Source organism: Aythya ferina (assembly GCF_964211825.1).
Source record: "Aythya ferina genome assembly, chromosome: 2".
Taxonomy (NCBI): domain Eukaryota; kingdom Metazoa; phylum Chordata; class Aves; order Anseriformes; family Anatidae; genus Aythya; species Aythya ferina.
In genome coordinates, this window is record NC_140297.1 from 118,651,048 (window position 1) to 118,795,226 (window position 144,179).

General features: G+C 41.1%; 2 protein-coding genes across 4 annotated transcripts; one reads left to right on the plus strand and one right to left on the minus strand.

Moving 5' to 3' along the window:
• Positions 1-4,099: 4,099 nt before the first annotated feature.
• TAF4B (TATA-box binding protein associated factor 4b) lies at positions 4,100-75,244 on the minus strand. The gene is made up of 15 exons (XM_084509398.1): positions 74,846-75,244; positions 59,516-59,664; positions 58,657-58,764; positions 54,390-54,557; positions 54,165-54,287; positions 51,977-52,066; positions 48,764-49,336; positions 43,888-44,023; positions 43,241-43,346; positions 38,108-38,277; positions 35,320-35,450; positions 29,599-29,724; positions 28,510-28,566; positions 16,733-16,852; positions 4,100-6,021 (listed from the first exon to the last, which is right to left on the minus strand). Exons 1-15 carry the CDS (start codon positions 75,090-75,092, stop codon positions 5,854-5,856), a joined length of 2,472 nt encoding a protein of 823 aa, XP_084365524.1. The 5' UTR covers positions 75,093-75,244; the 3' UTR covers positions 4,100-5,853.
• A 27,696-nt stretch (positions 75,245-102,940) lies between these two features.
• On the plus strand, positions 102,941-141,624 carry SS18 (SS18 subunit of BAF chromatin remodeling complex). 3 transcript variants are annotated; one of them, XM_084511911.1, is made up of 11 exons: positions 102,948-103,050; positions 103,621-103,697; positions 104,859-104,943; positions 116,922-117,075; positions 122,384-122,605; positions 131,153-131,320; positions 132,020-132,124; positions 134,269-134,361; positions 135,084-135,206; positions 137,702-137,835; positions 139,947-141,624. In XM_084511911.1, exons 1-11 carry the CDS (start codon positions 102,982-102,984, stop codon positions 139,971-139,973), a joined length of 1,257 nt encoding a protein of 418 aa, XP_084368037.1. In that variant the 5' UTR covers positions 102,948-102,981; the 3' UTR covers positions 139,974-141,624. The 3 variants fall into 3 exon arrangements, with proteins under 3 accessions (XP_084368038.1, XP_084368037.1, XP_084368039.1); XM_084511912.1 differs by lacking the exon at positions 134,269-134,361 and having other exon boundaries at positions 102,941-103,050; XM_084511913.1 differs by lacking the exons at positions 132,020-132,124; positions 134,269-134,361.
• The last annotated feature ends 2,555 nt before the right edge of the window (positions 141,625-144,179 follow it).

Genomic DNA, 144,179 nt, shown 5'->3' on the forward strand with positions numbered 1-144,179 from the left:
CATCAGTCAGGCCACCGTGTCCTGTGAAGAGAGCACATTCCCCACATCTGGCAGTGTTTCAGCTGTGTGGCTGGAGTGCGGCACCGGGCTGAAGCTGGTGATCATCTCTCTTGCTGCTCCTAACAGCAGCAGTAAGAGGATTACACGGGATCTCGCCAATTTTTAAGAAACACCAAGTTAAGAGTGAAAGCCGCATTGGACAGGAAGTAACAATTTAAGGATTTCTTCCCAAGTAGTAATTATGCAATATGTTTGCTTCACTAAATACACAGCCTGCGTACACATACCCACCTACTTTGATGCATCCTTTTTCTTCTTTTTTTTTTTTTTTTGCCATTCTTCTTTCCCTACCTTCCTCCTTGAGGACTCCAGCTGATTAGCTCTTCAAGGGAATCTTTATTCTCTGCCCAATATTGCACCCAGGTATCAGAGGATTTTTAAGGATTACCTCTTGCAACCTCTTCAAGAATTCATCTCCTTCCTCACCTGCTCCTTGCTGCTGGAGCTTCAGACCTGGGAGCTGTTACAACGCAGTCCCTACAAGTAGTAGGGTATTTCTTTTGAAAAGTTACTTACCCATCCTTGTACACACAATACATGTGTATTTTCACATAATTACTTGAAAAAAAAAATACTCCTCCTTCCAGCCTCTAAAGACATAAATAAAGAAACACCTTCAAATAACTGTAAATAATAAACCCGGTCACGCTGAACACTTCAAAGTATAAGCGCAAGTATTTCAGCCAGCTTGGGGAACTACACATAATTACGAATTAGCTCTCAAAACCAGATGCAGAAGATCTGTCAGATAATTTTTCACTCCAGATAAACTTTGGAGTGCTATTCTCTGTGACCTGCTAGGGAGAATTGTTTACTGATAACCGCAGTTCTTCAAAGGAAAGCCTGCAGAGCACGAGTGCCCATGCCAAGCTGTTGAGGCGAGGATGACTTTTTAGCGTTGGCACTACCCATGGAGAACACCCCCATAGTGCGGGGAAGAGAACGGGTGAGCAGCTCTGGTGGGTTCATAGGCATGAACTTTAGGTGGCTCTGAAGAAAGATATCCACCAGGAAGAACAGCCTTTGAAAGAGGAGCAGTACCTACTGCAGCAAGGACCTGTAGAAAACCCTTGACCAACGCAGGGACTAATGGTAGAAGTCTTGGCCACCATGAAACATAAAAGAATGAAAAGAAGGCTCCAGGAAGACCTTATAGCACCTTTCCAGTACTTGAATGGGGCCTAAAGAAAAGATGGGGAGGGACTTTTTACAAGGGCATGGGATAAGGGATAATAGTTTGAAAGTGAACGAGGTTAGATTTAGATTTAACATAAGGAAGAAATTACTTCGAGTGTGGTGAGGCATTAGAATATGTTCCACACAGAAGCTGTGGATGCCCCATCCCTGGAGGTGCTCAAGGCCAGGCTGGATGGGGCTTTGGGCAACCTGGTCTGGTGGGAGGTGTCCCTGCCCAGGGCAGGGGGTTGGAACAAGGTGAGCTTTAAGGTCCCTTCCAACCCAGACCATCCTACAATTCTATGGACACTGCAGAGAGGAGCAGACTCAGGGCTGATGTGAGCTGATCCGCACCACCACCTCCTTCCACTTCAGAGCAGTCATCGACTTTAAAGTCTAGAATAGAAACCAGCCTTTTCCTTCCTTCCTCCCTGCAAAAACCCCTTCAAAAGCAGGTTTCCTGGGAGTGACCTGGGAACTGGGAAGCAGAGGACCTTGAGAGTGGACAGGGTGGCAAAGTTAGTAGCTAACATGCCAGAATAGCTATAGATAGCACACAGGGAGCGATCAGCTCCTGCCTACCATATAAAAGAAAAAGTGGTAGGAACAATGACTGATATAACTTGGAAGGAAAAGTCTGGGTTTCTTGCTTACACCTTCAAAATAAGGAAAAAAATCAAAATGGGCACTTGCCCAGCTTGCAAAGGGCCTGCACCAAGTGAAACACTGGCATTGGGACTTGCAGCCTGGCTGCCTTCCTACCAGGTGTAGGTGGGACAAACCACTGACCTGCAGCAAGACACCCGGTAAGTGGCAAAATGGAGAGAGGCCAGCTGTGATACGTTCTTCAGCCTTTATACTAAATTCTGTGCCCACCAGAGAAAAGCCTACACTGCAGGCTCCAGCCACAGGTCTGTGGGTAACAGCCTCAGAAGATGTGTGGGCATCACGTGTGGTGCGCGCAGAGATTGAGCGCGTGCAGCACTTGGCCTCAGAAAGCCAGCAGCCCTCATTTGGAAAGTTGAAAAGTTGCCGAGAGCGAGTCCAATCGCTTGGGCTGCCTACCCCCTTAGGACAGCCTCATTTGCTTTTGTCTTTCCTTCTTAATCCCAGCGATCACAAATGAAGAGGAAAGCAAAGAACGCAGCAAACAGCCGGACCTGGAGAAGAGCTGGCAGCATTTTTTCCCAAGCAAAGTGCACTCACGTGGCAGGGCGCAGGTGCCTACGAGAGAGCAGGCCTAGAACAACTCGATGCAAACAGTAGCCTTAAGCTACTCGTGTCAAAGTGTCCAAGAGAGCACCATGGCTTTGAGGAATCATCTAGCCAAGCCTCACGGGCCCCCGCTACCTTCCTCATTAAACCTAGAACAAGGCTGCAGGGTGTGTTCGTGTACTTCAGCTAGTCCTTCCCAGGGGGAGACGGGAAGAGCTGGAGTCAAAGACAGTGCAAAGGGCTGGCAAGTGGATTCGGTGTTAAGACTCAAAAATGGCAGGAAAGGGAAAAAGCAACAGCAAGAGGAGAAAGTACAAGGTCCCTTTTGTTCCCACGTAACACACAAAATCCAGTGCAATGCTGTGTTGCTGAAACGGTATCAGTCAAGAGCCAGCAACAACAGCTTTCCCCTCCACACAACCAGACACGCTGTTTTCTCTGAAGGCAAAATACTTGAATGCCACAGATAGTTCCCTGGACAGCTCGGTGCATCAGAAATAGGCACTAGACTAACAGACCATCTGGACAGCAAGAAGTGCCTGCAGTAAGCTTTAGACCCCTTGCAGCATCCGTGGCATAGATGGCTCTGCTGCTAAGTGCCGGAGCTTGAACACAAGCTTCCCAACAAGTAAGAAGCATGGGAGCATGATGGCACTGAGCTTTTTAGTATTTGCAAAAAGAGGGGGGACAAACCCATAAATGCATGGTCACTCCTCCTTTCACTTCTGGTGTGGCTGGCCAAAGCTCAAGCGTCTCCTAAGTGCCACTTCGGAAGACACTTGGCTCTTCTCAGATGCAAAGCTGACCTTGAATAAAGCACAGGCTGAATGCTTGGGAAGGAGACAAGTAATTTTGAACCTGCAAAAGGCTTTGTCTGCTCCTGTCTGAAATTAGGCCTACGGACCAGCTGAAAAACTTTTTGAAAATGCCTGCTTTTCCTCACAGCCTGAAATTTTGAGGTTTCTTTGGAGGTGGGAAGGGAGAAAGGAACTACCAAACAGAGCAAACTTGCTGTGACAGCAGTAATGAAAACATGTGACCTGCACTGCAGGCAGGCAAGCCCTAAAAGCAGTTGAATTACCTGTCATGCTTTATTACACATATCTATTAATCAATTCTTTTCTCTGGTATCTCTCATTTCAAGTGTCTCGTTGGTTTGAAGAAGAGGCAGAGCCCATATGCAGATGCTCATCTTTGTTTTCCAACCTGCGCTTAATTAGCTGCGAGTTGCTTCAAGAACAATTTAGGACAATGCTTCCACTGCACATTGTTGAGGTCTGAGAAGCTTCCCGTGTTGCTGCTTCCCAGACACGTGCAAAGTGTTTACCTCTGCTCAGCTGTGGAAAAAAAAAAAAACAGCCTCTGCACCAACTGACAGGGGGAAATCAGACAAATGAGGGGTTGCTTTTACTCCCTGTCCCCCTCTCCGCCCCCCACCTTCGAGCAATTCTTTCTCCGTCACCTAGTTCTGCTAAAAACCTTGGAAGACAGATGTTTATCGTTAACACTCCAAGTTGGGCAACCGTGCCAATCACTGTGATGGGCAGATAGCTGGGGCTTGCTCTCCGAACCACGCCATTAGTCACAGCGATGACAGCCTCAGACGCTGAGTATCTCAGGCTAGGAAACAGACAAAGGGAACTATTGCTTATTTTTAATAAAATAATTGCTTTAATGCAGTATTTAAAATAATTTTAAACATCTGATCAATAAGATACAGTACACAAATATGGAAAATGCTGCACTTTACATAAAAAGTAAAGCTAAGCATTTAATTATACAAAACAATTTTGCCTGACGCTATCAATATCTTGCAAACTATAGCTTAGTCAAAGTACTGCTTTTCTTTTATATATATATATATGCCATATATACATATATAAATAATTTACAGCATTCATTTGCTAGATTTATTATTCACTACTGTTTCAACACAAAAAACGTAACTGACTCAAAACTTACTGAATTTGGTAACTACCTGCAGTGGTTCTGATGGCAGAGGGCGTTTGAGTTATCTATCACTTTAAAGTTTTAAAGTTGCATGCCAAATAACCATAGGAAGCTTGTTCCTTAAAAGAAAAAAAGTTTCAGCAGGAAGCCATTCAATACAGTCAGTGCCTTTCCCACTGCTCCTGGGAAACAGCCATGCTATGCAGCACTGTGCCACGGGAGGCAAAATATTTGGAGGCTGGGGAGAAAGGTGACCAGGAGGCTTTCCCTTCTACCACAAGGCAGTCTTTACCAGCAGAGGAGATTTTTGAATCTATTCTAGCAGTCTTAATAATTTGGAGTCCTCCTCTTCATTGAACAGAAACCAGGCAACTGGCTGAACTAACTACTTTCTACTTGAAAAGTTTCCCTGTTATACCATATTAAGGTACTATAAACATTAAGATGACAACTAAATCAATACTCTCAATAAAGCAGTGAATCCTGTGCTTTCCAAATATTACTCTTCTCCTTAAGACTCTCCAGCTGTAAAGTTTCAGAACATTTACTAGATCTCAAGCTTTCATTTTTATATTTTTTTTCAGTCAGCACAGGTTGTTTTGGTTCATTTCTTTCTAAATCTATACTTAGGCTCATTGCTATTTTTTGATATCTACATAAAGAAAAACATAAGGGATCAGTTAATGTGTTTTCTCTTCCTTTTTAGGCTCTTTCACTCCCTGTATTCAAGTTTAGTAACTGCACATTTTCCCAAACATCCAAGTATGCCCTGCCTACACCATTTGATGTACTTTAACCACAAGAACGACCAATTTGTTCACCTTCCCTCAGTCACTTCGTCAGCGAAAAGGGGAGGGCAGTTGAGGTGATGTAGGGAAGAGAAAGTGTCCCTTGTTCCTTTCACTTGCTACTCTGTTCTCCACAAAGTAGCACTCAGTAGTAATTCTAAACCCAGAAAACTGAGGGAGATGCTGAGTCAGACAGGCAATACATTAGCATGTCGACTGACTGCTGGTTCATGAATAAATACAGTTGTCATGCTATGCAGTGCCTTTAAAATGTTACTTGTTTCCCTAGATAAGGTTGGATTAGAAGAAGGCACTACAGACAGAACAGATGTTGCAGACTCTGGAATACTGAAGCAAGTGACACACATAAACGAGGTACACATATCAAGCCCTCAGAGCCTGCGAGACAGTTAAATGCAAGCAGGTAGTCAGGTGCTTGTGTGTGCAGCTCAGTGTTTTCACTGGTTTACAGACTGGGTTAAACCAAGTATTATTAAAAACCCTACAGGTGCTAAGTTAGGTATTTAATAAAAATGTTTATCTGTAAACAAGAGTTATCCTTACAACGGATCATTTTCCAGAAATTGGAATTTCAAGACAGTGCAACAATGCTTCAGAGTGTTTTCTTTGGCAGTAGACAGCAAGTTGAAATGTAAAATTCAAATCACTTCAGAAGAGCACGGTACAAGGTAAGAGAGTGCTTCATCTCCCTCTCTTGCTCCATGCAGAATATCAAGTCCCTGAGACAGACACGGGTTATTCTTGGACGAAGCAGCTGCTTTGTAAGGCTAAAATTTGACGATCCAGGAGCGACTCCATTGCCATTCAAACCCTAAAAGTGGGAAGAGAGAAAAAAAATCATGTCAACACAAGTTTTTAAATCAAACTGGTTGGGTTGTACTGCCTGCTTGCATAAAAGTAACCTGTTGATGTTCAGCTTTACATGTCAGAAACCAGCCATCCAGATGTCCTTGTACATTAGATACTTCAAAAGACAAAGCAAATACCTGCCAGTTAATGGTTTACTTTAGTCAAAGCAATGAAATGACTTGTTAGAAAAAAATCCTTCACTCTTTTTTTTTTAAACTATACTACTGTAAGATAAATAACTGCTGTTTCACCGAAGCCATACCATGAAGACCTGCACTGAGAAAGGACAAGCTCACTGTGAAAGTCGTACCACCACAGCTCCTGCGCAGAGCCCCAGGTTGTGCAAGGCTTTTGCTCCCAACTGCAAGCACCCAGTCTCCAGATGTTTGCACCTCTTCTTGAAGAAAACCACAGCTGAGAACAGGCACTAGCCTTGAAACATGGCCAGGAGACACTCTTATCCCAGCCATCACCTGTGAAACGTCCTTTAAGGAAGCAACAGATGCGCGCAGTCAAAGCGTCCGGGTGTTCAGAGTGCTGTATCTAAGCCTATCCATCTCAGTCAGCTGCCTCACTTGGTTATGAAAGCACAGTCGGTGTGGAGATGATGTTTAGTAGTTGTACATTCAGGCTATTGGAATGAGCAACCCCCATGCATTCCAAAATGCCCCGAGATTTATTATTAGGGGTGGGGACGAGGAAGATTACCATGAGCTGCACAATAGACTGGCTACTTATCTTGGAGCCAATCTATGCTACACAGCCAGTCTCTTATCACTACTGGAGGGTTCTTGGTAATGAATGCAATTTGTACAAATACAAGTGCTCAGTCTCTGTAACTTCAGCAAGGCGATGCCTGCCAGCATCAACACCACTTGGAGATGGTGCTGCTTGGATGCTGTGTTAACTATATCAATTCTTACCCTAACACTCTCTGCAAGACTTCAGCAAAATGACTTTGCCCACTTTGCTTAGAGAAATCTGGTTAAAAAAATATATATTAAAAACAAATACCAGTGGTGGTCTATCTATAGTAGTGAACACTACTGTTGTTAGGGGGAAAGCATTGAAATTTATTAAAAAAATAAAGATTCACCAGAGAGCACATACTAACCACAGCAAACCCAGGGCATATCACAGAAATGGAAGCTGTATTTCTTACTAGCAGCATGCAGGGTATTCAGCACCATTTCATTTGCTTTACAGTCGATACTATTAAACACTATGAAATGCCATCATTTGAAGCTTTCAGTTTGTTAAATGGCTTGGAACAAATGCGCGTGTGGGGAAGACTGCTGGCCACGCAGCACAGAGAGGGCACTGCTGTCCTGGTAAGACACAAAAGGGTCACAGTTCAAGTTTGTCATATGACAACCCCGAAGGATCCAGGGAAAAGATAGCTCTGCAATGCAGCTGCCAGCACGGGTTGAAAAGGAGGTCAATCCAACAGGATGCAGCAGAAGGCCTCAGGCAATGTTATAAATGAAACAAACCCCAAGGGTTTTCAGTAACCCAACAGCAATGTCCTTTATAATTCAAAGAACTTTCTGGAGGTGAAAGTATTTTCTCTCTAAATAGTCATTAGACCAGAAGCCTTACCTTTAAAAATATGCAAAACAAAGCCACCTCGATCCACTTATCTCCCTTACAAAAAGGAGGCAGACATCACAGATCCCCGAGCCTGCCCGGGAAGCTATCAGAGCTGCAAGATGTTACAGCAGAGCAGAAGCTCCGAGCCACCCATGTTTGAGACAGAGTTATGGATTTATTTATTCTTAAATTCTTACCCATCATACCAGGGCAGAGCCACGGAGCCACGTTGTGCTGTAAAATCACCTCCAAAGCCAAAGCTTATGTTGGACTTCTGTTTGCTGGATGCAGCTTGTATTTGCAGCTCGTATTTTTATATTTCATGCAGCAAATGGGCTGATCAGAGCCGAGTACAGCATTTCAAGGGCTCTTCAACTAGTTACTGAGCACATCCAAAGCAATGACCACCACATCCAAGCCGAAAGAAAAGGCCCTTCTCTCGAGGTGCGGGATGGTTTAAAAATCAAAGAAGTCCGTCAGCATAGCCGACTCCAGTCCAGACTGGGACTGCAACTGGGCTTTGCCTGGTCAGGAAATTCACCCAACACATTATGGTACGTTGCACAAAGCCTCCTGCACATGTCTCTGAACACAGCTTACAAAGGGATGAGCACTAACCAACTGCATCAAAGTTCTGGCCTTTCATGGTTTTGTTCTGAACACCGGAAAAAATGGCAGAGGGTGATATACCTGTCTCTATAACAAATCATTTAAAGAACCTAATGGAAAAACATTTGAAGCTATGGTGCCATCTGCACACCAAAATGAACCATCACACATGCTTCAGTGTCCAGGACTTTAAGAAGTGCCCAGATCTGAGCTCTTCAGCTGACACAAGGGAGGCTTCAGGGGAGGGCCCTCTGCAGCTGCATGCTCAGAAGCCTCCTCTTCAGCAAGTTCTGGCTGGGCAGCAGGTCAACAGCCCTGGGGTGCTATCAGTCCTTAAAAGAGAGGACTTATCTGGAGCATTAGCAGCCCTCCCCTTTCCATTTCACGTAGTCCTTGCCCAGAAGCTGCCCCATGCTGCTTTTCAGACCTTAGGACCTGCGCTAGAACACCAGCCCATGCCTTGCTCCCAGATCTCTCTATTACATTCCTCCAGTCGGGCAGCAAACTTCTTCCTAAGGAAAAAAAAAATATCTGCAGTCCTGTGTTTTGCTTATCCTCAGAGTCCAGTCAGATCAGCAACTCTGCCAGAGAAATACACTTCCGTGATCCTCACAGCCTTCTGTATATTCCTAGCAGAGATGAGTGACTGTCACCAATTCTGGCAAAAGAAAGCACCAAGGAGCTCCTGCAGTCATCCCATATGTGTTTTGCAGCTAGCGTCAGGAGGTTGCTCCCAAAACGTGCCTTTAAGATCTTTAGAGCTCTCTCCAGTGGCTGGATGAAGAATTAAATACTGAATCTCTCTGGAAAGACAAGCATGAACTTGATTCAGAGCCACAGCTGTCATGAAAGGCAGTGAGACTTGCAGGACAAGAGTTGTCTTCTACCTGAGCTACCATCGTAGCCTGAATTCCTAGACTCCAAGGTATCTGGAGCACACGATCCAGAAGCCTGCATCTTGAGTACTGGCAGGAATATCAAAGTTGCTCGGAGCTACTGGATAGGACCTGAAACAACGTTCACGGAGGTCAGTAGAAACCTGCCTTCCCACCCACCTGGGCCAGGCCCAGTGGCCTGTTCCTGGCAGAGCACACGTTTCCTTCTCAAGTTTCGTGGCTGCACACAAACTGCATGCAGAATTTCAGACCTTTAGAGCAGAATTAGAGAGGGGCACTTTAAGGAAGCAAACTTCAGTCAGACGTTAAAAGTAAAGTCAAGAGCTCTCCTTTTAATTTCTGGTGAGGCATAAATACTTTTAAGTCTCCAAGCTAAGATCCCAAACAAGTGCATAACTGAGGCCAGAGAAAACAAAGTGAAAGAATACTCCAGTGACAAGCCAAGTGCACCGATGCCACCTATTCTACCAAGCCTCAGCTCAGTCTGCGAGAAATACTCCCACATTCGTAATGCTAAAATACTGCATTAAACAGTGTTTATAAAAACATGAGTTGTTTTTTAAAAAGCTGTTGCATCTTTTTTTAAAATCTTATAGGCCATTAGGATAGATCAAGCTCATGTCAAAAAGGCTTAGATCTCTATTTCCAGGCTGCTTCTCACGCAGCTGAAAACAAACATGTATATTTATGATGTTATCTGTAGCCTACAAAGAAGCCTCCCTGAGCTGTCAGATCCATACAACAGAGGATGCCGTTCGACTGCACGTTTTTCCTCAGATTTCAGTGCAACATTCCTGCAAGTCCCTTCGAACATAGGCAGCAGCACACTTTACATACTGAAACAAATTCCTGCGAGTGCGTCGTCAGTTTGTTCACCGTTGTGCCCAAGATTCATGTACGCACGTCACCGCGCATGGCTACGTCAGATGCTTAATCTGTACCTGGAGGTAATGACTACTATACAAATATGTCATGTTAGTTAATAGACAATTATTAAGCTGAAATTTTCTGGCTCTTTGCCACATCATTTTAAGCAACGTATTGTCAACTAAATTATAAATCTCTTGACCCTTCACATGTCATCAACGTTTGCGCGTTACCAATATGTTCAGCCTAGAGCTACAACGCAATTAGTCATTTAAATTGCAGATATCTTTCACACATAAGAAGAATTAAGTTCATATCTAGCACAGAGAGAGCACGACACGGGCCGATGAACTGTACTTCTGAAGCTTATGACTGGCAGTCGAGAATATCTGTGCCTGTTTAAGAGGGGAAAGAATTCACGTCAAGTGTATGGCCTAGACTGACAGCAGCCAGGAAATTCGGAGCTGAAATTGAAACTCTCTAGCTAACAGGGGTGTGTGTGCTTAGGTCTTGCAGCATGTAAGATGCTGAAGCCATATGTTATAATTAGAGCATGCTTTCAGCTCCCCTCTTCCCCAAAGGTATGACGATCCTTGTAGACTCTTCAGTTGTCCAACAGCTTGAATAAGAACTAGGAAGTGAAATCAAGAGTCTGCATACATGAAGTAGAAAAAAAAAAGAAAAAACTCTCCTGTATCACTTCAGACTGAAGTCTCAAAATGAGCTGGGAAAGGGATAGTAGGGAGAGGGAGGCAGACACGTAAGAGAGATAGAGAGAAGAAAATCCCTCAAGTGTAGAAACAGATTTTGTAGTCTGGCTCTGAAGACCTACTTACATTCAAGTAGCCCAGGTCCAATTTAAAGTAATTGATTTCAAATTCATTTTCTGTACCTTTTAAGAAAATACCTTAGTAGACTATCAAGTACCAGTGCCAAGCACCAGTCAGAAGCCTCTCTGTACCCCATGGATATACACAGGGCAGCAAGACCATCCTCATCCACTTTTTAAGTGGAGCCAAGTTTAAGTTCAATTAATTCATTCTGAGTCACTTCCTTTACACCAATAACAAAGCAGATGAATTATGCTAATGTATCCTCATTAGAGGAGCTTAAGGTCAGAAGGGTGACAGTAACTCCTAAAGCTACCACTTCCAGAAGTGCAAAGCCACTTATGTCCCTTCCCTTGACTATCATGCATCCCTCCCTCAAACACCAAAAAAACCCCAGTGATTTGATTGTCACGCAGTGGGAGAACAAAATGCTTCTCTTCCTCAATCATCTGTAAGGTGCAGGGTTTGCTTTCAGTTTGCAAAAAAGGACTTGTTGCTCGACAGCTTAGTTCTTCCTGGGTCAGCCTTAAGATCATTTCCAGAAGCTTAAACCTGAACCATACACAGAATGTGCTTGATCCACACACTGGCATCCCCATCCATAAAACAAGCAGGATAAATTTGAGTTCTATTAAGAATGATGAGATGTGGCACAGAGCTAGCCCTAAAAGAGAAGGTGACCAGCTTGCTTTCTCCACACACAATGGATATTAAAACTAGAGCAATGACTAGCACAGAAAACAAGGTATTTCTTCCATTTCTTCTTGCCAAACTTTCCACTAGGAAAACACAAGCTTATTTGTGGCCCGCTGTATTGGAAGATGTGCATCACCCTGCAAGCATCGCCTTATTTTATGCTTGTTGACTGGGATTTGAATGCTCAGAAAGCATTTGAGCAGCTAGGCGCTGACCCCAGGATACTAGCTGCACCATTTACCTGAGCAGCGTGGAGGACCACAGGGCCTGCAGATCAGCTGAGGGCAGCATTTTGAGAAATACCTGCAGACCTCCTCAGCACTGCCGCTACAGCCAGAGGGATGGTGTGCAGATAGAGCTGCCTGGTGCTGGTGCACCTCTGCTTCCCATCCCTTCCACTGGGCAACTCAGCACAGCCACATTTACCCCAGAGAGACCTCCGGGACTCCCCAGGGGAAGGCTAAAAGATTATTTGTAAAATCATACTGACGACAGCCTACCATATGGCAAGACCTACACTTATGGAGAGAGTAGCTAATCTAGGCTGCAGACTGAAGAGCCACCCACAGGATCTGGAGGAAGAACACTTCCTTTGCCATTGGATCATGCAAGAAATAAGAAGAGACAGAAGATTTACCTGTGATTCTGTCAACATGAGCAACCTGGGAGAATGTAAATGAAGGATACAACACCAAGGGCACTTTGGGGCATGGCAGACTGCATCTCTTCCAGTTGTTTAGGGTGCTATCATTGAGCCAGGAAACAGGTGAGAAAAAACACTTCCCCAAAAAGTCAGACTGAATGGGAGGCATCCAAGTAAGTTTTCCCTTAGAAAGTGAAAGAACGGTCCTACCACAGCCTTTAGGTGCTGACCACAAGAGTAACATTCGGCCTCCTAACTCAACTTTCAAAAATGTAGGTAGAGCTTTTTCCTCCCTGCTGAGTGGTAACACACAAAAACACTGCTCTCTGTTCAAGGCGGATGACAAAGCTGGGAAACAGAATACCTTCAGTTGAGGAAGAAAGTTTACACTCAGAGCTGCAGCCTGTTTCCTCACAGGAAAAAAAAAAAAAAAAAAAAAAAAAAAAAAAAAAGCTCATTTGCATGAGTTTTCAAACTTTTAAGACTCCAGTAATAGTGAGAACTAGACAAAGACATTCTGAAAATGGCTTTGTCATCAGAAAAGCAGAGAAACTTAAATCAAAAATAACCCTCAAATATTTCTCAATATTGGGAAGTGTTAAGGGGCATTGTACCAACCAATAAAGAATGATGAAACAGAACACAGAATCAGAAAAACAAATCTGTGGCTTCAAATTTACTTTTTCTGATTGTTTTTTACAAGAAGCATTCTCCCTTTTCTTCAAGATGAGTTATGTTTGAAGTCTCCCCACCCTTTCATTCATTAGTATTCCCCACATGCACCCAAAATAGGAGAGATAACAAAGTGGGTAACAAATACACATACCAAAAACACAAATTAATCAGATCTAAAAGACTGACTCATTTGTATCCAAAAGTGTCCAGAGGGACCAGAATGAGAGGGATGAAGATATTACCACCTCTGGAATACAAGTAGCACCAATTAGCACATTTTCACAATAGATGGATTTTCTTAGCAGGGTTTTTCTTAAATTATTCTCTCTGAACAATGCCATTCAAATGTTAAGTTGCAATAAAGTCAACAGGCAAAATAAAGACAATATGCAAAACTACCCCAACTAGTGTCTCAAGCAAGAAAGGCACAGGAATTCCCATTATAGTGTTTTTTGTTTTGTTTGTTTGCTTTCTAGGCTTAGAGCAAGCCTTATTTTTTCTATTCCATGATCTTCATGGAGTTCCCTCTACTGCTGTTTCAAGTGTAGCAATACATAGGCAATAACAAGGGCAGAATACATTTTACCCTTTTTTAGTCTTTTTTTTTTTTTTTAATGCTTTAGGTCCAAAATAGTTGACAAACAAAGTCTCCTGGGCAAGAGCCTCTTTCTTCATTTGTCATCTGCCACTCTACAAAACGATGTGGCAGCTGGTAAGCAGGGTCTCAGTTGTAAAGCACATGTTTGTGCTATACCACATTTTAGTTCCCAGATTAAAATAATTTTTAACAGGTCATCTTAAGGGGCTAAGTAAAGAAACCATAATTTTAGAGAAGAAAGTGGGGTGACTGTGTAGGAATTAGATATTCAAATACGTGAGGAAAAAGACTTTCCAGAAGAGGTGCGAATCCAAGTGGTTGAGCGTGGAGGGAGCAGATACCCGAGGGGGGGAGAACCATTCCAAATAGACAATTGTTTGTGAAGAAAAGAAAGAGTATGCTAACAAAATGCTGGTTTTCCACCCTTCACACTTACTGTTACTGCAAGAGAAGGCATCAGATCCATTCTGACCCAGTCTGTTGAGCTGCAGTCTTCCAGTACCCATTACCTTTTGGTACTGGGCAAAAGCATATATGAAATAAATTTGCTTTCAGCATCTCGCTTTTTCAATACATAGTGTAACTGGTTATTTCTTCCCCGTCTCCCCAAATACCTCAGGGATTCCAGTTTACATCAATAATGGCTTGAAACCATTCATTTCCTTTAATTATTATGGTAGGCAATTATAAAAAGCTGAACACACAACTTCGTTCTAACACAGACTTAAGAAATACAAACACTGTACAAAGAACATTAGGCTAAAGCAAGCTGAAGAAGTCTTATATTAAAAAAAAAAAAAAAAAAACTAATATGGTTAACATCAGTGATTTCATTCAATACTATCAAAGGATCCTTCACATTCAGGAATAATTCCTTCCATCACACCTGTCTGCCAAGATATTAGGCTTTAAAAAATGGTCACAGGAGTATTATGCACAGATTTACTCTTTGACATTGCACAGTCAGGAAGTTCTGACATTTAAGATTACTTGTGAGTAAAGCTGTCTGTATTTGCAATTTGAAATGAGAAAGTACATCCTGCCTGCTTAAATTATTCTCAGACAGGTTGCCCAAAAAGATGATTTTAAAGATGCCCAAATGTGCATCAGCCTAAGGCCATATCGTACTTGCTTTCAGTTTCAAAGACCTCCTTTCATCTCTGAAGAATGGAATGTTGTTTACTGCTCAGAATGTTTTGCCATGTTATCATGAACGTATTACAAATGTTCTGCTTCTTGAAATATAGTGTTTGTCTAAACCATTTTTTATCCTACATGAGAAGTCTTAAGCCTTTTATAAATCTTGTTCAGATATATTGGGACACTTAAATGCTTAAGTCTAAACAGCCTTCACAAGTTTGTTATCCTGCATAATTTCACAAAATAAAAAAAAAAAAAAAAAAAGAAAAAAAAGAAAGGTCCACAGAGAAGCAGAGAATTGCTTTCTGGTAGCACGAAGCCTAAGCACTAGGCACCGGAATGCAAAACTGCATGTGAGAAAAAGTAGTTTCACTAGCAGAATTACTTTCACCTACTGCCCTTACAACGCAGCCTAGTACGGCAACCTATGGGAGAAGCATCTTAAAACACAGCAGGTAAATTTGTGACAATGAAGTGCTATCCAGGTTTATGGTCAGTTTTACAGATGTGGTCTAAAAACATGCTCTTTTAAAATGGCAACGTAAATAATGGATCACCACCTTACCGTGTCAACACTGTTATGTTTCACTTTATTAAAGCTTTACAGACTTGTGCCAAAATAGACACATTGCAGATGATGAGAAATAACTGAAAAGCACCTAAACAGGCTGTCTTGTTAAATATTCAGAAACAAACCCGGCATAATTACAGAAAACCACTACGAAGAACAGGAATAGTTACTCGATAGATGCTTATGGGAAGAAAAGGACAAGGAAAACTGTTCTCATGATGAATTATTTTTTTTTTTAATTTTCCAAGGGTATTACAAAAAAAAAAAAAAAAAAACTGCACTTTCAGCTTCATGTGACAGTGCATTAAAAACATCAAAGTGAAGAGCAGCTACCAAAAAGCCTGGCATGTTGTTTTCTGTAGCTTGTTTAGATACTGATTTCTTCACTTCACTTGCTGTAAACAGTGAGCATTCAAGGAGTTGTTTGTGTCTGTGTCCATGTCAGAACAAAAATCAAAAAAACAAGTCGACCTTCTGTCCTCAGAGAGGAGTCTTGACACAGCCCAGGCTGAGGGGAAGCCTAAAGGCCAGGTGCCATTACTGTCCCTGTTACATTACAGGCATTAGCTGAGCTTTATTAAAGGTCTTTATGGACTCCACCATGCAAAAATGCTAGAGTACTTTCATTTATAAGCTTCCTAGGACACAGGGAGGGGGAAGGAAGCCTTAAGTTTTATTAGACAGGAAAACTTCACCACCATTTCCACCACACAAGTTACTTCCCAAGGCTTTTCTGCTCGTTGTGCCTGGGTCACACTCCAAGCACCCATTTGTTCACATGGCGTTGAGGCTTCCTGAGAAAGAATGGCAAAACTGGCAACAACACTTGTGGCGAGGCATTTCTCCCATCTCCAGCCAAGATGATGATCTCCAACAGAAGCAGGCTGTCAGACTCCTTGTAAGGAACTTCTGCAGCCTCGTAAGCTATCCAGGTCCTGGAAACAGCTAATCTCCAGCACAACACTAAGAGGTTCAGACCAAAATCTGTTAAAAGCACCTTCAAGGCATTTTTGAAGTGCTGGATGAGCCAGAAAAGGAGAACTGACACACTGCAGGAACTGAATGGTCTAGCAGTACATATTCATTTCTGGTGCTTTTTTGGTGACCCAGCCAAGGCAAACTCGCAGCACATTTGATAAGTCCCTACACACTGCATGTGGAAAAAGGCATACAGACAAATGTGAAAGAGCTGTTTCAAAAAGCCATCCAAAACTTGCATCATGAGTTCAACTGCTGGTCCATTACAACCAGCTGCTGTGGAAGACCACCACAGCAGTGTTACCCTTCCATTGCAGACAGAAGTTTTGAGCTACCATTTCATTTAATCCTTTACACACAGTGCTCTCACCCACAGTTCTTCATATAACACACAAACATACCCATTAACTTTACCAGAAATAAGCTTTCCAAGCATCTAGCCCCTGGACCACTTTGCTTACAGCAGGTAACCGGTCATTTTGTCAAAAGTATTTTCATTTTTTCCTACAGGGAGGGATGAAAATAATTTTATATGAAGATACACCACCACCACGCAAGTCATCACAAGAAATCTCAGTACCTCCAGCCCAGATCCAGCGTTTGATGAATCCAATGGCCTCTTCTTCCTCGGTCCAATGGCTGCCAAAGCTGTGAGGTTGGCTTCTCTTTGTTGCATTTGTGCTAACTCCAACTGTTGCATCTAGTTTAAAAAGAAAACACATTAATTGCAATGCAGAGTATCCTAAAGGGTTTGTTCTCTTTATCACAGCTTCAGACAATTCAGTAACGCTTACTGCAACAACTCATTTGACAGCATTTTTTCCTGTCTTTCTGGACACTCTTGACAAATTTCAGTAAGAAGTTGCTCTTAGAGCCTTGAAACGTTAACAGACCTACAGGAAACACTGCATAATAACACTTTTTATGGAGATTGCATTGTCGTATCAACACACTCAACTGGAGCCTCATTGCTGGTTCTTTAACTCCAAAGCCATTTCTGATTAATGGAAAATATTTCATCGGAACTGGTTTATGTAGCTGCATTAGTATTAAAAGTTGAAATCACCGAGCTCTGCGAACCAGTCATATTCTTAATTCACAATGTCAACTCACAACCGTACAAAAGCAAGACATGTTCAGCTTCTCCAAACTGTTTTATATGAACCCTGGAACTCAATATTACTGTTTTGAGACATATCCAACTGAACACGTTGCTGTAAGTTCACCAATGTTGTCCCCACACCTGCCCCAGAATGTATTTGAATATTCAAATGCATCTGAAGTAAGTTAAAAGATGCATTGCATACGCTTATTTTCACTCAGCTCTAAAAACCCTCAACACAAAGATATCCTCTTTGAGAGGCAGAGAACCTCTGCTTGGGTTAGGTAGACTTTGGGTAGGATTATTTTTTATTTAAAGCCTGATAAATTAGCCAGCAAATCTCAACGATATTTTAATGAACTTCAAGTAGCACAACAAGGCTTCCTGTTCTTTTAAACATTTGGGGATAGGAAAAAGCCTATAGATCAGAGGAGGAAAGAGAAATCCTTAGTCAAGAGCAAAAAATAAAGGTTTATATCTGCATTTTGAGGTACATACTACATCACTCTACTCAACTACAGATGCCAGCTGCTCTGGAGCTCAACCCCAGGCAAGCCTGCTAAGAGAGTTACTGGCCTGGGCTGCCCTCTTGCTAACACAGCTACACTGCAGTCAGATCCTTCATCTGGGAGCACAGGTGGAGGGGAGCGCTCCCTCTGTGCAAAAGGAAGCATTTCTGTTTTGTCAGGCTGGGTTTGTCCTTCAGCACAAACCTCTGGGTTTGACATTAGTCCTTGGATGATCTGACATGCAACTGCACCAGCTCCTTGGCCAATGCTCTCCCCACTCTCAGAGCTTACAAAATGTATTTGGAGCGGAGCTCTCTGCGTGCATGCACGTGTTTTTAGAAAAGAGCATACGGCCACATCATGGTAGTGAGTTATCCAATTCTCCTCCCTTCCTCACCCCCAGTCATTAAAAACATTAATTGGAATTCCTCGTGCAGTCAGTACAGATACTTCACTTACTAAGCCTGCAATGCACTATGTCTTTGCTTGATTTTCTGCTGTCAGAGATCCTGCTTGAAGAAAAATTCAGCTTGTAAGAAGACCTGAGCTTGTAGCACCTACATACACATTGCACATCTTCTCTCCTTGCTGTTACTACTAAAATAAGAATCCACAATAAAGAAGTACTGCTGTTTGTTGGGGAGGAAGTTATCGCTGTGGTTTGTTGGTGGTGGTTTGTTTTTTTTTTTTTTTTTGTAAGTTGGCTAATTTTATTTGAGCAACCATTTTACTTCCGATAGGTAGACTCATTCTTTCTTCAACCACACTATCAGTTTCACATTGAGAATAGCATTAGCTAGGCTACTTTAAAAAAAAAAAAAAAAAAAAGGTATTTCAGCGCAAGATCCCTAAATGGACATCATTCCATTTAGGACTCCATTAATATATATGCTTGGGATTTTTCAACAGAAACTGTGGAACGCAAGACTTTGATATACATATGTTATGAGGAGTTTTTCTTTTCTGAGGATCAGACAAATCATTCAGTTACAAAAACACTACTTACAAGTCAGCTTTGATCACACTATGTAGGCTTTTGCTTAGAGAAACGTAGCAGCGATCCTGCAACACTAGGCACCATCATTCACCTACCGTACACACTACTCTTGCTATATACAAATATATAAATTGTTAGTTTAAAATGTATTGCATATTTTTATGTGCAATAAACATACAGCGCATTTATTGTATTACAGCATACTTATTATTTACAGCATAATTATATTCAGGAACACATTGCAAATATGACTATGGGGGGATATGGGAGAAATACGATTAAAAATCGACTCTGGGGGCCGATTAAATTCCAAGCTTCAAGAAAAGGCTCCAGTGGAAAAGAAAACCAAGGGGAAAAGATGATTCACTTTACTTCCAGGAATCACTGCACCTGAAGGACTTTAAGATGACTGAACTTGAACAAAACAAAGTAAAAGCCTTTTATTAACCCAAGCCTGTGCTTCCATCCTTGGGAGAGGCATTAGAAAGCACAGCACAGAATCATAGGATCACCCAGGTCAAAAGGGACCCACAAGGACCATTGAGTCCAACTCCTGGCTCCACACAGGACCACCCCAAAATTAGACCGCGTGTCTGAGGGAATTGGTTGAAGACTGGGTAATACACAGGCACGAGCACTCCCCTGCCTTGCACGATTCCAGCTGAGAAAGCACGCAGTCGATTTGGGCTCCCTGAGGGGGCAAGTGATGCTGCTGGAGGGCAGTGCTGGAAGAAAAGCCAGCCCCACGAAGGGCAGGATGACACTTGCTGGGAGGTATGAAAAGGATGCATTTTCTAGAAGCAGAACTGATGCATCTTTGACCACACAATTCCCAAAACGATGCTGAAAACACATCAGAGCTATACCATCTCTTCCCAGTAAGTTTTCCACCTCGTAAATTGTCATTTTTTTTCAAGTCAGTCAGAATCTGACCAAGGCTTCAGAGGAAAAGAAAAAAAATAAAAATCACTCTTGTTCCATTCTAGACATCTCGGGGATTTTCTGAGAATATAATTAAGACAAATGAATTTAAACGCTCAATCTCTATAATGGACTCAACAGATCCCCATTAAGACACGTGGGCAGTCATCCAAATTACACTGCTGAAGCCAGCAAAATCATTTTTTCAACAAGTTTTGTTCCATTAAAAAGCATGGTATGAAGTGTCCAAACATCTTGTGAGCAGTTAAAGCAAAGAGGATAAGAAGATGATAACATCAAGGGACACCTGGGGGATACTGGCTGGCTTGCTACTGTTGGATTTTCCTAAACAAGATTAGGAAAGAGTAAGAGGCAACTACATTGAGTCAAATCGGTTTTTAACAGGTATTTCTGTAGCACACAAGTTAGGGCAGAAAGATCATTGCAACAAGTGAAAGACATTAAAAGTAGTATATAAGCTGCATTGAAATATGAAGCAGGGAAGTTGTATCTAGCATTGTTTCCCTTCCAGGGGCTGCTTTTTTTAATATCAGTATCTGACTATAAAAAAGGGTATAAATAGAAACTATCACACTCAGGTATGTACCTTGAAAACAGATTTTTTTTTTCCCCTTCAAGATAGAAGTGTTTAACAGCAATTCGAGAGGAGCAGGGCAAACCTGTCATACATTGACCCGCAAACTAGCGGGTTTCCCCCTTCATCTCCCGACAGATGCTGTTGTTTCACCATGACACCGAAGTCGATTGCGTGTTCTGCCCCAAATTCATTCCTTGGGAACAGCACGAAGAGCAGACAGGCTACAGGCAAGAGGCAAATGAATGCTCCTGCTCTCGCTCCCCCTTTCTGATTTTTACATACACAAAGAACCACAGTACAAAGAGTTCTAAAAACCTGTGTATAAAGACCAAATTGCTATGGAAAACGTCTCAGAACTTGTAAAATAGTCTTTGTTGCTGCTGGCCTTTTTAATAATAAAAATAGGGTTTAAAGTCTGGTCTTGCAGCAAGCAGGAATCTCTAGGGTGACACAATAACCATTTTAGTTAATCTGACCTGCAGCATAAATCAAGAAGTAAGGTATGTTTGAAAGTCCTCCCTTATAGTGAAATGGCATTTGCAGCATGGCTGTAATCACACAAAATGAAAGGTTTTAAAATTGACCTCTCTGTTCTTCACGCAGTCCTCTACTGAGAAAAACATTTCCTTTTCTGCTCGCAGAAACTGTATCTCGCTTACGATGCCTCGCGTTCCACATTTCAGAAGATATGCATAATCTATTTTTACTATTACATCAATGGCGTTTTTGGTGGCATTTTAATATTAAAAATTAAATTTCAAGTCGCATAAGGAAACAAGAAGAACTTCAGCTATGAGACGTGGAGACTTTTTAAAGCGATACTACGTGTTGCTTTTGAGCTTTCTCAGTTAGGAAGTACATGATAAGCAATTGTTCAAGTAATCAGAGCTTCCTATCGAAGTCATGAAAATTTAGCAAGCTTTTCCCTGAACTCTGCAAGGAAGACTGCCTTAAACACAACAAATGAAGTCAACTCATTCACACTAACCAGTCCATGAAGTGTATAGCAGCAGGTGACTGTAATATCAAGTGGGCCAAAGGGGTAACAAAAGCCCTTGTGCTTAGCCACAAAGTGGAACAGGACTGGTGTAAGACTTCACAGAAGGCAAAATACACGAAACCTTTACTCTCTAGGTCTTCAAGAACAGTTTTACCAGGAAAGGTTTTTGTAAAGCTAGAGACAAGATGTTAAGCATCACTATTAGTCAGCATTTGTGGATCAATAACATGTCTGAGGTTAAAGAAAAGCCAAATAGATGGCACTTGTCCAGCATAATGCTGGCAGATGAGACGCACCTGAAGAAATTCATCCCGCTGCCCACATCTGCAGGAATTCCAATACACAAAGGTACTAGGAAAAACCTGGGGAAATATTCCTTTCATCCACTTCTCACGTTTAAGTGCTAGGAAGCTTTGTTTAGGAAAACAAAATAGTCTTAGCGATGCAATAGCAAATCAGTAGAGCCATGCAGATGGAAATGAGCTCACGAGAAATGCTTGTAAGACAGATACAGTGCTAAACACCGCCGTTGTGGATTTGGGTATAAATTATACAAAGGAAGAGACTGAAAAGCATACGTACATGATTCTGGGTTTAATATCAAGAAAAGAGAGCGGGGACTGGGATGTCTCCACATGTGATATTGTAGGCTGACAGAGTATGGGACAGATTAAATAAAATATTTAAAGTAACAGAAGAACTGGCAGGAAAGGAAAGCAGGGAAGGCTGCAGACAAGTTAATGTATGCCTAAGGGTTATGTGTGCTATCCAGCAATAAGTACATCAGGAGTAATAAAAGCACTAAAGTAGATGAACAAGAATTTGTATAAGACTTGCAGGGGGAATAAAGCAAGAACTGTAGGCATACAAAAGAGGTAGAAGCCCCCAATTCTTCCAGCTTCCACAGTAAAGAAATAATAAATTTATGAATATTGAAATATTACAGATAAATCAAAGCACCTGTCACATGTCAACATTTCCTTTTTACCAGCTTGCATCCACAAAAAGGGAACCTCAATGTGGGTATTTACTACAGCACTTCAGTATATATTTTAAAAGGTAACTTAACATTTAGTTCCTTAAAAGTGGGGCCACTTAGCGCCCTGAGTTCTCTCTCTCCTTTTTATCCATTCATTTTCCAACCACCTTTTTCAATTAAGTTTCACCGTGTTTTAATGCATCCTCCATCTAATGTTCTGAAACTGTTCTCAGTTGCTTCTCCCCTTCGTTGTCTTCTGAAGAAAGCACTCAATTTTTTTTAATTTTTTTTTTTTTTGCATTCCCTTTAAGCATTTTATAGGAACTTGTGATGAAAATGAAAAATAAACCTTAACAATCTGTTTGCGGTTCCGAGCCTCTCACACTGGTTCTCATAAAGCTCAACGAGCACCACTGCCTCCAGCCTCTACCTTTTCCATAGGAAATTTTCTGCCCTACAGGTTGAGCGCCGCTGAATCGCAGTTCTCATATGGGGGGCATTCTCCGAGGAAAACTGACATTTGAAGGCTGCATATTTAAACACTTACCATCCTCTCCTCTTGCCTGTAATGCAATTTCTCTTCTCGCAATTGCTTCCTTTCAAACTGTTTTAATTAGCCATACGATTAGTTTCCAGTGACTTTTCCCTCTGTTGTAATTTAGATTTAAAACCAGAAAGGCAGAATAGCATGTGCCGAGCTGAAACGCAGCCTAACTCACAGAGTTGTACACCGTACTGTGGGTTTATTTCACATTGATATTCCCCACAGACGTTTCAGTGGGAAAAGTGCTTTTGTTTTATTTCTCCTTCAACCGATACTTGACATTTTCTAGCATATAAATAGTGAGGTAGCCACAAAACTTGAGAAAAAATCCAGGGTGCAGCAACTTCATGACTCCTAATTTTGCCCATTCTTGTAAGGATTTCCTAGGTTTAGAGTGCATGGTTTCCTTTTTCCAGCTTTTTAACAATTACAGGTGCATTTTTGTGCACTCTAGATCAACTAGAGTGTGGTTTAGCCTGTACAGTCCCATCAGCTTGCCTTACTTGGAGGCCCAGAGAAGTTCCTGGGTGTCTAATATCCAGCACAAAGATCTCTTTATGCATGTTTTTTTGACACAGCCTAGGCTACTTTTGTTGTGAAGCCAAGAAATAGGCTACAGCACCACATCAAAGCAATATATCCAGTAGTTTTTATCATTTCAGATGCTATCACTTTTGATAAAACTGCTCCATCGCTGTCAGCAGACTTGCATTATCACAACAGGACTGTGTCCAGCCCTTAAAAGACATCACTTTAAAACCATTACAGCTCCGGCAAACCCACAATACTTTGAATGATTTTCAGCTGATGTAGCACTGTGTGTTCTCCCATCCTCAAGGTCTCAAAACCAGAAAGTGCCTAAGACATCTTCCATGTGCAGGATCCTCCATCTCACCACACACTCTCCACCCAACATTTCTCGGTACAGAACTCTGGTTCTCAGCTCTCCATTATCGTATTTTTTGGTCATGTTTAGTGCTAACACGTTTAGTGCTAACACTTCTTCTGTTAGCGTTTCTAATCCAAGGCCATAGACTTTCAGATGGCTACACATTCATTACAGTCTCTCGGAGAAACTGCCAGAAGGCTATTTGAAAACCAAAGAACATGCTTAGTAGGGTGATGGGCGGCTTTTGTTTTTCAAAGATAAAGATAGTTGCTATCACTTCCCAGCCAGCTGGATTTAAAATATTATCTTCATGGTACCCCAACTGTTCTTATCTTATCCTTCTTCATAATACCAGGATGAAGGCCACATAAATGGGGATTTGGTTCACTTTTCAGTTCATTTAATAATCTAACTTTTTACATGATTTCCATTCTTAATATTCTGGAAGATTCATTACATGGATTCTTAGACCCTTTCTTACTTGTAGGACTACTGTGCAGAGTAACAAAATGTATACCTGTTCAATAATTATCTTTTTCTCAAATCATGCAGACACAGGTAAGAAACACTCCAGAAAAACAAAAGTGATATAAATCAGTTAAGTAGAAGCTCTCAGAATGTCACTGAAGGGTCATAACAAGTCCATTGATTGTGATGAGAACTTACTTACTTTTTTGGCAGGTTATGTTTCACGAGGGAGTTTCCTTTTTTCCCTGCCACAAGAGTGGTCTTACAGAACTTGAACCATTAGGTTCAGAAGACTAAATACAGAAGCAGAAGAATTGGGGGCAGGAAAGGAAGTAATTCAACAGCTTTAAAACTGAGGGCTGCGGATGGTAGGGAGAATCGGGTTACAGCTGCTTGTTACCCAAGAATGCATGTGGGAGAAAAGGGAAAGCTAGGATGGACACATGTAATAGACTTCAGTGTTTACTGAGAAGTTTTGTTGTAACAGAAAACTAGAGTTTTCATCCCAATCAGTTGATAAGTCTTCCTAAGATCTCATCTGCTGCCATCTTGTGACATCCATGTCAAAAATCGTAACAATAAAATGCACAAGTGTGTCCAGTCTGTACAAACAAGGGACTAAGAAGACCTGTGCAGTCATAAGATCTGTGCAAGTGTCCTGGTTTCAGTTAGCACAGAATTAATTTTCTTCCTAGTAGCTGGTGGAATGCTGTGTTTTGGCTTAGAATGAGAAGAGTGCTGATAACACCCCGATGCTTTAATTGTTGCAGAGCAGTGCTAACTGAAACCAGGACAGCAAGCCAGAGCAGGAAGGGAGCAGGCAGGTTTGCTGCCTATCATCAGGTACTGCACATGCTCCTTCTCCTTCTTCAAGATGTGGCTGCTCGACTTTTTCATTGATAAAGGCTGCAAGATGCATCAAGGTAAGAGCAGAGGTGAAGGCAGCTGTTAGGGAAATAAATAAAGATACTATTAGTACAATACCCGTTTGCCTGCTCAATCCCGCAGGTATAATCTGAAAGGTACAAAAGATCAGAGTTTCTTTAAATTTACAGCACACTTGCATACTGCCTTTTTTACAGGTCCTCTTTGATGCACTGCTCACATCGCATGCTTGCTCATTTGATAGCATCCCACACCTATTCAATTTAAGTAAGCTCCTTTCAGGGAAGGAAGAAGTCTGCTGATAAGCTACAAATATAGCTGCAAGAATTATTATATCAGCTTAACATTTTGTTTATAACTAGAGGTATAGGTGAAAGCAGAGCAGGACATAGCAGAAATCACCTAAGAAAATAAATTTTAAAAGGACAAGCATCAGGGACAACAGAGCAAGGACTGTATCCTCTCAGCCTGAAGTGGCAGATAAGGCTGAATGAAAAGCAGGGGCAATTTACCCAGGCTTTGGGAATGCTGCTACACAAAGAGCTGGCCTGTGAGGTGAGCAAGGACAAAATTCTTGAGAGGATAAAGGAGCAGCTTCGGGCAAGCCCAGCAGCTGTCTCAGAAGGAATGTGCACTTTCTGTAGGTATTAAAATTTGCTGAAACAGGTGAAAGGGGGAAGTAAGTACAGACTCAATTCGTGGCAAGCTACAGAGACTAAAAATATAGGGAAAACTGACTTATCACTGGGGAAGTATGAGGTAACAGGTTATGTGAAAAGGGACAAAAAAGGTCACAGCAATTATGTACAGCCTGTTGGATAAAAGAATCCACTTCCACGTCTCTGGATGCACTTCCAGCAATTTCAAGAAGTTGCCTACAGCTACTGGATGACAGCACATCCTGGATTTAAAAGTATTCATGGTCATCGTGTACACCTTGCATTCTGGGAAACATCCCTTTAGAACACGCTTGGGATGTCCAGTGGCATTACCCCACACCCTCTCCCTCCTCCTAGTAGGTTACCATTAACATAGAGAAGACAGCTCTGAGGAAGGAAGACCCATATTTTTTAAGAACTATAAGGGGACAATCAGGTTAGGCGTTCCAGTGAATACTGGACCAGAATGGCCTGGAAGAGATCCATTTCCAGCTGACAGAGGTATCGAAATTCCCATCTCAGGTTTCTAGACGGTGAGCCTTTTCAGGCATTCACCCCAGTATACCCTGCACTTCTGAATTACCTGTTTCAGCCTCAGGATATTTGTTGATTTTTATTTTGATCTTATTCCAGTTCTACACATGCTTGTACTTTTTTATGCAGATGTGAGCTGATCATTTACCTACAAACCACTGATGAAGTGTCAAGACTGACCAGCTGCATTGGGGCTCACGGCAACTCAGCCTTGAAGCAGACAGAAGAAAGCACTCATGGCACAGAAGGTGGGTGTCCTGCACAAGAAACGTGGTGAGATTCTGGCTGCCTCGTGGTCAGGAAAGAAGAGGAAAAGGCAATACCAACACAAAGATCTGCATTGTCCAAAGAGGAAAATCTGCCTCCTTCTCTTTTGATGAAGCAGTTGGAGATGATCACTGTGAGCAGCACAGCACAGACAACGCAGGACAGATGTGAGGAAAGCTGTGTTAACCTGGCACAAGATAAGGTATATGAAAGGATGCAGAGTAGAGAACTTAAAATAACACTGAGCACTAAGCTCAAGCAGCCTTCTCCACGCTGTTGGCTCCTTTTTTGTTTACCTGTAAGCCACTTTTAAAGAGATCTCATTAGCAGCACAAATCAGTCCAAAACCAAACCAAAACGCACACCTAGCTTTCTTCTATTCTGAATATCCACATCACATAACATTTTTCAAGACCCTATACATTATTGTTCAGAGGAAAACAGCAAAGCAGCTGCAAAAATGAATGGTTTAAATGCAGAACTGCAGTGTTTTATTAAAAAGAAAAACACCTCCAGAAACAGTCAGATGATGCAGAGGTAAAGCCACCTACAAGACAAAACAAATCAGCATTTACCCACTGATTGTTGATCCTGGTGGCACTAGAGGCAAACTGGAAAGGGCTTTAAGGCAACTTCTGTACTCACAGATTGGAAGCATGAAGGAGGAGTTGTAAGGAGGAAAAAGAAGTAAAAGACAGATAGTAAAAAGCAAGTTCCTTCTCTCCTCTTCTTTTACAAATTTCTTCTACTTTGGTATAAATCCAGAGCATTGATTTTAATACTATTTTACTGGATTTCCTTTTGTTTTGCCTCAGCTCCTACATTAATCCAAACAATAAGGGCCTTTAAAGCATTCATAAATAACCTGCTGCTGCTGCTGGCACCTAGGAGCCAAGTGCAGCAATGTTAAGCAGCAACAAATTTCATAGTTCAAGAGGCACAGTTAAGGAAAAAGGTTGCTCAGAAAATCACTCTCATTTAGCACAAAGATCCTTAAAAATTGCATGAAATCAGTCAAGTAACTATAGAAACCAATTTCTTCAGCTCTGTATCACACGTCTCACACCTCAATTGTCTTTATTATCGTCTGCTGTCAGATCCTTAATCAGAAATGTGAACAGGCTTGATGATTTATTCAGCAGGGAAAAGAATCTGTAGGTCAAGTGAAAAATTTCACACACACATACACACGCACACACATCTTCAACCTTAGGTACTTTCATTTCATTCTGTTCCCAGTAGCTCTGGGGGCAACTCCAGTGAGATCCAATATTAAGGCTCAATTAAAATAAGCTCCAATTAGTGGAGCTTTTTTCTCTCAGGCTAGAAAAGTCAGGAAATGGATATTGGGAAATGTAAAAAGTCAGCTACTGAGAGAAGGCTGCAGACATAAATGAACTTATTTGTTGATTTCTACAGTTGCTATGCAGAGGCCTCTGGGAGTAAAAGCTTAACCAGTCTAAGCTATAAACTAAAACCCCTGCAGCTAAACATGAACTGTGTGAAACAAGGGCTCCATTCCAGAACAGAAAACTGCTGGGCCCAGAAAATTAAAAGCCAGAGGCATTTTCCATTTAAAACTAAATCCCAGTACCGCCTCCCAGCCAAAGAATTATAAGCAGTATCAGATTTACAAAACGAACAATTACCCTGGAAAAATGTAGCCTATTGTACAGTCCCAGATGCTAAATCTCAAAGTTTCTTTTTTTTTTTTTTTTTTTTTTCTAATCCCACATTATATTCCTACCAAGTGTACTGCTGTAAGTTTACAAAGAGCCATTTCTAGACAGGACTGAAACTATGAAAATAAAATGTTAAAAAAGAGAGCTCATAACTCATTGACCTCATTTGAAGCACTGCCCTTGCCTGTAGCAGTTCCTGTCCTTCCCCAAGGCCTCGGCAAATGGTATGCAACAGCAAAATAAACCCTGACCTAATTGCCAGGACAGGGCTGCCAACCTTCTCTCAACACACAAAGGCAAGCATGGTAACTTGAAAGTCCTACCTCTTTTGCTTTCTGCTTCAAACGCAGATGCTCTGGATCTTCTTTATTGGAACGGCTCTACCAAAGGAAGAGGAAAAAGATTGAACAGAAATTACCAGCATCCAAACACCGCTGCATCCGTTAAATATTTAATAAATGACAATTTTCTCTTGTGATTGAAAGATTTCGCTCCAGGGGTGAATGCCTCCATCCAGACTGGCTCCCCTCCCCCTCCACACACAGAACTCCCCCCTCCCTCATCTGGGCCGGCTGCCTCTGCTCTCGCCCGAAGCAAGATTAAGCTGAAAATGATGCTAACGCTGTCAGTCAGGTCCAGTCTAGGCATGATGCTGTTCATGTCAGCAGCAGACACTTACAAAGGACAGGAAGTGCAGGAAAGAAAAGGAGTCCTACTTGTGCAAGTACAACTCGATTCTTTCGAGTCTAGATTACACGTCCACCCAAGAGGCTCCATAATCCAGCTCGAAACAGAAACAACAACGGGAAAGGATCAATTCCCATCTGATGTTGCAACAGCTACAGATCTGTTATTTACTCCTCTGTTCTTCAGGGGAGGTAATGAGGAAGGATACTTATTCTGTACTGTCACTGTCTTGGAGCAGGGATTCTCAGATGCAGGGGTACCAGGCTTGAAGGTAAACACTCTGATCTGACTACAGCAAAGAAATACACCTGGCAGAGCAGTGGATCTCACCAGACACCAGCCTGGACAAGTATAGAGAATCTGTATTTTCTAACAATGCCAAGCACAGCTATGGAGAAAGGCACAACAGTCTTGGAACCAAAAACTGAACCAGAAATTAAGTTTATGGCTACGTAAGTACTTACTTCATTTTGTCCAGTAGGAATAATCTTAAAAGAAGATCGAGATCTTCCCCTACCGCTTATCTAAAAGAAGTCCTGTGATCTTTAGAAGGTAAAAAGCTAAAATCCTTTTCTGCACAGCCCAAGCTGTCCTAACCATTAAATTTCTCCAGTTATAAGGTTACTGGTTATTGTATCTAAAGCAGAAACTGGAGAAGCCTACGGATGTTCACCAGTCTGAAGGACAACACTACTTCCTTGGAAAGCAAGGAATGATGTTCTTACCTTGGCTGCTCGTAGTAACATCTCACGTTCTTCTTCATCCTTTCTCTGTTTTTCTAGGTGATCAAGCTTTTCGAGAAATCTCAGCTGTGCTCTGGTATCACTAGATACGATATACTTATCGCTCCCCTGGAAAGAGAATGTTGTTATGGACAATCAGATTTCTTTTATACACTCCTAGAGATAACAAATGGAAACAGCCTGAAAAGAAGAATATTCTTTTTTCAAAGCTGAATAATTTAGGCTGTTCTAGGAAGATTTTAGGTGGCAAGTAGCCATTCACATATCTCCTCCCCACAAATCCATGCTTCTTTGGATCCATGACTAGTAAGAGGTTATGGAACAACTGCCATTATCAAGATCTAGTTCTACTGTCGATTGATTATAACAACAATATTAGTATTTTAGTCTTTACTAAAAGGCTATTATAAATAGCACTTTCATACGCTGTAAACATATATACAAGATTGTGTTCTTGATGGGTTATTAGGAGGAGAAAAATAAAGTAGACCATCACATCCTTTCTCCTTTAAGGAGAAAAAAAAAGATTCAAAATGTAAAAGTTTCTGACATTTAATCTTGAATTTGAAATAAGCCTCACCTGGTGGGGAACAGAACTAGTAATGATGAATCTTGGGGTAAGTAAAGTGAGGTGATTAGTTACATATGGTTTACTGTAGCCTCAGGAATACACTATTCTGCATCAGCGTACGTTCAAGTCAGAGTGGTTTATTTTGGAAGGTATCCTGTGGAAGTCATCTGGTCCAACACCGTCCAAAGCTGGGCCAGAGAATACTAGCAACTGGTTCCAGCACTAGCTGAACATGCATGCACTGAAGCAAGCCTGCAGTCATTTTAGTTTAGATTGAAAAAAGCAGCCATCAGTAGTTTGATTTTCTGATCATCATCGCCCTCTCTGGAAAGTCTGAGTGAAGTGTAACCTTAGTTTGCCTAGATAGGAACTAAGATGGCAAAAGGAAAGTTCTCAAGTGGTGTCAGCTGGCAGTGAAAACCTAGCTTTTAGTGCTTCTGCTCTTCCAGACAGGCCACTGAAGCCATAAATTAGTCAAACAGCACCAGACAAGACAAGGAGTCCATTCCAGAAGAGGCACATCTGTGCCACCTAGCTGAACCACTCTTTCAAATGCACATCACTCTTCTGCCTCTGTTACTTCGTCAACTTCTCTCTTCCTAAGAAATTTACCTTTAGGCTTTTACCAGCCAAACACACTGCACATTTTCAGCAACCCTTTTTCCTTCTACATTATCCCAGTCTCACACTTCAATGCAGCAGCCCTGACATGCAATTATTCTGGAACAAGCACAACACATTTTACAATCACATTTTAGGCAAGAATATATTTTACATATATGAACTATCAATGAATTCCATTCCAAACATTTAGTTTTCAAACACAGCATACTCGAACTCTTGTTCCCACACCAGTCATATATTTTTTAGAAGCTGGAAGGAAAGTAAAAGTCCTGTTGTGGGGTACTGCTGTTTCCCAAGCTGAATTCTCACAACGCAGCCAAAGTATGAAATCAATCCCTCTTCTTGTATGAAGTTTGGTCTTTTCAGTGAGCCACCACATTGTCACGTATCACCAATTGTGGCTCAGACCACACCATGTGTTGCAACTAAGGAGACTTTGTCCTTCCCAAGAAGAGTCTGTGGTTCTGCAGAAGTCTGACAAGCCTTTTGCCCCCTCTTTTGTTACTGCTCTTGACTTTTTACTGTTCCCCACAAAACATACATTACTTCGTGAGTCAGCCTCAGCACACCAGTACAATTTGTTTTGGAGGAGCAGTTTATAATGCACCACCATGCTGCAACACTTTTAATGGGACAAAGAAGAAAGCTGTATTACCAGAAGATTATTTTTCAAAGTCTAAAAGTGCTTCTCTAGAATACTGAAACTCAGAGTTAGGTAATTAAGTTTTTAACATCAAACCAAAGACCCTATGCTAATTAGCAAAGCAAGTTGCCCAAAGAGAAGCACTCCAAGGCTTCTTGTCCCCAACTTGTATGGGACAAAAGATATGAGCATTCTTTACACTATTTCCACTCAGGAAATACAGGTGTTTAAGATACCTGATTTCAGGTCTCCTAAGAACATCTGCAGTTATATTTTGTCCTACCTACCCAGCTAACTTGCTCTCACTGATCTTTTAGCACCGTAATTGCTCAGACAGAAAGTACTGTGTTGTGTGCCTGTGCATACCCCACTACCATTATGGTTACGAGGAAGCAAGCTGCATTCAGTTTTTGTTCACGTAACAGCTTAAGTTTCTTCATGTAAGGCCAGATGGTCCCCAGATACAACAGCACAACCACCACGAAAACCAGAGTTACAGTTAGTGATAGGTAATGCAGGTAACCCTAACACTAAGCATGGTTAGATTTGTACGTGCCAAAGCTGAGCTTGCATATCTGACACTTTAGAAGTTGCTTTTACTTTAACAGAGCTAAATTTAATCTGGAGTTGACCATAAGTGAAAGTTTTCCCGCTGTCCTGCAACAAGTTACTCCTTTCATACAACAGCACATCAGTGCATCTGTACAGACTTACAAAATTAATTCCTCCACACCTTTTTCTTCAAGAGAAATGAATATATTTGAGACTTCTCCACAGATGTGCTTTAAAGTGCTGCCAACTTGTCCCAGAATTTGTACCTTAGGTTTGCACGTATTTGAAACACGCAGCTTTGAGGCAAAATGTTCCCAGGTATGTCTTCAGTGAGAAGACCTGGCAACATTTTCAAAAAGAAGCTCTATGCCGTGTCCATGATTTGCAGGTTCCTTCCTAGATTGTCATGTACTTGACAATGAATCTGAAAATCTAAGGCATGGGCAGTTTAGCACCAAGAATATACTGTATGCCATGGGGCACAGAAAAAATAACAGGTGTGAGAATCACACTCTACTTCAGTCCACCTGGAAAGAAATTGGAAGAATCCCATACAGAACAGTTCTCCTACAGGAGCTCAACAACTTTAGTCATGCTGAAAAGCCTTGCTGAGGACAGAGCGTGGACACCAGATGGTACAGAGGCGAAGCTATTACATGGGAACCTACACAGCCTTGGCTTTCTACAAGCAGTTCCTGAACCAAGTTCGGAACAGAAGTCTCTTTATCTCTGATGAGTTACTTCTGCACTCTACAGTTTGATGGCTTTGGGAAGAGAGCAGGCAGGAGGACAAGGGGAGGACGAGAAGAAAGGGAAGGCTGTTGGCTTTCACATCTAGGAGCATTTGCCCCTAAGCTATACTACAGTTTATTCCTTATGCCAATGGAGCTGCCACGTCATATTGCCAGTACTGACAGTACAGTGCAGGGTTGCCTTGTTTTACTGCTACTGCACACTAGGAAAACATGGTCTTTGAGCCCTGTTGACAACGCAGCACAGGATGCTCAAAGACAGGAGCTGAAGCCCCCAAGTACAGGAGCATATAACAGTCATCTCATGCTCTGCTGAATTCAACCACAATAAGGATGTTTTTAATCACTGTACTGTGTAATTGTCATGGCTAATTCAGGTCTTTACTATCACATGATGTCCCAAGTCTCCAGATTATAGGAGAGGAGCAGCTGAACCAGCTAGTGGATCATCTTCATGGTCTTACCTGGCCTCTATACAGGCACTGCAACTAGGAGCTGCAGCACAGGCAGCAGCTCACAGCAATTTGCAAGGCTGTTCACTGCTTGGGATAGAAAGGCCATTGTAACAATTCTACCCTAATTAATATAGTAACTTCTAATTACACACATACATGTGTGCACATATGTATTTATTTATAGTGAAAAAGGGCAAAAGTGAAAAAGTGTACGTAGCAGCAAGCTATGACATAAAGCTTTTACCCTGCCCACTCTCTCTGAAGGGCCAGCCACCAGATAGAAGCTTCTAGGCAACAGCTGAACAAACTGGGAAAAGTTTTCTGAGCAATAGCCTATGAATTACTGGCTGCTTACACCAACTCCTACCTTTACAATAGTTACCTCAGTTGCACAACACTTGCCATACTGCTATCTTTTTGTAATGAAGGCAGACCCATGAAAAGCCTTTCAGGGCAACTAACCAATCCTCTTGGAAGGTCTCTGGATATTTCTCCAAAACATGAGTCCACATCGCACAATGGTACCTGCTGATAGCCACGTGGTAAAAGAGCAGCAGCAAACACTGTGGGAGATGGAATACAGGAACACACAGATACGTAGCAGGGGGATAAAAACCTGAAGTGTTCTGTTCTTGAAGGCAGGTTTCCAAAAACCTGTTGGCATGCTTTGCAATATTATTCATGTGGGAGTGTTCACCCATGTCATCTTCTAGAGCACTCCCCTGCAGTGTAATACATTTTCCTGCCAAATGAGGGTACCTGTGTCTCTAAGATTAGTATGTCCAGTACAGCCTTTTCCTCTCTCTCTTTTTGAGGAAAGGAAAAGCAAATAAGTGTATTGCAGCCTTACTATCTTATCTTGGCTTCTGGCAACTCAATCAGACCAAAACCTATCAGATTTCCCATCATTTTAGTTCAATGAGGAAAGTTAGCTGTAGCCATATCAAGCCCACTGTCCCAAAACACCTCCTTGCCACCTCTGGTGTTTGCAAGACATTAAGTCCTACCAGTCCCTTAAGACTTCAGCTTCTACCTCATTTCTGTTCACAAACTTCAACAGATCTCCCACTTCACAGACAACGCAGAACACGCAGATTTCTAAAGACTTCTCATAGAAATTGTACATTTCTGCATTTTTTGAACTCTTCTGGCAAAGAACAGCATACTCCAGCTGCTCTAGACATCACTATAAATACTTCAAAGTTTCTAAATAGTTCCTGCCCTTTAATATTGCTTCTCCTCTGTTTAGAAGCCTATAAAAAGCATTCTGTTCAAAAATAACTCCCACCCCATCAGTTGTTTATACTTTAATATAACAAGAGCAAAGTTCCTATTAAACATAACAAAAATTCAAAGTTGACTGATTTATAACTTTTCTTTTCCTAATACAGTTTGTTAATGAAAAAAAAGATTCATATTAATTTAGGTAGACAAAAAAAAAGGCTTTGATGCACTTCTTTGGCCACTATTAAGTTAGTGTTTCCCATTTGTACCATACAAACATCTTAAGGAAACCTGGCTCACTAGCACCTGATCTAGCTTATACTGAGTGGAGCTAATACCACAGGGAGGGAGGTAAGTAGCATTGGTGGGACTAAAAATCTGGAGACTACAATCAAAAGGGTCTCTGCCTTCACCATTCACATGAAGCACTATAAAAATAAACTGCTCGATTCAGTTTCTCAAGGCCTTTAATGGAGACAATACTGCAGTTCCACCCACAGGACATGCATGAAACATATACAAGCCCCTGGAACAACCCAACCACCACCAACAGCTTTGTTGGTGTTTACCAACTTACACTGGAGGTTACCAATTTAACGTTACCATGTAAGGGAGATTTTATATGACAACCACCATCTCTACAGAACAAGAAAAATGCATTTACTCTTACGGTGGGTTTTAAAGAGTGCTTATCCAACAAGTCGAATAGAAAGCGTGAGGCATAGTTAGAGGCTATAAACAGTTAAAACAAAAATCAGCCTTTGGTAGATACTGGAAATGCACATATTGCGTGTGATGTACCTATGCTTGGAAGAGGTTTAGCTTCAAGGCTGTAAAGCAGGAAAACTTTGGTGCAAAACTTGCTTAATGATTTCCTTTTACCTTGTGGGTTGATACTCTGTGCTGAGCAATTACAGTTAGTTTTTCTAGGAGCCCTCGTAATCTCTCCTGTGTAGCATGGGAGATCAAGTTCACAACATCAGAGTTAAGTTCCATAATGTCATGCCTTTTACCTGTGGAAGCAGAGAAAATCCATTACGTGTTTTAGTAGTAGCTGATAATTGAAATAATTAGCACAGCAGGTATTCTGTTCCCCCTGGAAGTCATACCCATTATGAATAAAGGTTTGGAGATTATGATTTTCCTGGTAAAGTCACAACTTCAAAGATCTTAGACATTACATTAATAAAACTTAGCCTGGAGCTTCAGAAAATATAGACATTGTTTCACTTAGCCTCTAGAATCACTCTCCTTGCAAGGTCATTTATAGGACAAAGTTAATAAGAACACAAATCAAGCTTCATGTTCGGGGATGGGGAGAAGTGGTAGCTGTAGAAATTAGTGCCATATTCTGTTAATTTCAGTAATTAAAAAAAATAGAGAATTACATTTTGCCCTGCTTGACACCGTGCTTGTTAACAACTCATGACATTTATTCAATGAATAGGGATATTTTTCGCAGCGCTCTCTGGGCGTGCAAGACTCAGCCCTCCTCTCGCCTACCTCAACCAAGCGGCACATGGCAGACTGACCCAAGCTGGCAACTTGGAAAATAATGGATCTGATCCCATCGGGGTCATCATGCCATCGCCTCCAACCCATTCCCTGGCTGCCACTCTGCAACCTTCCTGCAGACTGCTGATGGAGAAGTGCTCCTGTGCTTGACGTGGTCGGTCACTCAACGTGGCTCCACCAGGACACCTGGACAGTGCTGACTTCTCCCTTATGGGCAAGGCAGGAGGCTGTTTCACCCACTTTATAAGTAGCACCCATCAAAAGCTCTTTTCCTTGCCCCTCACTGCATTTACAGTGACTGTAAGACTTTATGATGCAGTACATAGCGTGCATTCAAAATCCATTTTGGTATTTATTGCCCAGTGAAGTGTTCAGAATGGATAAACAGCACACTGTAAAAAACTAATCACCTATTTCATTTGCCTTTATTACAAATTTTTAGTTGGCACAGCAATCTCACCAGACAGGGAAAATCTACAATGTTTTTCCAGATAAAATCAAAACGTTCTCGCTGTTTGATCTCGGCTGGTAAATATTAGGCTGCACTTTAGCTGAATGTAAAGCACATTTTGCTCAAGCACCTTTCAACACTTCCTCTGTAATTCACCACTAGACAATCAGGATACCTGAAACATCAACTTAAAAGCAAAATTAAGCCTCCCCAAACCTCAAGACCACCCTTCCACATGCAATTCCTGAACAGAAGAGGGCTCTCCATTCAAGACCAGAAGCATTTGTTTTCTAAATTGGTGCACTCCCAGACAGCATTCGTTTCCTTGCTATCAAAACATTCTTTCAATAATAATAGTTCATGTCACAAATGTGGAACAGCTATCATGCAAGCCTTCAAAGAGCTCTGCCTGTATTTCCTATCTTTAAATAAACTGTCCAAACACCACAAAACAGTTATTCTAGAAGTACTTTCTCCTTCCACTTTTTAAGAGATCCATTATTTCCTTATACCTGCCTCCCATAGATGACTGGTTAACCATCAATCAAACTTTGAAAAAAGCTTCTAAGGACCAGGTCCAAGATGTCTTTTTCCCCTTTCAACTGGTGAGGGGGCACCGACCCCACTGAACCATGCCCTGTGCAGCCCAGATGGCACATCAACCAGGCTAACTAGCGTGGGGTGTACAGAGGGAGCAGGTTACATACTCCTCACAAGCTAGCTGCTTTCCTTGGACTAGGAACAAGCTGCATGTAGAAACAGGAGGGCTTTGTGATTGTGTGATTAGACCACTGCAACAGAATTAGGGCTGCACACATGAACTTTCTTGAATGCTCAGCTGTGAGCCCACTGTTGCAGTGTGACACTGTACCAAGCAGTGAACATGAGCAAAGGATTGAGCAACATCCATCCAGCTTGCAGGAGATGGCAACGTGATGCTGCACCAGTGCACACTCCCTGCTCAGACATAACACACCTTGCCAAGCACGGGTTACAGTTTTGCTCAGAAACTAATGGCTGAAGCAACCTATACAAAAAAAAAAAACACACCTTCCTATTACATTTTAGGCTCAGGAATTCAACACTCATCCCACAGTAGTATTCACTGATACAGACAGATACCTTTAACATCTCTTTTGTATAAAATCAATGAAAGATTCTTCCGCAGAGAGAGTCATTAACAGAAGTCTGCCCTGTGCATATTGGCAGTATGAAATTTCTTTCTAGCCACATGTGCAGGATGTGCAACATTGGGCAGGAGAGTACATATACCCAAACAGGCTGGGGAATGCAAAAGCTGTTAAAAAAGCGAATTTAATATATCCAATCAGGAGCTGCGGGAACAGAAAAGCACACTTCAGTGTTTGAAATTAACATTTCTTATTTTTTTGTGTGTTCCAGTAAATGTAAAAGTAGTCAAGTTGCTCACTTCATCGAATTCTTACATGTAGAAGTGGCACCAGCTTCTTTTTCCCCTATTGGGCTTCAGACTACTTCCATGTAAAAAAAAAAAAAAAAAAAAAAAGTGTATTTCTTGATTAGAGGGGAAGTAAAAACTCCGTATAGTTTGGTAGAAACTTGAATGGAGATAGCGGATCTTGGAGTTCCAGCTCCTTCTTCAAAGATCAGAGGTTGGCTGATAAAGGATGCAAGAATACAACATTATCTCCACACACACATTAGTTACACGTGCTTTGTTCTCACCAATGTTCAAGATCTTCTTCTGAAGTGCTTCTGAAGAGAGAAAAGGTTCATCTGCACAAGAGCGGATCACTGTACCAATCAGTTCAGAATTTGTTGCCAGAATGCACTCGCTCTCCTCACTCAGGTTGACCCCGGCCATAGAAGTCACATCATTTATGTCATCTTCATCTCTACCAAAGAGAAAAACAAAAATGTTTTATGCTTCATTCAGAATGCATACAAAGACAAAACCTCTTCTATCAACAAACAGCCATGTTCACATATTTTGGAGGCTCTCTACACAATACATTTTTGGTATGGGAGTGGACAGGGAAAGAAGACTCCTATAAAGCTTTCACAATTCTCTCAAGTAGCTCAAACATTAGCTTGTTCGTTGCCTCAGTTGCTAGGTACGCAAGTTATGTAGAAGAAAGTCAAATTTTGAACAATCTTGGAAACAACAAGCTGAGGTAAACCTGGGTTAAAAACCCCCACAAGCTTCCCCTCCACCACTGATCTTCTAGCAGTGGAATTTATTAGCAATGGTATTCAGAAAGCAAAGTCAAAGTTACTGCTGGAGTCACAAAGTTAAAGTCACAAGTAAACTGAGAGCTGTTCTAGAAATCCAATTCACTGGGCAGCACCAAGTGTAGAACAAAGTTGAATATCGCCTCATGAAACTATGAACAACTCCATTTTCTAACAATGCCTATCCTATCAACTGAAGCTTATCACAGAAGCATATTAACAGAAACGTGGTTAACTATTCTGTCGCTGAGTTCCCTTAAAAATACAACAAATACTTCTTGTCTGTACACTACAACCAACCCAGACCTTGCTCTTTGAATTGGTTGTGTTGTACAATACTTCTGCACAGAGCAGGGAAGATGCTGTGCTTCTGCAGAACAGCAGCAGAGGTCTAATTCTCAACATTCCTTCGTTAGCTGGATTCTGTTGCAGCAGCTTTGGACTACATGCTCAAAATAAAAATCCAAGTCTGGCATAGCTTGTACTAGCAGTAACAGCCAGCTACCACCATTGCAAAGCTCGTGTTAAGCAAATTTTGTTAGAATACTTAATAAATCTTGTATGGGAAGTTTTTGGAGGAATTTTACAATGAAACAGTTATTTTCAGAAAAGCTTAGATCACCAAGAGAAAGCCTTTTTGCTTCATGAAGTGACAAAGGTCCTAATGTTGGCCTCAAGGGTTTAGGACCGATCCATAATAGAGGTCTGCAGTATTAGTACAGACAAGTGGAAGCACTCAATCTGAAAGTATTTTGATCTGGAATTAAAAAAAAAGTCTTTGGAAATGTGCTCTCTGGCAAGGTTCAACTACAGAAGTCACTGTATGGCCTAAGTAACTCTTGAACAAGGGGCAGGTCAGAAACTTCCCATTCTCAGGTTAAATGGGATCTCTTGGAGGCTGTTTCCTAACTGGCATTAAGAAGCTGAAGTTAACAGAAAATGGCTTGGGCTTGAGAGATGCTCAAAAGACACAAGAAAGCACTGTGTCTTTGTGTGTGTGTGTGTTTTTCCTTTAAGCTATAAATGGATTTTCTCCTTCAGACTTCAGTAGGTTTCCTTGGTGTAAAGACTTCTCCCATAACGTTCTGAACAGGAGTCTGGCTAGGAAAGGAATCCAGGTGTTCCCTACCCCTCCTGCCTTTCATTTGTGTACTCTCATAGCAGGCAGCTTCTATATAATTTGTTTAGGGGAAAAGGAGACCCAACGGATTCTCAAACTGGCTTCGTTCATTACGTCTAACTAGACATAGCTTCCTGACTGTGCTTGTGCCCCAGATTTATCACATTAAGGAAAGCACTAAGTCCCAGCATTGTCAGCGCAGTTGTATGATCACCCTTACAACTTAAAGTCACCACTGTCAGAAGATTTTCCCACCATCTAACCCTTCAAAACTAGCAATTCAACTATTCCAAGAGTACAGTCATACTCTATCAGCTGCAGTTCTCTACATTTATCCTTTATCGAGTGACTATTTTCTTTTATCTTTCCAACCACAGTCTCTCTTGTGAGTGCACACATAAGAACTTACAGGTAAGCACGTTTTTGCCTGTACTGGTTTTGAAGACCAATTCCAACTTCTTCACTGCTGGACATAAGATTGCATTAAGTCACCAAGTCACTAGCCTTGATGACAGATTAATTTGCACAACGGTAAACACTGCTGCACTTATTTTATTTAACCCAAAGAACCTACCCCTAAGTGTTCTTAATAGTAGTGCTTACTAGAGATTAACATAACTTTCAAAGGACCTGTGAAGTTTGCACTCTTTACTATTATTTTGTCCATGCTATTTGAACAAACCTGAATCACTGTAAGTATCACATTACATATTTACAGTAAGTTATTAAAATTATTCTATTAAAGTGATACATTAAAAATATTCCCTGTATTTTGGCTGGATACTGTCGTGCTTTCATTTTCAAACTCTCCACGAAGTCCCTCTTCTGCACTACATCCATTAATACTTTTTGCACGTTCCTATCACACCCAGAAACCAACAAGAAACACTCTCCTAGCTGTTACAAGCCTCCAGCAATTGAAGTTGTCAGTACAAAGGGGAAAACAGCACACAGTTCTCTATGCTACCCTGTACAGAGTCAGATTTGACATGCAAATTGAATATTCAACTGGAAAAAGCAGCTCAAGCAATGCAGACACACCTCGCATCTACGAATTTGGTTGTAGTGGCTGAAAAGCGAGTCTGTGGCACCCTCTGGTGTTGGAACAATGCACGTTTTCTTCTCAACCCATCTATTTAATACGTTTTAATTGTAGAAATGATAAAACTACATAGGTATCCTTAACCCAAAACTCTGTGCATTGTCACAAACAATGACACGGGACAGAACAATTCCAGCAGAGCAAGAGCCACCAGAGCTCTGCTCCCAAGCACCACAGGGCAGGAGGCACAGCTGCCCAGATGTTCTCCACCGCTGCCTCACTCCTGGCTTGCCCAGTAGTTGTGATTTCTGGCACCTCCCAGACTAAATGCACTTTTGAAAATAAAAGTATTAAGTATTATACGTAAGTGTTCTAAGATGCAAATATGTGTCTTATTTTTTCCAGGGTGCTCTGGCATACACTTTACTTTTAGGTATGTAAAGCCATTTATAAAAACTCTCGATGCTTTTACAGCAGACCGCCCTTTACAATGCATGCCATAGGACAACCAAGTGCCAGCAATGCACAAACTTACGTTACCTTCCCATTTTTGGGAGAATTCCTTTTAACTGGAACAAGAAAATCATCTTTCCCCCCCTCCATCCCTTTCCTTATCTCTAGCAACAACAACACAAAACATTAAAGAGCAAAAACAAGATCAAATTGCAGCTTATTAAGTAGAGTTTGGCAAGTATTATACTCTCAAATCCTAACCTAAATTAGGCACACAATGGCAAAGGGATTCAGGATTGACATTACACTGCAGTGAGAGGCCACAGTTGTACACGGACACAAAACCACATCAGGTATGAAGACATGCTCTCTGCCCATAACAAATCCCATCACAAAACCTGAAAGGGAGCCATGGTGTTCTCTGCCTCATACATGATCAGCTAGTTGATGGATCATGGGTCACAAAGAATAGCTGTGATGAGAATATTAAAAGTTGGGATAGAAGAAAGCAAAACACTTCACAGTTTACTGGGGAATGTCTATTGCCCAGGCCAGAACAACACTACGTGGAGCTAGACCTCTTTGGTCACACTGGGCTGTGGAAGCATCAGGGATGTATACAAAGAGAAGTTCTTCAGAGACTAGAGACTTATAGAAAAACGTTAGGTAAACTAGAGATTTCACATCTGAATTATCATGGACTTGAGAGACTTCAAAATTCCTAGTCCAAAAGTAGGAAGAGAAATCTATTTTGGATCATACTGGAGAAGCAGAGTTTTTCCTAAATAACTCCCTACAAACTTGGTAAATTGAAGAAATAAGCTTAATTCAAACTTTTTAATCCAAGACAGTTGATACATTCTGATCAGAAGAGCACAGAAAAATCTTGTTTCTAGCGAGGTTTTTGTTATTTTTTATTTTTTTTAATTATGATATTTGTAAAGTAAAGCTTGGTTTGTGTTTTTTTTTGGTGTTTTTGTTTTGTTTTGTTTTTGAGGGATGTGTTGTTTTTTTCCCCAAACATCACTACACAAAATTACATCCCAACTTATATTCTGAAGTTTATTTCATAAGAGCTTGAGGGAGCTAAACAGAGCAATTGCTTTAACATCTTTTTCTTTCAATTTCTGACTACCAATGCTTTAAGTATTTTGTATGAACTGTATGTTACTATAAATAACAACAGGTGTCTGTGTCTGTGCACACCAAGCTGCAGCTTTCAAGAGACAAGTCAATTGGTCAACAAGAAACAGGTATAATAACTGCTTTTATCCCTGGAAGACTAACTTCAAGTCTGCCTTAAGGTTTTAAGACCAGTAACGCATACTCACGACAGTTTGCACTTCTGTCCTAACATTAGATTTTAGAGCTACAAAAATCATTTCTCCTTTTGGAAAGTGAATCAGTTATCAGAACTAAAAGCTTCCAGTGTTCTTCTAATCTGAAGGTCTAGAGAATATGCCAGAAGCCATAATTAGAGATGTAGTCAAAGACTTTCACCTCTACATACAGAAATGAGCTTGTACAAAGAACTAATAAAGATATTGTAATACAGCACACAGCTTTAAACAGGTTACTAGCCAGCCCAAATTACAGCTCAATGCTATCTGGCTGTCTGTTAAAAGCAGAAGTTGTATCTGATTCAATCCTGTGGAAAGCTTTTAATACAAGGTAACTTTATATTAGTTAATAGTATTCACAGGATCAAGATCAATATGCCTCCTCCACAAGTGAGGAACTGATACATACCGATGCACACTGTTTGTGGAATTACATTTGTGTAAAATCACATGATGAAAACCCTAACTCATCAGGACAGTTTTCCTATACTAAGAGTAATTAAGATCTGCTATGAGGTCATAGTTTTTAGGTCCCCCTTGCCAATTCATATTATACATCAATTGTAAGTCTCTAGAGAAAGCTGCTTTCATCTGGGCTCTGTTCCCACCTCTACATGTGCTGTCTGTTTCTTTTGTTCCTTCCAACAGTAAACTATATTGTTCATTTTTACCTGAAGGATGTTGTTCCATTCTCCTTTATTTTAGTTTTCTGAACAGGAGATGCTTGAAGCGACAGAATTTTATTTCCTGGCAGGGTAACTTGTTTCAGGATGGAACCTAGAACAAAACAAAGAGCACGCCATAATAGAACGCAAAATGCTCAGGCAACTGTTTAATCAGTTCATACGTCTAACAAAGGCTACTGCAGACTCAGTAACAACTAATTAGGTCCATTTGAAAACCAGACACTCTAGAGTACTACGTTCTACATGTTCTGTATAGCCCAAACTCCTACACTCTCCAACACCCTCTGTGCTGATCAGCAGAAGGCTTTATTGAGAGCTGGCTTTTGAAGGAAAAAGTAAAATCTGATGAAGTGATGCTCAAAAGCATGACAGTTCAAAGAAAGTTTATTGCAAGGAGCAATAGTACATTCAAATACCACAGTATTTTAAAAAGAAACAATACTAAGGAGCAACATGTTCTTAACAGGCAATGGAGGCAGACATGGCGCTGAGCTACTCATCTGTACACCAGTAAATCACAATCTAAGTAAAATTAATACAGAAATGTTTCTTTTGACAGGCAGCCACCTTCCTACAATCTACCAAGAGCCTGTACTTATTTCTGCACCTCCATAAGAAAGGTACCACCATACCTGCAGGAAATTTGTTGGTTTGAACAAGCGTATTCAGCGGCATCCTCTTCTCAGCAGATGTCTGGAGAGTCAGCGTTGAGGGCTGTGGGAGTGTGGATACTTGCTTTACAATGGCTCCTGACGGTTGTTGGACTACCTGCAAGTGGAATTTCCAATATCAAGAGTGAGAAGAGCTAAATATACGGAGAAGTAAATAGTATCAACATGTTCATTCAGCCAGAAGTGCTGCAGGGCAGGCATGCATGTCTAGCTTTCAGTTTATAACAAACAGCATGCTCAAAAAAAAAAAAAAAAATCAACCATCACTGCTTTTGACTTTAGTGACGAGAAACAAAATCTTAGCAACTGGTGGTGAGCTTAAAGCTCCAGCTCATTCAACAAGCTTTAAGAGACATTTCACCCCTACTCTCTATTTATAGCTATACCAGAAAATTTTCACTGAATACTACGCGATCCGTTACACTAAGAGACCTTCCTCTCTAGGCCTTGTTTAACAGACTGCCAATTGAATATTGTGTCTGCCTGCCAACGAGTTCAAAAGGGTAGGTATCACATACATCTAGTTTAAAGAAAAATAAAATAATAATAAAAAAAAGACACAGCTAAAAGTCTTGCAATAAATCCTTTTCCTGTCATGAGGAATCCACCCTATGCATTCCTAATGCATTCGTGGAGCTGCAAGGTCAATTGTAAATTGAGATGCTGAGCTTCAAAGTGCTAAACAACAGTATACTGAGCATACCAGTCAGTCGGAGGGTACACCAAGTGCTAACCAGCAGCACCTACACTGCGTAGAGCCTCTACACAAAAAGTGGTACACTGCTGAAGGGTGAAAAGGAAGAGGGTCGATAGTTTTGTTTAAAGAGGTTGTTGAGAGAAACAACACCAGCCAGCAGGGTGTCATCACAACAGACCTATAGGCACAGCCTATAAGTACTGATTCTTCCTCTTCAGGGGCAGCCATTAAAATGCACGGAAGGAATAAAAATGCAGTATCCCCAAAAGCTTCATGCTCTAAGCCTCCTTGGAAAAGCAGAACGCGGACTGCAGCTTCTGATACATCCTTTGCAAAATTCTTGATTACAAGGAGTAAAAAGGCTTTTTACCAAACGCACAAAATTTATCAACATCTCCAGATTGAATCCCAGCTGGTTAGGGGCAAAAAAAGCCAATACAAAGAGTTTAAATGGTTGAGGAAACTTTTTCTCTAAAGTCTTGTAGTCTAACTTCAGGAAGTCAGAATATGGCCCCCCAGTTATTACTGCTCACAGCATGATGGCTTGGCATCGCGGTGGTAATGCAGAACAGCCGAGCTGAAGGTGGTGTTTGAAAACCAGACAAAGAACAGACAACTCCTGAAGGGAGAAAAAAAAAGCACACACAAGATCCATCTCTCCGAGTTTGCAGGCAGATGGAAGAACCACAGGAATACAGGCACTGATAGGGGACAGGGTCAGGTCTCACACATACAGCACTTCATCACAAACAAGTACAGGCACTAACATTTGCTTCTACTGGGGTTTTAACCAAAGACACAACTTGATCTTTCTGAAAGATCCAGCTTCCACAGGCTGGAAGTCCATGAACAACGTGGGGAGCACAGTTTGTACGTTCGGGTAAGTACTGAACCACCAAGCAGCTTGGACAAACTACTCACAGGATCTGCCAGCATCCATGCTGGCATGCACCTAGAGATCCTCCCTACTGCCAGTGAGAATGAGGCTTCATCTTCAGCATACAAAAAACTGAAACAGCACAGGAGGAAACGTAAGCATTGGAGAGCACTGAGTGGCACACAAAAGAACAAGAGATAGGCAATGTAAAGTCAATAGCCTAGGTGGAGGCTGGGAAATACGTCAAGTAACCGAGGACACTAGATCAACCAGGAGCAGAAAGGAAGGGCTGGCAGTAAAGCTGATTTTCTCTTTGCCATTCTAGCTGCTAGACTTACAAAAGCTGGACATCCCTGGTACTGGCAAAGGGCATGGTGCTAGCAATTTCAACAGGGACCTAATGCCCCCAAAAAGTATTACAAAAACAGTATCTATGAGCATTAGTTTCTATTACTTCTTGCTGCTAACCTGAAGAAGAAAGAAGAGGGACTGTTGCTTCAACCCCCTTGAGTAAGTTCATAAAGACATCAGCATAAAAAGCAGCAACACTTGAGCAAAAAAAGCGCAGTGCAACGTCCAGCTGACAGCATGAAAGGCAGCTGCCTGGTGGAGGCGTTGAATAGCACGAATGTGTTGTACCTTCATAAAGCAAAGCTCGGAGATCAGCTGCGAGGTGTTAAAGTATCAGCGTGCACCAGAAGCGATACTGCTTTATGCAGGAAGCCCTGGGAGCAAAAGCATGCACCCAGGACAAAGCGCAGGCTTTTTCCTCATGGTCTTCATGCTTAGCAAAGCTCTAGTTTCATAGCAGCATTATCACCATCAGAGACAGGGGCTAGTAATATAATTTTTAATTTTATTATGCTTTACTATGGCAAGACACGCTTTATTTCTAAGGTGAAACTTCTTTGGAAGCCAATGCCCTTAAAGGAGTCCGTGTTAATAAAATCACGGGGGGGGCACCCCGCAGAACGTGCAGCTGCCAGGGAAGCCACGAGCAATGCTCACAACCCAAAACAGACCCCTCAGTGCCCACCACACAGACCCAGAATCCCAATAACCATGTCACGAAAAGAAATGGGTCACATGCAGCATCTCTCCCATCACATTTTTCATCCAAGACCACTGCAGTGTTGCATTCTTAAGCATCACGGATGGAGCTAGCACATGAAAGCACAGAAGATGCTTCCTTTCCACTCCTCAAGCACAAGAGACAAATTAGGAACGGGCATGCAGAGGGAGCGTGTGGCATCAGACAACCCCGAGGGCTGGAAAGGGAAAAAAAATTGCTGGCAGCACTGTACGGACAGATTTGCACAGCTGGCGTGTGCTTCCTTTCAGCTGGCAGCAGCACCCTCCTATTTAGGGAGGTGAGGTCCTGCTTTGTTTCCATGTGGGAGCAGACAGGCCCTCTGTGCTTTTAAAAGGAAAGTCATGGGGGAAGCCCTAGAAGATGCAGCCTCTCCTACCAACTTGCTAACAGGCTGCCTGAACAAACACCGAGCTCCTGATACGGCTGAGCTGCCAGTGGTCAGCTCCGTCCTGCGACTACATCCAAGACCAAAATTAAACAGCAGCTCTGAAGAGCAAGAATTATAATCACTACGCCTGGGATCCACCCAAATGAGGATAAAACATGCTTTGTATGCAGGTCAATGTTTGTAACACACAGTAAAGAAAAGCATTAGGCTGCCACACTGCCGTACTGGAGGAGGCAGAAGTCATTTCTTGAGCTCACCAAAATGCTATTCAAGAAGCATCTTGACTCCACAGCATAGAGTTAAGCTTCCTCATCTATTTGTACAGATGGTCAGTCTTTCCCCTGGATTACAAGGCTCGCTGCGGAGCCAACAAGCCGCTCTCCAGCTCTTGTACAACCTAAGCAGCCCTCATTTTCTTCTGGCTAGAAATTCAGATACAGTCCTTGAAGGCAACAAGGGTAGCAACTCTTTTTTCCAATTTGGCTGTAGCAACTACTACCAAAGTTTTAGTACATACGCAACAGCAGTTGTTTAAAAAAAACAAACCAAAACACAACAACAAACCCACTCAATAAAAAGAAATCTCCCCATATAGTTCAGTGCTTTCTTTGTTTTAAAAAAGTCTGAAAAGGTGAAAAGCTGGCAGAATAAGCTCTTCACTTAGAAGACATTCTTGTACTACATCCACCTTATGTGCTTTGAAAAAAAAAAAAAAAGGAAAAATGTGGAACACTGGTTGGTCTGAATACTGTTAAATCAAGTATACAAATAAACTACTAATGGAAATACACACAATACAATAGCTGTGGAAAGTAAGTCTAGCTTCAGAGGAAGTCTCACATCTTCCCCTTGTTGGAAGGAACAAATCTTTACAAGGAAGTCCTGTTCAAGAAGAGTCATCTGCCAAAGGAGATAGCTCTCCCTATAGTCCTGAGAGCACTACATGCAGTAGACACAGCACACTGCTCAGTACCTCAAACACCCATAAACCAAACCTAACTTATTTTACAGTGTTGCTCTGCTGGGTATGCTGGTGATCCACAGCTTGTTGGCATTTAACACTAGCATCAGTGAGAAATTAACCTGTGCCAAGAGAAGAACGTTAACGCGTTGCTTCTGAGCGTATTGTTTTAATGCAGCATTTATTCCTTCTGAAATCTGTTAGCTAATGAGGCCTGATAGAAAAAATTGACTTTTTGATGACTTCATAATTAACAGGTCTTAGTAAATCTGGAGGTCTGAGCTCTCCTCGAGCTTGTTAATACATTCCAGTTAGCGTATCACTACAGATCATCACACTACCTATTCCTGCAAAGCATCCAGTGCAGGATCTATGAAGGTAAGGAAACTGGAACCCCTGGGGGCCAGCTGAGGCACAGCCCTCACAGGGCATCTAACAGTAATTAACGTAAGCATCCCATCATCAATTTGTTTCTGACACAGGCATTTCCTGCCTTTTCCTTCTCATACCAACCGAGCCGAGCTGCACACGCACCAGGAGTCCATGCACATTCCCTCCTGTCTCTATCTGGATGGTCAGGCTGGTTGAATGGTGGTCAGCTCATCTTGCAAGAGACCTAGCTTACAGAGTGGCTTTAGATTCACCTCTTTGGCAAGCGTGCAACACTTCACAACTCTCACAAATGTAACTGGTTAACTCATGACAGGGGGCTTCATATGACAAAAACACACCTAAAATGCAAATTGGTATCACCCTGACAAAATGTTGAGAGTCAAAGCAAAAGAAGCCCAGTTCCAGAGAAGGAGAGAAATTCATCTTACCAACTGTTTCACTTTTACCACCTGCTGAGCGCCCGCCGACTGCGCGACGATGGAGTTTGGCTGGGAGATTTTAATACTGATGGGGGTGCCGATGACTGGTTTCAAAGGCTGGAGAGGGGTTGCTGCTGAGGACGCCACCGCGGAGACGAGCACTGGCTTTACAGGCTGCAGAGAGGACGTTGCTACAGCAGAGGTGAAGACCGGCTTCACAGTTTGGACAGCAGTCAGCCCCGATGTCACTGTCGTTGTGGTGAGGACTGAAGCTGCAGGACGGAGAGAGGCTGTCACCACTGCAGAGGCAGGAACAGGCTTCACAGTCTGCAGAGAGGCTGTCACCGGGGCACTGGGAAGGACTGGTTTTGTGACTGGAGAGGCTGCGACAGTTGCAGAGGCAGAGGCTGGTTTTATAACTGGAAGAGAATTTGTTGCTACAGCTGAGGCTGCCACCACTGCAGGAGTTGGTGCAGAGGTACAAGTTGAAACAGCTTCTTGGGTTGGGGCTGGCTGCTGCATACACTGCTGGATAAAGCTTTGGGCATTTGGCATCAGCTGCCGTAAGGCAAGCATGCTTTTCTAGAAGACAAGAAGAAAAAACAAGAAGAAAAAGTGGCTGTAGCACCAGAACTGTCTCCCACAATACCAGATCTTACATTAGCAACTGAACCTTCTTCCTCAGCTTTTAATTCTTTTTTTTTTTTCCCATGAGGCAATAAGCTGGTCATTCCAGACAAGAAGTTCTGCGACAATTCAGGTAGCACAAATACAAGTGCTCTTAAACTGATGAAAGTTTAAGTTACAAATCACCAACACAGGCTGAGCAAAGATCAACAGTCACCGTGTCTTCCCTCCCTGGAGCAAACCCCATCTGTAGGGAAATTTACCCCAAAATTTGTTCTTTCATTTAGATTGTTTCAACGTGGAACTTATGCACCAGAGCAAGACCAGCTTAACTATGCTACTATCTCATTATTTTTTTTTGTTTTGCCGAAAAAAACTGCTCTCTCATAACAGCTGTGTTTATTCCATTGAGCTCCTCCAACAGAGAACTACAAATTATCCAATAAAATCAGAAACAAGCTCTGAAGACGCATGCACTTGTACACCAATACAGCTGTACCTACACTAGGGGGGGATACCACTTTACTAATGTCTGAATCGCTGCAGCAGCACAGCTTAAGCCGGAGAAGTTCCCTGCAACAGGAGAACATTAGTAAAAGTATCTGGCAACATCTCATTTTTAGTACAGCTATGTTTGAGAAGGTTAATGGACAGAATAATCTTCAAGCCCTCTACAGATTTCCTCCTTGACTATTTGCAATCTGTTATGGCTCAGAACCAGGGGAAATCATTTCTGCAGCTACCAGTATATTCTCACAAAACTTTTTTCCCCTGACAGTTTTTGAAGTCTGTAAGAGCCTCCAGCATAGTGCTGTTGCTCTGGGCTTCATATGAAAAGGAACACGTTATCTCACTTGCTAATATATCGAGTGAACAAATCGTTTGTACATCTGGACTTGCCATGGCACTTCTATCTTTAATGTTACCTTCCCTTTCTTTCAAAAGGCTGCTTAGCTTTCCTCATGCTCTTGATGCAGTTTATTCACCAAAAGCATCCAGCAGATTTGAAAATAAAGTTAGCTTTACAGTGTGTTTTTATTTTCCAATTTTTCTGTTGTTTTTTAGAATGTGTTTTTTTCCAAGTTATTGGAACAGGCAAAACCAAAAACATGCAACAGCTCTGTCAAAAACCTGAAGTGCAAGAGATAAGAGCCAGCTCCACCGAGAATCCTCCCTAAAACTCCACTTTACTAGCTAGAAATGTGTTGCTGCTTCAGGGTCTTTGCACCAAACCTACCAATTCTCCGTGCTGGGGGACAACTTAGGAACCCAGGCAGAGCACTTTCACAACTTCTGAAGCCAAACTTGTCCTGGCAACTAGCAGAGCTCGAAGACAAGCTCTGCCCATCGTGCTGACCCTGCGTGCACAGCCTGGTCACCCTGCAGCCAGGATGAAACCGTCCACAAGTAACAGAGCTGCCCGTGCTGCGGTTGTTGCACGGACTGCTCTAGGAAGTAACATGAAAACTCTGAACTGCAATAGGCTGTAATAGTGCAGATTGGTTTTATTTTATTATTTTTTACTATTTTTTTTTGCAGGGGCTTTCAAAAAAACACTAGGAATTACATTTTCAAAAATGTAACAAATACTGACATATCAAGCCCTGCAGAGAAGACCCTAGTCTCCTGACAAACTTACTAGCAAAGCATTTAAAGGCTGTCACTGTAACAGAAATATTCATCCCATACTTGAAGGGATTAGCACCAGCTATCTAAAGCAATACCAGCATTATCAGATGTATTGTTACGTGGACTGTCAAATACAAAGAAAGAGGGCAAACGCCCGGAAAACCTCTATCACAGCTTTACCACGTAACCATTCTTCCTTGATTCTCCGCTGTGCCTTTAATGAATGTCAGAGGAAAGTACAGATCTATCAGGTCTAACAACGCTGTGTGCATTGCAGTTAAGCAAATACAGCCAAGTCTTCCAAGTTTGCACTGGGATTTGGCGGTCGCTATATGACAAAGATGTTCATTTTTATTTTGACTGCCAATAAATTCTATTCTACAACATGCTTTCAAGAAAAAATTAAAGACAGCACTTTCTTATTTTCATGATTACTTGCTTGAACAGCGTGGAGTTATCCCGGGTTACTCTTCTTAAGTGGCAGGAGTCCCGTGGGACATTTTCTGGGGAAAGGGGTGGTTTTTAACCCTGCCTCCCGTTAAACAGAAGCCAGCAGATGAGTGAATATGAGCATTATGCAAATTCTTTAAGGTCAAGTACTGCATAAGCTGGGCACAGCCTCTATTGTCACTCTTCTGTATTAGAATTCAAACCAGCTACAGTTTTGCTAAGGAAGTAAAAGGTCATCTTCGCGTAGCTGCTCTACGGTAGATGTACCAGCTTCCAAAAGACTTGTCTCCAGTAGTTACTGGAGAGTAATTATGCTCCAACATGAGAATACAACTGAAGTTAACTCCTCTGAAATCCCCCACAAAAGTCTCTCCATCCTTCCAAGAGCAGCAGTCAGACAGGGTCAGGCTAAGCACCATTTCCTCAACTGATCTGAGCAAACAACTACTTGAAAACTCTCTTTTCTGGTCCTCCTTCCCCCCATTAAATACCATATATCCACAATCAGACACTTACCTTAAGAAAAGGAACTAAATACGGCTGTGGAGAAGACTTGAGCTCTATGTACAGCTTCTTTGTAAATTCTTCTGGTTCAATTTTTGCTTCCTAAGAGGGAAATATAATTACAACAGTAATTTATAACTGAACCTATCTCCCTTCCTCCCCCCAATGTGTATTAACAATTCATGGAAGTTTACATTATCATGGTGTTATTCAATTTCAGTATTCTCAAATGCTTTTTTCCTCCTGTATATTTAAAGAACACATTTTAGGATAGAATGATGTTATAATTTAGATACGCTATTTTAAAATTAAATTCCTTTGTTCAACTACAGGCAGTTAATACACTTAAGGATATCTGTTCAAACACCCATTCACTGAAGTGAACTGATAGAAACAAATTTATAAGTAACACTGATCCTTTTGAATATCTCTTTTATGCAGAAATATTTTAAATCCATCAAGAGTACTTTATGCCGTAAAGGTAGTTTATCTGCATAAGGATCAAAATTTCAATAGATCGGAGACAAAAGACAACTCAGTGCTGTTTTTGTTAAACAATTCCAGTCTAATGCTCACTAAAGCATAATAAAGCAGCATACTTAACGCCTTCTTTCTAAAGCGGGAGAAGCCAAACATCAGAACATCACTTTTGCATGCCATCAGGGCAACACTCCTCTGGCTCACAGAGCACAGTCTCCTTGGTGGGGCTCAACAAAAACCTTCACAAACACCTGTTTCAGGGGCCCGAGAGGGTTAGGAAGCCACAGCAGCCTTCTGGGACCCCCTTGCATCAGTGCCACAGCAGTGGGGCTGAGGAGTGGGTAGCCCCAGACACTGCTGCCACTTCTCACCCTCCTAGGTGAGACCATACCTTCTTCGGGAAGGTACAGAAACACATGAAGAACAGGGACCCTAGTGCCAGTCTCTCCATCAGCAGAAAAATTATGCCTTTCAACCTTATCCCCCCTGAGGACAGCTGTTCCAAGGAGCTCCGTGGTGAGAGGAGGGGGTTTAAGGACCAGATATTTCTTAGAAGAGAACTTTGGGCAGCTCTCCTTTTCAGTTGTTGGCCTCACGGAGCTGCAGATACAGGTTCCCCCTGACACAAAGGCAATGATTTGGTACACCACATCTCAGTGCAAATAAGGTGCTTGACACCCACTCCATGAAATGCTGCCTTAAGGACCACTTTGCTTCACAGCTGGTGTTTACTTGTTTCCCTCATGCATATGAAACATTAATTTATTTTGCATTTACATCATACACACACACTGAATGGCAGAAGAACAGCATTTTAAAAATACTGTAAAAAAAGCAAAGAAATGCACAGTTAAACAATTTATTAATGGCTGGTAATTACTGTTCTTTTAAAAAAAGCACTGTAAGCACAAGAAGGATTAATTCTCATATGTTCCCACGGAAGCATGGTGTATAGTCCAGCAGGGACACACAGGCAATAGAAGAAGGGGAATCAAGTATTTTTGCAAGCCCGCATCTTAAAACAATCTGTTCCCTGAAAGGATCCTTCTTTCACACCTTGCTTTTCCAGACCAAAATATTCCTTTAGTAACACAAAGCTGTCCCCCTCTAGCTGCACACAGCCTTCTGCTGAAGTGGAACAAAACTGCAGCAGTGGTCAAATGCCAAGACCAGGAGTGGCAGAAGAAACTATTACCAAGAAAACCCAGCTGTGCTGAGGTACACCACAAGGCAAGGAGAGAGACATTGGCAAGCCACCACATTATTTTCTCCATCCTGTTGTCTAACGACAGATAATTTCACGCTTGCTTCACTGGAGCTTCACCACCAACGTGCAACTTGGGAGTGAAGAAGTGAAATGGACTCAGTACTGTACTACAACCTCCAGAGTAAAACCCTTGCCACTGAGGACCCAAAACTACACTAGCGTGAAAAAGCAGCTCAGACCCAAAAGCTATGTAAAACATATCAATGCTTCCTGTCATCAGATACCTGTGTGCATGAAATGAAATGGGAATGTGAGGGAGAAAATACAGTATGGGATCCAGCTAAAATGAGTGTTATAACGTAAGACTTAAGAGGCTCAGATGTATTCTGCCATAAATCCAGCTCTTTAGCTGCTAAAAAGAAAAAAGCAGAAAGAAAAGGAACAGGTTTACAAGGCAATGTCAAAAACAATATACAAATGACAGGCACTGCTTTAAAAAAAAAAAAGTCTCACCAAAAGATTTTGCACCAGATTCTTCACATTCTGCCCCATCTCAGGGGCTTGAGGTCCACTAGATGCCAATTTTATCAGTGTAGCAAGGAAATTCTTGCATTTCTTCACATTCTCTAACATTTCCTAGCGCGGAAATAAAGAGAAGACTGTTAGGTGTTGCATTGGCTCTCCAACCTCTGATGAATATAGAGAATGTTAATTTTTAATTAAATTTTTTTTCCTTACTGCAGAAGCGCTGGTCTGTGCTACTGTTGTGCCCTCTGCTTTCACAGAGACTGCCTTCTGGGAGATGGATTGTGCAGGTGGTCCTGTAACTGGAAGTTTTACAGGTGTTCCAGTACTCGAAGGCTTTACAGCAGTAACTGTAGTAACACTAGCTGTTGCAGCTGCTGGCTGAATAGAAAAATTAACACTTTTTAAACCAAAGATTAATATGACAAACACATACTGTATTCTGCTAGCATACTAAGTAGCATCTTTCCTCCACACTCGAGATTACTATTTAAAACATAAATGAGCAAGTCTTCCGATTGTTTTTACAACTTCTGATTCATTTCCTTTGAGAAGCTCTATTTAATGCAGTAAGTGACAAAACCAGCACAGCCATCATTCTGTTTTTGAGTCAGTGGGTGATGGGGAAGGACAGAGGCTCACACAGTCCGAAGTCACTGCCTACAACTTCAAGTGAAAAGAGAAAGGTAAAGCTGTCTTGAAGAAACCTAGGCCTACCTAAGCCTTCACTTTGTCAAGCTTCTACAGTTTAAGACTAATCAATTTAATTCTAAGCCAAGTTATACTACTCTGAAGATAAAATATGACTTCAAGTGATTATTTATCTCACTTTTTTCCCCCGCAGCTCCTCTCTCAGTTGCAATACCCCTTACATTTTCCTATCATGCATGCACCAGGTTAAAGATGTCTTCTGTCCACTTTAGAAGGATGAACGTGCTAGTGAAAGCAGCCAGTCAAGCAGAAATACCCAAGTTGTTCCTGCTTTTTCCTTGTGGACACCGATTTGGATCTCTCTCAAATCAGCCCAGACACATAACCTTTCAAAACTCGTTTATGGGACTTTCAGGTCTTTTTCAAACCTCTTTATCTATCAACAGATTCAGACACTCAGCAGCACAAGAGTCGTGAAGGTTTACAGAAAAAAAATGAACTACAATTACCCTTTGCAAAGCAGGATGAAAAATAATAGCTGCCAAAGAAAACCTACTAAACGTGAGCATTAGTATTTCAGATACATTAAAAAAAAAAAAAAAAAAAAAAAACGAACTGTTCTTCTGATATAATGGTACAAGTAATAGATTTTGTCTCTAAAGAAAATTAAAAATATGCTTTTTTTTTTTTTTTTTTAATGTGTTAACTAAAAAGCCATAGATTGACCCAACAGAAACAAGTAAAAATTCCAGTTCAGATTTGAAGCCTGAAAGTACGTAGTTTTTTCCCTCCACCCATTACTCATAAGGTGGTAATGCAACAGCCCAGCTTACCCTGTCACAGATAAAACAATAACAAATCAGAACTGGATAGAGTTCATGTAGAATATCAAAGTGTCTTTAAACCCATCAGAACAGGGAAAATTAGCGAGCCAACCTTTAGAGCTAGAGCAAAACACTGGCACTTCTGTCAGGCTCTTTTTCCTGGGTGGATCCTTCTCCCCCACTACACCTCCCCAGGCTGCTGCCAGCTTGACATGAAAGAAGCAGGCAGCTACCAGAAAGCTTTCCAGCTTCGGCTCCCACTGTTGGTAACACTTTAATAGCTCTCTGCAGGATCTTTGCCACCACCACTGCCTCTTCCAAGGATGAGGCTCAACAGCTCGAAGACCACAGGGAGGCAAACTGGGCACGAGAATCCCACAAACAGATGGGAGGGAGGAAGGCGGAAGGGGACAGAGCACAGAACTGTCAAGCTGCAATGCCTTGGGCTTTTAAAAAACGAAAACATGAGGTTTGCTGGAGCTGCTCTCTTGCAAATTCCAGTGTGTTTACACATCAAGACCAGAACAGTATTTTATCAGCTGAGGGAGGGAACAACGGGAAGTCTGCTGGACCCTTTTCCCAGAAAGATGAATATATGGGAATTAACTTCTGTCATCTGCCCTCAACCTTTCTCGCTACTGACAATTCTCATTCTCACTTTGAGCAACAGAGAAACAGTCACCACACACAAAAAAATGGCATTAATCCTGCATATTTTGAAGTCATTTCAAGAGAAGTGCTCTGCATCTAAATGAAAGTGCCTCAGCATGATGCTAATTAGATACTTTGCAACTCTGTTATCCCATCTGGGAAGAAGGTAAAAAGATTTTTTTAAAAAGAAGTACAGGTATTTTGTCCAACCTCTGAGCTCAAACACTCAGGAATGATGACTAACATATGCTTTTGTGGATGAGAAGAATAACCCTGCAGTCAGTAAAAGGAGAGAGTTTTGCATGCGGTAGTGTACCAAGTTACATTCAGCACAGGATAAGAGACACAATCAAGCCAAGTACTTTTTCCTCTCCACTGTCTCCCACTTTTTGTCATGACATTGTATCTCTACACCAACACTCCTCTTCTGTTATCTCAAAAACCCTCAAGCCTAACACCATCAAGTTCTTTTAGGACTGATGAATGAGACAGCTGCCAAGGAAGCCAGGCCCAAGGGTTCTTCCTTTCCTTCCCTAGGCAGTTCCTGCAACCTGCCACATGGGCTCCCTTGTCAGACCTCTTTCATCTCACCTGCCCCAGGATGAGGACTGAAGCGGCCCTGTGATAGCAGTATGGATCTATACGAACCTATTTACTCTTTATTGTAAAAGAGACTTGTACAGAGGTGTTTGCAATAGTCTGCAGACAGGCAGGCTCAGAGGAAGCTGTTATGAACAAAACAGCAGCGTGCATTTTTCCTAGAGTCATCCTTCTGGCTACTCAAATCCAGCCCCACACTCATTAGAAGTGTTTAGGTTTTTACAGCCAAAAAAATAATTTAAAAAAATTGCCAAAAAATACCCTGCCTCTTGAAGTATCTCAGAAAAATCACAAGTTGAACTGATTATAGCAAAACTGAACTAAGAAAGTACAGAAGAACCAAGTCAAAAATTAAAGTTAAAAACAGAGGTTAATAGCATGATGATCCTCAACATTGATTCACATTAGACTGTGAAGATGCAGGCAGCTTCATCCATCAGATGCAAGAAAACTCTCTTTTTTCCAGGTAGTACGATAGATGATTATTATTTTTATATCCTAAAGACTTCTTTCTATGTGGAGACCATGAACACATGGTTTGCAAGCTAGTAATCCAAAATAAAAATAGGTCAGGAATACATGCTACTGTTCTTGTTAGACAAGAAGAATGTGTTGTTTCCATTCTAAGTAAAACAGAAAAGGTATTAAGAGATTTCTGGGTTTCCCCCTTTAAGCCCAACATTATCCATTTGTAGTGAGAAGGAAGAGAGAAAAGATCACAGACAGAGCTGCAAGTAATTTTCAGTTACTAATACAGAAAAACAGCAGGAGGACAAATCTGTAAGTCAGACTGTTAGTTACTGCTGTCAGCAAACTTATCTCCCCATCTTTCAAATACACTCAAGGTCAAGAACATGCATCCAACATGAGTTTGTTGTTGTTGTTTTTTTTTTTTGCTCATTTTCTGAATGCTTGGTCAACCACTCCAGTCCCCCTTCAACCAGTCCCCCTTTAAGCTCTTCTACAAAAAAAAATTTTTAAAAAAAGTGAGTACAAGAAAAAAATTCTCCAGGGATAACAGTATACTTGAGCTGCAGAAAGAAACATTTTCATCACACAGTGCATACCCAGAAATCTGGTGCCCAAGAACAGAGAAAGAAATGGACCCAGAACTCTCATGCTGTACAAGTAGAAAGGGTCTCTCCAGAAGAGCCCTACAGCATTTTCCTCTGGTAAAAAGAAATAAGTTGGAAAAATAAAAATAATGCGGCATTTCCAATCACTATCTACAGTCATATCTTTGGAATCTGTCTCCCAAATTCATGTAGAGAACTGAGGTTTTCAGCTATGATCTTCCTTCAGCCTTTAGTAAGAAAAACAAAAAAAAGTATCAAAAGTGCAAACTTGAAAAACAGTGTGACTGGTGCAGCTAGCTCATCTTCCCCTCAGCAACATCTTAAGTATACTTGTTCCCCCTAAGAAATTAGGGAACCTAAACAAGAAAGCATTAGGAAGCCTCCATCCCCCAGAAAAAGCCTCATCTAGAGCTTGAAGGAGCTCAATCACAAGGCACAAATGCACTGAAAATGGTTCTTTAAACTATTTATTTTACACATTGTTCACTGACATTCTGCAAGTGTTTTCTCCTGCAATAAGGGAAGACCTGATATGCGCTGGCAGAAGCATCATTAAATTAAGAGCAGAAGTTACAAGGTTAGTGAAAACCACAGAGTTAGAAATAACAAGAACATAACCATCCTTTTTCCAGTTCTCTCCATTACTTACTCCTTTGTGCAATGAAGCTTGCTACCTACCTGTATTACAGCAGTTGGCTGAACAGTAGAAACCACAGCATTTGTTGTTTGAGATAATGTTTTCACAGGAGTAACTACTGCTTTCTTTAGTAACTGGGTGCCAGAGTTCTTAAAAAAGAATAAATACATAAATAACAATTATGCACATGCAGAAAACACAGGCACTGAAGTTACTACCTGCTCTTGTTCGATATAAACCAAGACACCTGTTCTTACAGTAATGAGACAAATATCTTTCATATAACCCATATTGTGAAAACACTTTTCAACAAAGCTATTTGCCTAATAGTTTATGTGAGCACATACTCAGGGACATTTAGCCACAATGCCTAATCAGAATAAAATGGTTAAAGGATAAGCTTTTGGGGAGTATTATGCAGATGGTTACTTTTCTGAACCTTTTACTTTGTGTGCTGACTACATAACAGAAGATGGAAGCAAGAAGCCAGCAGAGCTTAGGGAAGGAGAAGGAAAATCCTGGGGACCTGGGAAAGGTTCTCAGCTTCACTTTGCTTCAGAGAAGTATCCCATAAGAAGATCGGAAGGTTGCAGTTATACTAGCCGTACCCATATAGGTAGTGTGGGTGGGTTTTTTTGTTTTGTTTTGTTTGTTTTTTTTTAAACAAACATCTTCTTTCTCATAATAGAGTAAATCCTTAAGTTGAACTATACCATATGCAATGACTAGCAATTCGAAAAACCTAAAAAGCAAAGCACAATTATTATGTGCAAAACCCACCAACCATGATACTCAGGAAACATTCAAATGCTTAATTAACCCATAATAGCGTATTTGCAAACCCAGTTATGACCATGTAATATACAGCTACATGAAATGTTTAATTAAGAGACACTTTACCTGTACAGCACATATTCTGACCGTAGGTGTGCTGCTAGGTACAGACGGTTGTACGCTTGTGTTATTTTGTGGCTGAGTCTGTGCTCGTGCTATTGCTTGTTGAGATACCAGCATTAGTTGACCATTACTGCTTCTGATAAGAACAGTTCCTGTTGGAGAAAAACATCCAGACTGTTAGAAATTCAGCGATATTATGGCTTTGCTATACATCTGTGGAAGAAATAGCTAGACCGCACTGATAAGCTAATGTAATATTTAGCTTCTTACTCCAAGGAACAATTGCCAAGAAATATAAGAACTAGAAAGCCTACATCAGTTTTACACTGCATTTTATCATAGAAAGCAACTCCCGAAGTCAAGTGACAAACTTGACTAGACAGCCATATCAAAACGTTATGTGTGTACAAGATACAAATTGCAAAGCAATTCATTATTTGAGTCAAAAGATGTTTGGAACATGAAAAAAAAAAAAAAAAAGACATTTCCCCCACCAGGACACACACACACTGGAATTACTTTAACTGTAGCCTCTTCACACAGTCCTTCAGCCTACAAAAAGGCATATCACCACTACTGCATGGACTTCGGTGCCTCTATGAACATTTTCCCTTCCCGAGCATTCAGGCACAAGCTTGCAGGTGAAGATGCAGTTTAGAGGAAACCTGCAACGGGAACTGCAGCCTGAGTAATACCAGCCTACACCAAGACCATGCCCCTCAGAGGGCAGTGGTCCCCACCAAAAGTCATTTCAGACAATTCCAGCTGTCCCTCTGTCAAGGATCTGTCCACAACTATTTGAATTCATGGATATAAGCAAAGTTGCTTACAGCCAAATAGGAAGATCCCCATGAAAAAGTAACTCTCCTGCCTTGTTTCCTTGGGTTTCGTTTTTCTTTTTAAACATACAGCAATGTCAGCCCAGCACGATTGCTCCTACAGCCCTCCTCCTGACCCACCAGCTATAACGACCAACAATTGAACAGTTAACAAACAATGAGGTATTTTTACTCAAGCTTTCAAATTACAAGCACTCTGAGGGAAATCAGACGCCACAACAGAGTCCCAGCTGCTCTGCATTTGGGAGCCACTCAGCTCCCAGTGCCACCTCCTTTCTCCCTGTCCCCCCACGGGCTGGACCCTGGAAATCCCAGACATTTCAGCAGGGTCACAACTACAAAAAGCCAGCTGGGTTCCTGGCCTGGTCCCCTGCAGATCTTCCACGGGAGCTACAGATACAGAGCACCTTCCCTTCGGCCTCACCTCCTTTACCTTCAACAGCTGCCAAGTCCACCGCTACCATGCCCACCACTGCCCCTTGCGCGCAGCCGGTTAATGAGGGCCTCATGCAGGAAAGGAGGAAATGTACAGAAGAATGCTAGATAGGTAAATAAGAGTACTTCATTTTAAAATATATGTATTTTATGTATTTATTTTGAGGACCACACAGATCTGTCTTGCAGGTTAGCCAAGGTTTGAAAAACCCCAGTTCTTCTGCCACGCTCGTGGCATTTGCCCGTGCGTAACAACTCTGCATCATGGAATGGTCTTCACTGGCTGGTTCATCTGGAAGCCCTCAAAATACGCCACACAACCCAACCTAAGCCAATTTTAACCGAGTTGAAATTAATAGAGCAGTTAGAGCCGCCGGCTCCTAAAAAAAAAAAGTTGATAAATGTGAAACTATAGCCAGGTGCTTAGAGGAAGCTTTTCATCCTTCACATCTAAAAGCATAAGGCAACAAAAAACTTCATCTAAAATCCTGTAAGACCAGCATCCTGCCATTTACACAGCACAAACTAAGGCTGCCAGGGCTGCATCTAGATGATTCCCCCCATTCTCAACCAGCCTTTACTTGGTGAGGTTGTGTATCTTGAAAAAAACTGATACTCCATCCAGCAACTCAGCTTTCCCCTTCTTCACTGAAATCTTGACTATAGTTACATTTAGGTACAGATGGATCTTTTAAATTAATCAGTGAATGCCTGGAATCACAGAAGATTTTCAGTTTTCTTCTCGTGATGTCTTATTTAGACAGCAATTCATAGCATGCAATTTCCCATCAGTCAAAAAAATGCCTTTTTCCTTGTTCACATCACATGCTGATGACACCGCACATTTAGATAGCAAAAGCCTCTCTCTTTGCTCTAGGTGTACAGTCAGGATTGTAGGAGCAATGCTGCTGGAGGTGTTAGGTTTACCTTTCTCAGCTTGCTGAAAAACGTCATTGCTACCTCTATTCTTATAAGTTTATCATTTAATTCCTTTAGGTAATTGGAATGCGTTACATTTGTTTTCAAGTATTTGGGTATTTTTGTCACTAGCCATTGTATTTGAGGTTGGTTTGTTTTTTAAGCGTAACTGAGAGAAGCACAAATTCTACTTCACTGAATCATACTGCATACGAGAAACAGGTTCATTACCAGCCAACCTAATTAATTATAAGCGTGGTTTTCATACTACTGTCATGAAATTTCAGTTAAGCTCTGCCAGAAACAAAGACCATGCCTGAAGAGCATCCCTTCCTCCAGTCACTCGAACAGGGAGGGCTTCCAGCAGGCTCCCCTTGATGGGAAATTAACTCAAATACAACACAGCTGGAAAGCTCATGCAAATACTACACAGGGCATTGTTGTTCAGTATTTTGAACAACAAAAAAAGCATACAAAAACCAACCCTCTCCACCAGGGGACAGGTCCCAGTAGCCCCTTTACATTTGACCACGACAGCAATGGATTAGCTTATACAAGGACACTCATGCTTCATCAAAACAGTTCAAGAAGTCCTTAAGTCTTTTAAGTTAGTGCACCAGGTGATAGCACACACAGAAGTTACCCAAGGCCACTCCAGTGCAGTCACACAGAACACCCCAGTGTAATACAAACCTTTCCACCTGGAGCAAACTTGTATTTTGCTATAATTGTACCTTTTGGCAGTTTTTTATAAGGTGGTAGCCTATTCATATGTTAATAGCTTTTTGTGACAGCTAGTGAAAGCAGAACTGTGAAACCAACAAACCCAACATGATGGTAATCTGCTACAACTGCTCTTGCAGGAGCAACACTAGAAAAGACTGATACCAGCACAAATAAAGATGAAGACAAACTTGAAGACAAACTACTACAAATCTATACAGTGAAAAGCCACAAGATATCACCTCAAAGCCTCAAACACAAGAGTTCGGGCAGTTACAACCTGATGTTGTGAAGTGACAGCAAACGCATGGATCATCTGAAACGACTTGAAAGCTGCTGAGAAGGGCATTTTCCACTTCTGGTTGTGGTAAGCTACACCTTTTCATAGCTGAAAACAAAAAAACACAAACTTTTTATACTTCCTTTCTGCCTCGAAAGGAATGCAATGGCCCAGTGACGAAGTCAATAGTGAAGGCTCCAAGAAGAGACATAGGAGATAACTTCTGCCAGGGCAAAATTGCACAGCGCTCAGATCTTCATGCACTGCATATAGCTGCATGAGTGTGAAATGAAAGAAAAGCAGGCAATGGTATCCCTGAGGTTCTCCAGGGAAACTCACTACAGACTTGTGCAGCTACCAAGATAATACTATTGGAACCGACAAGAAAAATATTGCTTATCAGGAGCTCTTTTCACATTCACTAGAAAGCAATTTCTTGCCAAACTACGCAGATCAACTCTTGCAGTCAGTCACTACAATGTAACTCCACAGAAATATAGGGAAAAAAACCCTGAAGAGGTGAAACTCAGGTTTCAGGCTACCACCACCCAGCACTTTTAAAATCTGAAGAGGTACCTGTGATCTCTGCCCAAAATATTGAACGCACTTACTGGACAGTGCCAGGCATCTTCCTAACACCAAAGGTGCCTCTTTCGGGCAGCACTGCCAAGACAGCAATGCTTACAGGAGATGCAGCTTGATAGTTTTACACAAGTTGCTTCAGTGAAGAGAGCTAAGACGTTCCTACACTTTAGAAGCCAGCCCAAGGCACAATCCCTTCAGGGTTGCAAGGCTATTCCTATTTTCAGATTCCTGGCAGAAAATGTAAGTGACCAGGTTACTGGAAGGGATGAGTTGTTCATGGGCTTCCTTGGAAGGCTCTGGTGCCTCTCTCAGATTAGAGGCCCTTTTTACAATTCACTGACTTCTGTCACTAGGAATTCTGCCTGCCCCTGCCAAAAACACCTTTTGGGAAGCTACTTATTTTTCCTGACTGCCATTGAACCCATCTGAAATAAGATCAGCCACTTCATGTAAACCTTGTGCTCCCTGCACACCCACCTTCAGTCGCAGTCCTGCAGGAAGGAGCTGACGATGGACACCTTACCTCAGCTTCCCTCAGAGCTAACCAGAAGGAGCCAGGCTACAGCTTCACAACTTAGGGTCTCACTGGGAGCCCTGCCCTTCATCTCCAGCGAGCTGCCTTCTCCTGAAGAGGAGCTGCTCCTTCAGAAAGAGCACCTGGGGTCACTCCGACAGGGCATAGACCGCCACCACCCACAGCAGCCTTTACACATAGGCACACCAGCAGCACGTGCCCTGGAAAACCACAAAATAAGCCTGAAGCCATTTCAGAAGGAGGACATCCACAAGGAGTTTCTGTCATTTTGTTTCTCAGGTTTCACCTGAGGTGAACTAGCTAGCAGGGGTGCTCCTGTGGAGGCACCGGTCCCTCCTTACGTGGGAAGCTCAAATTGTCACGTTAAATCACCACTTTGCTCACACAATTTCCAACACAACCGCTTAACACAACAGCTCTTTAGCACTGCTTTGCCACGGCACACTGCAGCACAACACAAGAAAGCAAAAATCAGTCTCCTACTTAGGAAATCATACCTTTCACGCCTGCCCCCTCAAATAACATACAGGCAAGAACCAACAAAATCCAACCCACCTCGTTTAAGAGTTACCACAGCTGCTTTCAAACAAGGGCGAGTTGTTTATGTTGAAACGAGGGGTGCATGCATCAGATTTGTTCCCAATGTTAGCAAAGTTCCCTTCAGGAGTGCATTGAAATGCAGAATATAGGTAAAAAACAGGAATTATAAAAAACCCCGGGTTTAAATGAGACTTGCAGATCCCAAATCGATGAGTGAATAGTTTAACAACAAAAACATTACTGCTGTTTTCAAACACGTAAGCGCTCTCTGTTCCTAAACAAGTCTCCTATTTTCACTGAGCTTCTCAAAACAAAGGGACAGCTTTAAAGGCAATTACAAGGTACAAACAAGTTTTCAAGGGGATGTTTTTAGCAGGAGCTGAACGTCAGCTTGAAAGGAAAATTAGTTTTAAGTTTCTTAGCCTGCCTGTTTAGGATGAATCAAAATCCACAAAATAAAGAGCCAAATATTGATAATCCATGCAGCCACTCTGAAAACAGTTTCTCCCTCTAAATGCATCCTTAAAAAAAAAAAAAAAAAAAAAAAAAAAAAAAAGCATTTTTTCTTCTTCAATCCTGCTTCGATCATTTAAAAGTTACAAAAAACACATTAGAGGACTAAGACCGATCTAAAATAGACCTTATTAGAGACTAACTATTTAAATGGTGACCATACCAAGGTGCATTGTGTTGTGGACTGGCTGTAAAAGACTGCTAGACAGGCAGGAAGTGTTAATGAAATACTGCAAAAGACCCGGCAGGTGAGTTAGATACCGGTGTGGCCCACTTTTGCACAACTCATATAACCACTGATACATTGGAGTCCTGTTTTCAGGTGAAGTCCTGTTTTCAGGACTGTGCTGCATGCAAGCTAACTGCTTACTTGCTCACCTGCTACTTGAGTTTTCCTCAATGTTGACTGCAGATTCCTGTACTGAAGAAGAAAAAAGGATGAAAGCCCAATCTGGGGGCAACACCAGTGACAAGTGCAGCCTCTCGCTACCTTAAGAATGATGCTACGACAGTGGTTTGGCTGCCACCTGAGGTGACCCAGCCACAAGCTCCCAGTGACGAGTGCCATCTTCTATTCCTAAATCGAACACAGTTGTGTTTAAACAACTGATCTTCCGGGGAGGCCATGAATATTTCCTGCTCAGGGACATCTTGAGGGAAAACATGTGATTGCTCTTAGATTTCCTAGACAAGCAGGACAGAGGGCTTGTCTACACGTGGGCCACACTGAGTTGCTCAGCTTGCAGTGCACTCCATTCACAAAGCACTTTATTGCACATGACAGACCATCACCAACCTCTGGAAGTCAATGTTTGTAGAGGCAAAAGGAATTCAGCCACGGTCAACCAATAATCACACCGGTCTGGTAGCAACCACAACCACTCACCACAGACCCAGGCCTCCAAGCAGTTGATTCTCTTCGTATGTCATTTCACTAACTGCATAATTACATATCTCAGAAGTCACTCTTTGCATTCTTCCCTTGTTCCTTTGTATACTAATAGGTCTTTGTACCAGTGGCTCAGAAACTGTGACTAGCATGGGGATGCTGTGGTACCACCGTGAGGCATCCAATTCTTAGTTCTAATTCAAGACAGCTTGTTTTGCTCATAGGTATGGAAGTATATAGATTTCCAGGTCAGGAAAAGCATTCAAAGGTCGTAATTCCCACTTGCTCTCATGCAACAACAGAATAGAGAGAGGCTCAACAACATAGAATCATAGAATCATAGAATATCCTGAGTTGGAAGGGACCCTTAAGGATCATCAAGTCCAACTCTCGACACCGCACAGGTCTACCCAAAAGTTCAGACCATGTGCCTAAGTTCACAGTCCAATCTCTTCTTAAATTCAGACAGGCTCGGTGCAGTGACCACTTCCCTGGGGAGCCTGTTCCAGTGTGCAACCACCCTCTCTGTGAAGAACCCCCTCCTGACGTCCAGCCTAAATTTCCCCTGCCTCAGCTTAACCCCGTTCCCACGGGTCCTGTCACTGGTGTTAATGGAGAAAAGGTCTCCTGCCTCTTGACAACCCCTTACGAGGAAGTTGTAGACTGCGATGAGGTCTCCCCTCAGCCTCCTCTTCTCCAGGCTGAACAGGCCCAGTGACCTCAGCCGTTCCTCGTACGTCTTCCCCTCCAGGCCTTTCACCATCTTCGTAGCCCTCCTCTGGACACTTTCCAACAGTTTCATGTCCTTTTTATACTGTGGTGCCCAGAACTGTACACAGTACTCGAGGTGAGGCCACACCAGCGCAGAGTAGAGCGGGACAATCACCTCCCTTGACCTACTAGCGATGCCGTTCTTGATGCACCCCAGGATACGATTGGCCCTCCTGGCTGCCAGGGCACACTGCTGGCTCATATTCAACTTGCTGTCTACCACGACCCCCAGATCCCTCTCTTCTAGGCTGGGTGCAGAGAAATGCCGCATCCCACAAGTACTTTAGAGGAGCTGACTGCACCTTTGCCAATCACACAAACGCTGCACCATGGATTTGTGCAGGCTCTGGCCTACAGCTTTTAATGTTGCACCAGCTGTGGACGTCTGGTTGCATCTCAAAGCATTTCAAAGCCAGCCTTACCCGCACACATCGCTGCCCAGGTGATAACAGTACTGTTTTACTAGAGGCACAGTTTCCCAGATTACCTGTATTATTGTGAGCAGGTTTTTGAAGCACCATCCACCCACAGCTCTGTCACACTAATGGCTCAAGGGTTGCACAGCCCAAACCTCCTGAAACACCAACCTTTCTCCAGTAAGCTTCTGGACGGACACTGGGCACCAGCTCCTGAGATACCCTGCACAGGCACAGCCTTCTCAAGCATACAGAGCCAACAAAGGGATGAAGAAATCTATTGTGTGCAGGACAGAGCAGAGTCAGATAACCTATTATATTATTTCAAGTAATTTGGCATAACAGATATTGTGCATCTTTCTGAAGAGTACAAAGCCCCCTCTCCCTCCCCTACTCCAGGAAATAGACTGAAAATGTGAATACTTGAAGCCAAGTTTCACAAGTTTCATAAGTCTTATCCAAAGTGCTGGAGCTTAGCTGCTCACCAGTGCATTTTTGGGGATATCCGTTCCATGGACTAGCAGTGGGGTCCCCCAGTAGCATTGATGCCTTTTCAAGGAATAAAGGCCCATGCTCCCATCAAGAGTTCTCCTAGGCTCACACACAGTTGAGCTTCATTATTTGAAAGTACATATTACTGAGTTACAGTAGAACTCCTATGCAAAAATATGACTGTCCCAGATGCAAGGTAGAGTACCTTTTATTTATAGCAAACAACAGATGTCCATACCAAACATCTGAAGAAAATCTGGACATTGCACTGATTCTTGGAGGGGCTGTAAATAACTGAGATCATAGATGTTTTCTGGGCATAGTTCCAAGATGGCACTACTGTTTCTGTTCAAATTCAAAGTGTATTTATTACACTTGAATCCCAAGAGTTTCTGTTTTTATTATGGGTAGGCATATGGGATTCCAGGCCAACTCTGCGTTCCACGAAGCGGTCTTATTTGATACCGTGAGAACATCCAGCTTTTGTCCTTGAGCCACAGCTTTCATCCTCTGGGATTGTTTCCCATCAGCATTTCCCCATCTCATCCTTGTGGCTTGCAACTCTTCTACTTGAGGCTTGGTTGCTTTCCTGCCTAAGTAATCAGGCAGTTCCAGGACTGTCTACAGATAAGATAAACTGACTTCGAGTTCTCATGGACCCAAGTTACTTCATGAAGCAGCTCTGTGTATTTGCAGAGAACTCAGCTGATGGCAACGATACAGTCTCTCGAAGGAGCCAAAGTGACATTTCCTTACCTTCAAGGGAACTCCTACTGCAACAAGCCACTGAATCCATACACCACACCCTCCTCTAGCTTGCTGCGACCTCCTAGTATTCGCTGGAGTCAAATTCCTTAAATAGGGAGTTCGAAGTCTGACACATGGCAGCACACAGCTCTGCAAGAGGCACAAGGTATGCCAATACCCCGCACTTAGCACTTCTAGAACACCAGGAGGCAATAAGCTGTTACAGAGAAATCTGAAAATTATGGTGTGTTTAATTATGAATTTTAATTTTAGATCAAGAGATGCTAAAATCTGAACCGGTGCCTTGACAGAGTTCTAATAAAAGGCAGTATCACCGCCCCCCCCCCCCCCTTTAAATCTGTCTCCATTAAATAAGAGGAGAATTAACTCAATTAATCCAGACTAAGCTTGCAATGAGACACTTGTTCCCTTGATGTTCACATGGGGACCAACAGCAGGTTGAATTTCACTTGATTTCCCCTAAATGCACGCGTTTACCCCTTCGTTGCATGGATTTCCACGTATTTCAGAAAGGCAAGCATGGAGATCAACACAGGATTTTTTTTTTTAAACACTGGTTATCCCCTTCTCCTAAATGGGATAGGACTAACAAAAATCCTTGCAGAAGACAGCAAATCTTTCACAGAAGTATTAGCTCCTGTCTACATGGATACTGTTGGAACTGTCACCAGAACTGTGTGGTATTTGTGGTTAGGATACAAGCCCTATACAGGTGTTTTGAATACACCCACCATCAGCTGCCCTGAGAGGACTCCCTCCTGATACACCAAACAGCAGGACCTGACTTCTAGAGGGCTCCGCTGTAGCTAAAAGGCACCTGCCACTTGGCAAGCTGCAAATGAAAGCCTTCAAGAGCTCTGCCAACCAGGACACCCTGTGTCACCCACTTCTTAACCTTGAACATCCACACAAGGAACCTAAATTTTCCAGGCATCACCTAGGAGCAGCCAGTACCAACAAACCCATCTCCTCTGCCTCCACCCAGCTGGGGGCGTGCACTAGATCGTACCTGCAGACATAAGCCATGAAAAAACGAAAAACAACTGCTCTTAGTTCAACAACTTACCCAGAAAGATCACTGGGCTCCATGAGTTCTGCAGTCTTAACAGAAATTAGACCTGCTCATGGGTAACAAGGGTTTTCCATCTGCCATGCATTTTCCCTACTTCAGTTCTGATCACAGTATTTCCCTGAGATAAGACCTGCTAGTGGACTTCATTCGAAAGGTGTCAAGAGATAGCAACACAGACCTGAATCATCTCCATCTGGATAACAAGCAGCTTACCTACATCTACTGAGATCTTTTCTGCTTTGCAAATTAAACAGAGTTTTCTTGTAAGATCACCAGAATTTTCAGAGAAGTAGCTTCATGCAAAAAAAAAAAAAAAAAATAAGATGTCAGAAACACACAAATACTTCAAGGGCATAGGGCAGGACATATTACTCATTTTTGATACATGCCAGAAGCTTTGCAATTTACAGCCAGACTTGCACAAACAACTCCATGGTACAGTCCTACCCAATAAACATAGCACAGATTTCCATCACATGACAGGGCAAATACTTGGTGCTCTAAGAGAACTTAAAAAAGGCTGGTATTGCAAACTGCTCGATATAACAACTCAGGAGCTTACCTACTTTCTCAGCAACTTTGGAAAAATAATTTTGAAATATATTTAGTATTTTTTCAGCTGTCTCTTGTGCAAGGATGATGCTATTTTTACTGCTATAAGCATCCTTTAAATACTGCAAAAGCAACAGAAGTCAGGCTCGAGTTCTCTCTTCTAATGATTAAAAAAAAGTTTAACATTCACCAATCATTAGTTGATTGTAAAATCTGAATAGCAGATAACATTAATTTTACTGAGCATCATATTTCAGTGCTCCAGTATTCACAATGCATCTGCTTTTATGTGAAAACCATAAATACAGAAATCAGCTTTATATCTACTGCCAAGATTTAAATCATAATTCCCATAGGGCAGTGCCTTTAACGATACGAAGGCATTGTTTCACCAGACACATTCAGTCACAGAAGTAAAACCAAACCCTACAGACCAGCTGAAGTTTCTACTGGTTGCAGCCGAGAACATTTACTCACTGTCTTTTAAGTGTGTTTTAGTTCCACAGATCTGCCACAGCTTTGCTGACCCCTCCTCAGAAAAAAGGTGACTGGTGTTGCCTCTTGTGAAGAGAGGAGTTGGCAAACAACCCATCCTGATAAAACTACTAAACAGAGGATACTACTTGGATAAAAAAAGGTTAAAACCATGATCATTTAGCAGCTATCGGTCATCCTACAGTGTAAGCATTACGCTTAGACTTCAGGAAATTATCTACATTGAGAAACAGAAGACTTTGAAGGAAAGCCTCTAGTTTCTTGACACGTTGAAACAAGAACGCTTTGGATATCCTCCTCCTACACAATCAAAGTAGAAAATAAGAACTTATTTTTAAAATCAGCACTTCCTTCTATTCCAAAGTGAACGACCCGATGCAAATATGAAAACATCAAATTCCTCCTGCAGTTTTACAACCAAGAGACAACAAATAGGACAGGAGGAGGGAGACAGGAGATGCTGTACTTGAGAGCCCCTCAGCCAGCTTCAGGAGGCGGCAGTGTGCAGAGTTTTGCTCGCCCTCACCTCCGCAGATGACCTTAGAGCTACACAATTAAGAGAAACCCGAAGAGATCGAGCCCTGTGCCAGACAGCAGCAGAGCTGGGACACTGCATAACCTTCCTCCCTCCCTCCCTCCCACCCACAGGTGCCTGCTTGCTGGCTGCCTGTCTTCTGCCAGAAAGCAGAACCGTGCTTCCCAGTTACTCCCTATCAGCCCAGATAAGCTGTAGGCAGAAGAGAACTCGGCAGAGACAGGCCAAAATACACAAGTGAAGACAACTGAGCTGCAAACAGGAGCCACGGACCTGTACCTGCTGCTGTTTTGCCTCTGAGGAGGATGGAAGGGAGCAATTATACAGCAGCTGAGCCTTGCACCAGCCTGCCAGCCTAGAGCAAGGCACGGCATGGACCCTGCCAGTGGACATCTTCAGCAATAGTTTGATTAACAACACGGACCTGAGCCAGGTGAACCAGCGCTCTTCTAAGGTGACAACAGAGGACGCTCAGCATCCAGCTGAGTTCTGCATTTTGTTGTCTCATCACAAGAGCAGGTCCAGAGGAGGGCCACAAGGATGATCAGAGAGCTGGATGTAAGGACAGCCTGAGGGAGTTGGGGTTGTTCAGCCTGGAGAAGAGAAGGCTCCAGGGAGACCTTATAGTGGCCTTCCAGTACCTAAAGGGTGCCTACAGGAAAGCTGGGGAGGGACTTCTTGTCAGGACAAGGGGGAATGCCTTTAAACTAAAAGAGGGGCAATTTAGATTAGGCATCAGGACAAAATTCTTCACTCAGAGGGTGGTGAGGCCCTGGCACAGGCTGTCCAGAGAAGCTGTGGATGCCCCATCCCTGGAGGTGTTCAAGGCCAGGCTGGATGGGGCTTTGGGCAACCTGGTATGGTGGGAGGTGTCCCTGCCCAGGGCAGGGGCATGAAAGTAGATGTGCTTTAAGGTCCCTTCAAACCCCAACCCTTCTGTGATGCTACGTCTAACTGTCCTTTCAACACCTGCCTGTCATCGATGCTGTTACACTGCCCACAGCATTTGAGGCCAGGGAATAACTTAAAACCCACATGGGCAGACACAGAAGGGACAGATGTTCAAGAACAGTTAAGAAGGAAACCAAGGAACAACAATCCCTTATTGTTTTTATGCTCCTTCTCGATCTTCCACCTGTCCCAAGTGGCGTCAGGCCCAAACACACTAAGGTGAGCTATGAACATACCTCACGGCCCTTGAAAACATTTAAAATTACTTCATTAACATAATTTGTCCTACTCGGCTATGACAGAGAAGAACCAGAAATGCCATAAGTGTTAAGAGAAACCTCGCCACTCCTTCCCCTTCCCAAGCCTTTAGCTATTTCCTCCTGTTAGCAGCACAGCCCAACCATTTCCCCCCCACAACAGTAAGCTTCACTTAACCAAGGGTATTATAAAGCCCTGTTGAAAAGCCCCACCATCCAGTCTGAGAGTATTTAAGGCCAAAACACCACAACCAAAGCTCCAACCTGTCCTGTTGGAGGCACATAAAAGACAGCCCCCAGCTGAAAACACTGCACAGACCTGCATGGTCTCCCACCTCATCACTGCTGGTACATGAGATACCCTTAAGGGCAAAGGAGGAAGGCCCTGAGTACACAGCACTAGTCCTACAGCTGGCTACTCAGCCCCAAACCTGCATTTCTCAGAAGAACATGCTGGAAAACCCTTGTTACTCATGAGCAAGTCCGGGTGCTGTATGCACTAGAGAACATGTGAAGCTCAGTGATCTTCCTTGGGAAGCTTGGTAAACTTTGGCAGGAAGATAATCTGTGCTCAGAGAAGTGAAGAGCCGTATCTGCTCATCAGCCAGTAACTCCCCCACCTCCTGGCTCTGCTGTGGGCGAGGGAGAGAAAAGTAGAAGCTGAAAAAGAAAAAAACAGCCTAAATCCATGACTTTCAAGAGCCCTCGCTGCCCCTGAACAACGTGGTTGAACACAGCTATCCTGGGTGCCTCACTTTTCCCCAGACTGCAGCCCTCTGCAAGCACAGGTGCAACACCTGCTCCAGGCTGCACTAAGTTCCCAAGTACTGCAAAATGCCTGCTAAGAGCACTCCCGTCCACACTTTCTCAAAACAAGCCAATGCAAACATCCCTGCCTGAAGCTCAGAGCGAGCCTACTGTCTGCATGCATTTCTCATTACAGCTTCCACGGGTACCACAGGTTGAATGCCATGGTTTTAAAGCCAGCTGAATTATCCCCTGCCAATTTTAGTCTGCGCGGCTAGATTTTATCATTTCTTTGAAACAAACTTATCAGGATTCAGTGGTTTTATTCCACTGTCTTTTCTAAGCAGATCAGCACTTGCAGCTCTCATGCTATACATCTTGCAGTTAAGTATCTGGATGATGTTTATATGGATTCCATATTTAACAAGTAATAAAGACAGAGGTGGAACATTAACAGTTTATCAAGCAAGAATGCATTTCTAAGTTGTCTGTAGGATGATTATTTTGAGAAATTTCCCTGATCCATGTGAAATCTGATGACAACTGTGCTCCTTCTGCAGTATTAAACTCCCTGCAGTTACTTACAGTTCGCAGTGCTGCACTGCACTGGCACCTCTCAACTTCAACACAAAGTCTGCTTTCTTCATTTCTTGTCCCAAGAGCAAGGAAAACAAGCTGATGCAACAGAAAGGTAATGCTCCTCCTGCTGCATCTGCCTACCGTCACAAACACAAGTCAGGTTACACGCAGGGTGCCCTCACATCACGAAACCGAGCTCACAGGAAAACGACGACGAGAAGTACTGCAGAGCTGTACTTCCCAAATACCAGCGCCTCGCACGTGCCTTCCTTCACCTGCACGGAAAGACGTTTAACTGAACATCTGCCAGTTAAACCAGTACGTTCTGAGGGTCAAAATACCATGTAGAAAACCCGAAGATACAGGGGCCCGTACTATTAAATAACAATATTTCCATTGTGGTTTGTTTCTGAGGAAAGCTGGCAAGGAGTTAAGACTCATCCTTGACTGCTGAATCCTCAGATGTTATAGCATAATGCGTGTGTGAGTGCTGGGAAATCTGATGGAAAACTTACTTAATGAAGACTTATTTTTCCTTATTAACTTCTTAAAGTTCCTGGAGAGGCATATGTCTTTGATACAGACGCGTGAAAAGAAAAATGAAAAAGAAACGAAAAAGAGGAAATGCACACATGCAGCAGCAGCAGAGGAATTAATGTTAAGTCATCCATCTAGGCAACATCCCACCTGAAAGTAATTGCAAGAGATGCTCCAACAAAGGAACTGTCCTGGCAGAAAGTACTTACAGCAACAGCAGCACTGAACAGTAACATAGCCTGGGATGTCAATGTAGTAAGAATAAGGTTAGTGGAACCGGTCACTGTATTTAAATGCTTAAAATAAAGGAGTCTGGCAGTGAGGAGGAGGAAGATCAGAACCAACAGCACGATCCTCTTGGGACAAAGCGCAGGAAGGACCACCTGGCTAAGCTCTGTTAGCATCCAAAGCACTAAGCCATCTTTATCACCACTGCATGCTTCCTACCCTAACCTTTCCTTTGCTGCTCTAGGAAGCATGCCCACAAGCGTGGTGCTTCTCTGAACTCTGTGTTTGTGTTTCCCACTGATGCTTTATGGAAAGGGAATCGTTTCAGGCTTCATCACAGACCTCATGCGGAGCAATGCTTCGCCTCGGCGATGGTCCGTGGTGGCCTGGCTGGCTGTAGCAGCAAAAACAGCCCCTCCAGAACTGCCTGATAAGAGCAACTCCTCCGAAACAGCCTGCTTGGAGTAGAAGTAGCGGGAGGCTTGCATGCTGAGGGCAGGTCACTTCCAAAGCTGCTGACACAGGTCCACGCTTCGCATTATTCATCCCTCCATGCAAGCCTCAGCCCTCAAGTCCCAAACTACCCCATAACTCAGCCGGAGGGCAAGGCTCCCGCCCCAAAACCCCCCCCCAAGCCAAGAGCAGCGCGCCCCACGCAGCCCCCTGAGCGACTCACCTGGGGGCAGCTGCAGGCTGGCGGGCAGCTGGATGGTGGCGGCGGGCGGCCCCTTGGGAGCCACCGCCGGCCGCGGAGCCCCCCCGGCGGCCACCCGCAGCACCGCGGCGGGCGGCGGGGCGGAGGGCGCCTTGGACGAGGAGGAGGAGGAGGAGGAGGAAGAAGAGGAGGCAGCCGCGGTGCTCGCCGCCTGCTCCGGGTGGCCGGCGGGCAGCAGCCCGGCTGGGGCGGCCGCCGGGGCGCTCATGGAGGAGGAGGAGGCGGCGCTGGGGGACGGGAGAGCGGGGGCGGCCGCGCGGCGTGCAGCCCGGCGGCGCCCCGCAGCATCGCTCAGGCGCTGCCCCGGCGGCGGGCACACATGGCCGGCTCGGTCACCCCGCCGCTCACCGCTGCTGGCGGTGGCGCACACGTGGGCCCGGCCTCCCCTGCCGGCGGCGAGAAGGAGGGGAAGGGAAGGGAAAGGAAAGGAAAGGAGGCGGGCGGAGGGCGGGTTGGGGCCGCCCAGCTCGCCCTACTGCGGCGGCGCCTTCCCCGCCGCCCCGCGGAGCGCTGTGGCTGGGTGTCGGAGTGACCTTGGGGTGCTGGAGGGGTTGGGGGCAAGCCCCGAGCACCTGCTTCGAGGTGGTTGTGGGGTGGGGGCTCGCTGCCCGTCTGGGTTAACGGGGAGAGCAGGAGTCGGGGCCTGGTGTGCAGCACGGTGCTGCAGAGCAAGCCCCGCTGAAGCCAGCCGAAAAGTTTCGTTTCAGAGCCCCTGAGGTTGCTCGCCCGTCGCAACCGGCTGGAAATGTGCACAAGAAACGCACATTTGGGGATGGAGTGGGTGTGAACCCAATACAGTGTGAACCCAGTACAGTGCAGCGCTGCTCCGTGCCCTGGCAGATAGCTCTGAGCGCTGCTGCTCATCGCCTTGTCACGCTGCAGCAGGAGGAGAAATGCTCCTTCCCTTGCCCATTTCCACCACAACCTTGCTCGGTTTCAGTGTTACTGCTTTAAAATGCTGTCAGCAGCAGCTGGAATGGCAACAGAGCAGGAATTGCTTGAGGACCACCAGCACATGGCCGCAGTGCAGGTAGCCAGACCCTCCCAGACTTCGCTGGTACGGACAGCAACAGGCTCAAGGACACGTCGCAGGGGCTACCTGAGGAAGTGCCTCGATTTTTATACGCACGTCCAGCTCGATCTGCCACACTTTCACCACTGTTGTTACACCGGTAGCTGGAACAGGCTGCAGAAAGTCCTGCTATCCCACCTTCATTTCAACATACCAGCTAAGAGAAACGGCACCAGAGACACATATTCCTAAATCCAGGAACCTAGCAGAACTACTTAGGATCCAAACTTAATGTTCGCTCGCTCACACAGCATCCCCTCACCCTCATCACCATGGCCTTTCCCTTGCCTCAGGCATTCTGCCCTTCCAGAACAAACTTGGGCCAAAATCGCAGAGAGGCAGCAGCAATACCTAGTTTCAAAGTGCACGAGTGGAGTAGAAAGACTCTGGAAGAGGATGCCATGGGGTATGGCAGGGAGGAGGCAGTCTCTGCACCCCTTTCAGATCTGCCAAGTCTGAGCTAATTAAATTGCAATTACATGCATGAGCCAATGTTACACGCCCAAGGTAACAACCAGGGTATTAGTTACCTCCCATGTGCCCAAGGATGCTCAGAGAACAGAAAGGGAAACCTCTTCCAGCAAAAAAAGAATGACAGTGACTGATGACAGAAGGAGTTGGATGCACAGGCAGGCACGCTGTCCTCAGAATAAGCTCTGCTCTTGTGGGACTTGAGAGCAGAGTGGAGTTGGCTCATTACTTAAGACCAAGTTTCCTCTTCTTGAGGCCGTTCAATTTCTGAAGGAATCTTTGAGACCACTATGAGAGTCCTCAGAAGGGAAAGCATACCTGAAAGAGAAGAAGAAGGAGCTGAAGTAAAAGGGTATGCACTAAAGCTGGAAGGAACCACAGTGTGAAAAGAGAAAGGGGAAAATACAGTACAGTGTGAGAAAACATCCTGCAAAGCAGCAATGGGAGTGATATGAAAGACAACACAGGAGATGGTATAGCACATTGATAATAAAGAGGAAAAAATAAAAGAAACACTGAACAAATCCCAGAAGATTTAGAAATATACACATCTTTAAAATAGTTTTAAAAATTACTGGGCTAAGTTAAGTGCCATAAACGTCCTCTCCAAACAAAGCAGGCGTACCTGTTGTTCTGTGAAACTGCACAGGAAATAAAAGGAAGAGTTCTTTCTCCATGCTGGAAAAATGTGTTATAATAAAGGAACTAATATTCCACAATTACTGTTCAGACAGTCCTTACTGTCCTTAACTCTTTCAGAAACAGACCTTTATAAAGTCCGTAGATCTGAAGGCAGTTTCACATCCAACACTTTGTTTTAGTTTCCTACAACACTATAATCCATCTAACGTGCTTCAGGGTTTTTAATCTGTCAGTAATCCTCTTTACAAAAGTTTTATTTTCTCTCTGATTGATAAATCATCAGTGAAATACAACCAGCAAATTAGCTGGAATGACAAACTTGTAATATTTGCCTTAAGCTTTTCTTAAATGACAGAGACTTGGCAGCACTATAGAACTAACTTATGCATGTAACTGTGACACAAAGGGAAGAAACGTGTGAAGATTTAATCTCATTAGTTAAAATAGACAATTTTAATGGGACAAATGGAAGGGTCATAACTAGGTTTACCATGAAATGTGTTAAATAGCAACAAAGAACATGAGCTCTTCTGGAAAAGATGCTGAAAGAAGTGAGATACTGTAGATAAGAGTAAAAAACATCAGGGAAGAGAAAATTTCACACCAAATAAAAAGAAAAAAGAAAAAAGGAAAAGAACGAGAATGAGTAGGTTGGAAATGAAGAAATAGAAGATATAACCAAAAACATTAAACAATGAGAATGCATTTGAAAATGTGAATTTATTTGCTAATGAAAATGGCCAAGTAAAATTATGACTGGCTACTTAATATCCTCAGGAACTACACCTCTACATTAAGTTTGCAATTTGAGTAGACTTTTTTTTTTTATTATTATTTATTTATTTATTTATTTATTTATAGTCAGTGTCACAATCTGCCTTGTTTTTCCTTGACTGATGATCTTTTATGGAGGAGACTTTTTCTCTTTGGACATTCAGGCTGACAGATGCCAAAGCAAATATTGCACTTCCATACACTTACACACAAACACATAAGTCAAACTCTTTGTTGTATGAGGTACAGTACACTGCAGCTTTAAACCTTACAAAACATTCACAAGTAGAACAATAAGGTAGAACAAAAGGATTGGGCTTATACTTTTATTTTGTTCTAGGCTATAAAGCTTGCTTGACTATCCTGAGCTACTAATAACGAGCGAGGTTCCTGAACACGGAGCTTAGCCATTAGGTAAGCCACATTAAGCAGAAGAAAGCCTACCTGGATGTGCACCTGCTGGTTTGGGAAACCCAAAGCTACATTATGAAGCTACAGAAGTGATCTGATGCAACGTGAAGGTCAGGCAAGCATATGCATCTCAGAAACTAGATTTTAAATGAGGAAAATGGATCAGAAAGCTAAACAAAAGGAGAGAAGGGAGGGATGAGCACAAGCAATAGAAATGTGTAACTGAAAATATGCAGAAGCAGGGAATAGGTACAATTAAAATGCCTCTGAAAGAAAGATTCACAGAATTAAAGTCTTAGTTATAGGCAGAAATATATACTTAATGGAATGCCGAGATCAATGTTACTGTTCTTTTGCTAAGGCTTAGCATTGTAAGAATTGTATAACTGTATTAAGGAGTCAGGCAGGATACCACTTGCTTTCCGGTAAAATTCACTAAGAGAAAGCAGTTTCCATCAGCTCCTGGAAAACCTGTTAACAAATTTTTGTGGCAAATAACATGTGGAGGCAAAAAAGAACAGGTGAATGAATGCCTCTTTGCACAGCATACAGTGAACAAGCATCTTAGGTTTAGCACAACTGTAGCTCCATCAAGTTTCAGGAAAACTACAGAGTTCAGTTTAGGAAGAAACAAATCTGTTCAGCAGCTATAGGCCCTGTAGACAATTACTGCCTATGAGAATTTCAAAAACATTGTAACAGCCATCACAACTGTTCTGTGACTTGGGTATTTTTCTTCTGTTTCTTTTCAGATTCTTTTTCACCTCGCTATTTCTGAAATTTGCGTTTCAGCATCTGTTGTACTAAAAACTTGAAATGAGACAAAAAAAACAGTATCACTGATTTCCATATGTGATGCTATAATCTATTTATTCAATTATGTTCCTTAGCAAAAACTGTGCTGCTAAATATTTGTGAAACATTTCAAAGAAAAACCAACCGTCAGAATCAGATTTCATAGAATCATAAATCATTAATGCTGGAGAAGACCTCCAAGATCACCTAGTCCAATTGTTCCCCTGCTGCCAATATTGCCCATTTGCTTGATTCTGACATGAGAATTGGATGATGGTCAATGAAGAGACTACCTGCAAAGAGCAGTAGGGTCACCAGAGGGACTGAATGGGACCTTTCCACCCTTTATCGCTGTGCAGCAAGCATAGTCTGTGTTACGAAGCAAACCAGCAGCTGAGGATCACCCTAGCCACAATAAGGCTGAGCAAAAGCTCTGACACATGTGCTATCTATCAGATGCAGACAAATCAAAACTGGCATTGTCAATCACCTACATCCTTGAGCAGACACTGGAATTCTGTTGCAGTAGATAGGGCGTCTTCCTGTGCCCTGGTATGAAACAAGTTTAGATGTCAGGTGGAACTGTACTCCACTGGTCACTTTCCAAAACTTAAAAACATGTACTCTATTTAATTGTGTCAATCAGCATTTTATAAGCACAAAGGCAGCCATCCCAGCTTTTAGACATTTTTATTTCTAAATGAAAACAGAAACCTCAAGAAATAACATTCTAATGAATATTCCACCTTTGCTGGGAAAATAAGTCTACAGTACAAAGTTATTTTTCTATGAAAAAAAAAAAAAAAAAAAAAAAAAGAAGAAGTTTTATCAGGGTACATCATGAATTCTCCTTCAAAAGACAAGTTTGTCTCCTTTCTTTCCTGGATCCTCAGAAGTCTCATGTTGTAGGAAACCACTGCTGGAGTGCTGCACTCATTTAATTTCCACCTTCTCATGCTTGAATATCGTCTTGGATTAAGTATGTGCATGTTTTTTAGCTGAACGTGTTTTTTTAGCTGGCCTTCTGCTGGCAATTCGTAATTTGATTCACCCTTAATACATATAATACGCAAAAGCATGGAAATACCCGATTTCTGAATCTGAACTGTGATCTTTCTTCCTCCTTTTAGTTCCATGGATGTTTCACACAAGTTGGTTTACTTGATCAGAAATAAAAAGAACACCTAGATTTACCTTCTTTATTGTTTTGGTGAATAATAAAAATACAGATTTTTTTCTTCTCTCTTCTTCACCTTCCCCCCCACACATACTTCTCATATTTGGAGGGACAGAGAGGGATTATTAGCTCATTTTAAACTTAGAAAAACTAAGAAAAAACAAAAACAAAAAACAAACCACTAATATCAAAAGCATTAATGCAGAGCAAATTAATTAACTTTTTTTGCATACTTGGGAAAGTGTGTCTACTTACTGCTCCTTCTCCCTTTTTCTTTCTTTTTTTTTTTTTTTTTTTTAACAATGAACACAGTTTCAAAGATTGTGCTTTTTAATATTTTATTTTATTTTCACTGGCAGAATCACAGAGTGGCTGAGGTGGGAAGGGACCTCTGGAGGCCAAGTGCTCCAACCCCTTGCTCCAGCAGGGCTGCCCCCAGCAGGGTGCTCAGGACACTGTGTAGGCAGCATTTGAAGATCTCCAAGGAGGAGACCCTACAGCCTCTCTGGGCAGCCTGTGCCAGTGCTCAGTCACCTGCACAACACGCAAGTGCTGCCTGATGTTCAGAGGGACCCTCCTGTGTTCCTGTTTGTGCCCATCACCTCTTGCCCTGGCCTTGGCACTACTGAAAAGAGCCCAGCTCTGACCTCTCTGCTCCCTCCCTTCAGGTCTTTATACACACTGATAAGATCCTCCCGAGCCTCTCTTCTCCAGGCTGGACAGTCCCAGCTCTCTCAGTCTCTCCTCAGAGGAGAGATGCTCCAGTCCCTTCATCATCTTGTTGGCCTTTGTCAGATGGTCTCCAGGAGCTCCAGGTCTGTGTTGTACTGGGGAGCCCCAAACTGGACCCAGCACTCCAGGCATGACCTCGCCAGTTCTGCTGGCAGCACTTTGCCTGATGCAGCCCAGGATAACTCTAGCTTTCCTTGCTACCAGGACACATGGGTGGCTAATGTGCCTTTCTCTTAAATAGTCAAAATATTTTGTTTATCGAGACCCATCTCTAGAGCTGGACTTCTTTAAGATTCAGGATAAATAATTGCAAGCTACAACATTAATATTTTCCTTTGAGACTGCGTTGTTTGGTAGCTTAATAAAGTCCTGGGTAGCTCAGTTCAGTATTTTATGTATCCTCTTTTTGTAACACAGTTTTGAGAACACAGCCGTTTGAAAAAGGCAAATAAAACAGAACAAAAAAGCCCTACTGCATTCTGATCACACTTTTAATGTGAATTTTTGTATATACTTTAAAGCCTGCATTTTCTACTTGTGAGGGAAATGGAAGCTATTAAGCTATGAAGGGACCACAGCATGTCAGAAATACGGTGATAAGGATCGCTACAGGATAAAACATTCCTAGCACTTTCATCATTTTCAAAAATAATGATAATGTCTTATAACCAATGCAAATAGCATGTTGCCATACACCTTCCTACACGGCTTTTTGGATGAAATGTTCCCAGCAGTGTCTTACACTATTATAAATTAGCAGCAATCACTATAGCTCCCAGCACTATCAATCTACAGAGACACTACAAAAGTTACCTAACATTGTACCACCAGATGTTAGGGGAGATTTCATACATCAGGCTGAATGAACAGGTGTCACCTGGAATAATTTGTGAGATTTTGTATAAAGTTTTATACTTATTTCCTACAAAGTCATTACCACATACCTGTGGTGGCTCGTTTCTCCTTATTATAGGAAGCTCAATGTTTTTTTTTCAACCAGATTTCAGAGTGCAGTGTACAACAGAATCATTAAAACAAGTATCTTTACCAAGCATTTTACATTTTCACAAAGAAAAGAAACCCAAGCTTTTCTTGAAGCATTTATCACACGCTTTGTCCTGGATCATTTACTTCTAGCAAGGATGATGGTGTCCTTTTGAGCTTTCTTTTCCAAAAAAAAAAAACTATTACACAATTTTAGCATCGCATTGGCCTATTGAGTACAGAAAGGAAGTCATACATCTCACCACAACGTTAACTAATTTACCTGCTGGAATCAATCTTATAAAGGCCTGTATACATTTCACCCTGGGATTCCCCAAATATCACTATGCAATATGCAGATCAGAAATTGCCTCTCTGCCAGGCAAGATTTCCCCTTGCAACTTCTACTTGGAGTCTGATAATGTTTCAAGATTTGATCGTATGTTTATGTTCCCAGATACTCTACTGGAACAGCAGTTCTCCATCTTTTCATGCCACACAACTTTGTCTTTACATTTACTACACTAGCATCTCTGTGTTTGCTGAAACAACTTCTGATACAGAGCTAGTGGAAGGGCATAAATTTCAAAACCCTTCAACACTGTTCTCTGAGCAACAGTTGAAGAAACTCAGTCTGTCTAAGAGAAAAGCATTCTGAGTAAGCACAATGTAGAATACGTCACTAACCAATGTAGATCCATATTCAGCATGTTACAAACACCTTTTTTGTGTGTGTGCAAAAAGAATTTCTGTTCTGACAACAGCCAAAGTCTGGTACCTATTTCTTTACATCTGATAGGAGGGGAAAAAAAAAAATAACAGGGTTTCCCTCAAATGGAATTCAAAACTTACTGACTTCTGAATTACTATCATAGTCTCCTGGTGAATAGTGTGGACATCTAAATTACTATCATAGTCTCATGTGTTTTGTGTGCAAGATTGGCTTCTAGTGCTGAAGCTATAGTCTTTTCTTGGGAAATATCTAGGGAAAAAATATTTGTAGCAATTCAAGGGTTATCTTTCGCACTCTAAAGTTTAATAAAAACCATAATAAGAATAGTAAAACCCTAGCACTTGTTCTTTTAAAGGAAAAGGTGGGCAGAAGTTTCATCTGGGTTTACTGAGGAGCTGATTACAACAACCCTGATGCATGGCATTGCCAACTAACCATATCCCTGTTGGCCCAAGTGCTAACGCACCACTGCCAATCCTGTGGTCGAGGATCCATCAACACTTTCTCAAATGATAAAGAAAAGGGCAAAATTGGGCTTGGCACTGTTTACAGTGAAACAAGTACATTCAGAAGGGATCTTTTTTCATGTTTACAACACAGTCATTAGTAAAACAGTTGTCAGATTCTGTAAATCCTCAGCTTTTCAGGGGCTCGTTGCTTGATCTATCTAATGCCTATCTGTAGGCCCCAGAATTCTTGCCCAGCTAGCTCAAAAGCTCCTTTGAAGTATTATGGTAGCTCATGAGTACTGTGGTCTGTGTTTTGGTCCGAGTTCATTAAAGATGAAAGAAATCCACAGGACAAGGGAAAAGCAGATGGTGACTAGAACTTTCCTCCTTTCTGGCTCTTGGGAATCAAGCAGAGAACATGAGCTGTAATCCAATTAACTATACCCTTGAGGCAAAAAAAATAGGGAATAAGAAGCAACTACAGGCAGGTCCTGGCAGGAGAGGGAACCAAAAGAAAGTGTGATGGGCATATCACAGTAAAGAACAATAGAAGACTGCAAAGGAAAAACACTGCCACTTGCATCACTATGTTAACTTGGATACTCTACACCCACCTTTGGAAAAATAATAATTTAAAAAAAATGCCAGAAGAAAGAAAGGAGGAAACAAGGAATTAGGACTTCTCCTTAGCAGGAATAGCTAATACCTGGCATATTAAAAATATTGGGAGGAGGGAGATACCTTTTATGTTAAACAATGACAACACAAAATGTTTATTTACTTGCCAATACCAGCAGCTATGTTAAAGCCATCAAAGGCATTAAGATGTGTTAGGAAAGGACAAAAATATCAAATTGATAAAACTAGCATGTATGGTATCAACACAATAATGAGAAAAAATTACAGCATTACGACTATCCACTTGGAAACAAAGACAGGCCAATACAGAAGTGATATTCACATTTCAACTTTCTCTTTTGATTGTTTATTCCATTGGTAGCAAGAAATTCATAAAATACACAGAAATATATGTACAACTACCATAAGACTTTAAAGAAACATTATGCCTTTCAGTCCTTTGCCTCAAAGCAAACACGATCTCTGATGTTCACTTCACTAAGGCATTTACAGTTCTAATCCACTCTGAAAAAAATGGTTCTGATTTACAAGTAACCAAAACACGGAAGGTATTAAAATGTGTTGGCTTACTGTCTTTCTCCCTCCTCTCCTACTATGTGTAGAAGGTCCCTGTATCTTCCTACCACAGAAAATTAAACCAAGCCATTCTGAATGGTAAAGGTGGATGCTGCTCCTGTCTGCACTGGAGAGATCAATCAGCTGCAGCAGCTAAGGTGCAGCCACCTCAGCTGTACCTATGCCATAAAAGAGTTCTCCGTGCATGGGCCCAGACACTGGGACTGGATTATCTCTATTGCTACAAGGGTCTGTGGCAGTCTTTCAATATTTAAAGGGGTCTTACAAAAAAAAGATGTAGAAGGACTCTTACTTGGGAAGATAAGGATAGGACAAAGGGGAATGGTGGTGGTTTTACTTGGGTGGACAGCCAAGCTCCACCTCAGCCACTCTCACTCCCTCTCCTCAAAGAGGAAGGGGGAGAAAATACAATACAAAAGACTCAAGAGTTGAGATAAGGACAGGGAGATCGCTCAACAATTATCGTGTCGGGCAAAACAGACGCAGAGTAGGGAGATAGTAAGATTTACTGCCTATTGCTAACAAGCTAGATAAGTGAGAAACAAATGAAAGAAACCAAAAACACCTCCTCCACATCCACCCTCTTCCACCTCCTCCCCCTGAGCAGTGCAGGGGAACGGGCAATGAGGGCTGTGGTCAGTCCCTGATGCTTCATCTCCACCGCTCCTTCATGGTCACTCTCTGCCCCTGTTCCCCGTGGGGTCCCTTCCACGGGATGCCGTCCTTCCCCAGCTGAGCCTGCAGGGGCTGCCCACAGGCAGCAGCTCTTCAAGCACTGCTCCCGCATGGCTCTGTACCACGGGCTTTGTCTGTCATGAGCAAACTGCTCCAAAACGGGTCCTCCACGGGCTGCAGCTCCAGCCCGGGGCCTGCTCCTGCGGGGGCTCTCCATGGGCCGCAGCCTCCTCCAGGCCACATCCACCTGCTGCACATGGAGCTCCTCCACGGGCCACAGGCTGCTCCATGTGGGACCCATGGGCTGCAGGGGGACAGCCTGCTCCACCAGGGGCTTCTCCACAGGCTGCAGGGGAACTGCTGCTGTGTGCCTGGAGCACCTCCTGCCCTCCTGCTGCCCTCGTCTTGGGGGCTGCAGGGCTGCTTCTCACTCCTCTCTCTCTCCCAGCTGCTCTGTAGCAGCATTTTTTTTTTTCCCTTTCTTCAATCTGCTCTCCCAGAGGCACAAGCAACATCACTTATTGGCTCAGCTCTGGCCAGCAGCAGAGCCCTTATCTAACATGGGACAGCTTCTAGATTCTTCTCACAGAAGCCACCCCTATGCCCCCCTGCTACCAAAACCTTGCCTTGTAAACCCACTACAGCCTTAAACTAAAAGAGGATAGATTCAGATTAGACATTAGGTGGAAATTCTTCACTGTAAGGGTAGTAAAGCCCTGGCACAGGCTGCCCAGAGAAGCTGTGGATGCCCAATCCCTGGAGGTGTTCAAGGCCAGGCTGCATGGGGCCCAGGGCAACCTGATCTAGTGGGTGGCATCCCTGCATATGGCAGGGGGGTTGGAACCAGGTGATCTTTAAGGTCCCTTCCAACCCGAGTCATTTGATGACCCTTTGTTTCAGCTTAACCAGTGCTCTCCCAGACAATTCCCCAGCAGCATTCAGGAACAGCATGTGTTGGGAATGCTCAGCCAGGATACAGGTTGTCCATTTCAGAAACAAGGTACGACTATGGTGTTGGGGACACAACTTGGCCTTTGGCAGTCTTGTTCACTAAAAGAGATGTACCCCATGAGCTCATGCACTGGAAGAGCCTTCAGAAACCACTAGGCACAAAGCCAGCAATGAATTTACTCCAGTAAGTTAAGGTGGTAAATAGCCAAGTACAAAGTACAGACTGAAATGGGTGAAACCACTTCTTCAGCCAGGGTACTTCCCCAGCCCTGCCTCAATGTGTCTTCCTTTAATAATAATAATAAATAAAATAGATACTCTTGGTCATAGCTTCTATGATCAACCAACATATTCAACAATTTCTCTGCAGTTGGACTGGAAACCTAAGTGTAATCGTACAGATGAGTTCTCTCACTGCTGCTTTCAGTGGCACAGCTGCAACACCAATAAGGAAATCTTTTAGTTTAATCAAGTACTACACACAAGGGAACCCACAGCATATGTGTTCCAGGCCATTGTGAGTCAATTATGAAGCCCATGATCAAGAGCAAGATGTGACTCAAAATCCACTACCACAAAACTTCTTGTAATGTTGTCCACTACCACAAAACTTCTTGTAATGTCCTCTTAGTTGCTGTTGGTGTCCCTTCAAATACCGCTAATGTGAGTTTTCAATATCTATAAAGAAAAGTTTCTATAAAAAACAACAAGTAAACAAAAGAACCATAAAGAAACACAAGACAAATTTCAGATTGAATCCACTTATTTTTTGGTGTATGAACAGGCTACCATTTCTTGAGGCAAGTATCAAGAAAAGCTTGGTAAAGCTTTTATATCTATTCATGTATCTGTGTTGTAGCTTATTATAAATGTATTTCCCAAACCTAGTATGCTTCCATAGCTCACTCCACTTGAACTTTCTTTCTAATCCTGCTGGTGTTTGGTTCAGAATTCAACATCCAATTTTTGATAAATGCACTGACTATGCAAATACTTTTGTTGCGTAGAAGTGATTGTTCATATGGTCCATACATGCAGTATGTACTTACTATATATACATACATTAAGTTAACACTAACCTTCCAAAACTGTTAGCTACCCAACAAATCTACCCAGTACAGCCCAGGACTCCCACTGATATCAAAACCCACAATCAAAGGAGATGCACTAAAAAGTCTACAGCCATTGTTTTGTGTCCAGCATTGTGAAGAGGCCAACCAGTAATGGCATTCCAGAAAAGTAAGATTTTTACACAGGAAAACCACAAAACTGAAAAAGCTGGGTACAGGTACTCACCACAGAGCTACTCATTTCTGATGGACCAATAAATTATTTTGGGTCTTCAGAGGTTGGTTTATGGTCAGCATTCCAGTTTTGCCCTTACACTCAAGGCACACAGAAATAACTAGTGAAAAACTAGTTTCGTAATGCACTGTGCATTCATTCCTTGTTAAAATCACACAGACCTCAGAAATTAAGGCTTAGTCACATTATCCTTTAATGTGACCTCAGGCACAGTCGTGAACAGATTCAAAGGAATATCTCTGATGGTTGTGATCAATCCACTCACTAACAGGTCTTCAGCATTTGAAATTAAGAATCCATATCTACTAGTTTTCCTTTCAGCTTTGCTGTTCACACTGCTCTCTTTTGAAAGAGATTTTATCATTGTTTTCTTTTTAAGTTTACAAGTTTAGCTCAACTCTTTTATATAGTAATATTGTTTGGTGTCTCTCTGCATTATTATTTCCAAATTACACAAGAAAGTTATTCGTCAGATCTGTATACAAGGAACAGATATGTTTGCTGATGCTCCTTAAAAGAGGTAATAATAAAAAAATATATATTTTATTGTGAAAAACAGTTGTTCTTCTCAAGGGATATTCACATTTTTAAAGAAGTCATGCAAAGAAAACTTAACCTGACTTCCTCTTTTTACAGGTAAAAATAGAAGCAACTGGTTTGTTTTTGATGCAAAGGATCATCTGAGGCTTTTACACAAAAGTCTAAAAATGTCAGACTGTTTACCTGCTACAGTTGCAATGCTGTGTAGGATGTATTTGACTATTTCTGGACCCTCAAGAGCCCATTAATGGTTCTGTTAATCACTACTCTGGCATCAGCAGTCATGTCTGCATAAGCATAATGCTAAAGAAATCGCAATGACTCTTTTGTTAGCTAACAACAAATTAATATTCACGAAGGAGCAAACTATTGCAAGGATTTATTTAAGTCAGAAACTGCTGAAACAGCAACGTAGGTGAGGTCAGAAACACAAATTTAAAGCAGTGCATGGAAGTAACTTTCCTATTCTAACTGAAAACCTGAAATTTTAAATAAATTTCAGGCCATAAAAGATTTTTAAGTTTACTGAAAGTTAATGTAGAGCATTAAGTACGGATTTAGAGCCTCCAAAGCCATGTTAAAAATAGCCAGCTCCCTACCATACCACACGTCGTGGCTGTGGCATTGTACCACTGCCTGCACCTCACAGCACCAGGAAATTGGGGTGACAGGACCAAGAAGAGAAGGAGATAAGGTTGCCAACGTGCATCCTTGTTCTTCTTCACTACGAGGTACTGTAGAAAATCCAAGACACAGTTTCAGATTATAACTTTCCTGACAGTAAGGCCAGTTGAATAGGTTTCTGATTTCCCAATTTTTTAGTCAGTTATCCACTCTGACTGTGTTAGCTCTCACCTGGTCTGGGTGAGACACTGCACGAAACATTTCTGCCTGGCTTATCTGTCCAGCAGCCAGACTTCTAGCCTGGCTTATGCCTCAGCCAGGCAGCAAAGCCACCCCAAACATGACAATGGAAGAGGACAACCTTCATCTTGTAGTGGCAGAGAGCCATGACCAGTCAGTTTAGAGGTCACACCAAGATGAGGTGTACACTCCAGGCAGATGTGCTAATGAATCTGTTGAGTTTCCATGCTATCCCTCCTTCATTCAATCCTCATCTGAAGACAGACATTGTTTGAGGAGACAGATGTTCACAAGGGTTAGTTCATTTATGGTACAGGGGTCTCATAAATGAGAAGGCCCTGTGAAGAGGTAGGTCGGAGGGCAGAGGAGGAGGACAACAGCACAGGTTGAAGCCCAGAGTTCTCTTCCAACTCTCCAGGAATATTTCCAATATCATCCTGATTTGTTCTGCTTAATTTATTCTCTGGATTTGCCTTTCTCCACCCCTCCAGTCTGCTTACTGGGGTTGCAACCAGTCCAGAGCAGCTTATGCTCTCCAAGGGGCTTATCCCAGCTGATGACATGCAAACAGCCCAGTGTAAGATGTTTTAAAAAAATAACAAGATATCAACAAGTGTTAAAGATCAAAATACTTCCCACTGGCCCCATAAGAATCCTTCTGCTATATTCAAATCAGTTATGTAGGAACCCAAGCTTTCATTTCCTAATACCAAGCTCCTAAATCACTGTGTCTGTGTCCACAATGTATTTCATAAATGCAGCCTTTAAAGCCCTTTTTCATACCCCATACCCACAGAACATATCATGGAGCCATAACACTAGGAACAATACCTGCACAGGCCAAACAGACATGACCATCAAGTGTATAAAGTTTACAGTTCTTTCCTCCTGAAGGTTGGTGACAGATTTTTCTCTACGTACCCAGCACAGTTGTATACAGCCCTCAAATTCCAAACTGCTAGATGAGAATAAAGAAATTCTTTTTATTTCCAGTATTAACTTTATTTATATATGCAGAGGAGGTGTGATAATACTAAGCCTTTTTACAATGACATGGACAAACAGCTCTGTGAAGGCCATGTCATCCTCCCCAACCAGTAACTAATAATGTCTGACAACTGTTAGGAAGGAAAGATGATACGGTGTGGTAAAACATCACAGCAAAAATTTCACAGTTTCAAAATTTGTGGTTTACATATACACTACGGAGAGGCAACCCCTGAACAAAATGCTTACAACTAAAGTAGCAGACAAAGGAAATAAGGTGGTTACAGGCACATGGGCCCAGGGAGATAGCAGATCAATGTGATACGCAGCATTCTCGGTATACTAGCTATTTATAGTTGCAATCATGGCTAAGCTGATCTAAAAGCTAACTTCTGACAAAGAAGGGTGATTCTGCTCCACTTTTGTGCCCCAGTAATTGCCTTCGTTTGCTTTGACACTGAAACTCATCTGCTCCCAATTTGTGAAATTCAACGGGCAGAAAACTACTTGTATAGAAAAGCAATTGTTTTTCTGCTCATTTAGCTTACTTACCCATCTCACTGCAAGATCAGATGAGTAACAGTGATGGCACAGGAGGCAAAGTGGGAACGTGCAGCCACAAGTGAGCGTGGAGGGGGCTGAAGGGAAAAACATGGCCTTTGGAAACAGCTAGCTGTGAGGTTTACTTGGCTATACGATAATGCCAGACTGCGACTCATATGCTGTCACCGGTTTCATGGGTATTTCAGTGGGGAAAGGTTTTAAGGGTGGCAGTGATGTAATGTGGACGTTTATGAGAAGCTCCTTCCATATTATACTGGTAGAAGGAAAGAAACATGAAAACCACTGCTTGGAAAACTTCTAAGAAAAGCTAATGGAGAGGATGCTAGACTCAACACCATAAGAGCTGATAAGAACCTTGTTTCTTTAGTGGTTGGTATGAACTTCAGTATTTCCCCTCATAAAGCCTTTTTCTTAGAACACATAAATCAATCCATGCTGAAAAAGAAAGAAAATTTTGTTCTGTGCTTTGTCAGATCCAGAAATGGGTAGAAGAAAATAAATGAATGATGTGAGTGAACAGTGATAATTTAAACAAGGATTTTAAGCTGAAAGTCTCAGGCTTGACTGAGATAGAATATAAGCATCCCTTCCTTCGCTTTCTCAAAGTCTTCCTAAAAGATTCTCTCCTACCAACACTTAGGAATTGAGGAAAAACAATTCCTTACAGGAACAAAGGAGTAGCCCTTTCCTTGCAGAAATTTATCTTCTGGTCCAGCACTCAAGAAAGAAAATCTCGTTGAGTACCTTATGTACAAAACTCATCCATTTTTCACGTGGCTTCCTCGTGATAAATATTACCTGTATCACTTGACTAAGACCAAAGCTTGGCTACATCGCAATGTTAAACTTCTCACCATTTCTATTTTATATAGAAAACACACAATGTAAAACACTATGCAAATAAATGCAGAAAACTGTACATTACTTTGAAAGATATAAGCTGGTGTCTTTGCACATTTGGGAAAAATGCAGTTTGTAGTTTCATACTATAACATGTTTGCTCTTAAAAAAGTCCAAACCAACAGGTACTTAAAATCTACCCATCAATTCCATGTTTTAGAGCTCATACAACTGCCATTTTAAATAGGCCAGCAAAAGTTTCCACAGGCAATTTCTTGTTACGTTTTCAATCCATTACAATATTTCTTCTCTGTTCTAGCTCTGCAATGCATTACTTTGCTCTCTAACCAATAAATGCCAGTAAACACTCATCTGCTTCTCTTCACTAGATGCAAACACTGTCTCTTCCACTTGTCTCTCCTGGTCATAATTTCTGATGAATTTCCATCTTTTATTTCCTATTCTCAGAGAGCAAAATTACCCTTTCATGGCAATTATTCATTCGTGGTAATTATTCATTAACCATATTCATGGATTATAATTTATTGTCTGTGTAAGCGCCTAGTAAATTTTTCAAGTTGATATTGACCAAACACTACAAGAAAGTCTGGGAAAGACAAGCGTCAACCAAAAATAAAATCTGTATTTAAAATTTTCAATAAATATATAAACCCTGAATCCTACAAACCAGACTTGTTCCAAACTGAATTGTTCCCCGTGGCTAAATCACCAACATAAAGCTATGCATCACACGTGGCAGAATGAAGACCCACTTGGAAGGAGTAGGAAAGAATGGGGTGTTTAGAAAACTGCATAATGAACTTATGTGAGCTGCAGTACCTCATTCCTGCAAAAATATGTGCATAGTAATAGCCAAACTGTGAATGTATTTAGAAAGTTATGCAAAATCATATTTTATCATTATCAGAAGACTAGTAGTCTTTAATAATAATGTTTAAAATATGTTATTGAACAAAAGGCTCCTTTTTAATGCTATAGAATCAATACAAGAGAGGCACAGGTGTTATTATTGCCCTCTTTCCCCTCAGCAAGGCTTCTAATTAGTCTTTTAATCTACAATTTTTCTTACTGATAACCAGAGCAAACTCAACTTGATTTTCCAACAGATTCAATAGTAAGATAAATTGCTATTTCACTTGCAAAAGAATATACAGCAATTATGGAATAACACCACGATACTTTTCTAGAGTATCTTTTTATACCACAGTCATGCTTTCAAATTTCATGCAAAATAAAAGGAAAAGATGGGGAGTGGTAAAAAGGACTGTTACATACTTAAAGCACAGTAAATATTAGAAATCAACACAGTTACTATATTTTTTTCCATTTTTGTATGTTGCTTAGAGAAAATTACAGTTAATTCCTGTCTGTACAGTAGTTCCAAGGGCATTTACCTCTTTCTAGCATGCATCCCTTATTGCCTTTATTTAAGACAAGGCAACACCAAGGCCTATAATAATTATTTTGCAATTTTCCACCTTGATGCAAGCACCAGCTATTGACATTGGAATTAAAGTCTGTTTGTGTGTGCTCCCTGCTTCTCGTAGAGCTCAACCTTCCCACCACCTTTTGGTGTGCCTGCTCCTGTGAGCACGCAGGGAAGTTCTCCTGGGCAGGCAGGAGGACACCTCACATGCCAGGGGAATACCTGAACAGCTTGTCATCATTAGGATGCGAGGAAATGGCTCCAAGTTGCTCCAGGGGAGGTTTAGATTAGAAGTCAGGAAGATTTTCTTCATGGAAAGAGTAAAGAGTGAAGAGAGGCACTGGAATGGGTTGCCAAGGGAAGCAGTGGAGTAACCATCCCTGAAGGTATTTAAGAGACCCGTGGGTGTGGTGCTTAGGGACATGGTTTAAGGGTGGACTTGGTAGTGTTAGGTGATGGTTGACTTGATGTCGTGGTTCCGCTCGAGTGGGCAGCCGAGCTCCACCACAGCCGCTCTCTCACTCCCCCTCCTCAAAGAGGAATGGGGAGAAAATATGTGAAAAGGGCTCAAGGATTGAGATAAGGACGAGAAAATCACGCAATAATTATTGTAACGGGCAAAACAGACTCGGCATAAGGAGATAGTAAGATTTATTGCCTATTACTAACAAGCGAGAGAAGTGAGAAAACAAAGGAAAAAAAACAAAAGCACCTTCCCCCCCCATCCACCCTCTTCCACCTCCTCCCCCTGAGCGGCGCAGGGGAACGGGGAATGGGGGTTATGGTCAGTCTACAGCACTTCTTCTCTGCCGCTCCTTCTCGGTCACTCTCGTCCCCTGTGCTGTGGGGTCCCACCCACGGGATGCAGTCCTTGATGAACTGATCCGGCGTGGGCTTCCCACATGCAGCAGCTCTTCCAGAACTGCTCCAGATATGGGTCCGTACCACGGGGTCCATCCCTCAGGAGAAAACTGCTCCAACCTGGCTCCCCTACGGGCAGCAGCTCCTGCCAGATCACCTGCTCCTGCGTGGGCTCCTCTCCACGGGCTACAGGTCCGGCCCGGAATCTGCTCCGGCAGGGGTCTTCCACAGGCGGCAGCCTCCGTCAGTGCAGGGCCACCTGCTCCACCGTGGTCTCCTCCACGGGCTGCAGCGTGGAACCCTGCTCCACCGTGGTACTCCATGGGCTGCAGGGGGACATCCTGCTTCACCATGGTCCTCACCACAGGCCGCAGGGGACTTCTGCTCCGGCGCCTGGAGCACCTCTCCCCCTCCTTCCACACTGACCTTGGTGCAAGGCTGTTCTCTCATTCCCTTGACTCTCCCGGCTGCTGTGTGGCGCAGCGTTTTTTCCCTGTCTTAAATATGCTCTCACAGAGGCGCAAAACAACATCGCTTATTGGCTCGGATCTGGAAAACAATGGGGCCCTTCCCAAACATGGGGCAGCTTCTAGATCTTTCTCACAGAAACCACCCCTATGGCTCCCTGCTACCAAAACCTTGCCACGTAAACCCACTACACTTGATGATCTTATGGGCCTTTTCCAACCTAAACGATTCTATGATTACACATGCCAGGACTGGTTGCACATCTGCTTTCCTCAGTGGCTTTAGAGGAAAGGGCAGCGTTCCAGCAGCCCCGTGGTCCCCATGGTCCAGACTTCACCCCAGGAATGCAATCTTCTGCTTGCAGCAGGCCTCCTGTACTCTGGGACCCTCCTCTCACAGACTGCACACACAACATGAAGTATCTTCTTTCTCCTCCCTTTTGCTTCTACTTGAAAAGAAACGCACCTGTATAGATGCATATTTTATACATATATCTGTGTAACACAGGTTAGAGACACTACCATTTCAAGTGACCATTCCCTGTACCTCCACAGTCTACGTTAGAAATTTGGAGTAAAAGAAACATTTCAAAATATCTTAGTCGTTTTTCCTAGTGACTTTTTTGGCTCTTGAAAATACATACCACCTCTGTTTTCACTGATGTTGGGACTGCTCAGGACAGAAAGGTATAAACGAATAAAATTTCACAGGAAAGGAGTTTTGGCCTTCAGTGAGTCAGGTGCCTTATGAAGTCCTGGTGGCTAAATTACTGCACACATACCAAATGCAGAAATGGGGTCAAAGAGAAATGGGGACCCTTCCATAAGGCTGAAGACGATGGTACAATGATGTGGTATGTGTCTTCAACATAAGTTTATCTAGATTTCTTCTTAAACATTGTAAAATTGGAATATGCTGTATCTCTCACTCCAAGCTAAGAGTGAAATGCATACATAGTGTGTGTGAGAAGTGTTAAAGAGTCTCACCCTGCAACTGGATCTCCCGTCGTAATTATTTTATCCTTGAAAACATTTGGAAGGTAGAAAAAAGCAAGCAAGAAGCAAAAATCCCACAGACATTGAAAGTGGAAAACAATAAATGTACATTCAGTACAACAAGATTTCAGTTAGCGTATATTTTCCCAAATTGGTTTCAAGCACAGTAATACTCACAGATCTTATTTACAGGAATCTGAGTATATTGTTTCTTTGCTGTGTTTTGTTGTCACTAAGGTGCTGTATAAGAGAAATGGCACCACTGGTTATTAACAGTGACAAGACTCTCTCTGTAATCTATTTTTGAACAGATATAACTGTACTCCCTGATTTATATTTCATTTCATAATTTATTATTTTTTATTTATCAAGAGAATAAATTTCAAAGACCTGATAAAATATACAGTGACTTTGAGATATCCTACGTATAGAAAGTTAAGGAACACAGTGTTAAATGGCAATGTTATTCTTCTGTGATTTAAAAAGCAATACATAGAGTACATAAAGAATCAGCAGACAGAAGAGAACAAAAACAAATGCCATTTATGTGTGACAACAGCAGAAATGGTGCTTGGGGCTCTGCCTTGGGATGGATGAGGCATCAACTCAGTTCGATTTGTCCAAAAAGTAGATTACAGAGAGAGTCTTGTCACTGACAATGACCACTAGTGCAATTTCTCTTATACAGCACCTCAGTGAAAACGAGAGGTGCAGAACAACATGGGTGAAGTTGTTCCTTCTGATCAGGAAGAAGAAGTAGATGAGGCCTTCTTCAGACGGATGGAAGAAGCCTCATGTTTGCAGGCTCTGAACCTCATGGAGGACTTTATCTGTCTTGGTATCCACTAGTGGAGCACCACAACAAGGCATGAGCAATGCCTTGGAGAGTGCATAGATGAGAAATTCCTAAGAAAGATGAGCAATGAGCCAACAAGGAGAGGTGCTCAGATGGACCTCACACTTACAAACATGGAAGGATTTGTCAGGGATGGGAAAGTCCAGGAGATTTCAGGAGAGCAGAATTCGGCAGAGCCCCATGGGATATGGCCCTGGAGAGAAGAGGGATCCATGAGAGATGGTCAGTTTTCAAAGATCATCTTCTCCAAACTCAATAATGGTCAAGCCCTACATGTGGGAAGTTGAGCAAGGAGACCTGAACAAGGAGCCTCCTTGAATGAACAAGGAGCTCCTGACAAAACCCAAAGATAAAAAGGGTGGAAGCAAGGACAGAGGAGGAGTCCTGGAGGAACACAGAGACACTGCAGGGATGGGGTTAGGAAAGCCAAAGCCAGCCTAGCATTGAATCTGCTGAGGGATGTGAAGCACAAGAAAAGCTTCCATGAGTCTATCAGCAGCAAAAGGAAGGCTGTAGAAAATGTGGGCCCACTGCTGACTGTGGCAGGGACCTGGTGACAAAGGACACTATAAAAGCTGAGGTACTGGATACCTTTTGTCCCTTGATCCTTAGAGTAAGACCAGCTTCCAAAAATCTCCACTCCTTGAGACACATGGGAAATTCTGCAGCAAGAACAACATAGTGGAGAAGGATCAGGTCAGGGAATACTTAAACTAAGTGGACTTACATGGGTCCATGGGATCTGAAGCACTCACAAATGCTGAGGTAGTTGGTTGATGTTGTTGTAAGGCTGCTTGATTATCTCTGAAAGTTCAAGAGAGGTTCCTGAGGACTAGCAGAAAGGAAGTGTCACTCCTATCTTCATGAAGAGCAAGATTGAGGACCCAGGGAACTACAGGCCATTCAGACTCACCTCGTTCCCCAGGAACATGATGGAGCAAGTCATCCTGGAAACCTTTTCCAAGAATATTAAGAACAAGAAGGTGGTGGGGAGTAGTCTGCATGGATTTATGAAGGTTACCCTTCATAGCACTTGGCCAACTCGATAGCCTTTTGGTTTGGTGGATAAGGGGACCGTCGCGCGGTTTTTTAATCTCACCCTTAATAAGACTTCAAACAGTATCTCCCATAGCATCCTCATAGACAAACTGCTGCAATACAGGCTATGTAAGAGTACATTAAGGTGTACTGAAGGTTAGCAGAACTGCCATGCTCATAGGGTTTTGATCTGTGGCATGGAGTCCAGCTGAAGAAATGGCAGATATGAACCTCCTGAAGTTCAGCAAAGGGCAGTGCAAAGTCCTGCACCTGGGTAAGAATAACCACACAAACCAGTACACGCTGGGGGCAGGCTGCCTGGAAAGCAGCTTGGCAGAAAAGGATGTGGGGGCTCTTGGTGGACAAGCTGAGCATGAGTCAGCAGTGTGCCCTCGTGGCAAAGGACAACAACACCCCTGGCAGCACTGGAAATAGCACTGCCAGAGGAATGAGGGAGGCCTTCTTCAGGTCATGGGATCAGGCCGTCTGAAAGCAAACTGAACTTGATATAATTATCTTTCTGTATTCCCTCAGCAAGGTGTTGATTAGAATTCTGATGACGAGGTAGAAGTACTGTCCTGAAGCTGCCCGGCTGTCCTTCCTCTGTCCTTCATATGGTCATGAGTCTTCAAAAGGCCAGCGATGATGCAGAAGTGGGAGCCCCCAGAAGCATCTCCAGAATACTACACCTCTCCATTGCAACTCCTAAAGTTGCCTTTAACAGACAAGAATATTACGTTATATTCAAGATCATCCATACCTTTTCTTCAGCACTGCTTGGCAGTGCTTTCTCAGGTTTATCTGTTCTGCTTCGCTTTTGACATTCAAAAAAAAAAAAAAAAAAATCAGTAAGCTACAGTACTTTGCTTCTGTGTCCTACAATAAAATATTAACCTCCAAGAATTCTCGAAGAATTTTCAGCCCCACGGAGGCTTAGATTAGATTTTCTGCTATTCTTTATTTATTGCATACATTCCTTCTAGCTTCAGATTCCCCTTTGAAGAATAAAATCAGGACAGAAAGATTTTCTCACTGCAGCTGCTGCACTTACTCCCATTAGTGCAAACTGCTGAACACGGTGTGAGTGCCTTTATTCTAAATATTTGTATTTTCACACTAAAATGACAGATACAAGAATAAAAATTTAGCATCATGTTGACTTTTTCTGGTTTTGTTATTGCCCCTCTGGAATATGGCAGAGCCACCAATTTCCTTGTAGCGTGCAATGCTGTTTGAGTACTTCACTTTATATCAGAACATATAGGCTTGCTTTTTAGGTGCTACTTCTTATTAATATTCTATACGATAGCCAGTGCAACATATACAAGGCAAAATTGAAAGAACCGGACAAGAAGCTGACAGAATAAATTCAAGACAAATTCAAGCAACAAGCATTATTTATCCTAACACCAGTTTGATATTGTCACGTATTTTGATAACGAATTACTGTTTATTAAATAGACTCTGAATCATTTTTTGAGGCTGCCTGCTAGCAGGCAGATGCTAGCTCCATTTTCACAAAATCACACAATCACAGAATGGTAGAGGTTGGAAGGGACATCTGGAGATGATCTGGTCCAAACTAGAGCACGTTGCCAACAGATTTTTGGAACAGCCCAAACATCCATGAAGACAGGGCATGTAGGAAATCCCAGTGAAGTTACGAGATCAGTAACTGATCATCAAGATCAGTTGGAAAGACAGACTAAACCAAAGATAGCAGTTCTTCCTTTTGCTATCTTCCTTCTTCGTCTACCAAAAGAAGTGACTTCTTTGGGATTTGCTGTAACTGTCACCTGGTTGTATTGCTGATGTTTCCAAACACATGCAGAAATGCCCTTCTTTTTAAATTGCAAGATGAAATGGTCTGTGTTGGAAAAAAAGAGCTTGCTATTTGCCCTTGCATCCTACTAGCAGAAGATCCTGAGCTATCATACTTACTAGAGTAAGGAAAGTGATTTTATTTATTTTATGTATTTATTTAGTCAATTGGAAATGCATACAGAAAATTAGGTGCTGTCACCAGCATGTTAAAGGCTTTATTCAAGAAACATCTAACTCTTAGGGTCATTCTCAGAAAACATTCTCAAATGAGACCTTTCAGTCAAGCAGTTGTAAACAGAGAAAACTACCATAACATTATATGTTATTGTCTTTCCTGTATATAGCTTGGTAAATACCAATTCTGACATTTGAAATTTAAATCTAAGTTTGAAAATAAAGATGAATCAGCATTCTGTGTTTGTCTGCTTGTGGAAGGGAATGGTTGCCAATTCCTTCTTGTTACCATCTCTTCCAGAGAATTTATGGAAACTCAGGTAATGACAGAAAACACAAGCAGAGACCAATGAGGGCTTACAATTTTTTCTTCAGATTGTCAGAAGATGGGGTCATTCCAAATATCACAGGTTTCTCAGGAACTAGCTGAAATATAGCCCTCTGCAATAAGGAATATTGACACAATCCCAAGAAGACTAAAACCACTCTACTTTTATGCACTTCCTTTCAGCTAGTTATATCAAGGAATCAATTGTTAAAGCTTTCTAGACCCTAGTCTCAGGGACTTTATCTTTACCTACTACTTGTTGTTAAAAAATGTGACTTGGAAGCTTGGGAAACAATCTCTCAGAAAAGGGCCCATCCTTCTCTATGCATGTTCATCTCTCTCCAGAAGATACAACATACTCAAATGCACATTAACAAAAAAGACACTATGCTGATAAAGTCAGAACAGAGGTGAAAGAAAGATCAGGATGAAACATATTTGTGTTTGCAACTCTTGGTGATGACCTAGATTTATGCATCTAAATTACAATTAAATAATGTTAAGGTTGCGAGTGACTCACAAGAGCAAAGAAATGTGCAATTAAAGAGAAAATACACCATATGTCCTTTGATATCTAGGCATATTGCTGTGCATTAAGAAAGTCATAAAAGAGACACCCTGTTGTGGTTATGTGTTCTGAGACATGTGGCACATTTCCATTGTAGCTATCTATTTCCCTGCTTGTACGCATCTGTGCCATTATTTACATGTTGATTTTAAAATGGAGCTGTGGAGTCTTTTTCCAATATTTCTTTAGAACTGTTGCTATTTATGAATGTGTAAGTCCAACATTTTAAACATATGAATGAAAAGTCATCACAAAGGAAAGGGAAATAAAGGGATTTCATTTAATTGTCAGACAAAGCCAGGCAAAAAAGATGGTTTTAGTTATTACAAATGAATGAAATTATGTGTCCGTCTTCCCCTAAAATCAGATATAGCTGAATTCCAAATACCATTCTCCCATATTTTGCATAGAAATAGGAAGGAATGAAAAAGTTTCTCACATTCAGTTTGGACCACCTTTGTGAAATTTGACAGGCAATTACTCCTTTCATTTTAAGGTTCCTCACCTGTGGAACCCCACAAGCCTATTTTTTCCTCTGCTCATCGTCAACCAGAAAATGTGGGGGAACATAAAGCAACGTTCAGGTCTTAAAAGCAGTATTTATGTGGCTGACATCTAACCAATATTGTCTCCAATACTGTGATCACCAAGATACCCCCCATGCAACATATCCTGCAAACAGTGGTTGGGTAACCAGAACGTGAGAGGAAGCTAAGTTATACTTGTGGGGAAACACTCTGCTGAATCCTGAGTGTCCAGACTACTTTGTGAGAGCGTTTGCCTTCTGGTTACTGAAGGTGCCTGCAGCTTTAGGACACTTTTAGACACCTCAGCAGTTCTCAAGAGCCAAGTGCTCTTCTTCTGCTTCTTCTGCTGAAGAATTAAGTCCTCGTTCTTCTATTTGCAAGCGGATAGGAGATAGCACCTCCTCGCTACACTCTGGTCACAGTTGTCTTGCCTTCTTCAGTCTTAGGATTCCTTATTGTCATCTGTGATATCTAGAAAAAGTATAAATTTGAGCACAGAGCTATTGCAACCATTATCCTATGAGTTTACTCGAAGAACATTGAGCAATAACCATGAATCACAATGAAGCCTATCAACTTCAGAAAAATGGGTTTCTTCGACCCTTTCTCCTTTGCATTTGGTTTCCTACAAGCATGACAGTGAGGATGATGATAAAGTATGTGGGAGACAAGAGAAAAATAAAAAATCCTGTTAGTATAAATAAAGTAAAACGGGCCCAGATACCACGGGGATGAGTGAAATGGTTAGAAACAAACAGCCTAATGGATGTGCTGGCATCACTCCTCCTCCTTAGAATGACCTACAGGGAAAGGACTGGGCCAGAGACGTTTTCTGGAGAGGACAGCAAGCCAGATTACCGGCACATCGAGCCAGGGTGCCATGTAATCAGGGCATGGAGGGGAACAGGCCTAAAAAAGGGGCCTTGGAGAGGGGGATGCAGTGGGAGTGCAGCAGCTTGGGGACAGCAGTCTGGGAACAGGGGATGAGGGCGATGGGCAGCGGCAGTCAGTGCCAGGACAGCGGAGCCAGGAGGAGCAATCTGGATGGGGAGAGGAGGCAGCCTCGGAGAAGCAGGAAGCAGGGAAGGAGGCAGCACTCGTGGCCCATTGCTCAGCACATAGAGAAGTGGACGTGCCTGGAGAAAATAAAGCATTTTCCAAAACTTCGGCTGTGCATCTTCTGCCTCGCTTTGCAACCGCCCTCAGCGACTCCCAGCCCTGCCAGGAACTGAAGACTTGGCAAATCTGCACAGGAGGATCCGCGGTGAGGCCAGAGCCCCCCCAGCAGCAGCAGTGGAAAAGCGGGGCTGCAGTGGGCGACCTGACCCTCGGCAGCGAGCGCTTCTCCTCGCCCACTTCGCTTGGCAAGGGGGAAGCTGCAGAGGCCGGTGCTGAAACCAGCCCAACACCAAGCAGCCGGGGGCTCGGGCTGCCCACTGCTGCTCCCCCAAAACTTTTATTTTATTTTATTTTATTTTATTTTATTTTATTTTATTTTATTTTATTTTATTTTATTTTATTTTATTTTATTTTATTTTATTTTATTTTATTTTATTTTACCTTATTTTACCTTATTTTACCTTATTTTATTTTACCTTATTTTATTTTACCTTATTTTATTTTATTTTACCTATTTTATTTTACCTTACTTTAATTTATTTTTACCTTACTTTATTTTACCTTACTTTACATTAATTTACCTTTCTTTCTTCTATTTTACCATTTATTTTATTTTATTTTATTTTATTTTATTTTATTTTATTTTATTTTATTTTATTTTATTTTATTTTATATTTTATTTTACCTTATTTTATTTCATTTTATATTTTATTTTACCTTATTTTATTTTACTTATCTATTTTACTAATTTTATTTCTTATTTTATTTTACCTTATTTTAATTTATTTTTACCTTGCTTTATTTTTCTTTTCCATATTTTTCTTTTCCATATTTTTCTTTTCCTTATTTATTTTTCTTTTCTTTTCTTTTCTTTTCTTTTCTTTTCTTTTCTTTTCTTTTCTTTTCTTTTCTTTTCTTTTCTTTTCTTTTCTTTTCTTTTCTTTTCTTTTCTTTTCTTTTCTTTTCTTTTTTGATTTTACTTATTTTGTTCCTTATTTTATTTTACCTATTTTATTTTATTTATTTTATTTTTTATTTTACTTATTTTATTTTATTTTATTTTATTTTATTTTATTTTATTTTATTTTATTTTATTTTATTTTATTTTATTTTATTTTATTTTATTATTTCCTTTCATTTTATTTTAATTTCTCCACCTGTCAGTTTTGGCAGCCGCTCGGAGCGGGCTCTGCGCTTCCCCGCCCCCTCCCCCCTCGCCCCGCCCCTCGCCTCCCCCCGCCCCGCCCCTCTCCCCGTCGCGGGCTGCTCGGGCGCGACCAAGTGCCGCGAAGGGCGGAGGGGGGAGCAGCGCGGCCCTCGTAACATCAGCCCCGCAGAGCACCCATCCCCCCTCCCCCCTCCCCCCCCCCGCTGGCTGTACCACTTCGCCGCCCGTCCGGCGCTAGGGAGACTTGGGACGGAACGTACCATTAGCACACGGGGGGGGGAAGGGGTGTCCGGGCAGGCGGCGTGACAAATAGCGATGTCAATCAAACAGCGCACCGCCATCCCAGCCTCCCACTCCTTTATAAAATATCTCTGAAATGACTTCGGCTCCTTCGCTCCCCTCCTCCCTGCTCCAAAGCGCGAGAAAACCCTCTCTCCTTTCCTCCCCCCCCCCCGGCGGGCTGGCGATGGTGCGTCCCGCCGTGTCGGGGCGCCTTAAGGGGCGGGGGCGGGCGGGGGCCGTGCTGCCAGCGGCGCCGCCGCCATGTCGGTGGCCTTCGCGGCCCCCCGGCAGCGGGGCAAAGGCGAGATCACGCCGGCCGCCATACAGAAGGTGGGCGGGGGGGGAATGGGGCCCACGGCGGGGTTATGGGGCCGGTTTGGGCGGCTGGTGGCTGGGTGCGAGCCCGCGGGGGGCTGCGGAGGCCTCGGGCCCGCTGCGCGGGGAGGGTGCGCGGCTGAGGGGGCGGGATCGGGCCCTGCCAACGGCCGTTTCGGGGCCTCTGGGGACCGGGTTTAGTTCACGGCTGTGCCCTGTGGAAGGGGGGGAATAAACTCGGGGTGTGCGCTTTTAAGTATGTTTCTTGGCAGAGGTTAAGTGAAGAAACTGAAAAACTGCTCGTAGATCAAGCACAGGTGGCTGAATGGGGAACTACACAAACATAGCGATAACAGTGGCTTACAATCTTTAAACTTCAGTCTCTAACTTCAATCACTTCAATCTCTAAAGCTAAGGGGGAAGGCTAACAGTGTTCTATAACTAACTGGTGAAATTAGAGCTTTCTGCAATGCTGACTTTTCTTAAAGGAAAAAAAAACCTCTAAGGATAAGAGCAAGACCCAAATTTATCTTCGGTATCCCCTAAACAAACCTAAACTTAATTCACGCTTCTTTATCGTTTCAGATGTTGGATGAGAATAACCACCTTATTCAGTGCATAATGGACTATCAGAACAAAGGAAAGACATCTGAATGCTCACAGTAAGATATTGGTCCAAATCCTGTGGACAGGATAAATTTTCATCCAGATCACAATTGTTGATTTGTTTAGCTCACATTGAAGGAAAACTGCTGGGAGGAATAGAAGAGTATTGCTGCAGATACTGCACTTTGTTTTTTTTTTTTGCTGTATGGTTATTGGTTCTGTCAAATGTTGCAAATTGATTATTGGAAGTTGGTAGTGTGATGGTGCTAATAAAAATGGGGGCTGTATAACTGAGATAATCTCCTGTATCATAATTAAGCTTTGGGAAGGAGGGACTCCTGCCTAAGAACAAACAAGATCTATCCTAAAAGTCTGGCTTGCTAAAGTATCCCCTGCAGATCTGTTGCCTACTGGGCTTTCTGGGGAGTGATCAGGGAGACAGCTGCGGAAGGAGGGAATTATTTTCCCATTACTTGGACAAATATTCCATCATGTGATGACAGCGGAGTACCACAGTATGGCTCTTGAGGCCCTTCTGAAGAGAACTGGTAGTCTGGGGGGAAGATGGGGTCGTACATCAGTGTTTTGGCTTTATGGGAATGCTTTTGTTTATACGAGTAGGGTGTAGCACAGTTACTATATTAAGCTGCGTGCAAGCGTGTAGCTACATATTTGTACTCTGTTCCTGCGACTGTGGGCTGGATGTTGAGACTCTGGAATGTGGTTCTGTCGCAAAAAAATAAAAATCCCCCAGCAAACTTCCAAAGTTCAGGGTCCTGATGGAACGTTTGCACTGTTCTTGGTTGTGATTCATATTAAAGTGATACCTTGCATCTGGGGACGTAGCAAAAGCAGCTCCCTTTCCCTAGTGTTTCTGATAGAAATGACACCAAACAGCCACGCTTACTCTAGATGTCTCCTGGTGACTTGGTTTGAGGCAGGAAGTGAAACAGTTGAGAGCAGCATCGCCATGTTTTAGACATGAACTACCAAGACAGGAGCTGTAGAGAACAGGCACAGATGTCACAGAAGATGTGGGAAAGGTGAGGCAATAGGGAAGTGTGGGACAAAGGTGTAGGATTCCTGGTAATGGTACCCCTGTCTCTTTAATTTTACTTTACATAAGTAGCTTTCTTGACATGCATGGAGTTGAAGTAAATGAGGTAACATTGTCTTCCTGACTTAATGTCTTTTTTTCCTGTTGTTCTCTGTGGTAGGTACCAGCAGATGCTGCACACAAACTTGGTTTACCTAGCCACTATAGCTGACTCCAACCAGAACATGCAGTCTCTACTACCAGCAGTAAGTATGGAATGGTGTAAAACCGAGGGAAGAGATTTTATTTGGGCTACTGGGGTGGGTAAGAAGGTATTTAAGGTACTATACAATGAATACAAGCTGCAGTGTCTCTTTGTGCTATGTTTAGAGTCTGATGTTCTCACTGCTTCGGTCAAGCTCACAATCTGACCGGTTTAGCTGAAGACTGATATTCTGGGATGCAGCATGCAAAGGCTAGCTAATAAGTTAAGCCAGACAACCTGTGTGTACTGCGTTTTCTCACCTGAGTTTTCCTTGTGCGTCTCATCATCACCTCACATAACAGTACTGTTTTTTTCCCTTGCTACTGTAGGGAAAGATTGGGAGTTCAGGGGATTTTCCACTTTTTTTTTTTTGCTGGAATATCATCCATTCTTCCGCCTCCATGGAGCGAGGTGGTTGGATAAATGTCTGCTTTGCAGGATTTTAGGGATGTCTTAAATGTTTTGCTTCTCTCCTTTATCTGAAAGTGACCTTTGTGGTAGATAGTGATGTGTAAGAAATAAGGTCATGCAGACTCATTCTGAGAAACTGCATAGCTTTACAAATGAAACATTTGTTGGATTTGCCTTTTGTTTAATTGATAGTTTCTCTGAATTGGTATTTCTGAACTTGTATTTCGTATCATACCACCAATTTTTACTTCTTTTACCCTCCTTTCCATTCCATATGGAATGGTAAGGAAAGATACAACAAACATGAAAATAGCTTACTGTCTTTTTGTGTGTGTTAATCAGAAAGCTTGGGGAGTTCATTGTGAGTAACACGAGTAAGTTCTTTGTTTTTTTGGTAATAAGACTTTTCTTGAATTAATATAGTCTTGATTCATTTCTGTAATATGAAGCTAAAAAGAATGTCTATAAAACAGCCATTCCTAGATACTAGTTCTCACCAACTGAAATTGAATTACTTTTTCTTTGGTCTCTGGAGGAGTGTTCTCCAGTCATTGCTACTAGCAAAGCATCTTTTCAAGTTGGTACCTAGAGGACTATAGAAACCAGTGCTTCATTACGTCCAACCTGTTGTGCCTGCAGAGGCTTCTCTTTTTATAAATCCAAGCTTGTAGCTGTGGGGGAAGGGAAAGAAACCTTTAAGAGGGTTGTGCATTACTCAGCTAATGTTTTTTTGGAGGCTTAATTCATATCCTGGTTCTGATGACAACTGGAAATGAATTTGACCTTATTGTAGTCCCTGGTGCACAGCCCTGTTCTCACTGTTGAATGTGGTGACATTCTTTTAAGAAAAAAATGAAGATAGGGCTGGGAAAGACTCTTGCAGATCAGGACTGAAGTACACTTCTGATATTGCATTTGAAGTGTAGTCTGTAGTAGTGACAAAATTAGCTTTTCCTTCTTTGGATTACCGTGTGGGGGATAGAAAGGCAGCTTCCAAGTTTTTCTTCTACGATAAAATACAAAATGAGATTTCAGTGTTCAGCCTTACTGAAATGTAAAGGCAGTGACCTACCAAGTCAAATCTTTGAAGATCTGCCTGAGATGTGGTAATTTCATCAGTTAAGCATGACTTTTAGCTGAGGCATTTGGAAAATCATTCTTTATGGTAGCTATCTTCCCAATGCATTTTAGCCAGGGAAATTTGGGAACATGCAAGCTACAGCTTTTTTGAATGTAAAACTTGTTCAGACTTCATTTGTTATCCACTTCAGACCTGAGGAAGCTTAAACTGACTTGGAAGTCACTTGGCATGTGCTTCTCTGCCAGCTGTTGAACAGTCTTACTAAATTCAAGGGTTGTGGCAGGCAGCAATGCAATGTGGAGTAAGATGCTGGGTGTGTAAAAAACCTATGTTTTTTTAATAGAATACATAAACTTTATGTGGAAAGCTACTGCAATGGTAGTAACAGTGTAGTGAACCAACTGTGTTGAGCAGAGAAATGCTTTGATGAAGGGCTTAGAGGTGAGGAAGAGGTGAAACTAAAGTAAGCGTTGCAGGTTGTGGTTGAAGAGATCTAGAGAGACTTGAAGCTCCAACAAAGTTCTTGTTGTCTTTGTATGCACAGCAGATGTTGAATACTATATTTACTCATGATAAGAGGCCTTCTTCACATCAGAAGACAATAGGAAATGTTCATCTCCTTGAGCTGACCAGTCTATTTGCTGAGTTGACCAGGGCTATTTTGTCCTGTCTTCTGAACAGGATGGGAGCAGTGGCTAAGTCTGCAGTTGATGCAGCTTTTGGTGCCTCTGAATGAGTTATGACGGTTGTTTTCTTGGACAGCAGTGGAAAGTCATGGTATAGGGTCAGCTTCCCAAAAAGGGTTTGTGTAATTGAGAAACTCAACACATGTTTCACTTCCATTTGTCTGCTTTTAAGGAAGGCAACGGCAAAATACCAGTTTTCTTGAAGTGTAGAGAACAAAGATGCAGTTAAAAGGTGGTTACTGGGACTTCCAAGACCAACCCCCCAAAAACAGCGGTGTGCACAGAAGCAGTATGCACACAGTGTGTGTTCCTAACTACGTGGTGTCTCAAACTGCAAAGCAGGCATCTTGTCCTTCCCAACTTTTAATTCTTATGCTTTCTTGAGACAATGCTTTAGTGACATTAAAAACCTATTGCTAACTATTGAATGAAAACAGCCTTATCTCCTCAGGCCTTCTCTCTTCCCCATGCTGCTTCTTTTTACCAAGTATTTATAAGAAAACAACTCATGGCTGTCACGTTTCCGGAAGAAATAGAAGGAAGTTTTTGTACTGCACTTGAATGTGTTCTTTTTGGCATATTTATAATGGGCAAATATGGAAGTTTGCAGGAATTACGTGATAGGGAAGGTTTTTTTCTTTTTAAACACAGAAAAACTTAATTCTTCAGACCTGCTCATGCAATGCTGCTTGCCTTCTGCCAGTATGTGGAGCAATTGATTTCAGTGTGTATTTCAAGAATGATGAAGATAAAGGGTTATGATTATTATTCACTTCTGTAACATACTATCTTAACTATCTTATAAAAAGTGCCAGTTTATTCCACCAGCAAGGTAAATTCTGTATGTGAAGTGACTTGTAAGAAAATTCACTGAGTTGCAAAAAAAAAAAGTATGCCTTCATTAAACATCTCATTAATTTTTTAATAACCTTTCCAATATTACTAAATTGAAGACATTGAAGTGACTTTTCTTGAGAATTTTCTCTCAGAAGTGAATCCTTTTTATAGGACTAGTCATCCCTTCTGTATTCTTCACAATCTAGTCTCAGTCTTGTCACAGGCTGTCATTATAGTTACAAAACACATTATACAGTGATGATGGATGTTTATAAAAACAAACGTCAATAAAATGAAATATTGGTTACTTCCAAAGAACCTGATTCAAGAGGTAACAATCATTACAATATCTTAAAAGTACTTCAGTACTTTTCAAATGGGCACTGTTCCCTCTGTGCTTCTAATGTACTTGTGACATGATCAGCTTATAGGAAAAAAAATTTGTCTTAGGAACTGAAGAACATGCTTTACTTTTAGTCCTTCATTCTGAGTATAAAGTTGTTTAAAATATGCTAATTCAAAAAAAAGACAGCACCCAGGAAATCCAACTGTGACTCACATTCAATAACTTAAAATTTACAAATTCCTCATTCTTACCAAGAATGGGGGATCCTAAATTAATGAAGTTCATGTCCGAGTGCATGCTAAGTGTTTGGTAAAGTCTGGTCTCTGTGACACCACACTAGAAAATCTATTAGTGGTATCTTCTTTCCTAATGATCACAGTTGGCATTGGTCTTTGAACCTCTGGCTTAATTCTTTATGTAGTGAGGAGTAGGGTAAGTGTTGATAACATTTTTGAAACAGATGCAGAAAGCACTATGGTATATTGTTCTGGATTAGCCTTTCAGAACACAAGTCCATGCCAAACTCAAGTTCAAGTGTAAATTGAACTAATAACGAATGGCATAAAAAATGTTGAATGTTTCCTGCCATAAGGCAAGTGAGCTATTAGTCAGAAGTGGAATGTGAATTTTGAAGAATAATTGCTCTAATTAAAGGTTTGATAAACAGTTCTCAAAAACTAATTTCTAGAACACTTTTTGAAAGGCAAACACTCCATAGGAGGTGATGACAGGAGCATGAAACCAGCTAATGTTCCTGAGAAAAGGAGGAATGGTGTTGGCGTTCATACCCATCATGTTATGCAGGTACACTCCAAGGAGGATTTCTTCCACTGTCAGCAATTGTACTCTTTTAAAAAAAAAAAAAAAAAAGAAACTTAGATACTTTTCAATGGGGAGTTTCATGTTAGAGAAACTTTAACAAAAGAGCAATTTTCCAGCTGCTCTTTGAATGAGGCAAGTGGAGCAACTATGGGATAGGGAAAAGAAATTAAGCTTTATATTTCTGTACTGTTACTAGGAATTCTCAAGCTGGTGTAAATTCTTATTTGATAAAAGGTAACTTATTTGTGTCTGCAGTCTCTGTAAAGAATATAGTTTCTTCCATTATTTCTTTAAATTCTTTTTTTCATTCTACTTTATTTGCTGTTTTGTGCACCCAAGTCAGAAGGGGTAAGGCTCCAACAGTAATAATGTCTCTAGTAGACAGTTTTAGGCCATCTTTGTTGCTAAGGAATGAGAAATTTAGGAACATTTAGGTTCCTTTTGTAGTACTACAGTTCTAATAATTTAGCATTAACAGTGAGTATCTCAGTCTAAACACTTCACAATGAAATGGTGAAGAAGATTTTTTCTTGAGGTTTTACGGTTCTATTAGAGATGAGATGTAATTACTTCCGTCAGTAGACTAGTTCCTAGTTAGGACTAATAACCAATCCTAAAATCAATGCATCATTGTGGAGCTGTGCAAGTCCTTACAGAGGTATAGCATGTCTGTATCAATTAATCCTTTGCTCTATGGATCTGCTGTACCTGTTTCCTTTGCTTGAGGCTTTGAGTGCTATTTGAGTTGACCTCTGGATGAACACTGATTTCTACGTAAGATGAACGTGGAGGCAATGTGGTTATGGCGTATTAACCAAATGAACTAGTTTTACAAATAACTAGTCAGATTTTCTTTATTTACTTGCTTTAAGCAGACAAGGGAAGGCATCTGTCACCATGGAACTGAGAAACTTCTCTTTATTAGAAGGATAGAAGGAGATCTTGTAGAACTGTTAATGTGATGTTTTGTTTTTTTTTCTTGGAAAACTTAAGGGCAAAATAACTAAATTGCCTATAGGGTTTGCGAGTTGCTACTTACCTAGTCTTTTGCTGAGTCTCTTTAACAACACTAGTACATATGTTGCTTTGTACCTTTTGGGGCTAGTAGAGTCATCCTGCTTTAGCAAAAGGGAATTAAATATGATGCATTTAAAAAAAAAATTCAGACTGTGGACCCTCGGGTTACCCATGTGTGTTGTAATCTTGTAATAAAAATTGCTTTTCCAGGTTGATTGTTTTGCTCTGGAGAGGCTTTTAAATGTTGGAAAGAAGTCTGGCTGTTTGACAAATTTCCTGTTCCCTGTCCCTGGTTAAGCTGACATAACCAGTGCTGTTCTCTCATCAGCTGTGGTTCTGCTGTTTGATGTTTTAGTGTTTCTGTGTAATGAACCAATCTGGAGAATCAGTCCAGGTTAATTACGAGGGAAGGTGGATATTCTCCATCTGGGTTAGTTCAGATTAACTGCAGGGCTGTGTTGGTAAGACTAAAAGGGAGATGGTGAGCAGCTGCAGGGAGCTGCTTAAGCCAGCACTTCGACTAAAAGAAATTCTTACCAGAACATGGGGTTGAAGATGTTACCATGTAAGGGGTGAGTTCAGACAGTGTGCTACTGCAGGTGAAATAGGAGAATCACTCCAACTTCTGAGAGCTGCTGTGCCTATATTGCTAATCAAATGTCCACATGGGGAGCTAGTGCACTGTGCGCAAGAAACTATGTTGCCTGCTAACTTCTGAAGCTGTTTCAGAAATCACTAAAAGCTAACAGCCAATTTCATTAAGGATTATGCTCCAAAATGTAATTCTCCTGTACTTGAAGATGTGATTTGCCTCTCTCCAGTAGTGTCTGTACAGTATGTGTCTGTTTCAGCCCTAGACAGTTTGCCGAGGGTGGTACCAGGCACACTGGTAGCATCAATGTTGTTGTATGGATACCAGTCCTTCTGGCTGCACCATTTTGCTGTTTCCCCAATCCTTGTGCCTTAATTGTGTTTGCTGAAGGTCTTCTGCCTGGAATAGAGGTGGAATTCTTCTCCAGGGTTATTGAATGCAAGCAAAACTTGTAAATATTGGACCAGATATTAAAGCATCTTAAAAGCCAAAGAGGCAGGGTGTAAATGGCTGTGGAACAGGAAGTTCCTGCTTTTGAAGATAGATACGAACTGTGTTTTATGGAGCTGTGAAGTACCTTTAATTTGCCTAGTTTCTATAGCTGAGGGTTCCCCAAGCTAATGCCTACAGTTAACTTATTCCTAGTCTCTCACAACAAAATCTGAATTTGTACCAGATCATTTAACTTGATTTAAATAACTTCTAGTTGTAATGAGAGTTAAAAATTGTGTGATGACTTTAAGTAAGAGAAGAGCTATTGATATGGAGACATGAAGTAATTTAGGGTTAAATTTTTCTGTTCCTTAAAATGATGTTAAGGAATATTTGTACAGTGAGATATTTTTGTGAAGCCATTTGTGCAGTTTGAAACAACTAAAGATTGCAGTTTCCTCTTTGAGTAAAATGCTTAATTACTATGTCACAAAATACTGTAACATCTTGTTCAAATATCAAGTCAAGAATTTTTCTGGTTATTGGAGGTAGTGATGTAAATCAAGACTGAGGAACTGGCTGTTAAATTACAATTCCTTACTGCTGCTGTCACAACTCATACTTCTGATAATGGTAGCACAAATTACATTTGTAGTTAACAGTGGTACATTAATTAGTAGAGGCCATTGTAAATATTTTCCACATAGAAATTCCCTCTCTCCAAGTATTACTGAGAGGTGATTCACTTTTTTTTCATTTTTAGTGGTGGTTCATTTTTTCATTTAAGATGTTCTCAGTACAAGGTACCCTGCACCTGATAAAGAAGAGTCACAGCCCAATTACGTGTATCCTGGTGATTTCAAATCTCAGAAATGTATCCCTTTATGATCTTATTTCCCACTCGGACACCTCAGGAAGTGCTCTGCAGGTGCCATCACTGTCTGTCAACAAGGTACTGTTCTCTGAGACTGGGACAGGTGCTGTGATATTAGCAATATGATATTCACAGGGCACGATATCTCTTGGGATGGGATATCTTGCTTTGTAGAACAGGGTATTTGAGGACTGAAAATAAAGATGACTGATTAAATTCTGAGTTAGGGCTTCTCTTAGAAAGATTAGAAAGCTTTTATGCTTGCACTGTATGTAGTTCTTAATTGCTATTCTAAGACAATTTCAAGAAAATTGTATTTGTGGTAGTGTACTTTCAGTATTTCGTTAGATGTATTGATTAGTGATACTTTTTTTTAGTGTGCTGAACACTATTTCTTGTATTTTACATTTTTACTGCTTTAGGAATGTTGACTACTGAATTGGTATTCGGCCTCAGTTGATATAACAATAAATTTTCCATAAACAAATCTTTCAACCTGCTATTGATGGTAAGAGAAATCTGATAATTTGACAGAGGGCAGGGAAGAAATGATAGATAAAAGTTGCAGATGTACCATTCCACTATAATAGATTTTTATTGTTTGCTGTTGTGCATTTGATCTATTTTATAGCTTATTCTTAAAAGTTTATGCTTTCAAATAACTTTAGGGATTTGTAGGATTTCGCTGAAAGTTGTCAGTTAAAAATGTTTATTTTTCTTGTCTCAGTTTTTATTAATTTATAATTGCAGGCAAATTTAATTCTTTATCTAGTTTAGCTTACCAGAATTAGGCAGAATAGTTCTTTGTTTTTCATGCTCTGATAAATTTTAAATGCTTGTAGCAATAAATTATATTCGGTATGTTTGGGGAAGTGAGCCAGAAAGTAGTGTTTAACAAGTTAAGCTATGTCTGACACTACCTTACTTCTAATTCTTTGATTTTTTTCTTGTAGTAAAATTTCAAATTTTCTACTAAATAACTGGAATAAAATTAGTAGAGATCTTAACTTGCTTTCTGTCACTTAGCCAGCAAAATAAGAAGTGGCCTTTCCTCTGGTTCTGTCAACCCACCTACAAGCGGATGTAATCTCATCCGAATGATGGAGATTAGGATTCATATTGGGTCACTTTGCTTTCACAAACTGTGCGGGTTTTCTTTTTTATTTTTTAACTTCTTAAAAAAAAATTTGGCTTTTGAATATTATGTGGTCATTTTGGACTTCAAAAGGTCTTCATTGTGCCTAGTGCATATTACCTGGGATAATCAATTTCCTCAACTTCTGTAAAGAACAAAAAAGGCTAAATGACCCAAGGTTATACTCCTTTAATTAAAGGTGATTTAAAAGAAGTTTATTACCTCTAGAAGTGTGGAATAACTGATAGAAATAGGGAAATTGCCATTTTAAAATATTTTTCCTTGTTTTCTTCTGGGTGTAGCCAGTAGAAAAATGGTCTGGCAGAATTTCACTGGGGAATAATTATATCTGCAGCAGACACTTCTTTTTAATTACCACTGGGTAGTGATTGGTTTATGACCCTGACATAAAGGCTTATATCATGCTTAAAAATATTCTATATAATCTAACTCTGTTTCTATTGCATATATGTATGTGTAATTATCTCCAAATCCTATTTAAACCTTGCTCTCATGTCCTGTGTTGATGAATTCCTCAGGTTTATGTGATTTATGTGGTGTCTTATATGTTTAATGTTATTCCTCAATTTATTGACTGTTCTCCTGGGGTTTTCTTTGTTGTTAAAGCATAAATTGGATGATCTACTTTTTCTGTGGATCATACATTAAATTGTATTTCTGTCATATCCTTTTACGTTCATTTCCTCTCTGTTTAAAAAAAAAAAATTGTCCTTTTTGACTTGTTTTGCGTAAAAGGCATTCAGTCTTTAATCACTAGTTGCCTGTCTTTGGAGTCCTTCTGCTTTTATAGTACTTTTTTTGTGATTGCTTTCCCCAAACCAAACATGTACCACAGTCACCAATACCATGGCGTTTTGTTCCTTGTGTTGTGTGCCTCACTGTTGTTATATCAAGTGCTGCAGACTGGCAGCTTGGAGAACAGGGTTCGCAATCTGAGAGCTCTGTGATTCCCAGAATCAATCCTGCTACTTAAAAGGGTACAGGGTTTGCTACCTCCTGGTTTTCTTATGGGATAGTTTATATTAATGAAAGATTACATTTATTAGCAGCTTGGACCTTTTTCTTAACATTATTTTCAATGCTCTCAAATGGGTTCACACAGGTCTTTGTCCCTTTCTGTATGTAGAAACTTCTTTTGCTAAATTATCTGGTAGTACCTTTTTGGGTGCTTTAATTACTCCTACTCCCAGTTCCCTGTGGTTTGAAGCCTTTTGCGGGGTTTTGCACCTATTGGGATTTTAAAAATCTTCAGTGGTGGTGTTTTTTTTTCCCCCTTGTCCTTGAATGTTCTCTGAACACTTTCTTATCCCTGCAGCATCTGTCTTAGTATTTAACAATAGCTGACTTCAAGTTAGAATAGATTTCAGAGTTGGAATATATAGTTTTGTCTCAAACAAGCTTTGGAGTTTTTTTAGTCCATCTTTCTATGCATAAGGGCATGCATGTGTCCGTGCAGTGGCATTTGCAGAATAAAACCCAACTATTAGGTAATTTTTTTTAGGACTTCACAGTATTTTTCAGTATCAACATGTTGTATGAACATCAGATTTAGTTGAGATTTATAGTTGGAATCTAAGAAGTTCATCTTAGTTTTGACAAGTGCTAACAGGACTTGCTAGCATTCAGCTGGGATGCTTTTTTGGTTTTCATCTGTTTCCTAGTACTGGGTTGTTGTTATTCCCTGAGCTCCAGCTCCTCATGCAGAACCACCAAGTATTGGTTTTCCTTATATGCCAAAAAATACTTCCTAAATAAAATCTAAAATGTGTGTGTTCTCATTTGTTTCTCTGTACGTTGGTTTTAGATAATTGGTAGATGGAAAGGTAGGATGATAGCGGACTTTAAAAGGTGAAGGAAAGGAAAACTTAGCTCATGTGGCCTTACTCATCCCTTCTGCTGCTCACTAGTGGAGGAAGATGAAGCAAAACAGAGCTGCGTTTCACTCACTGTTCACAGCTGCCTTTCACTTCCACCTTCACCTTCTGCTTCTATTATAGGTTGAGGAAGAAGCTTGCTCATGAAAGGTCATTCTCTTTGTTGTGGAGGAGTGGAAGGAATTTAATAAGAGTCATCTACTTGCACTTTTCTTTATCTCCTTCCTTCCTCCTCCTGAGAAAAAGTCTTTTACTAATTTCTTGAGGTATGTCTAAGACTATTGCAGGGAAAATAATACCTGCTTGAGCCATCTGAAAGAATGTTGAGAGAATAAACCAGTACTGCTCCCTCCTCCCCTCTCCCTAAGAAGTGAATACATGTCTCTATTGCACACATGTCTTAAAACCATCAAATATCTGGAGTTGGGAGGGACCCACAAGGACCATTGACTCCAACTCCTGGCTCCACATAGAACCACCTAAAAATCAGACCATGTGTCTGAGAGTGTCTGAACACTTCTTGAACTCCAGCAGCTTGGTGCTGTGACCACTGCCCTGGGAGCCTGTCCCAGTGCCCGACCCCCCTCTGGGTGCAGAACCTTTCCCTAACCCCCAGCCTGACCCTCCCCTGTCCCAGCTCCATGCCGTTCCCTCGGGTCCTGTCGCTGTCCCCAGAGAGCAGAGCTCAGCGCCTGCCCCTCCTGCTTAGCACTCCTGCTGCATGGGTGTTACACATTGCTATTAAGAGCCTTGTAATGAGGAGATGTAGTGGTATGGGGAGCTATGCTAGACAAGAACTTAGTTCACCCCCTCTGTTCTTTCTCTGAAGAGTTTCTGAAAAATACACCCATCCCTCTCTCACGGGAAGGGCTTTTGCATGAATAGTTACAGCTTTTTAGATGGGGTCCTCAATTCCAGAAACCCATGCTTTCTCTATCACAGAGATTTTTATTCCCCTGAAAGCGTTTGGCTAGGATTCGTGAGGAGGCTAGCGTGCTCTCACAGGGGTTTTTAATAGGAAAATGAAGCTGGCTACTGGCCGTTCCTTTGCCTCCTTCCATCGCCGAGCGTAGAACCTAATAGCGAATTCCCCCTTGTATTTGTTGTTTTTCTTGCTCTCCCTCTTTGAACTCTCAAGGTTATTCAGTTATTTTCCTCACAATTTCATTAGGAAATTTGCCAAAAACATCCTTTCTAGGCAGCTGTCTCTGGACCTTTGGAGGCCAGCACTAATGTGCTTCCAGTCTGTAGGGGGTGTTTGGCACAAAATTATGAACTAGGCCTTCGGTGCTTCAGGGGAGAGAGGAGCGATCTCAAACATTTTACCACACCCAGGTGCAAATTTTTTTTGCTGGTCTACGAGCATTTAGAGGCTTTCATCTCTTGTTGTACCTGTTTTGTCCTGGTGCGAGGTCTGTTCACGGCCACAAAGCGGTGATAGGAGAGGGCTGTGACGGAGGAGTTATTTTTCCATTGAACAAACGTTGCCTTGAAGGAGAGCTGCCGTGTGGGAGGGAGCAGTTCTGGCAGTCTCGAACTGTTCAGGTATAATTTTTTAATGAGGCATTGATCTGTGTTTTTTTTTTAATTCTGAAGCAATGCTCGAAGGTGTGGTAGCGCTGTCTGCCTGTAATACCTCATGTAAAATTGATAGAAATATTAAATGTTTGGCGAAAATTAATACCGAGTTAAGCGTATGGGGGGGGGGGAAGCCAGAACGGCTTCCCTGTGCCTCCTCCTCGCCCGCCGCCTGACAATATAGGCACGCAAGCAGCCGCCGTGCCATATGTAGGTATAATATATTTGTCAGCCTAACTGCTTCCCGTGTTTGACTAAACTGTCTCCTTTCAGCCACCCACACAGAATATGCCTATGGGTCCGGGAGGGATGAGTCAGAGCGGCCCTCCCCCGCCGCCGCGCTCGCACAACATGTCTTCCGACGGGCTGGTAGGTGGGGGCCCTCCTGCACCACACATGCAGAACCAGATGAACGGCCAGATGCCTGGTAAGTTTTTCTCCTCCAAGACATTAACACCAGCGTCGCTTAGCAACGGGAACGACATGGGGGCTCAGGGGATACTAGATTGTTGATGACAAAACTGCTTTGAATGCCCCCGAGTACGAGCTCTCTTAGAGTTTGTTAGCTACAGAGCTACGTGACCTGTATTCAGTGTTTATCAGGCTGCCCTTGGGCTTTGATGTAGCTGACACACAGCATTCCTCTGATGAACAGAACTGGCTAAATTTAGTCTGTTTGAAACCATGCAGTACAGCTGGCTTTAGGAGGCTTACTGGGGAAAGGTATTGGCCTGTGGCTGAGCGAATGCAAATCCTTCCGTAAAAAGGTGATGTGAAATGGTCACGGCTAAATAATTAGATAATAAAACACATCTTAAAGCGTGAATTTTGGACGTGGGTAAATATTTAAAAATAAAAAGTTAAAAAAAAAAAAAAAAAGATTAGATCACTACTTTACAGAAAGTCATCCAGTTGCCGCTAATCCTCTGTGTTCTTTATTATGGAAGATGCGTTGAATGGTAAGGTATTTGTAGAGAAATGGCCTCCAGATTATTGTTCTAGGTATAAATTTTGTCGGTTTTTATACCATCCTATTTTGCAATAAAAAGAAAAGTGCTTGAGAAGTCAAAAACAAAGCAGTGAAACAAGACAGTAAAATTCCACATCGTGCCTACTGGTACTGGCTGTGGAGTAACTACTCCCTCCAGCAGTCAGATCAGAAAGAAGGGAGCCCTGGAAAAGCATGCGTCTTTATAGAGAGGCTGTTTTCCAGGATTTCCACTCATAAAGTCGAACTGCCTATTTTGTGTGAATTGGCTTTCAACTTAAAATTGCATTCACAGGATTCCTTTTGTTCAGGACTCCTTCGTTGTTCTGTATGGAAGAACTTGTCATACAAAAGCTCTTCAGGGTACTGATTCTTCCAGGAAAGGAATCTGTGGTCAAAGGATCTTTGAAAATTTCACCTCTCAGTGGTCACGAGGATAAGCCCCATGATAATAAACACAGTAAACAACTATGCAAAACTATAGCAATTGCTACAATTTTTGCTTAAGTCTCTAATTTGTGTTCAAATCTTGATAAAATGGACTTGATAGTGACAGCTTTTCTAGGAAGAGTAGCTGAATAAAGTCCATAGGTTTTTTGTAAGTATAGTAAAAGATCTAGAGATGTTAGTTCCATCATACGTGTTGGTCATGGTCTGCATTTGGAAGTGGAAAGAGCAATATATACTGCTCCCTAAGTAGGGCAGAGATACTCTGGTTAAGGAGTCCTCTATCCATCTAAGATCCATCAGCTCCCATGGAGAATAGCATTGCTTCTCACAAATCAGTCTCTTTGACCCTCCAGTGTAATCATATTATTGTTATTATAATGATCTTTTCCAAGGAGAAGGATTACTAAGTCACAATGTGAGCATAATGACTTCACTGCAGAGCCACAGGGGAGAAAAGTCACTCCTTAAACATACATATTTTGTAATTAGATGGAATAAGAAGAGTGCTTATGAAGATACGTGAAAGGTAAATAGATTTGTTTGGGTATTCACCTAGACAGATACTTAAATAGGGTTTCCAACAAAGCTTTAATTTAGCCTTTCTTCCAACATACACCTCTTTTGAATGTCTGTTCCTTCCCTTCTCTGTTTAAGGTTGTCTCTGAGGATGTGAAGATAAACAGCTTAGGATGAGGGCATCTCTAATATTGGGAAGGCATGCTAAAATCATTTCAGAGTTACACTCTGGAGAAGGGGAAAGAGAATCGTCTTGTTAAGTGGATAGCTGAATAATTTTTCTTAAGTGTTAGCTTGCTTCTGTGTGAGCCTTTCCATATTTCATGGATGCATATTTGCAATTTATTCAATCTGTGTAGTTTTCTTTTTATAGTTTTCTCTTTATAGGGTACTTAATGTAAAACTGCACAGATACTTTGTCACAGACACCAGACACAAAACTTGAAATACCTGAAGAGATGATCTGTCCAAAAGGAGTTAGGTCGCTAGTGGGTAAGCGAAGAGAATCCAGGGTCAACAAGTGCAAGTTGACTAGCCTAGAAGTAAAACGTGTTCTCTTAAAAATGCTAGATAAGGATTTCTGGAAGGCCTTATCCAAGTAGGGGCTTCCACAGGCCTGAGTGTTGTTGGAAGGGCTGTAACTAGACAGTTCCTCTTCAGCTGATCAGAAGAGTTGTCCAGTAACACTCAGCGCATGAGTTGCTAGAAAGTTTTTGCCACAGCCCTCTCCCCTTATATGAAGGGCAAAGAGTGATTTTTCTCATGTTTGTTCTGGTCAGTAGAGAGCCTAAACTACTGTTGAGGCCCTTAATTGCACCCAATGACAGGTGAGTGTCTGTATCCTCTTGCTGGGGAAGACAGCCATGACAAGCATTGTTCAGGTTGTAGTGCAATTCAGTGTTATCTGTACCTGTGACAAATAATGGGTTTTACCTTAAAATTTAAAAACAAATCTTGTTTGAAGAGGTGTATTCACTGAGTTTGTGTGATGTCAAGTGTAAGGGTAGTCTAGGTTTGGAAGGAGATGATGAATAGTGTTTTTCTGGTGTGAAGTTACCTTCCTGATTTCTTCAGCTTGTTTAATAATCTTCAGAAAGTCAAAAGGTAAGCCTAGCCGTAGGATTCTGTGATCTTTGTCTTGGCAGTGGTAGGTGTCCTTCCTAAGCAGTAGATTCTTGAGTATTTTAAGTGAGTTCTCCCAGATTCTTCTTTGCTTCTTGCATGTGTAGTCTCAAATGCACTTAGGCTGACTTGCAACTTAGTCTCAGGGCTACTATACTGACCACTAGTAGTTGAGAGGAAAAAGGACTTCCTGTTATAGTTAGGTGAGGTTCTTACTCCACTAACTTGAGGATAACACAATCTCATACAGCATTTAAAGCAGTTACTTTAATGACAGTTTTGCACTTCATGTGTCATTCATACTCTGTTCTTCATTCATATAAAAAATTGTGTTCTTATGCAGAACCTCCTGTTGTCAAACTGTATTAAAAAGTTGTTTTTCAGATATGTTCATGCTATTTTTCATTTGCAAGTGTTTTTATTTTCATACTGCGGTATTAGCTTTACCTCTGTCCTTGTCTCTAGCTAACCACTAACAAACTTCCTGCTCTAGATCCCAGAACAAGTCTGATATTTCCTCTGCCCGCTTGTTCTTATGAGTGCTTTCTCCTATTTTGGCTTACACTTCATGGCTAGGGTAGCACCAGCCCATTAGGGAAACAATGAGTTCAGCAATTTCTTTCTTGTGGTGCTTTGTATTTTCCTCATTTTGCTTCACATATTACTGGTTTTGAAAAACTTACTCCACTGTATCGTTGGTGAGCTCTCTTAATACCTGTTACAGATAACTTCTTTAAAAAAATATATATATATCCCACTCCCAGATCCTGACTTTCTGGTACTAATCCTGTGTCTTCCTTCCTTTTCTTAGGAAAGTGAGAGAGTAGTCTTCTCTCAGTCCTTTAATAGTTGCTTGGCACCATGGTCTGGAGATTTCTTCACCTTAGCTTTGCTTCAGCACATTAATGATCACATTGTTAGAGATGAACTCATTTTTCCTATTTGAACAGTCTCCCTGATCTATCTATTACAGGGTTAGACTGTGTTAAATTGAAGAAGGCACAGTGCTGGCAACTGTACTTCTCTGTCATGGTCATAGTCCTATTCACTGTCTCTTTTTCCTGTATTTGTGGATGATCTGCCTCTGTACAATTCAGCAATCTCTGCTTACCTTGTTTTGCAGGAACAGTGAACTGCATGTATGATACCTTTTATTTTCCTTTTCATTTTCCTCAATATAATCCTATCTATTCATTTCAGTGAGGTGTCTTGAAAAGGTCAAGTGGATAAACATATTCTTAAATGTATTTTCTTTCTTGGTGTTTGCTTTTAGTAGCTGTGTTCCTTAACTTGTTACCTTTTTATTGTGTTTTTGTTTACAGGTCAGTTGGTATTGCCTCTGTGACCTTGTGTACAGCTTTTAGCTCAAGTCCTTATTTTTGCCTTCATTCTGTTCTAGATTAGCCCAGCTATTTCCTTAGCCAGGGCAGAACACAGGAGCTGTTTACATGTGAAGGCAGATGCTTTCTGTGCGTGTGGAGATGCATAACCAGATCACTGTCCTCCTGCAGCTCTACTGGAATAGTTTCCTTTATGTTCTTTTAAGTTCTCTGTATTCCTTCTCTCTATGTTAATGAGAGAAGCCTGTGGCATGTTTGGCAACAATGGTGTCTTTTTGGTGAACTGTGTCAATGCTTCCCTTGTTTACAGTTGACCTCTTCTCTCTCACATACTCTAGTTGTATATGTCTTCATAAACTCTTCGTGTGATGCTTGTCATATGCATATTCCTTGCCTTTCATTTACTTTTCTCACTTCTTGTATTTATATCTAGTCTCTTACTAATTTTACTCCTAATAGCTGTTCACTTCTCCCAGATGAAGTAAAGAGAAAACAGCTCAGATGGTATTGTAGCATGATGTAATTAATGTTTGTACTTCTTGAAATATCCATTTAGAGTAGATCCAAGTCAAAAAACAGTCCAGTTCCAACCTGGGTTTCGGAAAGAGGGGGATTAAATTAAAATATATAGATGGCCTTGTGGATATAAGAACAGGTTGCTCTTCCTCTGTCGGCATGAGAAGGGAGCTGATAAATTGTTGGCAGTCCTTTTAGTCATCATCTCCCACCCTAATAATCTGTACGTACAGTTGCAGAATATGGACTATAGTTTTTATGTTAAAACAACGTTAAATATGACTACAACCCTTTTTGTTCTACACTTATTTGTACCATGTCAGTGTTAACACTGTCTGACTTGAGAAAAAATGTTACCTTTCAGAAATATCTAGTATATTCATTCAAATAAACAAATGTTATAGTAGTTGTAACAACTAAGCTTCAATAGAGCTACTGAGCTCTAACTAAATTAACTGGTCCTGTGCTTGATCTTGTGCTGTTAAGGGTGAAATTTTGGGTGTCTTGTGTGAGTACTAAAAAGACAAGTTTTGTTATGGTTGTAAGATGAGCTGTAAGATAATTCACACCTTTGTTTTAGTAGCTTCAGCTGCTCTACAAAAGAAAATATGTTGTATAGTAGAACTGCACTTTGATATTGTTTTTAAGTTAAAAAGGTGGGAACGTTGTGAGCAAATACTTCTATTTTAAAGTAATTGTATTTAATAACTTCTATTTAGTTCTTTGATTCAGTGTTTATATTTGCTTGTTGTATAGTGCTTAATGTAGAACCTTCCCTCCTCTCCCCACTTTTCTTTCCGAAGGACCTAACCATATGCCTATGCAAGGACCTGGACCTAACCAACTCAACATGACGAACAGTTCCATGAACATGCCTTCGAGTAGCCATGGGTCGATGGGTGGCTATAATCACTCGGTGCCATCCTCGCAGAGTGTGCCCGTGCAGAATCAGATGACTATGAGCCAGGGGCAGCCGATGGGCAACTATGGTCCCAGACCAAACATGAACATGCAACCAAACCAAGGTAAATGAGGTGCCTGTATGCTTCCACAGAAGTGCCTTGTTCAAACTTTATTAGTTGGTCTTTTTCTTGTAGATTTCCTACTCTAAATACCCTTGTCCTATGTTTGTAGGACCCTATGTTCCTGTTCTCCAATGTGCCAGTGACTTTTTATTTATTTACAGACACTGAACTGTGTTCAGGTGTTGTGTGAGAATCTGGGATTTCATCTGCTTTCAGGAGTTGCAAATTTGAACTGCTGTTTATTTTCCTCAGACTTCAGGCTTCTAAGTGTAATTATTGCTCGGGTTGATAAAATACGTCTCTGTACTCTTCAGTCTCTTGAGTGAATTGAAAAATTAGTCAGGTAGCCCTCAGATTTTTGTACCTAATTAATCTTTGTTCTTTGCTGCATGCTGGTTTAGCTTGGAATGTCTGTTAATCTTCAGAAATAAAATTCAGTTCCAGGACCAAATCTGCTACTCCCTACTGTTTTCAGTAGATGTCCTTGTGTATATAGTAAAATTCAAAACTAATTTTGTTTCTAGGATATTTACATAGCACAAACAGATGATGTATCCTGTCTACAGTCTGGTCTTTACTGAAGTGCAAGGATATCACAGAATTAAAATATTGTCTTAGAGTCACAGCAGATCAAATTATTAAATTGCCTCTATACTGTCTATTCTTATAAGTGTCCTTTACAAGTCAGCAAACAGTATCTTCTGCTTAACTGTTAAATCTGGACACACCACCCATTAGAACACACAATGTAGATTTTTATGCAAGGCTTCTGCTTTTGGCGAAGTTTTGGTTTTGTTCTTCAGTCTGTGTGAACTTAAGCATGCTTACTAGCTGAAGGGTATGACTTGAGTCAAGGTTTTAGTCTTTTTTTTTTTTTTCCTGATGCTGTGGAACATGTTTTTTTCTTTTTCGGGGCTATCTTTCTGGTCATGGGGGGGAACATCTAGTGGCATTGTCTTGATGAGTCTTCTGTTGTCCACATAATTAATAGCATTTTTCTTGAAATGTAACAGTAAAGGAGACAAACGATAGGCACATAGCAGAGGAAACCATTACAAATATGAATATTTTTGACTCTCTGAACTCACAAGTTATCTGTGTATTCTGGGCAATCCACAATAGAGTAATTTTGTAGGCATTGTAAGATGCAGTAGAAAAGCCCCGTACATGTTCAGTTGAAACTTCCTGATTGCAGAGAGTTAACAGTAAATATGTAGCAGTATGCGTGAGGGAGCCATCAACTGAGTTGTTCCACCAAAACCAACTTACTTTGTATGACTGGCTTACAATTTAGGACCAGTGATTATTCCATCTCAAAACAATGTTCTTTACTCTTCCTCATAATATTCCCATGCTGCATTTTCAGTACTCTTTGAAACTTGAAAATTGTTCATTAGAAATTAGGCAGAAAGATACTGAAAAGGTTTCTGTTCTAAACAAATAATAGTGTGGGCTTTGGGGAATAAAGAATAAAAAATAGGCTTTGTGGAATAAAGAATCAAATGGTATCTAACCAAATTATAGGCTCAAGAACAAGAGTAAAATCTCCTGTTAGAGCAAGAGCTAGCACCATTGCCTGCACGTAAGGACACAGTAAGCTTTCCCATTAAGGTTCAGATTCTTTCCATCTCAAATGTCTGCTTCAAGGTTGAATACTTCATGGAAGCTTCACAGAAGTGGAGGATCAGATTAATTTCAGATAGCGGGGTTAAAAATTGCATTTTAAAGATATTTTAGTGTGGCACAGAAATACTAGTAAATAGAGGACTTAATATGTAAATCATAGGATGATTTGGGTTGGGAGGGACCTTCAAAGATCATCTAATCCAGCTCCATTGCTTCAGAGCAAGGCTTTGAAGCTGGTCCATTATGCCATTAAGGTGCTGTTTGCTTTTGCTGTTTCAATTAAAATGTTGTCAGAAACTAGTCAATTTTCAACTGTTGGGGTAGGCAGTGTCCTTCTAAAGATGTGCATGGTTGTTAGGTATTGATAGTGAAGATTTTTGACCTGGAAGTATTCCAAGACAGGTTTACGTAATACCTTTCTGCCACTTTCTACTCTTGCTTGTTGCATTTGTTTTGAGATTTGTTAGCAAATTAGTGGAAATGTAGGTCTATCTTCCCTCTCTTGTGACTCCGAATGGCAGTTACATCTGTGGTAAGTCTGCTGAGACCATGATAGATATAAGTAGGTGGCCAAGACTTCTTAATCAGTAGTGTGTGCTGCCATCCAGAATGAAACAGTTCTCAGAACTTCAGTATTGCTGTCAGGAAGCATTTGTGAACGCCTAGGCATGCTTTGTTTCTTTGCTTTATGAAGAGGTGATCCATACTGAGAATGAGAGATTCTATTGTTTCTGTCAGTTAATAACGGCACCAGCTTAATATAATGTTGCATATTCTGAAAGGTAAGGTCTTAGCATCTCAAGTTGGCTGTTAACATGTTTTTACCTTATTCTTTCCCTGCATGTGTTCCCCATCTGCAAAGGAGTGAGTCGGATGGTGAGGTTATAATGCCATCTGATTTCACGGGAGTGTTGTGAAAGCATATTCTTTGTGAAGATTTGGGCTTTTCAGTTATGAGTGCCATAAGAAAGCCCATGAGTAAATTAATAATTCTGTCCTGAAAGCTGTGTTTGAATAGGCATGGCATCTCACCTTGAACAGTTAGGAGGAAAAAAAATGTTGAGTAACTTTTCAGTGAATAATATCTACTGTTACTGGATGAGGCCAGGACTTGTAGAAAAGTGTGCTATTATGTAACAGAAGACACCATAACATGCAAAAAGGTTTGATTTGAGTGTTTTTAACATAACATTTTATGTGCAGACTCTAGCAAAATGTCTTACTGCATATGTAGTTCTTGAGGTAGATGCAATTGGTAGGAAGAAAATTAGAAATTAAGGAATATAATACATAGTAACAAAACCCATTGTTGGATTTATTTTTGGTCTTCTCCATACTCATTGATTTGTCTCTCAATAAAAAAGCTACTGTAGCAGCAAGAAAAAGATAGGAAGCAGCAGGAGGTGATTGTATGTAGAAGCTCTTTCTTATGGGTGCATTTCTTCTTTTGTATGGTAAGGTCTAGTTCCATGAAGTCAAAAATTCTTGCCAGTGTTTGACTTCTCAGATGGGAGGGGTAACCGTAATTTTCTGGAACCTGAAGCTTTTATGGAAATTCCTCCTATTTATACTGAACAGGTCTTTTACAGTGATGGATTTATAATTCAAATGCTTTAAGAGTAAGAACCAAGAAAGTAATACCTTTGCCATCTCAAATTTTGTTTCTCATATTCTCTTGCTAGAGTCCATTCCCTTGCCAGAAGTGCTTGAAGCAAGTTGCCCAACTCCCTCAGTAATGATTTAATAAGCATTACACATTTGTTTGAGGGAGGAGCAGAACAGGTTTCCTTTTAACAGCTGAAGTCTACATGGAAATGGGTTGTTGACTTGGTCACTTGAAGAAGACAAATTTTGCAGTCTGAAATTTTTTTCATGACAGTCTCATTTATATTAGCTTATGAAACTTCCACTAAAGTTTTAGGGGTCTTCTGATTATAAGTCAATAGGAAGAGATCACAAAGGTTGCTTACTAGGCTAGTGGGGAATCCCTTTTGTTATCCACACAGAGAAAGGAGCAGCAAGATGGGAAGGAACATTCGAAGTTACGTGAAATGCAAACACACTCAGGGTATGAGAGATCAGGATGAAATGTTTTCTGAGGGTGAGGATCTCTGGTGAGTGTCTTTCCGTCTGTTCATTCCCATGTAAGCGAAGTCTTAGTTTCAATATCTCAACTGCTTACAGCAGCAGTGGTGCCGTGGACAAAGCAGAGCAATCTCATTTTTTTGACATCTAATCTCTTCAGGAAAAATAAAATTGCTTTCACACTCTGAAGTGGAAGTGTGCTGTTGCTGGCTTTGTAGGATGTCTAGCTGGAGAAAACACTGCAGTTCTAATGTCTTGGAAAAACAGGTGTAAAGAGGTGTCATGGTTCTGTTGTCTTCCTGAAGAGGCATAAAAGGCAATAATGGTAACTAACGGATTTCTTTCTTATGATATGCTTTTAATCTTTTTTTATCTTCATGTATTTATTTTTCCCTTAAGTGGCACCTTAGGTAATGGTTCAGTTTGAGAAAAACTTTGTTGGGTAAGCAGTGTTTCAATGACCTTTAATTTGCAGCCTAATTCATAGGAGTAGCAAAAAATTACATATCCTGCAAGTCATTCACGAAAGTGTTTAAACTTCTTCTAATGTTAAAACAATGCTGGGATTGTGGTTTGACAAGGGCACCTAAATTCTAACTTCTCTCAAGAATCTTGAGAAAATTGAAACTTAAATTTACCCTTTGGTAGAGTTTCTAAAGCTAGCTCTTGAAAGTATTATCATCAGTGTCTGATTGAAAATAAGTATTTATTGTATATTTTTGTAACCCTAAAGGAAAACACTGACAATAACGGTTTTGTTGAGGGCTGCTGTATTTCTAGGCTTACACTTCATTATTTTTATACAACAGGGGACACAAAGGTGAGATTTAGCACTTAGCAGGGTGCATTTTGCTGATACTCTAGATGTGAATACCTGATTGCTTTATTGTTATCTGTGCGCATTGTGAAACACCGTAAAAATAGACTTCTTTTAGCAGTAAGACCTACACATTTAAGACTGAAGAAACAACAGTTTGCTTTTTGGTTATAGCCAGCCTTTCCCTTAGCTTTTCAGTCAGAATAGCAGAGCTGTTCATGAATATGGTTCCTCATTGCTCTTCTCCCCCTCCAGAAGCTTCAACCATGTCTGTTATTCCTGTCTCTTCTGCTGAAACAGATACTGGAGGACAAGGCTAAGGAAGCATTTTGAACACCTAAGCTTTCCTACAGCTTGTTCATCCTTAGTGCACTTCACAGATTTGTCAGTTTTATTGGAGGCTATTATAAAGTTTAAATTTATTCTCCCCTTCTGCTTTGTGTATGACTATTGACAGGTTCCCCATGTAATTTCTTGCCACAAGATTAGCTGGAATTATAAGATCGATTACCCAACCTATTGTTACTTAAATCCTCACACCAAATCCTCACACCTTTTCTTCCCTATACACTTGTTCTCCTTACGAGACACTTGGCTGGAGCAAGGACAGGGTTTTTGTATTTACTTGGTATAGAAGACTTCTTGAATTGAGCAGTTGAGGAGAATATTGTGCTTTCTTGATAATGCAGACTTAAACTTAACATTGAAAAGTACATTTTTCACTTGTTGTCTGACTTTGTTTATACACTTACTTTGCAAGCATGATTTGGGTTTACATTGTGCATGTTTCATATGCCTCTTTAGTGTCTATGAAAAACACCTGCACTCTTCACAGGCCATACTGTATGAATTCTTGCCATCTTTTTCAGACGATTATCCCAAGAATGATTCCCATATACTGACATGTGAAGGCAGCTTCCTTAACGTAAAGAATCATTTGTAGGGCATATCTTGGGTTTGCGTTACCAAAGTTAGAGTTGTTCCTTGGAAGTACAGCAGTCTGCCTCTGTACCTGCATATTCACTGTGACAGCCCTACACAATATTTTCTTAAACTCAGCTTGGATGCTATGCAAATCAGATATCTTGTTCCCTCTCCAATAAAAGTACTAAAGTTTGCTGAAGAACAATTGTCTGTGAAAGGAGTTTTTGAGATCAGTGACCATTCTGTCACAGTACGTGTTTTTTTGAACTTCTCTGTGATATCTCCAATTCTGCAAGAAATCGTAAAATGACTTCCACTGACTATAGTTTGATTTGACCTGGCTGGAATTTCAAGAGCTATATTTTAAGTGGAATGTAAAAATGCACTATAAATCACAGAATCACAATTATCTAGGTTGGAAGAGACCTCCCAGATCACCTAATCCAACCTCTGACCTAACACTAACCAGTCCTCCACTAAACCATATCACTAAGTTCAACATCTAAACGCCTTTTAAAGACCTTCAGGGATGGTGACTCAACTGCTTCCATGGGCAGCTCATTCCAATGCCTCACAACACTCTCAGTAAAGAAGTTTTTCCTAATAACCAAACTAAACTTCCCCTGGCACAACTTTATCCCGTTCCCCCTCATCCTGTCACCAGGCACATGGTAGAATAGACCAACCCCCACCTCGCCACAGCCTCCTTTAAGGTACCTATAGAGAGCGATAAGGTCGCCCCTGAGCCTCCTCTTCTCCAGGCTGAACAAGCCCAGCTCCCTCAGCCGCTCCTCGTAGGACTTGTTCTCCAGACCCCTCACCAGCTTCGTCGCCCTTCTCTGGACCTGCTCAAGCACCTCGATGTCCTTCTTGTAGCGAGGGGCCCAAAACTGAACGCAGTACTCGAGGTGTGGCCTCACCAGAGCCGAGTACAGGGGGACGATCACCTCCCTAGCCCTGCTGGCCACACTGTTTCCTAGAAACTCTTAGATTACGAACTAATGATCTTAAGTTTTTGACCTAAGCTTTGCAGAGGGGTTTTCTTGGTTACAGTTGCGTCATACAAGCATTAAATTCTGAATATAGGTAGTTTTATTGTTCAAAAAATCAAAGTTCAATCACCCCTCAAAAGTACTACATAAAGGGGTCTGTTGTGTGAGCTGATGGAGACCACGCTCCTCTGCGAGGCATCTTCATAGTAGGAGAGAGCTGTTGAACCAAACTGGAAGGAGGCCAGGCGCGCAGTTATTAACACAATGCACAGTCTGATACAGGGAAGTGAATTCTCATTGTGGCTCTACAAAGCGTTAATGAAGTTCTAATTTAAAAAGCAAACAGAAAACCTCTACATTGCACCGTGGGGACCCAACACATTTTATCACATTGTATTGTGACTAATATTAATATTGTTAATTAACAAGCTTTCTTGAGATCTAGGAATATTACGGCAACAAGTTCTTATTTTTTTTTTTTTTCAAGGCTGCTTAATCTTTCTCAGTACCTCTAAACAGGAAATCAGTGAAATGGAATGATCTAAATTACCTACTTGTTCAGAAGATGGAAAAAAAGAACTATATTTTAAGTGAAAAATAATTACGGCGTCTCAATTTAAACTGCTTTTTTAACTTTAATATTGGCATGCGGAAACTGTCGTGCTGAAGAATAGAAGCAGAACTAGATCATCTTAAGAGCGGCCAATATTTATCTTCAGAGGAAAATTAAGCTTAACGTAGCTAAGGCCACTTCACTTCTCACTGAGAGATTCCACACAGGGGTTTAATGGGATTTAACTAATGCACTTTGAATTCATACCATTAATTAATTTGGCTTAACTTTTTCTTGTAACCCCACACAGAGAGGGCCTAAGTGCCTGTGTTCCATTCCTTACGTGAATCCATTGCTACTGACTACACCTAGCCAGTTTGCTAGTGCTGCGGTTTCGATATAGGACCTTCTGCTTGTGCTCCAGCACCAAGTTATTAAAAAATAAAAATAAAAAAATGCAATGGCAGAACTTACCTAGGTTTACTCTGTGCCATCTTCCTTTTTGTCTTGATATGGAGGGACAAGGAGTGGCTGAACTAGTTTAATATTTTGGTTTGTTCTGGTTTTTAGTGTGACTACTTAATTTGTTGCTTTGTGATGTATTTTAAAAAGAGCTTAAGGTTTCACTGATACAAAATGCGTAATGTGCATTAATTTGTTTGAATTAGCACATTATAAAAATGTTGTTTAAAAAGTATAGCTCATTGTTACACCTTCCCATGTTTTTAATACTGAAATAACTCTTGTGAAGTGGTGCTTCAGAGGAAGTGAGGAGGCTATACTTCTTAAAAGTTATGTCAACATAACCTGCAATCACATAATAAAATGGCTTAATCATCATTTTCATTGCTATGTGGTGTCAGCAAGACGCTCTTTAACAGTCTGCTTTCATTACTGGTTTGCGTTTCTCTAAGTCTTAACCAGATTTTCTTGGTTGATAAGACGTGGGCAGTGCTTCATCTCTGCTGGTCTCTTCCTGTGGCTCGTAGAAACTTTCTGCAGCTTAGTATGGAAGATTTCTCTAACCTAGGCCTTTTCTAGGCCTTGTGGGTCTGTCTCCATAATGCATATTGTGTGATTGTCTGACTCGGTACAAGCGGTTCGTCTTTACAGGCTAGATAAAACTGTTTGCTTTGTGATAACAGCTAGGTGGTTTGTTCATGGACTATAACAACTACATGTGTATTAAAACTATGCCCTAAGGAATTCGTAATGTTAAATAACGTTTCTATAACTTGTTGAGTTTTCACCACCAGGTATTCATCTATGCTTTCTTTGAAGATGATTTAAAAAAAAAAAAATGTTTCAGTTCAGTTGAAAGCAGTTTTGATTATGCTTAGTTCTATTTTGTAACTTGCTTACTGAGTTGCTTGCCTACGTTCGTTGCATGCATGTCTGTCCAGAAACAAGCAATCCTTCTGAGAGCGTTAGAAGCACAGAGTTTTTTGATCTGTTTGTTTAAGGTTGAGCTTTCCTTGATAGATTTTTTTTTTAAAGATCTAGTCACGAATCATGTCTTACAGAAAACATGTGCTGTTTTTGTTTCATAGGTCCAATGATGCACCAGCAGCCTCCTTCCCAGCAATACAACATGCCACAAGCAGGTGGCCAGCATTACCAGGGACAGCAGCCACCCATGGGAATGATGGGCCAAGTTAACCAAGGAAATCACATGATGGGTCAGAGACAGATTCCTCCATACAGACCACCACAGCAAGGTAGGACTTCACTTCAGTGTTCTTACATGGATTTTAAATAACCATTAAAATAATTATTTTGAATCATGTTCTTGCTTACACCAGATTTCAGTCAAATCATTGGGTGTCCAAGTTACAGACTGTTTGCATACTCTTTGTTATCTTCATAAGGGTGGTTCTTGAAGCAACGGGTTACTGGTATCACCATGAAACATGAAGATGAGTTTTTCTTTTGAATTCTTTCTGATAAAAAGCATCTAAAAACATGCATCTTGTATGCTGATGCAGAATTCTGTTTCAATATTAAAGTGAGAGGTATAGAAAAGGAACTAAGTACCTGTGTAGTTCTGAATTTGCTCAATTACAAAAAAGGAACAGTGTTGTGCAATATTGCTTTTTTGTTCTTTTTTTCCAGTCCTTTTAGAAAAGGAGTAAATTTATTTTTAACACCTTGGTGATGTTAAATGCATGTTCCTAAAATGAGCTCAGAACTGAAGTTTGATACATATGTGCTTAATCTAGTGCAGCCAAACGACTGTGTGTGTATATAGATGTATTTTTTAAGAAAAAAGTCAATCAGATTACATGTTGTCTGAGATGCAGCAATATATGGGTGGGGAGTACATCTGAGAAATATTTCTCATAGTAAAATCAGAAAATAGCAGGCTTTATAATAGAGAAAACAAGTTATTTACGTATTGACTGGTTGTGGTTTTTCAGGCCCACCACAGCAGTACTCAGGCCAGGAAGACTATTATGGGGACCAATACAGTCATGGTGGACAAGGTCCTCCAGAAGGCATGAACCAGCAATATTACCCTGATGGTAATCTCTCATAAATGTTAACTTTCCCGTTTTCTATACCTGCCCAATATTAATGTAGACAAATGCCCAAAGTTAGGGAATGGGACAGCAGTAGTAATTGAGTATCGTATCTCACATTGACAAAAGCTTCCAAATTCAGAATTGTTACTGCAGTTTTAAGGTACTGTGACTAGCTAAATACTCTGAGGAAGTTGTAAAATTAATTTGTAGTAATTTTATTTGAAACTGTAACAACAGTATTTCAAAATGAAAATTCTGTAATTGGTGTATCTAAGGAACCCTCCATGCTTTTAGCATATCTAGTATAATGGAGATTAATTAAAGCAGCTACCATAACTCTATTATAAATAAGAAAGGGGGTGATATCCTTTTATTAAGGAGTCTATTGAAATGGAAAAACTTGCTTAAAAGAAGTTTTTTTCTGTAAATGTTCTATTTTTTAACTTAGCGCTTAGTTCTAATGCCGCACAAATGTATTATTGCGGCTATTGGTATGGGCCTTTAGCGTAATTTTTACAAAGGAATAAAATGGTCCCTGCCCTGAGGATCTTGTAATTGTGAATCCTCTTTCGAACTCCCCCCAGTGCTTTCAAGACAAGACCATAACTTTGAATTGCATAAATCTGTCCTACCTCATGGAATTTAGAGTTCTGAAAGCTATTGGATTGTGTTATAAGTTAGAAAAGTTGTGAATAACCTGTTTTTAGGCTGAGCAGAGGCTGGGAGAACAAAGGTGTTGACTCATGACTACTGTGAGAACCGTGTGCAACTTAATGGTATCTTACGAAGTTCAAGGAATGTGGTAGACGTTGATGTTTAAGGGGGGAAAAAAAAACACACATACAAAGCAAAGTTAAGTAATTGCCAAAGTAACTACTCATTGCAAATAGAAGGACACAAGTTAGCTGTCTGAATTTTAAGTTCTATTAAATTGACTTTAAGATGCATCAAGCTATATCTATAGAAGTTTACAGGCGTTATTTTTGGAGCTAAATGTGCAGTTATTTTACAAGTTGCATAGCTTGTAATTATTCACCTTCTGTTTTGGAACTTGTGTTACACAAGAACGTGAAATGGTTGTGATGAGTTTACCGTAGTAAGGGCAATTGGACATTACCATTGACAGCTCTGTGGCAGCACCTATGAATCCAAAAACCCATTCCTTCTAAAGATTCATTTCTAATCACTACCTCATTATTCCTCTTCAATAGAATATAAAGAGCATATGTTTTAAGGCTTGTGTTAATGGTTATGTATTTATATTAAATTCAGTCAATGAAGTATTGTAGAGTTCCAGAACTGATTACTCATTAGTTTCAAAACTGTTTTCTCCTAGACTACGTTCTTGATATAATTTTATTCCAGCTATAAACACAATTTTGGCTTGTTTTTTTGACCAGGGTAGCAATGCAATATATTTTCTGTCATCTGTAAGACACATTTGTTCTTAAAGCAACAAAGAGGTAGGGTGCTTACTGAATGTATTGGTTTCGTAATCAGAGATGCCTGTAGCATCTGAAAAGGAAGGCTCACTTGTAATGATTTCTACTCAGGATTGGAATGTAAGAGGAAAAGTTTACTTCTAAGCTTTGTAGGAATCCTGTTTGTAGGGAAAAGTTGACCTTGAGAATGTTATTTTTCTGTCACTTCAAAGTTTAATGTAGACTGTGGTTCATAACTTCATCGAGCTTTATTTGTTATATTTCACACCGCTTTTAGCATATGCTTTTGAATTGGAGATCAGCAGAACAGGTGTTAGACAAAGTATGATAATTGCTTTCTTTGTTCATTCTAATTTAATTCAGGTTATTTACATGTGAAAGGCCTAAATGCTTTCATTTTTTTTGAGTGAAAGATAAAGTACTTTTTTTTTCCCCCAACAAGGATTATCAGAAGGTTAAGACCATCCCTTGCTGTGATGTTGCTAAAACTAGTGCTTTAAGCCTTTTTTTTTTCCTGTCACATGTTAATTCAGTATGAAAGGAAATCATATTAATAAATCTTTGGCTAATACAATTGAAAATTATTTTCCATGTATATCCAGTTGAAAACTTTTTTTCCTTTTTCTGAGAAATGAAATATTCTTAGGGTTTTCACTCAGAGGCCATTAACGTTTCTTCCTGTCTCTTGTCGAATTGATGTAGGTCATAATGATTACGGTTATCAGCAACCGTCGTATCCTGAACAAGGCTACGATAGGCCTTATGAGGATTCCTCACAACATTACTACGAAGGAGGTATCTATATACCTTCACACACATACGCACATACATTCCCTTTCCTCCCCCACCCGCAACGGGACCAAAAACTCCTGCACAACACAACTTATACCCATGCAAAGCTCTTGTAGAATACTAGTTGCTGGCTGTCTTGAAAATTGCAGGGAACTTGGAGCATTCAGAATAATTTCTTGCAAACACCTAAAATATATAACCACAATTTGCCATTTCTAACAACAGTAAAATGACTAAAACACTTTAGAGATTTTTTTAATCTCAATGGAAATTTTTATTTAAACATAAATTTGTTGGTTCAGTTGTATATCTTTTTGTGTGTGTATATATTTTGTATAATTATAGTGCTGTTAGGAAACAGCTTGCTGATCTTGTGTAGCTAGTCTGTGCTCTTGTAGCTGTCCTTAATTTTGTCTTTTTTTTTTTTTATTTTATTTAGCATAGTCATGATCTTATGACTGTGGTGTTCCAGTAAATGTAATGCTCGTTTGGCAGAGATGCTGAAAATGCTGCAGTTCAACTTTGCAAAATTGGCTTTAACTGCAGTTTGTTTGGCCGAATTCCTTCTGTTTGGTTTGAGTTTTCTTTGTTTCGTTCAGTTTTTGAAATCAATATTGCATTTTCATTTTGTTCTTGTGTTGTTGGCTGTGCATCTTAGAAGGAAAAATATTTAATGAAAGTAAGTATCTTCAGTTGTTCTCTTCTTTCTTGCAATCATCTTACAGGAAACTCGCAATATGGTCAGCAGCAAGATGCATATCAAGGACCACCCCAACAGCAGGGTTATCCGCCACAACAGCAGCAATATCCAGGCCAACAAGGCTATCCTGGACAGCAGCAGGGTTATGGTAAGAGCCTGAGGATGCAGACAGTAATCGCAGGAAAGACTAACTGATCCTCATATGTTATTCTCTCCTTGTTCTACTGGGTTGAAAGGCCAAGCTTGTGCAAGAATCCTATTTCATTGGACCAAAACAAAGTGTAGAAGATAGTATCTGTTGGGAAGTAGGTCTCTTGGTAAGCTTGGATTATGTAGTTGCACATAAAGCTGAACAGTGGCCAGATAATGTTTTCACAAGTGTCTGTAACTTAGAAAGGGTTCACTCTTTTGTGTCCTCTGTAGGTGAACATAGAATCCAGAGGGCACAAAGATGGCACAGAGCCACGTATACCCCTTCGCCTCTGGATTTGGCATTTAAAACAAGATTTTAAAAAACTATTTAAAAATTTCATCAAACATAAATGAATCATTCTACTAACATTCATTTCTCTACTGATGAGTACAAGAATAGCATTAGCTATGATGCTTTCTAAGAATTGGTCTCAGAAATGTTTGCACGGACAGTGCAAACCTTGCAGTGTATGTCAGGAACGAGAAACCCTCTGCCACAAGTGAGACTATGTATCCTTTGGATTCAAGGAGAATCTCCCAAACAGGAAACTTAGAATAGTAGTATGGAATTTTTGTGCATTATTTTTGAAAGCTGTAAGTGAGAAAATCATACTGAAAATACTGATCTTAAGTTTTTGCTTGATTGCATATTGTAAAGCTGTACCTATTTATCTTAAAAGGTACAGAATATGAGAAGGAATCTCTGAAATCTAGTTCCATATATTCTGACTTCTAGGTTTGTGGTAGGTTTATATGCTAAGACTTCCAGCATTGTGGGTAAACATGGAATTCCATCGCTGACTACTTTGCCATGGAGATAAAATCCCATGGCATTTCCAGGGTTTGCATTAAATCCAGTTACGTTGAGTTGAGTTTTAAGGGCATACACTGAGATTTTAAAAATTCCTCCTTTGGTATGTTATACATAAATTAATAGTTCTAAAATGTTTGTATACTTAAATTCTTCTAAGCTTAACATAATAACAGACTGGAGATCTATCTAGCTTACTATTCTGAATGTCGTCAGAAAAGAAAAATTTTATTCTGAAGACTTAGGTTAAGAAATAGAGGAAAGGGATAAAGATATCCATTGGAGTTACTTAGAGCATTTTTAACACAAACTTTTCAATTTTTTAAAGCAAAAATAGATATCAAAGTCCCAAATTAATAGTTTCCATTTATATTTTATAAAATCTATCACTGAATATTTAGAATTCAACCATAAAGAATTACCATGAATAAATAAAGCTAAGTTTCATTTGTCAGATGAACACAGCACTTTTTAGGATATAGTACCCTTGCTCGATTTAATATTTAATTGCTTTCTAATTTGCAAAAATAAATCAGCATCTCAGTCATTATTATAAATCTTTAAGATTTTCGTCCCACTGTTCAAAGCTGAAACTGCATAGTTCAAGGAGACTTGAGACCTGAGGAGAATGGTAATAAGCTGTGGAGCTTTTCTTTGGTAGATCATCTTTCTGACCATTTCATGGATCCAGAATTACTAAAAGTTATCAGCTGATGTGGTTTTGATTTTAAAGAAGGCACATGCATGGAGTCTCAGCTCTTCCGTACTATCTGTGCCAGTTTTTAAGGCACGGTGTTGAAATAGCTAGTGGCATTGAAGTACTCTGTACTTCCTATCTCCCAAGGCAGGAAGGGATGAGGTTAATTTTATTTGGAATATGTCTGCTTTGCTTGATGGTAGCAACGTGCAGCTTCCCGTGGTAGGCAGGCTGAGTCCCTGTGAACAGTGACAGTTTGTCCTGACAAAAGAGCTGCTGCTTCTTACAGCCAAAAAAGGCTGGAACCAAAGTTCTTTTCTATCCTATTCCTGGAAAGTTAAGATGACTAGAAGAGTAGGGAGTAGACGGTGCCCTTTTTTCATCCTACAATAGCATTTACCGGTTGTCACAGCTCACATTTTATGCATGTAACTTGCTTGCCTGACATCCCATTTATGATTGCCTGCTGTGGTGTGAGAACTGACTTTTTGGCAGTGCAGCACTACTGATCTCTTCAGAGTCCAAATACTAAATGCAGTTGATCATATGGCTGCTCCTGGCATTAGGAAGTCCTGAACTGGAGTAGCATGCAGCAGGAGGAGAGTGTGCCCCCTAAATGGAGAGTGCCCGTGTTTATAGTTTATCCTTCTTGCCTTGTTCTTCTCTGTTCTGTGACCTCATGTGTGGGACTGTGTGCACTGGGAATTAAAAATAAAAAATAAAAAAATCAATGGTTGGAGCACAGGCCATGTCAGGTAAGGTGCTTTTTTAAGGGTGAGAGGACGACTGCTGATCCCTAACGTGTTCTTAGATGGAAGACCTAGTTGCATGGTTGTGACACTTAGTCCTGCTCGGTTGTAAAAATCCAATGCTTTTCCTGTTTGTTTCCTAACTACTTAAGCAATCTTTTTCTTCTTTTCATTTCCATGTTAACATTCTCCAGGCCCTTCCCAGAGTGGTCCTGGACCTCAGTATCCCAATTACCCACAAGGACAAGGCCAGCAGTATGGGGGATACAGACCCACACAGCCTGGGCCACCACAGCCACCACAGCAGAGGCCTTATGGATATGACCAGGTATTCCCTCATTCAGTCACAAAGTTATGATTCTTACACATTCCTTCGGTAACTTTAGTTTCTTGTGACATTTAAACTGACAAATGTGAGGACATGATCTCTGGTGTGTATGTGTAGTTCTCTTGGGTGTTGTTTCCAGGTGAGATATCCAGAAGCGTTTGTCTAGAGGTGTGTTTAATCATCCTTCCCCGAGTTTGCAAAGTTTAATGCAATTTGGCAAAGTGAGACCCTCCAGATAATACTTGTGGGCTGTAAAAATTAAGTTGATCCGTTTCATAGACTAATACGGAATGACAAATATGAAAATTGAGGTTGCTAAATCTCATGCTGGATCATAACTGCGTTGCAGTAAAAATGATTTAATTGATTTTTCCACAAACAGGAATCCAGTAATCCTTGTTTCCAGTTGCAGAAGCACCTCAGGTGTACAACTTCGTGCTGTAGAGCTGTGTGAGGAGATGGCAAGCCTTTTTTGAACAGGCTTCCTCTGAGCAGTATTAGAGGGACACTAAACATGGGAATGAAGTGACCAGAAAATCAACTTTCTTTTCCATTGCTTCTAAGATAAGTTTAAAACAAATAAAAATACCCCACCAAAACACTAGGCTGGAGTTGTACTGGAGGACTCCTGGGGGGAAGAAAAACAAGAAACACAATCTGTAGTCCTAAAGTATAAAATAGATGTTATTCCTGTAGGATGTACTGAACCCTAAAAAATCAAATCCTTGCAGTATAAATAGTTCGGGAATGTCACTGAAACATACAGTATTATTTTCCCTGCCATAAATTACATTTTATTTATCTTCATTTTAAGATACAGTTGAGATTTTAGTGTTTAAAAAATAATAATAAATTCCTGATAATGTCAGTAGATCAGTTGAATTTAAGAACTCTCCTTTAGAAGTTGGAGTAGCAACAATTACCTGCATTTCTAAAGGAGAGCAGTTGGCTCCCTCTCTACAGAAATTAGAAGAGGCAAGCAAGGAGGAAGAAACAGACAAAACTCTTTTAGTGTGGTAATTCAGAGATACATTTATAATTACTGAAATGAAAACAAGATGCTCATGCACTGATCTAATAGCTTCCTCATATAAAGAATGAGCTAAACGAAAGTGCTGAGGTGGTGGCACATGTAGAGTTAAGGAATCAATTTCAGTTTGATTTTTTTCCAGCTTTCTTTGCAATAGAAGTTGATAACCCTCTGTAGGTATGCTCTAGTCCTTCAGTTTGTGCAATCTAAGTTCTACAGGGAAACAGAATTATAAAAGACCTCTCCACACTTTTGTGCTAGCCATTCCCAGAGGAATTGCACTGCTTAAGTTCTCATCTGGTCTGAATTTTTTCTTCCCGATTGGCATAATACACTGGAAAAAACTGACACTGTAACATAAAAATGAAATTTAAAGTATTGCCATATTGTGATGGTACTTAACGTGGAATAGTGCTGAGGCTGCGCTTTGGAGAATGTTGGCTTCGTAGCACTCTCCTTGTTGCTACAAACCTTGAACCCTGTGGTGAAGGATCATGATAAGCTTGTAGCACTGATGCTTTCACCTCTGCTCTCCTCTGCAGTATGTGATGTTATCAATGATGGTAATAGTTCTGTGAAATGGATTTATGGAATAATTGATTCTAGTAGGATAAGCTTACTAATTCTTTGTGTACCTTGGTGTTTGAGCTACATATCGGTCTATTCCGTGATGCTTGATAGATGAATTTTTTAGGTATCTCTGGAAGCAGGTTAGCCTTCTAAATTGCTTGAATTTAGGTGACCTTGTCTTTTTAAGATAAGTTTTTGAAGTTTAGGGGGGAAATAATTACTGTCTTTCAGTTTCGGTGGTGTTCTGCAAATTTTACAGCAGTGTATTAAGTTTAAAGGCAAACCATTCTGATCAAATTAGATTCCTTGCTTTAAATCCATTTAATCTTGCATTAAAATGAATGATTTTTACTGAGCTGAAGCTCTATACTTAGTCAACTCAATTTACCATTTGCTGTCATTTGTGTCCACCTCTTAACATCATAGTTTCTTTAGAAGATGATCCGATTTCAGCTTTTAATACAGTATAACATACCTTGTGGTCTAATTATGTTTTGAATTTTCTTTTTAGGGTCAGTATGGAAATTACCAACAGTGAAAAGTATTCACATTCCGGTAGGCAATATCTATTAGCAGCCATATTGTCTTCTCAGCACTGTGGACACCTTCCTGAGATGAGAACCTCCCATTCCATCTAGTTTTTGGAAAAATCTTGTGGCTGTTTTACGGTATACAGTCTTTATGGGTTAATTGTTAAAGACTGTAGCTTCTCAGAAACTGATTTCACGTCTCTACTCTAGATGGCAATATTGGACAGAAAATATGTGACATAACAATTTGCAGTGAGTTGAGAACTGTATATCAAATAGACTGTTACAGACTGAAAGGTGCGAACAGCTTTGTATGTTTATGAAGGTTATGGGAATTTAATATTTTTTCCACAGATTTCTTTTGTAGGGGAAAAGGGGAAATGCACACTTTTTACAGCAGCAATATTTTGTATATTATGTTTTTCATGTGGTGAATATGCAAGACAGTACACTACTCGCTGGGCAGGATAAGAAATCCACAGTTAAAAATGGGTAGGGGCATAAGTGCTTGGTCGTGTAAGTCTCGAAATGGTGTACAATAAAGATAACAGTGAAAAAAGATGAAGAGCATCACACATCATTGATAGGTTCATGTACAAAGAATAAGAATCCCAGTTAACTAAATGGGAACGTAATTAAGAACGGTATAGTCTTGTGCAAAGATTAATTTTTTAAGCTTTTCGATTTTTCTGAGTGAAGCATTTTTGTAAAAATGGTTTCTAACATAGTTTGACAATTTTCTGCGACATTTTTTGGGTAACAAGATAAACATTTGGGTTGTATTTCTCAAGTGTTTTGTCACAGCTTCACATAAGCAAGCTGTAATCCCTCTTAATAATTGCAATAACAAAGAATGAGAAGTGTTAATTTTACTTGGCTTGAATATGCAAAGAACTTGAAAAAGAATATGGAGGACAGGACTGTATTGTATAAGTGTATTTTAACCTTTAGTTGAATAATTTGTATGTATCAAAATAGCCTAGAAGACTTTGTAAAACCTATCTAAACTTTCCTGAGTGGGAGTTAATATCTTTAGAAAGGGGGCATTTTGTGTGTGTGTCCATTTTTCTTATTGGTTAACATGAGACCAAGGGACGTTTTACAACATCAAATATAAAACCTGTTGGTGAGGTAAATGCCAAATTTTGTTTTGAACTGCATTAATGCTTATAGTGTTGCATGTGAGATAGAGGCAGCACCTTGATCAGTAGCATAGTACACAAAAAAAAAAATGGGTTTGAGACTGTCCTGCAACAGTGTATCAGATAAATGAATATTCTTTTGTGCAGGGATGTGTATTCAAGAATTCCTGGCAATGTTTATAAAGGACAAAATTGAAGACTAGCCCAGGAGTAAAATCTTATTTTTTCAGTTGGTGATCATGGTAGGGGAAAAAAAATGGTGTCCATATTACGTGTGACAATATATATGGAAGACAAGATTTTCAGTTTACTCACTTTTAAAGGGAAAACAATTTTTTCTTAAAGTGGTTTGATAGAAAATACACATCAAGATTTGAACAGATATGGCATGAGGAACGTTATTATGAATGAAATGCTTGTAGGTTCTGTGCCAATTTTCCACCACTGTGTACTTCATTGCTATTTAAAACTGTACTCCATCAATTCTAACGGAAGAATAAATTATTTGTGATTTTAATTTTCTCATTTGTTTCTTTAAATTAGATCCCTATCACTCCGATGTCTCATCTGGAGACTCTGCTGTGGGTTTTTATTTTAGAGAAGTTTGGCCAGGATAGCCAAACTGTATTTGCATTCGAGGACTTTATCAAAATTCTCTTGCCATAGCCAAGTTAATTAGAATTAACTGTTCAGTAATCAGCATGTTGTGTAGGTTGTTTGTTACGAAATTCTTCCTCTGAAAATGAAGGTCCATGAGGCTATAATCAAGATGACTGAATTAGATAAATGAGTTGAGGAGGCAACAATGTGTTGAACCCAACCTGGTGTAGATACGTTATCTCATTTGAAATAAGCTCAACTGACATTAAGAAATAATTTGTCTTGCCAGCCCATCTTCTGTTGTCTTATTCTCCTTTTTAATGGAAACTAAAATTGCAATTTTAATAAGCAGAATTTCCTCCAGGGTTTCCCTCCTAGAGACTACTGCATTTTCAAGGTTTAATTGTTTTATAACGGTCCTGTTTCGTAAAACTTTTTAATTGGTGGTGACAAAAATTACCTTATTCCTCTGATACTATGCCAGCAGAGCAACTCAAGAGGAAACGGCTCCACTCAAAAGTGAGTATTCCTACCAAAATTATATATTAAAAAAGAACCAATTTTCCCTAAGCAAAAAGAAGCTGGCACGCACGACAGGAGCATGATGATGAAACAGCAAGATACAAGGTTCATTTTAGTAATTATTATTTATTAACTAAAAACCAACCAATAGCAAACTTGTGAAAAAGGTGTTCTATAAAAGGTGTTACATTTTACAGAGTGTAAAAAATAAGAGCTGCATGGGAGACTGACAAAGCATATGAAGTATGTGAACAGAAATGGTACAAATTTCCAAAGAGTAAAGAAGAGTAGTTAACGAATTAAATGATTTTTAATTATTGAAGTGCTGTGACTTCTGCCATCATATTTTGCTCTTACTTTCCAGACAGTTTTGTCATCTTTTCTGCTCTGTTAAGGAGTCAGAATAGGCAAAAAATAGTGAGCTGTTTGGAATTAAACTGACTTCACCATGTTCTAACATCTGTAAGCAAGCATGCTGTTTTATAAAGCAGAACAAGTGTATCTTTCTGCAAATAGACCCTCTTTTATTTTCCTTAATATCAGTTTTAAATGTTTAAAGTAATTGAGTTTTTAAGAAAATACTCCTGGTAAAGAAGGGCAAGAGACTTCAATGCAAAAATATCATTGTACTTGTGCAGCTCTTACCATAGAGAATGCTGGAACATATTTTCATGTCGTTTTTAAAAATAAAAAGTATCTCAGATTCCAAAAAGGTGGCAATACTTAAATTTATAAAAATGAAGAGAAATTGTTACATCAGCAAGTCCATGTGGAATTCAGCCAGAAGCCCTGAAGAAATTTAAAAAGTAAGTAGCTGATACTTCTATGCAGGCAACAGTTCCTGTAACATAAAATATGAGGTGAAGTTGCTGTATTATAAAATAACTTAAATCCTATGAAATGAACCCAGATGCACCTTCTAAAGTAAAAAGAAAACTGAATAAAGTAGTAAGTTTTTTTTTAAAAAAAAGTATAGATTTAAACATTAGTCATCTTATAGTACTTTATATTAAAGAAATAGTATACTAGATGATAAATAAAAACAATAAAACTATCTTAATTGATGAGGATTACTTTAAGAGATTTGTAATAAAATCCAATGGAATTACGCTTTTTACATTCACAGTTCTTGAAAATCTCTGAGAAGCTACCATGAAGATGGAATATCCAGTAGGGTGGACTCTGGAGCACTGGAAATCAGATGAAGTGGGAGGGGAGGAGAGTAGGAATAAATGTTAAATATAAAAAATGATGAAGATTGGTAACAAATTATGCCAGAGATCTGTTGGGACCACTGATTAACACTTACTGAATGAAATGGAGAAAAGAATACATGTTCAGGTATTACAGTGAGGTGGAAATGGTGCTACTTAGATTATTCAGCACCTAAAACTTTGAGGAAATGCAGCTGACCACAGCAGAACTTCCTAAATGGTTATGTGTACAAATACAACATAGTAACAACGTAGTAGGTACCGGGTGGTATAATTCCAGCTTAATCGTACGGAGTTAATTAAATGTCAGGAGAAGTTCTGTGGCTAGTTCAGTAAACTTCTGTTCAGTGGGTATGGGGTTTCTTTATTTCAAAAATCAGTACGTGTAAAACAATTTATGTAATAAACAGTAGGTTTTGCAAGGGTGCAGACAATACGATGAAAATGGAAGGTAACGCCTTTAAATCTGTAATAAGAAATGTTTTTTACAACGTGCACAACTGCAAACTCAATCCAGTGTATTCTTAGGGTTAGGGGTGTAGGATTTAAAAAAAAGGAAATTATATATACCAATATGTACAGTTGCATTAGATCAGATTAAATGGTTTCTTTTGAAATAATACGAAGTGCCGTGCTTCGCAGCTTTATGCAATGAGCAGCATGATAGAGTTTGGAAGAAATTTCTGCTGGTTCCTTCTTGACAGTCAGTATTGGGTGTATACTGAGATTTTTTTTT

Coding starts and splice junctions, on each gene's coding strand:
- TAF4B (XM_084509398.1), bottom strand. CDS start 75,092: ATGAGCGCCCCGGCGGCCGCCCCAGCCGGGCTGCTGCCCGCCGGCCAC. Junction 54,558..58,656: donor AGCCAACTGCTGTAATACAG/GTAGGTAGCAAG, acceptor TTTTCTATTCAG/CCAGCAGCTGCAACAGCTAG. Junction 16,853..28,509: donor TGAAGCAGAAAGCAAAAGAG/GTAGGACTTTCA, acceptor TTTTTAAACTAG/ATGCAACAGTTGGAGTTAGC.
- SS18 (XM_084511911.1), top strand. CDS start 102,982: ATGTCGGTGGCCTTCGCGGCCCCCCGGCAGCGGGGCAAAGGCGAGATC. Junction 104,944..116,921: donor TGCAGTCTCTACTACCAGCA/GTAAGTATGGAA, acceptor GTCTCCTTTCAG/CCACCCACACAGAATATGCC. Junction 131,321..132,019: donor ATACAGACCACCACAGCAAG/GTAGGACTTCAC, acceptor GTGGTTTTTCAG/GCCCACCACAGCAGTACTCA.